Source organism: Lissotriton vulgaris, chromosome 1_1 (genome assembly GCF_964263255.1).
Source record: "Lissotriton vulgaris chromosome 1_1, aLisVul1.2, whole genome shotgun sequence".
NCBI lineage: Eukaryota > Metazoa > Chordata > Amphibia > Caudata > Salamandridae > Lissotriton > Lissotriton vulgaris.
This window is the reverse complement of record NC_141685.1, coordinates 869,730,027-869,874,205: the sequence shown is the minus strand read 5'-3', so window position 1 is coordinate 869,874,205 and position 144,179 is coordinate 869,730,027. Positions and strand designations below refer to the sequence as shown.

The window sequence follows — 144,179 nt, the reverse complement described above, 5'->3', positions numbered from 1 at the left end:
AGTGGTGGTGGATTGATAGGTTGAGTATATTATGACTGGTTATTTACTATTTAGTAGGAAACTTTTTAGTGGTCCGCAATCATGACGGACTGTGCCTGTCACTTTGCGTGCTGAGGAGTGCTGCCTGCCAGTCCTAGTAGAACCTTTTTGTAGTTGGTTTAGTAAGTTACATACCTTTCCATCTAGACGGTCCGCAAATCCAACAATACTAATATCCTAGTAGACCACATCAGATAGGTCACTACATTTAGTGCAATTGTTGTCTATTTCCCCGAAATAATTTGTTATTGTTTTTTTTAAATGTTTGATTTGGTTGACAACAATCATCCATGTTTGTGTCTTTCTTTGATGTTGTACATCAGCTTCCCCCAGGGGCAAGAGGACAAAGGAGAAGGTACCAGCGCCAGCGGAGCAGGAACAACAGGAAAGTCAGGATATGTCCGCCACGGGCTCATCTGCTGGCCCCAGTAAGTTTTCCTGTTAATCTTAATAATTATACTTCCCTATCTTTTACAGCACCTATTTATTCCAAACGTTCCTCATAATTCTTTTTTTTCCTAAATCGTCTTTGATCTTCTTGTAGACTGTTTCTAAATTCTTATCCTGCCTCTTCTATGACTGTCTGTGCTACTACTAGATTATTATTAGTCTATCTGTGTAGCTAGCTAAGCTTGCACAGTTGGCAAAAGGTGTTAAACAAAACTCCTATTCAGCATCAATAGCTCTAGGCACTGAGTGCAGTCCTCTGGGTTGTCCATAATGTCTATTGAAGTCTTCTAAATGTTTATGCTTTGACAATTTTCAACAATAAAATGTCAATGGCCACCAAGAATAAGATACTGGTTTACTTTTTGATTGGATAGGAGGACATACTACTACTGTTGCAGGGGCTATTCTGCACATACAGAACTATGGACAAGAAATAGGGCATTGGTGATAATAGGCGCAGTTAGACTTTCCACATACCTCAGTCATAACAGAAGTTGAACCCCCAATCTCCTTACTGACTAGCTAGTGTGTCAGAGTTCTTATTTAACTCCCGAATGCAGCGATGATCCCCAATGATTATACAACCCAGAAAATAATACTTCGGAGTCAGAGTCCCGACCTCTCAGAGTCACGGACTCATGCTTGCAAATTGCAAACCCTTTCGCTCACTTACTCATGACCAAAAACCACAGAGTCTATATAAGTTTTAAAGCTTTATTAGAAGTAAAACATCTTGCTCTGTGTGTACTCTGTAAAAATGTAAATTGTGCATTATATAAAAACATTTATTAAAATCAATGTCATATGAAATAAACAGTGAACAACTGAAAAGTGGCTGATTTCACACATTAATTGTGGGAGAGCCTTCACCTTGTTGGAACTTAAAGTCTTGGTGGGGATGAATCGTTGACAACTCCGACTAATAATCATGATCTTGCTCTTGTTCGTAGAAGGGAAGCTTCTGTCTGTTAGGAGGAAAATGGTGCGTGTTAAAAAGCAAGCATTCATCAGTTGGGCCAAAAAGTGTAGCATCACATGTTATGGCTAAGCATAAATAAAAAACACCCTTCCCTGGAGAAAGGGACATTTTTAGTTTATACTAGAGAGTCACAAGTTATTAAATTTGTTTATGTAGTACTAGTAATTTTTTTTATTCCTAGACAAAATAGGGAGTGGTGTATATGGCATATAAAAATATTAAATGCATTTTCTAGGCGTAACACCATCAGCACAGCCATCCACCAGTGCCGGGGCCAGCACAGAGGAGGGCACTCCAGGGGCGGATGCAGTGCCACAGCCAGCAGGAACTGCTGTGGGGGTTGCCATGGTAGTGGCGGGCAGTGGTAAGCTATTATATTCCTTACTTATTGAGATTGCAGAGTGGGCTCTCTGCAGGGGTGTATATGTTGTACAGTACAAGTACACTTTACTGTTAAGAAGACTTACAAATTTAGAACTAAGTTTTTGTCAACCAGGTAGAAGACAGTCCCCTTGACTTCTCATTAGCAATAGCATTAGCAGTGGGAGTTGACTAGTAACCAATGGCCTTCTCTAAATTTGACTTCAACTCAGCTGTGAAAGTTTTATTGAGAAGCCAAGTCAGATCAGAGATGAACTTGATGGATGGGATGAACGAAAAGGGAAAGAAGGGTGTAAGCAAGGACGAACAAATTAAAATTAATGACTGGCAAAGAATGATACGTGTTTTTGAATGCTGCCTGAGGTGGCTGGGAAATTGGAATCTGATGCATTGCCAGTTGAAGGCTGAAGCAAGGATGGGTTGGAAGGAGAAAGAAAAGAGGACTGCCTAGGTGGGTGAAACAGAAACTGTATGTGTGCGCAATATATCCTTTGGTTCAAAATCAAATGCAAGTCAAGAACGGATGCATGGCTGGCAGTTTACAAAATAAAATAAAAAAGGGTTTTTTTTGGTGAGAAAAAGTAAGGTTTATCCAGTTGAGACATTAAGAAGAATAATTGACATTTACTTTTAATGGATGGATGCTTGGATGGTATCTTCATCATAGATAGCATAGGTGTATGTAGACAGAATAGATGGTCACTCGATGAAGAGTGTTACTTTGAAGAGCATGTAACACCGCACGTCTGTGCCAGAGTAACAAAGCCGAGGAAAGAAGTTGTAATTTTTCAGAATACTACCATGACTAGTAACAGTAGTTTGCAAGCACAGCATATATCCGGCGATTACGGGGACCACTCACTACCACTGTTAAAAATGTTTTTACAACCCTGTCATTGACATTAATGTGTGGCCTGTCAGTGTTCAGTCAATCAAAAACAAACCACCTAAAGTCATCCCATATGTAAGCAAATATCCTTGAAGGGATAGATGATCATATTATCTTCTTCATTTTCCTTTTGTAGTAGTCAGGGGCAGGCCAGGGTAAAAGTAAAATTAATTGAGCAGTAGCCCTTGTAACAGAGTATGGCCAGTGCCACCCATAATAGAAAAGTAAGAGCTTCACCACCTGCATGTACTGGACTGGTAACAGTAACGCAAGTCTGTGTCATCATGGCTTGCGTCTGTTTTTCTCGGGTGCAAGTTGACTGCGCTGGCATTATGCCGGCTTCCACAAGTTTACATACCAATTTCGCTAAACAAGAGAGAAGAAGAAGGTCGGTGTACTGTCTGAGTCTCATGTAGTGAGTCCATATAGTGCTAGTAGAATTCCTGAAACTCCCGCTAATGTTATAGCAGAGGCCGACGAAGTGGGAGGTTAGATAGATATATGCCACAAATGTTATGTACTGTGCTTGCAAGTTGCTATTGCTACTGTGACACAACTTTCTGCTGAATTATTTTGTGTTAATCTTAAAGAGCATTGGTTACAGTATGTTTTTCTTTGTTCATATAGATACTCCTTCAAAACTAACTAGGAAGGAGTTGGCTAGACTGGCCCGGCAATGGAAGCTGAAGGCAATTGTCGCCGAATAGCGGTGGCTGGTGGCCCAGGAGGAAGAGGACATGCAGTCTCAGTCAACAACAACATCCACGACAGCTGCATCCTCCTCCGCTGCCCCTGGGTCATACGGTCAGTGCAAACCTCCAGCAGTACGGAGCCACGGTCCGGCAGCCACCCGCCACCGCAGAGCAGAAAAAACAACAGCTGCCCCCCACAGTACCTGCAAGTGCAAGGGTCATGTGCACTGCTTGACCCTGAGAGTGTCCCACCTTGAGCAGGAGGTGGTGAGGCAAAAAGCCCTGCTCAAGGGCCTCCGGAGAGAGCTGCGTGACCACCTGGCCAAAGGACACCACCGGCGGAAGTAGAGGAGAGACTGTCCCTTCCCCCTTTTTTAAAGACTTTTGGGGGGGTGGAAATTGGGCGTTGGCGTTTTTGGACTTTTGAGGACTGATTTGATTCATGGGCATTAGTTGGTGTTAGGGAGGGGGTGGGTTGGGTCTTCTTGTTGGATAGTTTATTTTTGTTAGGGCTCCAATAAATATTTTTTTCTCTACTTAAACATAGCATAAGCATTTTTTTTTTACTGTTTTGAGTGGGGGGGGGTTAACTGTACATTTGTTTTCCTAAAACTTAACTGGCTGGTTGATTCAAATTGTCTAACGGCCAAATTTGTACAAAAGTGCCACTGACAGAGTTAGTGAATTCAATTGTCCTACTACTTTACTAGTACTACCGTCAGTCTCTCCTCTCCTCCTACTCCATTATTCTTCCTCCCCCAAAATGCTTATCTTACCTGTGATTCGTGTTTGAGAATAGGGCTAGGCACAGGGCTGTTGTCAGGGTTTTGCAAATAGCATCTACCTATGTTCCTAACTATGTTCCTAAATCTGGGAATAGGGCTAGGACAATAGTGAAGCCTTGTCGGGTTAATGTTTGGTACCCGTGTATTACTAAATAGGTTCCTTTCAGTACTATGTAAATAGGTTCAGGAAATAGTGAGTGTTACTGTTCCTCCCAAGATGGCCGCCGCTGTGGCTATAGAAGCAAACCTAGAGCTATTGTGTGAGGGCTAGTTGATGTGTGCCTCGCGCAGCTTTCAAACTGCGCACTTCAACTGTTCGAGTTCCTGAAGTGGCCGTAGTGTCCAAGGCTCCGTGTCTATATTCAGGACAGGAGTTATCAGAGTCAGTTTAGTGTTTTCCTAGAGTCCGCTCGAAGCGGCTACTTGCTGAGAGAGTGGAATATCCTTTAAAAGTCCCATTTAGTGTAGTTATCAATAGTTGTATATAGTCCCTGAAGGAAAGATATTTTCTCCTGAAAACCTTCCGTCGGCTGCTGTGGCTGTGACTACTCTCTGCTTAATCCGCTGCCGTCGTGGGAGCAAGGTTCGCTCTGCTGAAGTTCGACTGGATATCTCAGCAGAAAGTTCCACGGACTCCATTGACTTCTTGCGGTGTACCCTGAGAGAACAGTAAGCCAGTGGCTCTTCCCCTTTGCCAGCAAATAATAAACTGAGTATCAATTCCCTTCTTGCGCTTTCCCTACTTCACCCTTTCCCTCTTCTTGCCTCCCTTGAACCTTTTTGCGCGCAGAAGACAATTCAGCATTGAGACTCCTTTGAGCCACTTGTTCGCACCGAGACTCTACCAGAACCCCAGTTGGGGCAAGTAAAGGGAGCTTACAGGTAACTAGAGAGAGTATTAGTTTGAGTAGGTCACAGACTATTAGCAAGGACCCACAGTAATGTTAGTTTTTATCTCACAGGCATGAAGCTCCAGATTGTTACTACACACCCACACGAAGAGTAGCAATACCTTTGGGGATCACTGGTAGGATAAGATTTGATTATTTCCTAGAGTGAGAATATTGGTAGGTGGCTGTTGTTGTTTATTCTTTCCCCCTTCTTCTGTGTATTAGGCACCTTACAGTAACCGACGCAGAAGCCAAGACTGAGCTACCAAATCGGTGAAGGTGCCAGAAGTTCTCAAGGTGTATCTTCTCTGTCCACTTCCCCTTTTCCCTTCTGCTAGTGGATTTGCCCTTGTGGCGGAGACACTGGTGGGGGGGGCGATTGGGTCAAGCATTTTACTGCCTCTGCGAAGTTATTGGAGCCCTCTGACAGATTGAAGTGCCCACTTATCTACTTCGCCCAGGCAGTATGGCTGAGGGATTTGACCTAAAGGATCTGGGAGACATTTTAGTGGGAATTCAGAGGGAGATAGGAGCTGTAAGGGAGGAAAATAAAAGTTTAAAATTAGAATTAGAGGCCTCTCGACAAGAGACTAGAGTTCTGGCCCAGAAGATGGATGGATTAGTTATGGGAAATCCAGTTCAGGTTCCTTGCACGCCTAACACCAGTACCGTGAGTTCAGATCCTAAGACAGTAGCTCAGGTTATCCACTCAGTCTCTCCTTTAATTCCTCTAGCTGCTCCAGACGGTTTTCTGGGGATCCACAAAAGGCACAACTCTTTTTAACTCAATGTTCCCTACATTTCATACGTCGTCCTACCCTTTTTCCCGATGCTCAATCTAGAGTAGCATTTATTTTATCCTATCTCAGTGGGGATGCCGCCAATTGGGTGATGCCCTTGGTGAGCGAAGATGACCCAATCCTTTGTGATTTTGCTAAGTTTAAATCTGAGTTTCTCAGAATTTTTGACAGGAGAAGGATTTCTCAGGCCACCGATAATGAGTTGCTGGAATTGCGGCAAGGCTCTAAAGATTTGATCTCATACCTGACGCAATTTAACAAGTTAATTGTGGAAACCAACTGGCCAGAGGAGAAGCGGGCAGCTTTATTTTATCTAGGACTAAGAGATGAGATCAAGGACACATTGGCACAAATTCCGAATCGGCCCACGGAGTTGTCTGCATTGGTGGATTTAGTTTTAGAATTGGATTTCCGTAACTCTGACCGAAAGGGAGAGAAGAGGAAAGATTGGAGAGTTAACTTTCCCCGGTTTGATCGAGCTCGGACCGAGAAAGGTTCTGGAGGAAGTAACGAGGCAGAACCCATGCAAATTGGAGCAGTCCGAGGTCCATTGAGTAAAGAGGAGAAGGAACAGAGGCATTTGAAGAAATTGTGTTTATATTGCGGGACTTCCGGCCATTTTGTAAAGGAATGCCCTAAGTGTCCAAAATTACCTTTTAAGGGAAACGATGTGAGCCATCAGTAGGCGGAGTCGCTCTGGTGGCGCAGGAGAAAAAGACAACTCCAGAATCCCATCTAATCCTTAATACTCTACAGTGGTGTATTCCTCATGTAATCCTTCACATGACATTAAAGTTCCGTGAACAGCAGATTTCTGGAGTGGCTATTCTGTTGGTCTCCGGGGCCACAGGAAATTTTTGTGACATTAAGTATGCCCGTTGCATGGGAATTCAAGCCATTCGAAAGGAAAGACCAGAACCAGTGAGAGCAGTAGATGGAACAAATTTGTCGTCTGGGCCAATTATCAGACATACCGAAGAATTGGAGTTGATTCAAGCGGATAGGCATAGAGAAGTCTTGCAATTCAATTTAATACACGCCTCTCAGTTTCAATTGATCCTTGGGTTACCTTGGCTGGCTACACACAATGCAACAATCGACTGGGAAAATCAAACAGTCAGCATGCAGTCAAGCTTCTGTTTGGAACATTGTTATGGGCACAAGGAAAATTTGGTGGAGCCGTCTCCCACTTCTCTGTTAACTTTCAGGGGTCAGTCAATTTGTGTAATTGATTCTGGAGAAACTCCCCCCGAGTATCAGGATTTGAAGATGGTTTTTAGTGAACAGGAAGTGGAGGTGCTACCACCACATCGCTCACATGACTGTACTATTGATCTGGTTCCTGGAGCGGCTCTTCCTTGCAGTTGGATCTATGCTCTAACCGAAGCTGAGAATAACCATCTTAAGGAGTATCTTGACCGTTATCTGGCCAATGGGTTCATTAGACCTTCGCAGTCACCGGTATCCTCGCCGCTCTTTTTCATCCCAAAGAAGCAAGAGGGAAGTCTGAGAATTTGTATCGATTACCGTGCACTAAACTTAGTGACTATCAAGAATCGATACCCCCTGCCTTTAATTTCAGTTCTTTTGGATCAAATTAAAGAAGCTCAGATTTTCACCAAGCTTGATTTATGCGGGGCATATCATTTGGTGCAGATGAAAGAGGGGCACGAATGGAAGACCGCCTTTCATACCAAATTTGGCCTCTTCGAGTATTGTGTGATGCCCTTTGGGTTGTGTAATGCACCTGCTGTGTTTCAACACTTCATTAATGACATCATGAGTGATTTGATTGACAAAGTGGCCATTGTCTATTTGGATGATATCTTGATCTACTCCCAGAATACACAAGACCATCCCAAGCATGCCAGAATGGTTTTGGATCGATTAAGAATGCATCATTTATTTGTAAAATTGGAAAAGTGTGTTTTTCATGCTACCACGGTGGAGTTTCTAGGATTCGTTCGCTCCCCACATGGAATCACTATGGATCAAGGAAAAGTGCAAGCGGTGAAAAGTTGGCCAGAACCACATAATATCAAGGAAATACAGCGATTTTTGGGATTCGCTAATTTCTATCGGCGCTTCATTCAGGGCTTTTCACAATTGATCGCCCCTATTACTCGATTATTAAAGAAAGGGATAAGGTTCGAGTGGACCAATGAGGCAGCACAAGCATTTCTTCATCTCAAAGATAAATTTGTGTCCGCACCTATTCTATTGCATGCCAATCCAGAAGAACCTTTCTGTGTAGAAGCAGATGCGTCGGATCAGGCAATCGGAGGTGTTCTTTCACAACAACATTTGAAAACCGGTCAGCTTCATCCGGTGGTGTATCGCTCCAGAAAATTAAATCCAGCTGAACTGAATTACACGATCGCCCAAAAGGAATTGTTTGCGGTGAAGGATGCCTTTGAGGACTGGAGGCATTATATGCTGGGGGCTAAGCATACTGTGACCGTGTTTACTGATCATAAGAATCTGCAATTCTTGAAATCTGCGAAAACCCTAACTACTCGACAGCTACGTTGGTCTTTGCACTTTGCAGATTTTGATTTTGTGATCACGTTTCGTCCTGGAGCAAAGAATGGAAAGGGGGATGCACTTTCCCGTGTGAATACAGAAGATTGTGAACATCCTGTTGAACCTCAACCCATCATTCCTGAAACCAAGATCATTTGTGCTCTTTCTTTGAGCAACTTTCAAGAAGAAGTTCAGAAAAGTTTATCTAAAGAAGAGATCCAGAAGTGGGTTCAATCGGGAGATGAGAGAGAGTTAAACCAGCAGTTACCATACTATAAAGGGGCCTTGTATCTTCCTACAACTGCACTTCAACAAAGGGCATTACAAAGTTGCCATGATCATCCTTTGGCAGGTCATAAAGGAATTTATAAGACCATGGATTTGGTTCAGCGCTATTTTTGGTGGCCTGGGTTGTCCTCTCATGTCAAGCAGTATGTACAGTCCTGTGAATTGTGTGCCAGGAGTAAACCTAGCCGGCAGGCTCCACAAGGGTTGTTACAACCGCTTCCCACTCCGACCCATCCGTGGCATACAGTTTCTATGGATCTGATTGTAGATTTGCCAGTTAGTAAGGGGTACAATACTATTTTGGTGATTGTGGATACTTTCACCAAGATGAGTCACTTTATTGCTATGTCCGGTACCCCCACTGCTCCTGAATTAGCACAAGCATTTAGCGAGAACATTGTAAAACTACATGGGGTCCCCAAGATAGTGGTTTCAGATCAAGGTCCTCAATTTATTTCTCATTTTTGGCAATCTTATCTCAAAGGTCTGGGGATTGAGAGTAGATTGTCTACCAGCTATCACCCTGAATAGGACGGACAGATGGAGAGAATTAACCAAGAATTGGAACAGTATCTCCGTTTGTTTCTCCTTGAGAGGGGTGGTGAATGGTCGGATCAATTGTGGATGGCAGAGTTTGCTAGTAATAACGCTAAGAGTGTTTCTACGGGCTACTCTCCATTTTATTTGAATTCTGGTCGTCATCCCAATCCATTCTGCACTCAGGAAGATTTGGAAGTCCCAGCAGTTAAGACCCTGTTGACCGATATGGCTGCCATACATAAATCTGCAGAAGAAAATTTGATAAAAGCAAAGCAATCTTACAAGAGGGTTGCAGACAGACATAGAAAACCCGCTCCGCAATATCAGGTAGGAGATCAGGTGTGGCTTTCTACGAAAAATCTCCATTTAAAAGGGAATAGGAAATTCCAACCAAGATTTGTGGGTCCCTATTCAGTTGAACAGGTCTTGGGTCCAGTAACAGTGAGATTAAAATTACCAGCTAAATTAGGGATCCATCCAGTCTTTCATGTCTCTTTATTGAAAAAGATTAAATCACACATGAGGTTGGGTAAACCACCAGAGCCCCTTGTTATTTCTGGCCACTCTGAGTATGAGGTACATGACATTTTGGACTCTAAGATCAAAAAAGGAAAACTATTTTACCTGGTGGACTGGAAGGGGTACGGTCCTGAGGAAAGGTCGTGGGAGCCTTTATCTCAAATTCATGCTCCACGACTCATTAAGAGATTCCATGCAAGGAAACCTCTCAAACCTGGACCGATGAATCGGTCTTTGAGAGGGGGTACTGTCAGGGATTTGCAAATAGCATATACCTATGTTCCTAACTATGTTCCTAAATCTGGGAATAGGGCTAGGACAATAGTGAAGCCCTGTCGGGTTAATGTTTGGTACCAGTGTATTACTAAATAGGTTCCTTTCAGTACTATGTAAATAGGTTCAGGAAATAGTAAGTGTTACTGTTCCTCCCAAGATGGCCGCCGCTGTGGCCATAGAAGCAAACCTAGAGCTAGTGTGTGAGGGCTCGCTGATGTGTGCCTCGCGCAGCTTTCAAACTGCGCACTTCAACTGTTCGAGTTCCTGAGGTGGCTGTAGTGTTCAAGGCTCTGTGTCTATATTCAGGACAGGAGTTATCAGAGTCAGTTTAGTATTTTCCTAGAGTCCGCTTGAAGCGGCTACTTGCCGAGAGAGTGGAATATCCTTTAAAAGTCCCATTTAGTGTAGTTATCGATAGTTGTATATAGTCCCTGAAGGAAAGATATTGTCTCCTGAAAACCTTCCGTCGGCTGCTGTGGCTGTGACTACTCTCTGCTTAATCCACTGCCGTCGTGGGAGCAAGGTTCGCTCTGCTGAAGTTCGACTGGATATCTCAGCGGAAACTGAATTCTTGTGGTGTACCCTGAGAGAAACAGTAAGCCAGTGGCTCTTCCCCTTTGCCAGCAAATAATAAACTGAGTAACAATTCCCTTCTTGCGCTTTCCCTACTTTACCCTTTCCCCCTTCTTGCCTCCCTTGAACCTTTTTGCGCGCAGAAGACAATACAGCATTGAGACTCCTTTGAGCCACTTGTTTGCACCGAGACTCTACCAGAACCCCAGTTGGGGCAAGTACAGGGAGCTCACAGGTAACTAGAGGGAGTATTAGTTTGAGTAGGTTGCAGACTATTAGCAAGGACCCACAGTAATGTTAGTTTTTATCTCACAGGCATGAAGCTCCAGATTGTTACTACACACCCACACGAAGAGTAGCAATACCTTTGGGAATCACTGATAGGATAAGATTTGATTATTTCATAGAGTGAGAATATTGGTAGGTGGCTGTTGTTGTTTATTCTTTTCCCCTTTTTCTGTGTATTAGGCACCTTACAGTAACCGACGCAGAAGCCAAGACTGAGCTACCAAACCGGTGAAGGTGTCAGAAGTTCTCAAGGTGTCTCTTCTCTGTCCACTTCCCCTGTTCCCTTCTGCTAGTGGGTTTGCCCTTGTGGCGGAGACACTGGTGGAGGGGCGATTGGGTCAAGCATCTTACTGCCTCTGCAAAGTTATTGGAGCCCTCTGACAGCTGTGTGCATGGCAAATGGCGATTAAGGTTGGCTACGGAATCCTGGACAGATGAAATGTTATTGTTGTGGTGGTAGTATTAGTGGTACACACTGGCAGTAGCAGCATATGAAAAAAAGGAAATGAAACATTGAGTGGCCTGAGCGTAGCATCAGATCACTACAATAGATAGTACAGTACATAGTAAGAATATATCCCCGGATTCCTTCACCAACCTTGAAATTGATTTTCTGTTGCTTTGACCTTATCCTCCCCAGCAAGTGTGTGGAATTATTGTTGTAATTTAGTCACACCTCAATGAAATCCACACAGCCCGGGGGAAGAGGGTTAGGGTGTGAAAATTGGATGGGAATGGGGGTTTTTGGAAAAGTTTTGTGGAGAGAGGAAAAAAACACAGCATGGACAAACAACAAATGAAGAAAAACAAATCTTTGGATACGAAGATGTCCATAAATCTTTTAAGGGACATAAAGGAAGTGCACGACTACTGCATGCATGAAGTTGTTTGCTAAATGGATGGTTAGGTTACTGAAAAGTAGTACTTACTACAACTTACTAACTATGAAGAAACAATTTGACAGTACAGGGCTGCAGTAATTATGCAATTTCACTTGCTTATCTGCCCTCAGAGAGAATAAACACTTATTAGAACATTAAATTAGTTTTAAAAATAGCAAAGAGACTTATCAAATAGCTGGAGGGATGAATTTGAAGCAGAGAGCAAACAAACGCACAGAGTCACACTCATAGAAGTTCACAACAATACCATTATTCAAAAGATAAGGAGAAGTGAAGAGGATACTGTAACTGTATATTGTAGTTGTCCTGTTCAATTTGGGAAGTTGCATGCATCCAGCCATTCCTCCTATTCGCGGTACTCCTCCATTCCATCTGACGCTCCGTCGATCAATCTTGGTGACCAGACAGACACAATGTCCACTGCCTGCCTGGCGGATGCGGAATTGCGGATCGCTAATGGTAAGCCTGAGTTAATCGGTTTTTCCCATCGCACAGGGTAAAAGCCGGCCTGTAATTGTTGATGGAAAAACAGGAAGTGATATTAAAAAAACAACGGAGAAAAAAATATAAGGTACGGTGTGTAGTGCAAAAATAACACTTTCAGTTTCAGAGGCGACAGTAGTATTACATACTACAAGCATCATTTCTGAAGTGCGTACTCTGAGTCTCCTTTTCAAGGATAGTAATTAGCACACAGCACAGCAGGTCAGGGCCATGCAGACGGTTAAAGCAGGCACCACTGAGTTTAGCAACCTGATGTAGCATACCTCTTTGACACAGACAGACAAAGCATATCCAATTGTATGCAGCAAGCCACATAGCCGCAATTTTACATGAACTGCTGTCTGGACTCTGGCATAACAGCATTACACTGGCTCGACCACTCCATAGCACGACTAGACAGACATGTAGTTCTGCTGAGGTTGTTGTTGACGGGTTTACCTGTTTGCCACTCACGAAATGGCTATAGTTCTTCAGTAAACCGACGATGGTGATCCATCCATCCCAGTGAGTGACTGTAAAGAAAAATGATATTATGTAGCTTGGATCATCAAGACTCAACATCATCATGGTATATTGACAAACTCAATGTTGTTCATGCAGTCGCAGTCTACACACACAGTTAGTCCAAGGACATTTTGCATATTGCAACGTAGTGGCCCCTGCAGTAGAAGTACAATTTGAATTAAACAAGGTAAAAAAACAGAGTAGACTTGAGTTACATTTAGTGTGTAAAAGATTAAATAATTACAGAAGACATATGATGATTCATTTCATGCACAACAAACAAACAGCAATTGCTTTCATCAGAGCCAAACAGCCAGTGCTGTCCACTGCATGCCATCTCATTATTCATTACCTGTTCCACTTTTTGGCTGCATCTTGTTCTTAAAGTGAAGGCCCACAGGGCAGCCTCTCGTGTCAATTTCAGAAGTAACTGTCAACAACCAGCATATAGTCAGTAATTTCAGTCCCACTTCTTTTGAAGGGACTCGTCTATGAAGCAACTGTTTCTTCATTCTGCGTAATCCAGCTATCTGCCTTGACGGAAATGGATATGGGGAGTCTGGAGGAGGAGGATAGAGGAGCATGACTGAGTTATGAACTTGTGAACTTCAGGATTGCAGACAGCGGCACCTTCAATAAGGTAATAAGACAAAGACAATGCTGCTGATGGATTTGTTGTGATTAGAGTTTTGTTGTGGTAAAAGTTGCAAAACAAAGAAAGACACACAGGAGTAAAAGTGAATGAGTCAAGACGAAAAAAAAGGAAGTCAGTTTCAGGCCTAGGTGTCAGGGAAGTAGAGCTCATCCTCAAACTTTGTGAATTGAGATGGGAGTAGGTCACCTAAGTCGGTGTCCTCTTCTTCCTGCGTGGATTCACGTATTTTGTAATCTGGTGGTATGAAGTGCTGAATCATCTTGATCATTGTTAACCTCTCCACATTTTTGGGTGAGAGGCGGGTCCTTTTTGAAGTTACAGTGGCACCAGCAGAACTGAAAACACGTTCAGAAGACACGCTTGCGAGTGGGCAAGACAAATAATTTAGAGCCAGCTTGGTGATCAGTGGCCATTGACCCCTTTTCCCAAAGTAACACAGCAATGGGTTGTGATCAATGTAGACCTCTGTTCAGTCATCCAGATAGGCCTGCACCATCCACTCAAGGTCCTCCAGGGCTGCTCCACATTGCATACCATCTGTGGCCTTTGCATCAGCACTCGAACTAGCAACCCTTGATGAGTTATCCAATCTGCTACTGACAATATTATGGCTGGGCCTGGTGCAGGTGAGGATGATGATAAGGTTGCTGGTGTAGGTAACGGCTGTGAGGGAAAGTGACTGCCTTAGGCCACAGAAGTGGACCTTGATGCCGGATGGCCTGCTGATTCAGTAGTACTTCTGCTGGTTTCTTCAATTTCCTGCCGCTCTGATTCGAACCGAGTGGCTGACAGAGCTAGCCAATGTTTGTACTTTGCAACATATGCTTCAGTAAAAGGAATGAATGCTTTGCTGGCCAGTGCCTTTTTGTTCCGTGGATAGAGAATAGTGGCAGAAATGTAATGTTGTTCTGTATGTATTTTTTTAAGCCTTTCATTGTCAACTAGGCGGGTTAATAAGCTCTCCGCCAACGGATATGCGTCTTGCTTGTCAGTATCATCTTTGAACGTTGAAGACACTGCCTTCAGTTGGTGCTCTAGCATGTGCAACAATGGGATAGCTTTGCCCAAAGTACAGTCCTCCCTGCTAACTTCACGTGTGAATACCTCAAAAGGACGAAGCATGTCTGTCAGGCTTTTAACTAGGTCCCATAACTCCAACTCTAGCCTCATGTCTTTCATAGAAGAACCAAGTGCAAAGACATACTCATTGATTACCAAGCACTGCTCAGACAGACGCTCAAGCAAGTAGAAGGTTGAGTTCCAATGTGTTACCACCTCCTGGATGAGTTCTCTGACTGGCACTCTACGGTCATGTTGAAGTTTCCTCAGCTGCTTCCGGGCCTTAAAAGAATGGCTGAAATGTGGGCAGATTCTTCGGCAGGTGGTCAGTAACTTGCTGAATGTGTTTTCTTTTTTCAAGAAATCTTGAACAACAATGTTAATACTGTGCGCCAAGCACGGCACTCTGAAATAGCCACCATCATTCATGGCCCTGACTATATTACGGCCATTATACGTGGAATCATAACCAATCGTGCGCTTTCTTGGATGCAGGCATTCAAAGACCTTACTGTTAAACTCTTCCAAAATGTTTACTGCAGTATGAAATTTCTCCATGGCAAACATGGCTACTGTTGCATGTTTCCGACTAGCTTGAAAAATTGTGGCAGTGTCAACAACACCTGCAATCAAGGGCTTGGCAACTGGTCCACATGTCTGTTGTTAGGTAGATAGTGTGAACAGCACTCTTCTGCAAAGCTGCCCCAATCACCTCCACACATCTTGATGTAGTGCTGGAACCGCAACTCTGGCAAAATAGGACCAGCTAGGAACCTTCCATTTAGGGCAGACTTGCCACAAATTCTCGAAAACCCACCCCTTCCACGAAAGGGAGAAGGTCCAGCGCCTACATTTTAGCCAGCATTGCATCATAAAGATGTGCCGTTGGGTGGTTGCGTTCAAATGGCGCCTCCAAACAAAACATGCTTTTTATGGTGATCTGGACCGTTTTCATATGTGATGAGGAGGATCCAGACCTCTTCAACCCAGTTAGGCTCAGTGATGTACTTTTTTGCATTGGTGTCTCTACCAGACTACTGTGCCTCCTTGATGTTGTTGGGGTAGAGGAGGGTGTGGGCGCTACCACTGCAGTGCTGCTGCCAGGGGTACTGTGTGTACCAGAAAAAATGTCTCTCGGTTGTTCACCTCCTCCCTGCATGATCAGCTCCTCTTTGTCATCAGATGCAATATCAATGTCTACATTTGGATTTGTACTTTTGGGTTTCTGGATGTTACTTAGGTGCGCCTCCCACAGGATAGTGAGGTGTTTTTGGAGATGACCTCTCTGGCCTCCGGTACCATAGTTGGTACCAAGCTTACCCCGACTAACTACAGTTTTACAAACCGAACAAATACCTACGTTTTCTGCCTTTTTGCTAATACTAAAGAAGTCCCAAACTGGGAAGTTGATATGTCTGGTGGTGGTGGTGGAGGTGATACTTTCAATGCCAGATGAAGTGGAGGATGGGCGTGGCTGAATTTGACTCTGTTGTGCACTTACAGCACCACTACTTGAGGTAATGGAGGTCGAGCTGGATGGAGGTCCCTGCCGGCCCTTCTGACGAGAAAATATGGAAGCAGTAGGTCGTGTTGGTGTAGTAGTTATCTGTGTTGGTGGTAGTACCAGTGCCACGTCGCCCACATCATGCTCAGCAGCAATTCGGGATAGGGTCAAAATGTCTGTCTGTTGCATGCCCGCTGGGGCTGGAGTGACGACTGTGATGACTGGGTCGTCATCGTCAGACTGTTCATCAGCAGCAGAATACACCACTTCTACTTCTTGTTCGTCGTCATCACCCATAAGTGAAAGCCTTGCGGGAACCTTCTTTTAGGCTTATCTACCTTTGTCGGCTCATGGCGTGCCTCCCTCTCAGACTGCATTGTTGGGTTCCAATCAAGATCTAGATCATCAGAGGGAAGGTGGCTTGAAGAAGAACTTGTACTAGCCCTCCTTGACCTTTTTCTTGCTGGGGATCAGGAAGACAATGCATCATCAGGAGAAGTGGCTTGCTCGGATTATACCTCGCTTGATTGTCGATTAAGCATGGGCAAATTTTGCGAATCTGGCGTTCGCAAATTTGCGTATTTGCGAACTCGCCATCCGCAAAATCTGTGAATTGTCGCGAATTTGGGGATTTTTTTTTGTGTTCGCAAGGGTTTCTGCCAGTTCGCGGGGGTTTTGTATCAGTTCGCAATTGCGAACTTACTTGTCGGCTCGCAACGGTCGCGACTATTTTGTTTCTACATCTGGTTCATCATCACAGGTTCCCAGCACCCTCTGTTTCACCACTGCCACCCTCTGTTTCACCCATGCCACCCTCTGGTACATCAATGCCACCCTCTGGTTCATCATTACTGTAGATTATGGGGGGAAAAGCAAGCACACCTGCCCTGCTTCAACTGACATGAATTAATTTGGGGTTGATTTATTAATGTGTCACTGTTTTAAAATTCCAGTCTGGCACCTACTTCCTTATCTGTAATTTGCTTTCTGTTGCAGCACAATTTTTTTTTCCAGGACCTTTGTGGCCTACTTGTAGCTATTCTATGAGCCTGCTGTGAGGGTCAGAGCAGGGTCATACAATTGTTGCAACTAGCAACTGAACTCTGGAGGGGCTCCAGTCAGGAAGCACTACAAGGAATGGTTACTAATGATGAGTTTGAACTTTTGCACCTGCTGAGTGCTTTCAGTTTTGCAAAACTCATTTTTCTGCAATTTCGCGGGATTCGTGGGGCGGGAATCATGCGTGAGATGGAATTCGGAAGCCGCGAATTCGTGCAAATATGCGATTTGTTTTTTTGCGGCGTGTTAGTTCGCAAGGTTTTGTGCGTTTTAGCGAGCCGCTTGTACCGCAACGGCGCGAAGTTACCCTCACGGTCGTTCACGGGCACGGCCATCTTGTTTGCATGACGTATTTCCGTTTCCGGGCGCGATGTGTAATCTCGCAAATTGTGTGACTCGCTAGTACAATTTTGCGTGTGTTCGCGAGGAAAATCTCGCGCAAACTTACCCACGCGGTCGTGAACGGGCGCGGCCATCTTGTTTCTCATTCATTGCTATGGTTCTTGGCATGCTTTTTCTATCCTCTCTGAATCTCTGCCATCCTTTGCTTGTTTGAAGTTTTTTTTGATCTATTTTACTTATTATCTATCCCTCTATTTTTCTAGCTCTATATTTTTGTGTTTTCTGCTACTTTTGGTTAATTTTAAACTACTTTTTTAAACTCTTTTCTTTTCTTCTTCCCTATTCTATTTTCTTTATTATTTAGCTTCCTTTCTGCCCAGACCGTGGTAAAGGGAGCCGGGAAGCATCCCGAGAAGGGGAAGGGTCCCGCACCCCGTGCCCGGCTCCCGTGCGGGCGTTTGAGGGGGGAGCAGGTCGCACCCCGGGAGATCTTTAGCCTGGAGGAGGTGGCCGCACTAATTTTTTATGTTCAGTGCCACCTCCCCAGGACCATCATGGCAGGCGGCAAGATCGCTCGCGGGTACGGGATCCAGGAGCGCCGGAAGCGGTGGGAGAAGGTGTGCCGGGCCATGTACCAACACTCTCGGGTCTGGTGCACCTACAACCAGGCCACCCACCGTTGGGCGGATTTTTTTCGATTTTGTGTTCATTTCATTGGCCTGTGAAATTATGTATGAGTGTAGTTTACAGAACTGCGTAATGCTAGACACTAAGGGTCAGATTTTTAATTACCGGCGAATCCCTGCAAAGTAGCAGGGATGAGCCAGTAATTGTGCGCCACGCCACCACCACCCATGGTGCGCCGTATTTACAATGCGGCGCACCATGGGCCCAAAACGTCACCAAAGCATTACGCATCTGTGCCGTAAAGGCGGCGCATTGCTGGAGTTGCGTCGCAACGATGGTGCAGCTCCAGCAATGCTCTGGGGTACACTATCTCCCCAATGCTGCGTCAAGCCGTACATCTGCTTCAAGCAGGCGCAGGGTTTGAGTCACGCATCATTGTCCTCAAAGTGACTGATTGAAATCTTCTAGATTTCCCTCAGCCACTTTTAGGATGCGTTCCTGCGCAGGAACGCCCTCCCTTGCACCGGAACACCCCCTGATGGCGCAGGGCTTTACAACGTGATGCATCTCTCATATGCGTCACGTTGTTAATATACGCCGCACCATGGCGCCTCTTTTATTCTGCCGCTGCGTCACAAAAGTCGCGCAACAATGGAGCAAAAGAGCCGCAAGGGGCTTCTAAATCAGCCCCTACAGACTCAAGTCCAGTCCTTCCTTTGTACACATGGCGATAAGAAGAAATAGTGGTGGTGGATTGATAGTTTGAGTATTTTAATGACTGGTTAATGTAGTAGGAAACTTTTTAGTGTTGTCGCTGATCTGCAATCACGATGGACTTTGTCTGTCACTTCGCGTGCAAATCAAGCAATACTAATAATGTAGTAGACCACATGAGATCGGTCAATATATCCCGTGGAATAGTTGTCTATTTGCTATTTCGCCAAAATATTTTGTTATTGTTATTTTGAAATGTTTGATTTGGTTGACAAATATCATCCACGTTTTCTGGTCTTTCTTTCTTTCATGTTGTACATCAGCTCCCCCCAGGGGCAAGAGGACACAGGAGGAGGAGGCTGCTGTTCAACAGGATGCAGGCCAGGATCGGGCAGGCGAGGGCTCCTTTGCTGGCCCGTGTAAGTTTTAATTTTAATATAGAGTACCTATTTTTTCCTAGCGTTCCTCATTTGATTTTTTCTAAATCGTCTTTGATCATCTTGTAGTCTGTATCTAAATTCTTATCCTGCCTCGACTATGACTGTGGTATTACTAGATTATTCTTATTAGTCTGTCAGTGTAGCTAACTAAGATTGCACATTTGGCAATTCCATTGGACTCCTATTCTAGTCAGCAATAGCTCTATTGTCGTCTATTTCCCCGAAATAATTTGTTATTGTTTTTTTAAAATGTTTGATTTGGTTGACAACAATCATCCATGTTTGTGTCTTTCTTTGATGTTGTACATCAGCTTCCCCCAGGGGCAAGAGGACAAAGGAGGAGGTAGCAGCGCCAGCGGAGCAAGACCAACAGGAAAGTCAGGATAGGTCCGCCAAGGGCTCCTCTGCTGGCCCCAGTAAGTTTTCCTGTTAATCTTAGTAATTATACTTCCCTATCTTTTACAGCACCTATTTATTCCAAATGTTCCTCATAATTCTTTTTTTTTCCTAAATCGTCTTTGATCTTCTTGTAGACTGTTTCTAAATTCTTATCCTGCCTCTTCTATGACTGTCTGTGCTACTACTAGATTATTATTAGTCTGTCTGTGTAGCTTGCTAAGCTTGCACAGTTGGCAAAAGGTGTTAAACAAAACTCCTATTCAGCATCAATAGCTCTAGGCACTGAGTGTAGTCTTCTGGGATTGTCCATAATGTATTTTCAAGTCTTCTAAATGTTTATGCTTTGACAATTGCCAACAATAAAAAGGTGAATGACCACCAAGAAAGAATAGGATAATACTTTACTTTTGGTTTGGATAAGAGGACAATCCATTCTACTACTGTTGCAGGGACAAATCTGCACAAACAGAACTATGGACACTAAATAATGCATTGCTTAGCTTTTCAATTATAATAGGCGCTGTTAGACTTTCCACATACCTCAGTGATAACAGACTTTGTAGTTGAACCCCCAATCTCCTTACTGACTAGATAGTGTGGCAGAGTCATTTAGCTCCTAAAGTCACCGATGATTGATCCCCAATGATGATTATCCAACGCAGGACAAGAGTACGGAGTCAGAGTCAAGAAGTGTCAGAGGCACGGACTAATGCTTGCAAAAATTGCAAAACCTTTAGCTCAGCCACTCTAGTCTGGGTGACCAAAAACCACAGAGTCTATTTATGTTTAAAAGCTTTATTAAAAGTAAACATATTTATTAAAATCAAGTTTGTCATAAAACTAAACGTTTAACAGAAAATGGAAAAGTGCTTAGTGCTGATGATTAATTGAACACATTTCTTGTGGTCGAGCCGAGCTCTCACCTGGTTTGAACTTGATCTTGCTCGTGTTCTTAGAAGTCAAGCTTCTGTCTGTTAGGAGAAAAAGTGGTGCGTGTTGAAAATAGAAAGCAAGCATTCATCAGTTGTGCCAAAAAGTGCAGCAAGACAACAGCCTTCCCTGGAAAAGGGACATTTTTACTTTAGAGTAGACAGTCACAAATTATTACATTGTTTTCTGTTTTTTTCACATTTCTTTATTCCTAGACCAAATATTATATAGTAGTGAGTGGTATATTCTAACATTCTTAAATGTACTTTGTAGGTGGAACATCTGGTGGCGGGGCCAGCCCGGAGGTGGTGGTGCTGGATGAGGAGAACACTTCTGGGGAGGAGGCGGCGATGCAAGTGCCGGACGACACCAATTTGCCTGTGAGGGTTCACACGGTGGTGGCAGGCAGAGGTAAGCTATATATTCCTTACTTATTAAGATTGAAGACTGCAGAGTGTGCTTTCTGCACAGGTATATTATAAATCAACCAGGTAGTAGCCTCCTCTAAATGTACTTCGACTTAGCTGTGAAGTTTTTGGCGAGAAGAATCCCAATCAGATCTGAGATGAACTTCATGGATGGGATGAACGAAAAGCGAAAGAAGGGTGTAAGTAAGTGTGGAAGGACGAGAAATGTAATGATGACTGGCAAAGAAGAATGATATGTGTTTGCTTGGTCCCCGAGGTGGCTGGGAAGGAAAGAATATGGTATGGTGCATGGCTGGGTAAATGATGAAGCAAGGATGGGTGGAAGGAGAACAGCCTGGGTGGGTGAAACAGAAACTGTATGTGTGCATATACTTTGAATGGATGGATGCCTGGATCATGGTACTATCTGTCTCTTAGATAGCATATGTGTATCTAGAGAGAGTAGACGGTCACTGGATGAACTAAGTGTTACTTTGAAGAGCATGTAACACCGCACCCGAACGTCCGTTCCAGTGTAGGAAAGGCAAGGAAAAGAAGTTGTAATTTTGTCCAAATACTACCAAGAATCGTAGCAGTAGTTTGTATTGCAACTGCAAGCACAGCATATATCCGGTTATTACGGTGGACACTCCCTACCTCTCTGAATAAGTTTAGTTTAGTAGTAGTACGTCATTCATGTGTTGGTGTATCACTGTTCACTCAATAAAAAGCAAAGAACCTAAAGTCATCCCATATGTAATCAAATACATCCCATGTGAAGTGATAGATAATCAGATTATGTAGCTTCTTCATTTTCCTTTTTTAGTACTCATTTGTACTGTAGGGTGAAAGTTACATTAATTAAGCAGTAGCCCTTTTAACAGAGTATTCTCAGTGCCACCCGTAACAGAAAAGTAAGAGCTTCACCACCTGCATGTACTGGACCGGTACAGTAACGCAAGTCTGTCTCACTCATCATGGTGTGCGTCTGTTTTTCTCGGGTGCAAGTTCACTGCGCTGGCATTATGCCGGCTTGCATAAGATAACGTACCAATTTTCCTAAACAAGAGAGAAGAATAAGACTGGTGTACTGTCATAGTCGACTGTAATGGAAGTCCATAGTGCTCGTAGAATTTGTTCCTTAATCTCCCACTAATGTTAGAGCAAGAATGAAGAAGTGGGAGGTTAGATAGATACTGGCCTCAATAGTTATGTACTGTGCTTTCAAGTTGCTAGTTGTACTGTGACACAACTTTCTGCTCAATCATTTTGTGTTAATCTTAAGGAGCATTGGTTACAGACTATGTCTTTCTTTCTTCATATAGTTGCTCCTTCCAAATCAACAAAAGCAACAAGGAAGGAGCGGGCTCGAATGGCCCGGCAACGGAGGCTGGATGCCACTGTCGCCGAATATCGGCGGCTGGTGGCCCTGGAGGAGGAGGACACGCAGTCTACTGGTACAACATCCACTGGAACAGCTGCATCCTCCTCCGTGCCCCCACGGGCTGCCAGCCAGCGCAGTGGTCCAGCGGTACAGAGCCGTTCTACCAAAGCCAACCGCCACCGCCGAGCAGCAAAGACAGCAGCTGCCCCCCACAGGAGTTGCAAGGCACGCCAGCACCGCTTATGCCTCAGAGTGTCCTACCTGGAGCAGGAGGTCCAAACATATAAGACCTTGGTGGAGGGCCTCCACTCCGACCATGCCACCCTCCGCAAGGAGTATGATGTCCTGGCCGCTAAAGTGAACAGCATCCTGCCGTAGTGTCCCTTGCCCCTTTTTTAGAGACTTTTGGGGGGTGGGAATTGGGAGTTGGGTTGTTTTTGGGACTTTTGAAGGACAATTGGGGTTAGGGAGGGTCTTGCGGGAGATTATTTTATTAGGGCTACACAAATATACTTTTTGAAACTTTATCTGAGCATACCTGTTTTTTACTGATTTTGAGTCTGGTGGGTGGGGGTTTAACAGTAAGTTTGTTTTCCTGAAACTTAAGTCTGTGTCATTTTCTTCCTTTAAGTGTAAATGGCTAAATGTTTTCAACACTAAGTGCCTCTCACAGAGTAAGTGAATTCAAGAGTCCTAGGACTTTAGTAGTACTACCGTCAATCTCTCGTCTCTCCTAATACTCCCTTATACTACCTCCCACCAAACGCTTATCTTACCTGTAATTTGTGTTTGAAAGTAGGGCTAGGCCCAGGGCTGGCTCCACGGGAAATGGCGATTAAGGTTGGCAATTCTGGGCGGATGAAATGTCCTCATTGCGGTGGTATTAGTGGTGTGATACAGTGGCAGTTGCATGCCTATGGAAAAAAAGAAAATGAAACCTGGTTTGTCTTTACTGTAGCATTACAACGGTACAATAGAGAATATAGCAGGTGACAGTACACTAGAACAGTGCCACAATGTAGCCTAACAAATGGTAAAGTATTGAAAGTATAACTAGGACTTGCGTTGAATTTCTTTGACAATCGGCTACTACTACAAGAAATAGTACTGAAGCTGAGTAAGTCTAGAATATATCCTCATATTCCTTCACCAGCCTGTTGCTATGACCTTATCCTCCCCAGCAAGTGTGTGGAATTATTGATGTCATTTAGTCACACATCAATCAAAACCACACAGCCCGGGGAAGAGGCTTAGGGTTTGGAAAATGGATGGGAATGGGGGTTTCTTTTTGGGTAGGTTTTGTTGAGAGAAGAAAAAAAAAGCACAGCATGGACAAACAGTAATTGAAGATAAAGAAATCTTTGGGTACAAAGCTAACTATAAATCTTTTAAGTGACATAAAGGAAGTGCATGCACTACTGCATGCATTGTTACTGAAAAGTAAGTAGTACTTTCGACAACCGTGAATGACAGAATGCGACAGTAAGGGGCTGCATCGTTTTCACTTGCCTATCTCTGCACTCAGAGAAACACTTCTTACATTAAATTAGGTTTAAAAAATAGCCGAAGTAAAACCTATAGAATCGCTGTAGGGATCAATTTAGAAGCAGAGAGAGATCCAAGAAATGCAGTCACACTCATAGAAGAAAACAATGGATACTGTATCTGTATGTTGTTGTAGTTGTCCTGTTGAATTTGGTAAGTTGCACGCATCAAACCATTCCTCTTATTAGCGGCACTCCTCCATTACAGCTGACGCTTCTCCCATCAATGTTGGTGACCAGAAGACACCCTGTCCACTGCCTGCCTGGCGGATGCTGAATTGCGGCTCGCTAATGTGAAGCCTGACTTCATCCTTTTCTTCCCATTGCACAGACTGAAACCCGGCCTGTAATTATTGATGGAAAAACAGGAAGTGATATTAGAACACCACTGATAAATAAATATAAGGTATGTACGCTTTGTAGTGCAAAAAGTCACACTTTGAGTTTCCTAATAGACAGTACAATATTTTTGAAAGTGCGTACACAGTCTGAGTCTCCTTTTGAAGGATAAATAAGTATGGGTAAATTAATTTAGCGGATCTTTCCCCTCAAGCTAGGTGTACTGTAAACTGTGTTTTAGAACAAAATTAGACCTTCCCAGCAGTGCTCCCACCCAGACCCTTACTAAAGCCAGTCTCAAAAATATGGAAGACCCCCAATCAGATCTCAAAAAGCGAGGCCTAGTAGAAAACTGGTGACAAAACGTACTTTGAAAGTAAAAGTAGCCCCAAATACCCCCTTACCCACTGTGGATTGTATTCAAACCACTTGCAAGCAAGCAAAAGTATCCATACCCAGCATCGCTCCAAGACTCGCAAACCCCCCAACAAACAGCCCCCCACCCAAACGCATGCTATACAAATACTGCTAACCCTAACGAGCCCTAAGTTAAGAATAGTGGCAAACGCTTTCTTTAACTATGCCAAATACCCCCTTTCCCACCATGGATTTTCTTCAAATCACTTGCAACCAAAGGTACACATTCCCACGAGTGCTCTAAGACCCCAGAACTCAGTTGCAAAAATCTAGAACACCCCGAAACACATGCAATCCTGCTGCTAGGGCTAACCCTAACGAACCCTAAGTTACAAAAAGTGCCAAAAGGCTTTTCCTTATGGATTTTGTCCAAACCACTTCTATCCGGTAGTAGACCTTCCCAGCAATGCCCCAAGACCCGCCAACCCACCGCAAAAAAGCACAACACCCCCAAACAGCCAAAAAGGAAAATCTCATACTTACAATATTTATCGGCCTTCGGTCCAAACGCGCTGTGCAGCTAGGTCGTAACTCCCGCTTTCCACCACGGATTTCCTGAAAAGCAAATGCAATCAAAATTAGACTGTCCCAGCAGTGCTCCCAGACCCCAAAACTCACCCACAAACACCCGGAACCCCCCAAAGAGCACCTCAAAGGCAAGCAAGTCAGCAAAAACGCAAAAACATTTTCGCCTCCGATTTGGTTCAAACCACTTTTATACGGTATGAGAGCTTCCCAGCAATGGCCCCAGAGCCGTCAACCCAGGCGAAAACTAGTAGAAGACCCCCAAACAGCCAAAAAGCAAAAGTACAAAAATGGGGACTTAGTCATTTTCATGGCAAATTCCAAAATCACTCCGCGCGCGCTCTGCAGCTAGGCCCTAACTCCCCTCTGCCACCATGGATTTGCTTCAAACCTCTTGCAATCAAAAGTATCCATACCCAGCAGTGCTCCCAGACCCCAAAACCCACCCACAAACACCAGGAAGCCCCCCAAACAGGCCCCCAAAAACGCTACATTGAGCAAAATGTCAGAAATAGCAAAAACAATTTCAGCATGGATTTTGTCCAAACCACTTCTGTCCGGTATGAGACCTTCCCAGCAATGTTCCAAGACCCGCCAACCCACACGCAAAAAAGCACAACACCCCCAAACAGCCAAAAAGGAAAATCTCATACTTACAATATTTATCGGCCTTCGGTCCAAACGCGCTGTGCAGCTAGGTCATAACTCCCGTTTTCCACCACGGATTTCCTAAAAAGCAAATGCAATCAAAATAAACTGTCCCAGCAGTGCTCCCAGACCCCAAAACTCACCCACAAACACATAGAACCCCCCGCAAAGAGCAACTCAAAGGCAAGCAAGTCAGCAAAAACGCAAAAAAATTTCGCCTCCGATTTGGTCCAAACCACTTTTATCCGGTATTAGAGCTTCCCAGCAATGGCCCCAGAGCTGTCAACCCAGGCGAAAACTAGTACAAGACCCCCAAACAGCCAAAAAGCAAAAGTACAAAAATGGGGACAGTCATTTTCATGGCAATTTCCAAAATCACTCCGTGCGCGCTCTGCAGCTAGCCCCTAACTCCCCTCTGCCACCATGGATTTGCTTCAAACCTCTTGCAATCAAAAGTATCCATACCCAGCAGTGCTCCCAGACCCCGAAACCCACCCACAAACACCAGGAAGCCCCCCAAACAGGCCCCCGAAAACACTACATTGAGCAAAATGTCAGAAATAGCTAAAAGAATTTCAGCATGGATTTTGTCCAAACCACTTCTATCGGTATTAGACCTTCACAGCAATGCCGCAAGACCCACCAACCCACCCACAAAAAAGCACAAAACCCCAAAACAGCCAAAAAGAAAAATCTCATACTTACAATATTTATCGGCCTTCGGTCCAAACGCGCTGTGCAGCTAGGTCATAACTCCTGTTTTCCACCACGGATTTCCTGAAAAGCAAATGCAATCAAAATTAGACTGTCCCAGCAGTGCTCCCAGACCCCAAAACTCACCCACAAACACCCGAACCCTCCCCAAAGATCACCTCAAAGGCAAGCAAGTCAGCAAAAATGCAAAAAAGTTTTCGCCTCAGATTTGGTCCAAACCACTTTTATCCGGTATTAGAGCTTCCCAGCAATGGCCCCAAGACCCGCCAACTCACCCGCAAAGAAGTAGAACACCCCCACAAGTGCAGAGTCTTTCTTCATTGGGCGTAATCCAGCCCTCTGCTTTGAGGGAAATAGGAGTCTGGAGGAGGAGGATAGAGGAGCATGTTCTTGTGAACTTGTGAACCTGAGGAATGCAGACTGCGGCACCTTCAAATCAATAAGCAAACAAGTGAAGACAGTTCTGCTGATGGGCTTGTTTTTGTGATTAGGTGATTAAAGTTTTAATTATATTAACTGTGCAAAACAAAGAAAGACAGACACACAGGAATGAAAGTGAAAAAGGATGAAAAAGAAAGTTATTGATTCATTGGCTCATTTTCAGGGCTCGGTGTAAGGGAATAAGAATAAGAGTTTGTCCTCATACTCTGCGAATTTAGGCAGGAGTAGGTCAGTGTCACCTAACAGAGAAGAAATTCCCTCATCTACATTGCTGTCCTCTTTGTCTTCATCCGGCGTGTGTTCTCGTACTTTGTAATCTGGTGGTATGAGGTGCGGATTTATCTTGATAACTGTTAACCTCTCCACATTTTTGGGCAAGAGGCGACTCTGTTTGGAAGATACAATGCCACCAGCAGCACTGAAAACACGTTCAGAAGACACGCTTGCGAGTGGGCAAGACAGGTAGTTTATAGCCGGGTTGGAGAGCTGTGCCCACAATTCTTTTTTCCCATCCCAATACGCCAATGGGTCAGCATTAACATAGACCTCTGTTGAGTCATTCAGATAGACCTGCACCATCGACTCAAGGTTCTCCAAGGTTCCTCCACTTTGCTTACTTTTTGCTGGGACCTTTTGAGAACCAAACCCAAGGAAAGTTAGCCAATCCTCTTCTTCACCCAATGTTACTGTTGTGTCTGGTGCAGATGATCCGGTTGCCGGTGTCTTTAACGGCTGAAAGGTCACTTGTGCCACAGCCACAGGTGCGGAAGTGGATTCTTTTGACTGGGGATGGCCTGCTGATGCTGATGTACTGCCTTTTCCTTCAATTTGCTGCTGTTCTCTTTTAAACCTCATGGCTGACAAGACTAGCCAACGTTTGTACTTTGTAACACCTTCATCATCAAAAGGAAAGAATGCTCGGCCTTCCAGCACCTTTTTGTAGCGTGGATATAGAATAGTAGCACAAATGTAATGCTGTTCTGAGTGAATCATTTTAAGACGTTCATCGCCAAGTAGGCGCTCTAATAATTTCGCCGCCAAAACAAAAGCGTCTTTCTTTTCTTCATCTTTTTGAAACATAGAAGACACCGCCTTCAGTTGGTGCTCCAGCATGCGCAACAATGGGATAGCTTTTCCCAAATTACAGTCCTCCCTGCTGACTGCACGCGTGAAGACCTCAAAAGGACGAAGAATGTCTGTCAGGCTTTTAACTAGCTTCCATTGCGCCGCATCTAGCCTCAGGTCCTTCTGAGCTGTACCCAGTGTTAAGAAATAGTGATTGAGTACGGTATACTGCTCATACAGAAGCTCAAGCATGTAGAAGGTTGAATTCCAACGTGTTGGCACCTCCTGGATGAGTGCTTTCACTGGCATTCGACGTTCATGTAGCAGGCTCCTCAGATGCTTCCGGGCCTTAAAAGAATGGCTGAAATGGTTGCACATTCTTCGGCAGGTGGCCACTAACTCACACGCTGGACTGTCTTCACTCAAGAATTTTTTAACAACCAGGTTTATACAGTGCGCCAAACACGGCACTATGAAATAGTGACCTAGATCCATGGCCTTAACTACATTGGTGCCATTATCCATGGAAACATAACCAATCTGGCGTTTTTTTGGGGACAGCCAGTGAAAGATCTTTGTGTTAAACTCATTCAAAATGTTTTCTGCTGTATGACGTTTCTCTGAACCAAACATGGCTAGTGTTGCATGTTTCCGAGCAGCTTTAAAAACTTGGTCCGGGTCAACACCTGCGTTTAGCTTTGCTTTAACCCCTGAAAAAGAGACCCAGTGTGCAGTGATGCACATGTAATCAGCACCGGCGCCACTGGTCCTCATGTCTGTTGTTAAATGTATAGTGTGAACAGCCTCTTCTGCAAAGCTGCCCCAATCACCTCCAGCACATCTTCTTGTAGTGCTGGAACTGCAACTCTGGCAAAATAGAACCGGCTAGGAACCTTCCATTTAGGGCAGAGCGCTGCCACTAATTCTAGAAAACCAACCCCTTCTACAAAAGAAAAAGGGAGAAGGTCCAGAGCTAGCATTTTAGCCAGCTTAGTGTTATACAGACGCGTCAGTGGGTGGTTGCGATCATATGGCGCCTCTGATTCAGGCTTCCTTGATCTCCTTTAGCTGCGCAAACCATTGGACAGCGTGCTGTCTCTTAAGATGACCTCTCTGGCCTCCGGGACCATAGTTGGTACCAAACTTACCACGACTAACTGCAAGATTACAAATGCTACCAATGGCGAAGTTTTCCTTTTTTGGGCAAAGACTAAAGAAGTCCCAAACTGCGGACTTGAAATGTTTGTGGGGGCCGGAGGAGGCGGTGGTCATGCTTCTAATGCCAGATGCAGTGGAGGATGTGGATTGCCGAACTTTACTACGTTGTGCACTTTCACCACCACTAATTGAGGTCGAGGTGGATGGAGGTCCCTTCTGGCGAAGAAGAAATATGGAAGCGGTAGGTGTTGGTGAACTAGTTAACTCCAATGATTGTGGTATTTCCATTGCCTCCTCGTCGACAACATCATCACGCTCAGCAGCTTCTCGGGCTAGGGTCAAAATGTCTGTTTCTGTTTCCTGCATGCCCGCTGGGGCTGCAGTGACCTTTATGATGACTGGGTCGTCGTCGTGAGAGTCTTCATCAGCAGCAGTATCCGCCACTTCTTGTTGAGCCTCATCACACTTCATAACTATGAGACTTTGGATGAGCTTCCTTTTACGCTTAACTACCTTTGTCAGATCATGGTGTGCCTCATTCTCAGACGGCAGTGGTGCTGGTTCCCAATTTTGATCCATATCATCAGAAGGAGGTGTGCTTGATGAAGATGTAGACACCACCATTGATCTCTTCCTTGCTAGGGATGTGGAAGACAATGAATGATCATCAGGAGGAGTGGCTTCCTCAAATGATACCTCGGCTTGATTGTCGATTTCCTCATGTGCCCCTACTTCGGGAGGAACAACTATTGTGGGCACTTGTGACCCTCCATGGACCTCTGCTTGCGCATCTCCTTGCGCTGCCTCTCCTTCCACTTGTACTTGGACTTGTACTTGCACATGTGGTTGTTGTTGCGGCTGTGGTTGTTCAACACTCGTCAGATGAGTTACAACAACCTGTGTTGATTGAGGGACATTGCTGCTACTTTCTTGCGATGAGCCAACATCACTGGTCGATGGTGATAGAACAACTAGACTAAGTGCCTCTGCAGCACTCAAGGGCTTGGACTTAAGTTGGCGTGGTGGTGGTGGCACTGAGCCCAATGGAGCGGGGGTGCTGCTCCCAGCTTGGTTCCCAGCAGATCCCGCTGCTGCTGCAGGTGTACTTGTTTTTTTTACTCCCAAAAAATGTGGCGGGTGGCACACCAGTCTCCTTGGTAACTTGCTTCTTCTGCTCCTTACTGGCAACTTTCTTGCTCGAGGAGCTACAGGGAACTTTTTTTGAGGCCATCTTCTTCAGAGGTCAGAACAGCAGGCCGCAGTTGCACGAGTTGCAGAGTTGTCTGTGGCCAGACGTGACGTCGTGTGACATTATGCTGCATACACACACCGCTGCAGGACTCCTTCCTGGCACTGGTGGTTCTCTTGAGTCTTGTGCACCTAAAAGCAATGGAATACAGAGGAACATCAGTTCAGTTATACACCCCAAAAACTCAAAAACGACATACAAATCAGCACAATCCCATGCCATCCACGCCCTTCATGATGTTTAAATTCAAGACACCCCACAGAAAGACTAGGCCCATGCACCACTCACTACCCCTGGTCAAAAGGCCACACCAACAGCCCAAAAAAAACGAAAAACACAGAAAAATCAGCACAATCCCATGCCATCCATGCCCTCCATGATGTTTAAATTCATGACACCCCGCAGAAAGACTAGGCCCATGCACCACACACTACCCCTGGGCATAATGGTTGAAACCTAGGCAAAATGGTTGCAGACCTAAGAACACTGCCTGCATTCAAAATGGCCCCCTGCCTCCCAGCACATGGCCAGGGCCTGCCTGTACCAGCACTCAAAATGGCCCCCACCCACATGGCCTGTCCCCATGAACACCCCAAAAAATCGAAAAACACAGAAAAATCAGCACAATCCCATGCCATCCATGCCCTCCATGATGTTTAAATTCAAGACACCCCACAGAAAGACTAAGCCCATGCACCACTCACTACCCCTGGTCAAAAGGCCACAACAACAGCCCAAAAAAACGAAAAACACAGAAAAATCAGCACAATCCCATGCCATCCATGCCCTCCATGATGTTTAAATTCAAGACACCCCACAGAAAGACTAGGCCCATGCACCACGCACTACCCCTGGGCATAATGGTTGAAACCTAGGCAAAATGGTTGCAGACCTAAGAACACTGCCTGCATTCAAAATGGCCCCCTGCCTCCCAGCACATGGCCGGGGCCTGCCTGTACCAGCACTCAAAATGTCCCCCACCCACATGGCCTGTCCCCATGAACACCCCAAAAAATCGAAAAACACAGAAAAATCAGCACAATCCCATGCCATCTATGCCCTCAATGATGTTTAAATTCAAGACACCCCACAGAAAGACTAGGCCCATGCACCACTCACTACCCCAGGTCAAAAGGCCACAACAACAGCCAAAAAAAAGAAAAACACAGAAAAATCAGAAAAATCCCATGCCATCCATGCCATCCATGCCCTCCATGATGTTTAAATTCAAGACACCCCACAGAAAGACTAGGCCCATGCACCACTCACTACCCCTGGGCATAATGGTTGAAACCTAGGCAAAATGGTTGCAGACCTAAGAACACTGCCTGCATTCAAAATGGCCCCCTGCCTCCCAGCACATGGCCTGCCTGTACCAGAACTCAAAATGGCCCCCACCCACTAGGCCTGTCCCCATGAACACCCCAAAAAATCGAAAAACACAGAAAAATCAGCACAATCCCATGCCATCCATGCCCTCCATGATGTTTAAATTCAAGACACCCCACAGAAAGACTAGGCCAATGCACCACTCACTACCCCGGGTCAAAAGGCCACAACAACAGCCCAAAAAAACGAAAAACACAGAAAAATCAGCACAATCTCATGCCATCCATGCCCTCCATGATGTTTAAATGCAAGACACCTCACAGAAAGACTAGGCCCATGCACCACTCACTACCCCTGGTCAAAAGCCCACAACAACAGCCCAAAAAATTGAAAAACACAGAAATATCAGCACAATCCCATGCCATCCATGCCCTCCATGGTTTTTAAATTCAAGACACCCCACAGAAAGACTAGGCCCATGCACCACTCACTAACCCCTGGTCAAAAGGCCACAACAACAGCCCAAAAATCAAAAATTCCAAAATTGTAGTTGCAGCAACTGTAATACCCCAAACAAACTTACTTGTGAAATTTCTAATCCAAAAGTGATCCAATGAAAGTCAAAAAGGCCTCAAATCCAAATATCCAGCAGCATCCACAAAAAGTATCCTTCCAGGTCAAGAATCCGAATGAAAGCGACCAGCACATGAAGAAAGCACTGGGAGGAGCCTGCTAGACAGGAACAGGAAGTTGGAGACTGTGGGGCACTTCCTTCCTCCCACCCCCCCAAAAAATGGACTCCTTGCAAAAAAAAGTGCAGGCAAATGTCAACCTGAGGAGTTATTCTGATAAAAATCATCATTTTCAGAAGGTTTATGCTGCTTGCTGGTGGATTTCTTGTGCAGATTTTCAAATTTTGTAATTTCGCGCATGCGAGATTATTGCTGCTCGCCGCATCTACGTGTTCGCAATTGCGAACTCTCGAGATGCGTGCTGTGCAAGGTGGCAAGCCGCGATTACGTAATCGTGGTCGGCAAACTCCCGCGGAATCCCCCAGCAAGATCCAAAATGGCGCAACACTCGCAAAATATCGAGAAAAACAACTCGCAAACGCTGAATGACGGTAAGTGAACGCCACACGCCGCAAAATTGTATCACCAAGAAAAAAAAATCCGCTGCGTGCGAATTTGCGGATTTTCGGTAAATTTACGAGCGTTTGCGGATTGCGAATTTACCGAAAATCCGCGAGGGGAACGGATTTTCCGCCCATGCTTATTCTCGATTTCTTGATGTGCCCCTACTTCTGGAGAAACAAGCATTGTGGGCAGTTGTGCCTCTTCATGCGCTCTACTTCTGCCTCTCCATGCGCCTCTACTTGCGCCACTCCTTGCGCCACTCCTTGCGCCTCTACTTGCGCCTCTACTTGCGCGACTCCTTCCGCCACTCCTTGCGCCACTCCTTGCGCGACTCCTTGCTCCTCTCCTTGCGCCTCTCCTTACGCCTCTCCTTGTGCCTCTCCTTGTTGCACCTATGGTTGTCGTTGCGGCTGTGGCTGAACACTCGTCAGATGAGTTACACCCTGTGTTGATTGGATGCTACTTTCTTGCGATGAGTCAACACCAACATCACTGGTCGATGGTGATTGAGCAATTAAAGTGGCTGCCTCTGCGGCACTCATGGCCTTGGGCCTAACTTGGCGTGGTGGCACTGAGACCAATAAAACTTATGTGCTGCTCCCAGCTTGGTCCCCGGTGGACACCGTTGCTGCAGGCGTAGTTTTTTTCCCCCCAAAACAGGGTCTGTGGGCACACCAGTTTCCTTGGTAAGTGGGGCCACTTGCTTCTTCCGCTCTTTCTTACTGGCAGTGGCACTGGTAACTTTCTTGGTAGAGGAGCTACGGCCACCTTTCTTTGAGCCCATCTTCTTCAGATGTCAGAACAGCAGGCCGCAGTTGCACGAGTTGTAGAGTTGTCTGTGGCCACACTTGACGTCACGTGACGTTGTGCTGCACACACTGCAGCAGGACTTCTTCCTGGCACTGATGATGAACGATGAGGATGATTCGTCGTTCTTTTTGTGCACCTAAAAGCAAAGGAAGCCAGAGGGACATCAGTTAATAAATGTTGCATATGTTGTGCTTCAATTAATATTTGCAACTAGGCATTTATTATTATTACAACACACCCAAAAACGGAAAGACCAAAAATAAAAATTGCAATTATTTCTAATCAAAAATGGATCTTTACATTAATAGAAGAGAGACAGACCACACAGAGAGTTGTTTCATGCACCACTGAGTACCCCTGGGCATAATGGATGAAAGCAGGCCAGACTGGGTGCAGGCCTATGGCACAAAGCACACTGCCTGGCTTCAAAATGGCCCCTTGACCCCCACCCACATGGCCAGGCCCTGCCTGGACCAGGCCTAAAAATAGCCCCCACCCATATGGCCAGGCCCCAACAACACCCCACAAAATCGAAAAACACACACAAATCACCCCAATCAAATGCCATCCATGCCCTAAATGATGTTTAAATTCAAGAGACCCCACAGAAAGCCTTGGTCCATGCACCACTGAGTACCCCTGGTCATATTGGATGAAAGCAGGGCAGACTAAGTGCAGGCCTATGGCACAAATCACACTGCCTGGCTTCAAAATGACCCCTTGACCCCCACCCACCTGGCCAGGCCCTGCCTGGACCAGGCCTTAAAATGGCCTCCACCCACATGTCCAGGCCCCAACACCACCCCAAATAATCGAAAAACACACAAAAATCACCCCAATCCAAAGCCATCCATGCCCTAATTGATGTCTAAATTCAAGACACCACACAGAAAGACTTGGTCCATGCACCATTGAGTACCCCAGGCCCTACTGGCTAGTGTAGCTTTGCACGCACCCCAAAATAAAAAAATTAAAATAAAATTCCACATATAACAGTGAGCTATTCAATTCCATGACATAAATGATATTTAAGTTCAACAAAAGTCACAGAAACATTTGTATCATGCACCCATGACTAACCCTGGGCCTACCCACAATTAATTTTTTTTAAGTTGAGAAAAAGTTAAAAATTGTAGTTGCAGCAACTGCAATGACCCAAACAAACAACACCAACGTACTTGTCAAATCTGAAATCCAAAAGTAATCCAAAAGTGATCCAAACAAAAAGTCCCCAAATACCAATATCCAGCAGCAGCCACAAAAAGTAATCCTTCCAGCTCCAGATCCAAATGAAAAGTGATCAGGACATGGACAAAGCACTGGGAGGAGCATGCTGGACAGGAACAGGAAGATGGAGACTCTGGGACACTTCCTTCCTCCCACCCCCCAAAAATGGACTCCTTGCACAAAAGAATGCAGCCAAATGTCAATCTGAGGAGTTATTCTGATCCAAATCTTCATTTTCAGAAGTCTTATATTGCCTGCGGTAGATTTCTTGTGCAGAATTGCAATTTTTGCAAGTTTGGGAAAGCGAGCTGTTCAAATCTCCCGCCGGAAGTCAGCTGTGTGTCGCATCTACGTGTTCGTAATTGTTTACTCCTGCGATGCGTGATCGCAGGCCCTTATGATGTAGTCTTGTTCTCAAACTCTGCAAGTGCAAGATGGCGGGCCGCGATGACGTACTCGCGGTCGAAGAGTCTCGCGCGATCACGCAGCCAGATCCAAAATGGTGCAGCGCACGCAAACTGGGAGGGCAAACAACTCAGCGAACTCAGAATCACGGTAAGTCAATGCCACGCGCTCGAGATTGTATTTTTGAAGCGCGACCAAGCAAAAAAAATCCACCAGCTTGCGAATTGCGAATTCTTTGACAATTTCGCATGATTCGCGGACCGCGAAATTGCCACAAATTGGCAAATTCCACGAGCGGAACGGATATTCACCCTACACTTAATAATAAGTGATGCTCTATTTTAGACAACCTCGGGTCAATGTCTGTCAGCTTGGTTAATAGGGAATCTAACACAGCCACCATTTTTTCGCCCATTTTGGTGAGGATAGCCACTTTAAACTTCCCTAAACAACTGTTTGGTGTAGGCTCTTTTGTCATCCTTATCCCCTATTGAGCAAGAGTTGCCTGTTGAAGAAGCAACTCATGGGCCCTTCTCATTCCCTGGGTATTTACCCCTTATTTTGGCCACCTTCCTAGCCTGAGATGTAATTTGCGGCTGCCCACGTGCCTACCATTTTTTATTTTGAACCTCCTCCACCTTTTTCTGCTCGGATCTCTGGTGTCGTATGAGTATCTTTGGAGAGGGGAAAGGATCAGGGGATGAATTACTAACATTATTAAGGTGGTTGATTATTTGGGAAGGGTGTGGCTGGGCAATCACCAAAGGAGTAGAGTCAACAGCTCGGACCTCAGTGGATGGGAGACTAAATGTAAGAGATCCAGCCGAGACTCGATGGGGATCTAAAGAGAGTCTCCTTTTGGTGAGCTCAATCTCATGAATCAGAACCGACTCAACCCGAGTAAGAAAAGCATCTAGGGTGCCTGCAACCCCTTTTCCACCCACTCCCCTGCGATTAGCCTTAGACATACTTAATTGTGAGATTGGAAAAAACACAGCAATATTACAAGTCTATACAGACAGAGTTCGTCGACACGCACCAACTCTTAGACGAAACGCAGTTTGGCTTTAGGAAGGGACACGGGACGGAGACCGCTTTAATAAAAGCTTCTGATGAAATCAGAACCATCATGGATCAGGGAGGAACGGCCATTTTAATTCTTCTGGACCTATCCGCTGCTTTTGACACGGTCGACCATGCTATTTTGGTCGACCGTGTCACAGCTCTGGGGATTGATAGTTCGGCTAGAGACCTCATTTCATCTTTTCTGGCCGACCGCACCCAGACAGTCAAGTTGGGTAATTTCTACTCTCCCGTCTCTGCACTACCATGTGGAGTACCACAAGGCTCCTCGCTAAGTCCCACGTTATTTAACATCTACGTAGCGGACTTAGCGAGGGTAATAAAGGCCCATGGGGTGCGATTAACTTCCTACGCAGACGATACCCAACTGGTGCTGGCGATCCACAAGAACGGCACAGCAGTGGCAGCTAATTTTCAGGAAGCAATGCTTGCTGTCAGTGCATGGATGTCCTCCAACTGCCTAAGGCTCAACTCGGATAAAACCAAGGTTATGACCTTTGGCAACCTCGCCCCAGAATGGTCCTCCATCTGGTGGCCCAAACAACTGGGCTCCCCACCCGTCCCAGTGGTAAAGGCGAGGAACTTGGGAGTCATCTTCGACAGCAAACTAACCTTCAACCTTCATGTTAACAAGGTTGTCTCCTCTGCTTTCTTCATGCTAAAGCAAATAAAGAAATTGCTGCCTTACCTCCCCTCCTCTGCTGGGAAGACTTTAGTTACCACTCTGGTATTCTCCAAAATAGATTATGGAAATGCCCTCTTCCTCAACACCCAGAAATCTGTGCTGTCAAAATTACAGTCGGTACAGAACGCGGCTGCCAGAATTCTCTTAAACATCCCCCGCCGCCAGCCCACTACCCTTGCCATCCGCCAGCTCCACTGGCTCAGAGTAGAGAGCCGTATTAAGTTCAAGGCTCTCTGCATTGCCTACAAGGCAGTGCATGGCACAGGACCCAAATTCCTGACTGAGGCACTTCAGCTGTACACCCCCAAAAGACTGTTGAGATCTGCTAACACTTGCCTTCTTCCTGTACCTCGCACTAGAACTGCAACTTGGGGAGACCGTCGCTTTTTAGTGGCTACACCAAAACTCTGGAACCTTCTTCCTCTAAATATCAAAAATGCCCCCAACCTGATGAGCTTCCGGAGGCTCGTAAAGACATGGCTGTTTGACCAGTGAACTCTGTTATTATGGTCCTGCTAGCTCACACATGCGCCGAGACACCCTAGGGTATTTGTTTGCGCAATAAAAATCTCAAAAATAAATAAATAAATAAATAAATAAATGTAACAATATAGCTAAATGAGTATTAAATGCTAACCAGAGGAGCCTTGGAAAGAGGGGAGGCTCAGCCTGAATTCAAGCACCTCCTGGTGCTTTGGGGTGACGTAGATGTTGTTCGCAAGTGAAGGCTGCCGGGTAATAGAGTCCTTGACCACCCGCATCCAGACCAGCGGGACCAGCGGGACGGCCGTCAGGGTGGGAGAGGTGAAGGCAGCGTCACGAGCCTTAGGACGAAGTGGCAGGTAAGTGTGAATCCCGGTCCAAATTATACAGTGTCGCAATGTGCCTCTGGAAAAAAGGTTAGGGAACCCTTGAGTGTGGAACTACCGGAGTACTGTGGGTCCCTTCCCTTCCTCAGTTTGATGGAGGTGTGTCCAGTTCAACAAGAAGTCTCTTCCATAAATGAAGAAAATAAAACTGCTCTTTCAATTTGCAGAGTGCGTGATACAGCTAAAGAGATGAATCAGAGACATATGTCTGCATTTGGGGCGTTCAACTTGGTTCTGTCAAAAACATAACTAGCACTGGTTCCTTCAGGAGTGTCCTGTTCGAATAGTGCACCAATAAAGTTGCGAATTCAAAAAGAAAAAAATGACACAGTCCTTAAATCCAGCGTCTTAAAACGCTTTACGTAATTGTCTTTTAAATGCCCCAATTGTTATCCAAATATACACAAAAAAAAGGCTGCGCTGACAAAACTCTAATGAAAGCAGTATGTTGCTAAGGAGGCGGATGAGGACTTTGTTACTAAGCCTCGCGTCTCTAAATGAAAACAGAAGCCGTTTCCACCGCTTGGAGGTCGAGATCACAAAAACGGTAAACAGCACATCCTCATGCTGCTTAAAGAAATCCAGGTAGGACTTTGGCGAGATTAGTCTGCACCGGGTGATTCCAAATAGGCGCTGGGGAGAGTGCAGTGCGCCAGCTGATTGTACCGCTGGCCCGCTAACTGCCACGAGGGAAGCGCGGTGATATCTAAAAATAAATAGTTTAAAAAATTTAGTAAATCAGTATAAAAAAATATATAACAATTAACACATTTAAAAATTGCCATTTATAAAACCTTCTAAATTCACTGAAAAAAACATAGGTTTCAGGCCTGATATAGTTAGGAATTAGCATTTAAAAAACCTTAGAAATTCACTGAAAAAAACGTGGGTTTTAGGGGTGTTACAGTTAGCTGGACATTTCACTCGTACAAAACCATTGAAATTCCTCCGATATAGTTAGTTGTACTAACTATATCTTGCGCACCCGCAATCCACTGCTGATGATGTCACATATTACATCATTCATGACATGGTCAGTGGCATCACTGATGACATCTCAAAAAACTTTTGGACACGTCCCTGGGAGTGCTGCATACTTTTGTACAACTGAGCTTAGGTCTAAGCGTGACCCGCGTGGTGCCGTCACCCGCTGCTGCAGCACCCGGCCAAGAGTGAAGGGAAGCGGACTCACAGTGAACTTTAATATATATATATATATATATATATATATATATATATATATATATATATATATATATATATATATATATATATATAACGCTCCAATTTCTCTTCACATGAGAAGAAAACAACAGCACTCAAGGAGTCCTTTCAACCATGCAAGATTTTATTCTGCAGGCGCTCTACACAGACGCGTTTCGGCGTCCTGCCTTCGTCAGTGTGGCTATCATCAGTGCATACATCACAATGATTTAACAAAGCATTTTTCTAATCATAGAAACAGACAGAGGACAACCCCACTGTGGTCGCTCTGGGCGCCATCTTAGAATGGTACAAATGCACCCATAAGGTATTAACAGGGTGTACAATTGAGCCCATAGATGGGCAAATACGTACAAACAGTGGGTATAAATGGCATCTAAAATGTTTAAGACATAAACAAAACTGAAAAATCAAGCCGTGGATCGGCTAAGCTCCTCTATCACAGTTCATCATGTGATAATCCATCTGTGTGCAAATACATACAACCATACATATCATATTTCATACCGGACTGTACAACCATATCTCAAGATTGGTCCATCAAGAGTGCATATCTGGGTAATAGTTCAAAATTACTTTAAAAATTCATTTTTATATTCCCTTCCATATTTGATTCTATGTACAAAATACTTTCAAGACAGTATTGGTGATACTTTGAAAGTGACAATTAGCAGCAACCAAATGACACCGCAGAAATCATTCTCGCTCGTATACCACATTTTCCAATGTATTGCTCATAAAGCAAATACAACAAGGTAAAATACTTGTATCGGTACACGGGTCAATTTCATCAATTCAGTGAAAAGGAAAGTATATAACTCAAGTCACATTACAGATCTAAAGAATCATTTGCAGACTACATGATCACCATTCCCTACAGAAAGGTAAATGAGTAAGTTCTTATAATCAACATGGGCTACATTGATACTGTACTACCCTAGTGATATGATCTTTATTTACCCAGATGGAACGCCATCTCCTCCCCGCTGTTCAGGCCCCTTGGATGTTTCGTAGAAAGATCTATGATAAATCTAGATTCTAATCTACGAAGCTGTCTCAGACGGTCTCCGCCCCTTACATTCGGAGGTACGGTGTCAAGGCCAAAGTATTGTAGTTGTTGGCGATCCCGTCCATGTGCTTCAGCAAAGTGGCGGGCCACTGGATAACTGGGGTCGGCTTTGTCGATGGCCCTGAGGTGTTCCAATATCCTTAGTTTTAACTCTTTGATTGTACTGCCGATGTAGTGAAGGCCACATGGGCAGTGCAAACAGTAAACCGCATATTGCGTACTACAAGTGATGAATTTTTTGATACGCATGTTCTTTCCTGTATCAGGTATTGTGTACGAGAGAACCCTCTTACTGCCCGCACACGCTTTGCACCTGCCGCAAGGGGAAAAACCATCATTCATGACATGGTCAGTGGCATCACTGATGACATCTCAAAAAACTTTTGGACACGTCCCTGTGAGTGCTGCGTACTTTTGTACAACTGAGCTTAGGTCTAAGAGTGACCCGCGTGGTGCCGTCACCCGCTGCTGCAGCACCCAGCCAAGAGTGAAGGGAAGCGGACTGACAGTGAGCTTTATTATATATATATATATATATATATATATATATATATATATATATATATATATATATATATATATATATATATATATATATATATATATATATTTTTTTTTTCAAACACTTCAGTCCCTTCGTGCCCAGGACTCGTCTCAAAGAAGAGCACTCAAAATCGCTTTAGCGTGGTTTAGCCAATTAATTCATAGCTCTGCCTCATAACAAGGATTACAAACGCGTTTCGGTGTTGCCGCCTTCGTCAGTGTAAACCACCACATTTTTTTAAGGTAATTTAAATAAAACTTTCATTGTGACTTCCTGTCACGTGTATAAACAGTAAAAATAAAAACCGCACATGTCATACAATTTCATCATTGAGAATGGCGGCCATCTTATAGTGGTCAGAATCGCGCTAGAATAATTCATATATATACAATTTATGTACAATCGTCAGTACTTTTAAGCGCATTCATAAGTCATTGTGTGATTATACTGGTCAATTCATTTGAAATATCAATTTGTATTCAGATATAATATCACATCACATATTTCTGGTCGCCCATTGTTCCTAAAGGCCGTTGTCCTATACAGTTCAACTTATCACTCATTTAATTCAACAACTTTTTTTGCTTCTAGAGTTGAGAACTGTAATAAATAGTTCACCGGTATTGTGAGTGGGAGTTGGCATAGATTATGATACTCAGCGTGGCCCTGATGATGAAGCCCTGAATGGGCATTCTAATGTTATAATAGGTTTCAAGTCAACTCTTAGGATTTGGGAGATAAATTTCTTTCTTTCTTTTTCCAGATGTCATCCCCCCCACACAAGAGTTGTTTGACAACCTATTAGATGTGGGTCCACATTTCTTCCTCATTGTTCATTCCTCCTGGGACCTTGTCACAATTGTCATGGAAAACAAGGAACAAGATATGGCAGTATGAATTTGTGGATGTGTTTAAATTTCTGCATAGAGTCATTCAGGCAAAAGAAGAGTCTATGGAGGAGTAATGGTAACTGGCTGGAAGGCTGAGGGTACCTATAACCAGACAAAACTGGATAGCTGCATTTTTAATTTACATTTGCATGTATTGCAAGAAGTATTCTGTCATACCTATAGAGATTTTTAAATGTATGGACATTATCATAAAAGCGCACTTGCATTTTGGGGGATATGTCTTGCTAGAATACAACAAAGAAACTAGGGAGAGGTTTAGTGTAAAAACACGAACAAATCTTGGGGTGATATAGACTCAGAACTGTTGTTACAATGAATGTCCATCTACACATACTCATGTGATGACACATGTGGCAAGTGTTTACCAGCCCTTTTGGTATTATTGCGTCCAATAGGGGATTAAGTCATATAGCAGGGGGCAAGCCATTTCAACAACAACCTGCTGGGTGTATAACAAAGGATTTTTACCCATGACAATTCTGCTGCTATAAGCAAGACTGTTTCAAATGCAGAGTAAGGCACCTTTTACCCATTGCTCTACACCACGTAAATAGTAAGTAAATATTTATTGTACAAGTTAATAAAAACCTTTACAAAAAGGAGATTGCTCAAGTCAAAAATTCATAAAGAAATTGTACTACAATTTCATCATTTATACAAACATTAAAAAAAGGAAAGAGCTATGGGAGGATTTGACCTGGACCAGTATTTCCTTTTCAGATTGGTTGAGCCTACTTCCGACAGAATGTCTTTTTCAACAGGATAGCTTTAGTCAATCCTTAGTCTGAAGGTTGTGATATAAAAACATAGATTAAAAGAGCTTAAGAATTGCATTTATATTGAAAAGTCACAGAATTAATAGTTGCATTTATCAGGTTTGTTTCAATTTTTATGATAAAGATACCACTGGTCCTTCTGGTCCTTGGCCTTTCCAAAGCCCAATCGTTTTCCAGGCGATGAAGAAAAGCTTTTTTGAGTCAGGCGTTTTCCTGGTGTAAAAAAAAAACAAAGGCTAATCTCAGGACCAGGGATGGTAAGCCCTTGATTTAGAGCTGTTTCATGGTGCGCCAGATCTCTTCATTTTCTCCTCTGCCACCACCATAAATTGTACAAACCGGCATGCCAGCTGTATGTCTCCTCCACCAAAGCAAGCCTTCACTGCTTGCCTGCAGGTTCTTATCCTCTTGGTGTTAAAGATAGATGTCAGAAACAAGCGTCGTTCTAGGTCCAGACCGTGGCAAATGCATGGTAGATGCATGATAGTCTTTTCTGCTTCCCCGCATAGGCGGCACTGAGTTTCTTCTGTGATTCGCTTTCATGGTGGAATATGCGGCAGGACAGGAAGCCTTCCCAAGCAAAACTGAAGGTATTTCTCTTTTAGACTCCTGCTGAAGCCAGCACGCAGGTAATTTTGCGGGCCAGGTTTAGTATACCTCTGCAGCACCCACCAACCGTAAGACCTTCTCCTGAGCGTTTCTTTATGTTCAAGTGCTGAGAGCTTACCAAAGACTTAAAGCTGTTCTTCGTTCCCATAGTTGCCCAGAGCTCCTTCAGGCTTAGGCAGTTTATGAATGTGGTCAGGTAATCCTTTAGGGTGCAGGCTCTGCTTGAGTTTATCTCTTTCCATAGGTGGAAATTCAGAGAGCACTTATCGGAGCTTCTGATCCTAAACCAGCATTTCACATAAGCAGCATTGCAAGCTATTTTTTGTGACTGTAGGCCAAGCTCCAGCCTGATTTGAGCAGGAGAGACATATTTTGGCAGGCTAAATATTATTCTTGCTGCTCTTAGCACATTTTGTTCCAAAGTCTCTTCATCTTTTCCCCTGAAGCATTTGCTTCCGTATGTAATAGCTGTAATTAATTTTACTTGTAGAACTTGTAGTAAGGGGTAAAAGCTTGGCCCGGCAGTTTTAAGTTTCAGAGATTTTAGAGCTACCGCTATGGAGTTTCCTCTCCATTTTATGGCTTCTTTTTGTGGCTTAAAAGCACCCCTTTTATCAAGTATCACCCTTAGGTACTTGTATTCTGACACGACTACCATCGGTGCACCTGCCAGGGTCCAGTGAAACCCGGTTGTGCTCTTTTTCGGGTTAAACCGCTTGATCTTTGACTTCTCTAGGTTGAGGGGTAAACCACTAGATGCAGCATGATTGGCATTTGTATATAGCAAGTACTGAAGCCCATTTGCAGTTCGGCTTATTAGGACGTCGTCGTCAGCATACAGTAAGTTAGAGAGTGGCAGCCCACCTAACCTCGGTTCATGAGAGGTGCTTTTGTGTAAATCTGTAGGAAGGTCTGACATAAACAGGTTGAAAAGCGTGGGGGCCAGCACGCACCCCTGCTTCAATCCACTTGCTGTTGGTATTCTCCTTGATAGATATTCACTGGTTCCTAGTGCTACTTGAACCCAAGTGTTAGTGTAGGTAGATTATCTGTTTTAATAGCGCTGTTGCGATTTTCATCTTTGCTAGTTTAGCCCACAGTTTGTAACTGTTTATACCATCAAAAGCAGCCGAATAATCGATGAAGCAGAAACATAGGTGGAGATTTGCTGCTTTGGCGCCGTCCATTAGTAGCGTCAGGGCAAGTAGATTTGTGATGGTCCCTGTGCCTATGGAAAAGCCATTGATGGGGATGAGAGATTTTTCATTTGCCCATGCTGTTAATTCGTCCAAAAGGAGACCAGCATACGTTTTTGCCTCAACATCAATTAGGGCTACAAGTATGTAGCTAGTAGGTTTATTCTTATCTTCCTTCTTGCAGAATGGAGATATTATGGAGCCTTTCCAGGAGTCTGGGATACCTGCCCCTTCTTCTATGGAAATGAACATGAGTAATAATGCAGCCGCCCAGTAGTTTGGATCAACTTTAAACAATATTGGGGGGATACCGTTGGGGCCAGGTGCCCCCTCTGGCCTAACTTTGGCTACTCGGTTTTTAATCTGCAAAATTATGAAGTGCACTTCTCTTGATGACCTCCTGCTGATGTTTCCATGAGTGCTCAGCTTGTCAGGCTGTCCTGACCCTGGTTTTACTGTAACAGAGCTTTCCCCTCTTGGGTTAAAGTGTTCGTGGAGGTGACCTGCTCAAATTTCCTCTGTTAGGTGGTAATTTATACCCTGCACATGGGTATTACCTAAGTTATTTATTGTTCACCAGAATTTTGCACTTTGATTTGTCTTTGCGTCAAACAGGAGCTTAGCCCACAAAGTATCTTCCGCTTCCCTTTTTGCTTGCCAGATCATTTTCTTCTTTGTTGCTTTAAATTGCGCAAGAGTTTTTCGTAGGGTAGTTTCATTTCCCCTTTGTCTTAGCTTTCGTCAACTTTCATTTATATCTTTATTAGGGGCCCTCAGATTTGGTATACTTGAGATTGGTAAGTGGTTGAGTTGTTTTCCAGATTGCGATCTTACAATCTGTGTATTAGGCGATCGTCTGTCTAGCACATGGCCCTCTGATCTTTTGCAAATTGTTCCCCTAGTTGTTTTGTCACTGTTTCCCAGTGGGCTTTCGCGTTACTATGTGCCTCTGCTTGATTTTCACAGATTGACTTGGCTATGGTTTGCAGTTTGTCAGGTTGACTAGTTTTGCAGTTGAGCCTTCTGAGATTCACTGTATAAATAGTTGCACTATCCTCCACTGGGAAGGTCAAGCGCCTCTCATTTATACACAGCGAAATTTCCTGGGGCTGATGGTCGCTATGCTCTTTTTGTTCCGATCCTGAGACTAGAAATCCTTCTAAAGAAATGTAGAATAACCAGCGTGTAATCTATTGTAGAGATTGCCATGGCTTTGTGATAAGTTGCCACGGGGGTTGGTCTCCCAGAAAGCGACCATTTAGTACCCCAAGGCTTAAGTGCTCCATGTCCTGTATAAAGCCAGAATAATGTGGTAAATATTTGATTTACCGTCCTAATTTCTATGCAGGTAAGTACTTAATCAATAATAACTCAATCGGAAAGAAAGAGGCAGAGTCCGTGGTGTTAGAGTTCTTAGGGATTTTATTCCTTAAAAAGGAATGGTCATGACCGGATATCTTGTTCCTGCCACCACTGGGGTGCAGGAAGGGATAGAGCAATATTTTATTGACAATACATAGCTTATATACTTAAGTCACATTATAGAAACCAATACAGTAGGCGTAACAGCTGAGAGAAACAAGATAAAACACACACGTGGTAGTGATACGTAATTAGAAGGCGTGAACTAGGCGTGAACATAGAGGTGTGTGCTAGAAACGTCACAGGTAGGTGTCACAAGGGGTGGCAACAAAGCAGAATCTTGTAATGTCAGCAGAAATCTGAGGCCTGGATGCGCGCGCAGCTGCATGACGTGTGATTGATGTGAAACCGGAGGGTGCAGGGGACTTGACATTTACACTGGCGGAAAGAGACAGAAGTCTGGCATGTCAGATCAACTCGTACTCTATCATATCTGGTATCTGATGTTTAGGAACCATATTATCTAAAAGGGAAAGGTCTCTGGGGCAGAAGCTATTCTATACTGACTGTGAGTGCGTGTATAAGCGTCTAAGTGTCTGCATGAGATGAGAGGGGGCATGGGCCTACCATGGTAACAGAGGCTATGAATTACTTGCACGGAGACAGTGAGGCCAGGCCCCTTGCTCTGCAGCTGGGGGGATGTTTACTTAAACTAGTAGGCAGGAATGCATTTTCGAGGAGCGGAACAGATAATTCGAAGGTTGAATACAGTCTTGGCAGGCAGCAGGCTGAGCTAATCGCCGTAAGCCGCACAGGGAGTAAGGCAGAGGTCACGGGTACAGAGGCAGCCTGGGCTGAGGCTTTCAGAGTCAGAAGGCAGGGAAAAGGCTCGATGGCAGAATTCAGGGCCTACTTCGCCAGAGCTGAAAAACGTGTAAAGTACACCACAAAAAGACGTTGGCATAGCATACTTAGGAACGGAATATTCAACCCATTCAGGGTGGGTCTGAAAGAGGACATATTAACGTTGGACGCAAATGTATTTGCGTCTTCATAGCTGGCACAGGAGGGAAGTTACATGCACTTTAAGCTGGTACATGGAGACGGTGGGGTACACGTTAGGGAACATTACTTGACCATAAAATTTATATTTCCTCATTCCCTCCTTGTTTCCTACGGACCCTTCATGATATATCGATCCTCATGAATCGATCAGTCTGTTCTTGTAACATCATTTGTTCTTCTTTCTTTCTTTCACGTTTTGAGAGAAAACTGGAATGTTCAATGCACGATGTGGCACACAGTCCACAAATCGCTGGCCCACACTGTAGGCATAGGCAGCAACTGAATACTATGACAAGGGCAATGCCTAGGAAGGATAGGATCTTCCATCCCCAAGCGGTCAACGTTGTCCAGAACCAACCGGACCAAGTCCAGGTGCCTGGATTCTGATGTATCAAACTTGCAATTTTATGAAGACGTGTAATAGCTTGGTATACCGTTGGCGCGTTTTCTGGAATGAAAACACAGCAACTTGACCCGATGACCTTACAAGCTCCGCCTCTATCTGCCAAGATGACGTCAATAACAAGACGATTCTGAAGGACAACAACCCGCATGGCGGACTGCTCCTCTGTTAAGTTACCTAGGGCGGAGGCCGTTTCATTCACTACTGCTTCAAGTGTTCTAGTTAATCTGCGTATTAGTTTACTGTTTTGGACGGGACCTGTGAAGAAAAAGAATCCTTTATTGAAATCTGTGTATTGCTCCCATGCCGTTTCAGTGTAGTCGACAATCGGGAGATCTCTTCTTAGTCTATTCTTTACTAGGTTTGTATTTCTGTGATAATCAGGAGGGGCTAGAAAAACAGGTGGCAGAAGGAATGCAATGTAACAGGTACCATCCCAATCTGGAGGCAAGCGTATGTATGCGGTATGACCACAAACAAAGTAGGAATGACGAGTAGCTCTAAAGGAAGATTTGCCTTGATCACTGAATTCGACCACAGTAGTACATTTGCTATGACCTAAGTGTACTGAACCCTTCTTTCTGACACATAAATCACCAGTGACTGGTAATACTGACATAGCAGGGAGGACTGGTGCAGCTTCGGATTCGACAGTAAGAATCATAAGGTTAACTGTGTAATTACCTAATCCATAAACTTCATTTTCTAGATCAGTTCCTATTCTAGTGGGGAGTCCCTTCTTGTCAGGGTAACAGGCATTAAGCAGAACTAAGTTCAAGTTTCCCCAAACCCAATTTCCCTTGAAAACAGCGACATCAGGATCTAAGGAATTGATTATTCTAAACCATGCACCACAGGAGCCATTGCGAGTGAACGGGTACGGAAAGAGAGGCAGAACTCCCTTGTATTTCTGATAGGGAGGGAGTCGGCCACATATCCAGCAGTTTGTAGCGTTGTTAGTCTGATGGGAGTGATGTAACATACTAATGAATGTGTTGTTGCGCAGCGCGAGTCTGTAAGAAAGTTCGTGGGGAGGTAATTCACTAAAAGAATGTTCGGCATTGACATTGTAAGCAGATTGTTCACGCTTGAAAATAGGGTAATATATGGGAAGCAATATACTAGCAACAATAATCAGAAGACTTAGAAAAAACATAATCAATAACGTCACTATACAGTGACTGCGGAGTGATTTACAATATGTACGTTTCTTGAGTTGTCTCTCTCTCTCTCTATCTCGATCTAGGGGATACATGTCAGAAACTATTTAACCGATTCACCTAGGGGAGGACTTAAACAATTAAACTGTCTGACTTGCTAGATCAAAGTTTCATTCGGTACTCCTCTTGGGGAGTTTTCTCTTGTTTGGTAACTTTAAAGTCTTTAGTATCGAGGCAGTCCTTTGAGGGGGTGGACGAGTCTGTATCTGGCAACAGTTCATTACATTTTTTTATATGACTCGTATGGATCCACCCCTTTCGGCCTTCCACCTTGATAGCGGTCCGCGTTGTAAGAAGGACGGTCTTCGGCTCTTTCCAGCGGGGCTCCAGTGGACTTTTCCTGTCGAAGTTCCTAATTAGCACTGTGTCACCGGGACGGACATCATGTGGCTTTACATCAGTGTTGTCAGGGAAGGCTGCAGCAACCTGTGAACGACATGATTGGAGTGCAGACATCAAGGAGGCAAGGTAATCTGTCAGCATATTACAATCAACATCTGTAATTTTCTTAGGGATGGGCGTCCCCCACATATTCGGTGGTCTCCCAAAGACCACTTCATACGGCGATAGTCCTGTTCTCGAATGGGCGACCATTCTCATATAGAACAATGCAACTGGCAGGGCGACTATCCAGTCGACCCCTTTCTCTTTACAAACTTTAGCAAGGCGAGTTTTTAGTGTCTGGTTATGCCTTTCTACAAGGCCAGCGGCTTCGGGATGTCGGACACAATGGAATCTCCACTGATATCCTAGCAGCAGGGAAACCTGTTTCATGAGTTCGGATGAGAATGTCTGTCCGTTATCTGAGTACACGACACGAGGCAAGTCGTATCGTGGGAAGAATTCTCGAACCAGCTGCCTGGCAGTGGTCAGAGCAGTGTAATCTGGGACTGGATATGCTTCGGTCCAACGGGAAAGTGCACAAACAATTACGAGGACATATTTGAATCCTCGACAACGGTCCATCTGGATATAATCCATCTGGAGGACTTCAAAAGGATGATCGGGAGGATGAAATCCACCTTGCTCTACAGGGACGCTTTTACCTGGATTGAACTGACAACAGATCATGCAAGTACGCACTTTCTGTTTTGCTGCTGCTCGTAAGTGTTTGTTGTACCAGAGATTCTGTAAACTGTCTAACATCGCTTTCTCTCCTAGATGTGCTGGACTATGTGCTGTATTTATTATGACTTGAACCATAGAGTCGGGGAGAAACCATGTAGATTTTCCCTTCGTCATCCAACCTTGATCTGTCTGGATCCCTCCTAGTTCAGTCCATTTCTTTATTTCATCTGCAGTAGCATGTGTCTGAATATCTATTACATCGAGTGTGGGATCCCTAACTGTCATACAATGTGTCGGTACTATTGTCTTTGTCACGTCAGTTGTCTGGGTGTGAGTCAACGCTGTATGTTTTGCTGTCTGGTCTGCCAGGTCGTTACCCTGGGAAACAGAATCCGTAGCTTTAGTATGTGCTTTACACTTCATGACGGATATGCCTGAAGGCAGATGTATTGCTTCTAACAGTGCTTGAATGAGGGAACCGTGTTGGATCTTGGCACCGTGAGAGGTCAAGAAACCTCGTTCTTGCCATAACATTCCGAAGTCGTGTACGACTCCGAACGCATAACGGGAATCAGTGTATATGTTAACATTTCTGTTCTTGCCTAGTATACAGGCTCGGGTCAGAGCGATGAGCTCCGCTGCTTGAGCAGACAGTGTGTCAATACGATATGTTTCTTTTACTTCAGTTTCAGTGGTCACTGCATACGCGGCCACTAATTCTCCTGTACTTGTTCTCATACATGAACCATCCACATAAAGTGTCAGGTCTGGATTTGTCAATGGAACATCTGTTAAGTCTCGTCGGGGCTTTGTTACTGCATTAATGATCTCTATACAATCATGCGGGGCTGGATCTGTCATAATTGAAGGTAACAATGTTGCGCGGTTTAGAATGCTGCAGCGTCTGATCTCTATGTGTGGCTGGAATAGCGTCAATTCATACCCTGTCAGTCGTGCTATAGTCAAGTGTTGAGTCTGAGTTCTGTTTAAAAGAACCTCTACAGAATGTGGAACTTGTACTGTTAATGGATGTCCTAAAACAATTGAGTCGCTCTGTCTGATTGCTAGGGCTGTTGCTGTTACTGACTTTAAGCACGCAGGGAGTGCCTGGGCTACTGAATCCAATGTACTTGAAAAATAAGCGCAAGGCTTATGTGAACCTGCTTGGTCTTGAGTGAGGACAGACAACGCTGTACCATCACGTTCTGTAACAAAAAGTGTAAAAGGTTTGCTGTAACATGGTGTTGCTAAAACTGGTGCTTGGCATAAAGCTTTCTTTAATTCTTCAAAGGCCTGTGTATGTTCCTGAGTCCAAGGAAGGACAGTCGAAGTCGCTGCCTCCTGTGTTGTCAACTGAATGAGTGGTTTAGCTAGAAATGCATACTGAGGGATCCATTGTCTGCAATACGAGGTGAGGCCTATAAAGGCCCGCACTTCCTTTTGTGTCTGGGGTTGTGGCATATTTACAATTAACTGGATACGGTCAGGAGTGAGCTGTCTCCCCACTTTGGACAGCAAGTGACCCAAGTACACGACTTGCTGAACACAGAATTGTAGCTTCGAAGGAGACACCTTGTGTCCCTTGTCGGCCAGAAAATGTAAAACTGTCAGTGATGCTTGTTCACATTCGAGTTCACTTCGTGCGGTGATCAATAGATCATCGACGTATTGCAGTAAGGCGGTGTTAACTGGCATTCGAATACCATCAAGTTGTCTTTTCAGTGCTTGACTATAGATGCTGGGGCTTTCTGTGAATCCTTGAGGTGCGCGTGAAAATTTGAAACTTCGTCCATTTAAACTGAATCCGAAGAGGTATTGGCTCTCTGGGTCAATAGGCACACTGAAGAAGGCGTTCTTGAGGTCAATTACAGTAAAGAATGTTGCTTCAGAATCAATGGCAGTCAATAGGGATGAGATGTCGGGAACCACAGGGTACTGTGGTACAATGCATTTATTTAGTTCTCGTAAATCAATCACCAGCCGATATACTGGCGGTGCATTGGGATCAGTACGTTTAAGAATCGGAATGATAGGGGAATTACAGATATTGGAGTCGGTCTCTACGACCACTCCTTGGGCAATGAGCTCTTCAATGATTTCCAGTAAAGCCACTACAGCATCGGTGGCAACTTGTATTTTCTGATTCGTGGTAAAACAACACCTGGCTTTAGTGTAACACGGTATGGTGTAATGTGCATGCAGCCTACATCGGTTGGGCCTTGTGCCCACAGGTGTTCTGGTACATTTTTCAATCTGTCATCAAACTCTCGTAAAACATAGTGACCCTTAAAGTCACGCAAGAAAAGTCTAACTCCTTCCGGAGAACAACATATCACTGCTCCTAGAGCCTTCAATGTCTTTATTCCTAACAAGTTTTCTGGACATGATTTCGTAAGTAACAAGTCTGTAACACGTGATAATGGACCCACAGCCAAGGGGACTGGTTCTGATACCTCATTTACAATAGGCTGTCCTGAAAAACCAAGGGAAACATTCTGTGAGCCTGAGAGGGGTGCCCCTGGGACTTCATTATGACTGATTGTTGTGCGGCTTGCCCCTGTGTCAATTAAGAACTTTCTGTCTTTTCCCAATACTTGACTGTGTACATAAGGACCCTCTTGATCTCAATAAGAGGCAAGCCAAACTCCCTCTCTAGGCTGTTTCATGTGTAACGCTGATAATCGGGATAATCAGATTGGGCATACTGGCACATCTGCCGTGAAACTTGCTGTGTCGCGGCAATGGGCTGTGGCTGTGATTGCGACTGTGATACCGCGGCGGTCTGTCCTGTATGTGATGAAGCATGCATAGGTTGTGAATTCTGTGAAGTCTGTTGCTGACCCTGGTCTTGTCTAGGCGGATGTGGTCTTCTTTAGTTTTACCTGATGCTATATTGTGTTTCAGGACTGGACATTCATGTACGTAGTGACCTGGCTGCTTGCAATAGTTGCATGTCCCTTTAATGGGAGCTGCTGCATTACCTGTCTGGGTCGTACCCTTTCTCTGGCCGTCGGCTGGAACCGACTGGGCCACTAACATTTTCATTTTCGTGTCTTTCATACGTTTCTGTTCATGATCCTGTTCTTCTCTGATTCTGTTCTGATGGTACTGTAACATCTGTAACATCTGGGATGGCGTATTTGCTTGCCATGTACTTTCAACTTTAGATACACGGTTCTTGACTGATGTCAGGGAATTATCGACTAACTTTGATACAAAAAGATGTGGGTACGACTCGCTACCTGGTTTTAGGCCACTATTAATAATGAAACATTTCTCGAACCTTGAATAGAAGTCACTGGTATCTTCATCGTGTTTCTGTTTACAGGCTGAGATCGCGTCCCAGTCTTCCTTTTTAGTGGTCAGTAATCTTGGCAGAACCTCTACTATCAAACCTGGTAATGCTTTAGCTTTCTCCCCAAGGCCTAGCCCTGGGGTACGAAGTTTCTCCTCGTCTTCTATTTCTGCCCATATAATCTTTTTGTCTCCCACCTCCCATTCTCTTTCCTTAAGTTTCTCGTAGATGCCTGTGGGCAACAATACCTTTAACATTTTCATGATATCTGCATATGTGTAATCTCCCATCAGTAACATGTCTTTAAGTTCTCTGTGAAAACCTGCAGGGTCTTTGTCGTGACAGGGTACTAGTTTCTTCATTTCCAATAGTTCTAACTTGGTCAGAGGTGTGTGTACATACACACGTTTCAAGGTATTATCGGTACCCATAACTGGATGTACTTCTCGCAAAGGGTTCTGTCTTTCAAGATGCTCCATATGATACATTTTTCTTTCTGGGGGCGGGGCGGAAGCATATTGTGAGCTTAAGAAAGTGTTATATCTGTGCCGTTGTTCTAGAATTATTTGTATTAACTTGGTACTTAGGCCTCCCCATCTGTCCATGAGTAGTGCTTCTAATGTATCGTGTAAGGGACCTGGATCAGAGTGTTGATTTCTGTATAACTTGAGGAGGTGCTGAATCATATATGTACCTGCTAATTTCTGCTCGTCTGGAGATAGGTTCAGAAATGTCTGCGCTACTGTGTCATCATTATATATATTAGGGTTGTCAGCCCATAGTACTGCTGACCGGGCTAGTTCTTGTTCATCCATAGAATTGAGTACATGGTACCCCATTCGTTCTCGAAGCATTTTATCAGTGTCTTGAAACTGATGTTCAGGAGAATTCGGTTTTGATATGCCAGAGAGAAAAACTCTCTTGCTTTCTGGACGAATGCCTTTCCTAAGGTAAGTTTCCTTACCTACATACGCTATTGTATCTGTAGTCTTTTCTGGTTCTTCAGGTGCTTCCTCCTCCTCGGAGGAGGCATTTTCTTTTTCTTTTTCGTGTATTTCTATTACTGCTTTTCTTATTTTCTTGTACATACTAGATATACAATTCACTTTATCATGTTTTCCTTCTGCTATATTTTGACCCCACTTGTTTAGTGCTTCCATTTCATCCTGTTCTGTCTCAGGCCTGTCTCGTTCTCTTATTAAGCAATTTATGAAAAAACGTAATATATATGCTTTAGTGTCAACTTTCTGATGTTCCAGGGCCTCCTTAATACTTTCAGGATTTTCCCCAGTCTGGACAAAATGATATATTCTATCTAGATGATCAGTCATCCCTGAGAATAACGCTAGGTAATCTGTAGCTTGTCGTAAGCGTAGTGATGCTAATAACATTCTATCGTCTTTGCCGGGTACTGGATCATATCTGCAAACTGAAAGCGGTGCTTTGAGTATGTCAAGACGGGGTGATTGGAGCGTAGGGTGGTTCTGCATGTCCCTAAGGTGTAATCTGTGTGTTGCTGGCGGGGTCTGGTAACCCCCGGTCGCACCTCCTGAGGCAGAGGCTTGGGCATTATCCCTCTGTGGAGTCTGTATATGTACTTGAACTTGTCTCTTAGTAGGATCAGGTAAAAACGGATATGGTATCTTAACCTTAGGTGTGAGAAGTGGTGGGGGTGGAGGAGGAACGACAGGCTGTCGGACGGGGGAACTTTGTTGCGGTAATGGCGGGATATGGTCTGGAGGCGGGTTGCCATCTCCATCCCCGTCACCGTCGGTAGGCGGGGCGCGTGAATTGGAGTAAGCGGGTGCTACATCATCTAGATAGGAATTCAGAAATATGTCTTTAGTAGTCCTGTGAGTTACTTTAGTTGGAACCAATGGTGGCGGCAGATCTTTCGGTATTCCTGAAGTGGCTTCAGGCGAGCCCTCGGCCACTAAGTACATGCCATTTACAAGATTATTTCGTGCGCGGTCTACTTGTTCTGATTTTACTCGAATCCCTTCAATAACTAATTCTTTTTCTCGGACTTTATCCGGCGCTTCTCTAAGTCTGTCTTCTCTACGGAGTTCTTTCTCAACTCGTTTATGTGATTCTTTACGCCATAATTCTATGGCATCTTTCTGTGATTGTCTGGCTTTCTTTCTCCATAGAGCTTCTTCTACTTTCAGGATGCACTCAGCATCCCATGTTCCTGTAACGGGCCATCTGTGTCTTTCTTCTAAGTGCTTAGTATAATCGGCCCATAAATCTAGATACAGTATGGCGTCTATGCCATGTTTATGGTACATGAAATTTCCAGGCGTGTCTCTAGGGGGGATAGGAATTTCTTCCTCTAGTATCCCTTTCCTAGTTCCTATCTGCTTTAACTTATTGAAAAACGGCATCTTGTTTACTTTAATACTGTATACTCAATCCTTGCTATTTGATTCTGAACACAGCTAGTTACACAAGAACACAATAATGCACATAAAAAAACAGTCACTCATACCACGACATTAATCACATGGAAAACACTTGAGACATATATGACTACCCCCCTATACTGGATGTACTGCTAGACAGCACAGATACACTGCTAAGAATAGTGCAAGAACAGGAATAACTGATATACTGCTAAACAGTACAGATACACTGTCTAAAACAGTGCAGACCGAATTTGTGTACCCAAACCCGTCTTTACCGGATACATAATAATGCACCCGTCTAGATACGTCCCAGCAATGGTACTCACCGGGAAGCACGGAAACAGAAGGCCTCGGAAAACTCGACTGGACTGGACCGGACTCGACTCGACTCGACACGTGGATACTTCGGAAACTGGTGGGCCTCTTGACACCTCGGACCTTGCTTCTTTCGGCTAGGCTCTGGTCGGGATCCTCCGCACTCCTCACCGCCTCGTCTGGGTGCTGATCGCAGTCTTCGTCACCTCCGTGGGCCAGAGGGAGATACAGGAAATCCTGCCAGTACGCGTAGTTCCGTCTAACTGATGGCAGGGGACAGAGCTTGCAACGCACCAACCGGCGCGTGGGGTGGGGGACGGGTCCCTGTTCGGGCGCCAGAATAATGTGGTAAATATTTGATTTACCGTCCTAATTTCTATGCAGGTAAGTACTTAATCAATAATAACTCAATCGGAAAGAAAGAGGCAGAGTCCGTGGTGTTAGAGTTCTTAGGGGTTTTATTCCTTAAAAAGGAATGGTCATGACCGGATATCTTGTTCCTGCCACCACTGGGGTGCAGGAAGGGATAGAGCAATATTTTATTGACAATACATAGCTTATATACTTAAGTCACATTATAGAAACCAATACAGTAGGCGTAACAGCTGAGAGAAACAAGATAAAACACACACGTGGTAGTGATACGTAATTAGAAGGCGTGAATTAGGCGTGAACATAGAGGTGTGTGCTAGAAACGTCACAGGTAGGTGTCACAAGGGGTGGCAACAAAGCAGAATCTTGTAATGTCAGCAGAAATCTGAGGCCTGGATGCGCGCGCAGCTGCATGACGTGTGATTGACGTGAAACCGGAGGGTGCAGGGGACTTGACATTTACACTGGCGGAAAGAGACAGAAGTCTGGCATGTCAGATCAACTCGTACTCTATCATATCTGGTATCTGATGTTTAGGAACCATATTATCTAAAAGGGAAAGGTCTCTGGGGCAGAAGCTATTCTATACTGACTGTGAGTGCGTGTATAAGCGTCTAAGTGTCTGCATGAGATGAGAGGGGGCATGGGCCTACCATGGTAACAGAGGCTATGAATTACTTGCACGGAGACAGTGAGGCCGGGCCCCTTGCTCTGCAGCTGGGGGGATGTTTACTTAAACTAGTAGGCAGGAATGCATTTTCGAGGAGCGGAACAGATAATTCGAAGGTTGAATACAGTCTTGGCAGGCAGCAGGCTGAGCTAAGCGCCGTAAGCCGCACAGGGAGTAAGGCAGAGGTCACGGGTACAGAGGCAGCCTGGGCTGAGGCTTTCAGAGTCAGAAGGCAGGGAAAAGGCTCGATGGCAGAATTCAGGGCCTACTTCGCCAGAGCTGAAAAACGTGTAAAGTACACCACAAAAAGACGTTGGCATAGCATACTTAGGAACGGAATATTCAACCCATTCAGGGTGGGTCTGAAAGAGGACATATTAACGTTGGACGCAAATGTATTTGCGTCTTCATAGCTGGCACAGGAGGGAAGTTACATGCACTTTAAGCTGGTACATGGAGACGGTGGGGTACACGTTAGGGAACATTACTTGACCATAAAATTTATATTTCCTCAGACTGGGCGGTCTGCTTTTTCTTTTTGCCCTGTACCTGGGAGGGGATCTTCCCTGCTGTAAGTTGTTCCTCCAGCTTAGTATCCCTCGATTGCGGTCCTATTAAATGCATACTTACTTACTTACTACACCACGTAAATATGGGTAACAAGAGAGACCAGAGAATGAGAGAGGACAGCTATTACAGCCTATGCCAAAGGGCACATACTCCAGTTAATGTTGAGGTGTTGGGAGAGTGATTTAGTACTATCCAGACAGAGATGCTGCGCTGAGTTCTTTTCGGGGTTCAAGGGGGGTTTTTTGATTAGGTTTTCAAGGTCATTGAGTGCAAAGACTGACAGATAATCTAAAGTCTACAAATCAACTTTAGAATATAGTGTAAAACAAATTGAAAATGGAATTAAAAGCAGACAGGATTATGGGACCACTTTTTAACTGGCCACTGGAACATGTAATGATTTCGCCCTCGGGTGTCATTCCTAAGAAAGTAGCAGATGAATATCAGCTCATACATCATTTCTCATGGCTGAAAGGACAACCAGTTAATAACAATATTGAACCAGAACATGCAATTGGATCGTATGTATCTGTTGATTACACCTTTGAATTGGCCAGGAGTGGCAGTATAGTGACAGAGCTAGAAAAACGTGACATACAGTTCTGTAGATAAAGTTCTGCTAATGGGTTGCAAAACATCTTCTGCCTTATTTAAAACATTTAGTACTTTTTTACAGTGGGTATTTACAAAGCAGAGTGGACACACATTGTATGTCACTATCTAGATTATGTCCTACTTGCAGGACAAAAAAACACAGAAAAGTGTTAACTGGCATTGCAATGTTTTCCGAAAAATAGCTTTGGAGTTAGGAGTTTCACAGGCCCTGGAACAAAACGGAAGTTCAGAGCACTATGACCCCATTTTTAGGCGTTGAATTGGATGCCAATAATATGGTGGCACGATTCATGTTTTCCTGGAGATGGTCATAGGAAACAAAAGACTGGAGTTGAAGAAGGTGCAGAAACTATTGGTCACTTAAACTTTGTATGTACAGTTGTTAGAGCAGGCAGAACATTCAGTAGAAAGAGTAGAAGGAGTGATTTTTCAATGTCTGGAGCCAACCGTATCTCACCACAAAATTTGGATTACTGCAGCGGTGTAAGCAGATTTATGCATCTGGATGAGTTGTTTGGAGATGTTCAATGGAGTTTCTCTGTATGTCTTGGAAGAATACACTATTTGGCAAGACAGATCTTTTCTGATGTTGCAGGTGCATGTGGATTCTGCTTTTTTTAGGAAGGTCAATGGTGTGCGGAAAGATAGCCTAAACATTTGTTGCGACAAGGGCGTAGCATATCCTCTCTAGAGTCTCTAGAACTCTTCCCTTTGGTGGTGGTTTTGATGGTTTGGGGGGTGAACTTTAGGGCAGAACAATTATGTTCAACATGGGTAGCATGACGGTTGAGAAGGTAGTGAACAAATAGAAGGCCAGGGACTTCAACGGTTTGAGTTTGTTGTGCATATTTAGGCTGATGTATTTACATTTGGATATTGCCTTTAAAGGAATACGTGCCTAACGAGAACAATAATATATCAGATACTTTATCTAGTTTGTAGGGGCACAGGTTTCACAGGTTGGCTGTGGAACAGATGATGAGACGAGAGGGCTGTTGCAGAACATTGGACATGGGAGGAATGAGAGTAGTGGAGTTAGTAGAGAAATCACTAGCACCATCTATGAGGTGAGGTTATCTGCAAGCCTGGCAAGAATTTCAGCTCATGGTAATACCAGGATTTAAGGAAACGTTAAAAAAGAAAACAGGGAGAGTAGGGTGTTGTACTTTGTAATGTTTTTAATAGAAAAGGGTTTGTCACACACGAACATAGCAGAACAACTGGCCGGAATATTTTTGATGGCATACTATGATGGGGTTATGACCCAGCTGAACAAGAGATAGTGAACAGAGTTTTGAACAGTTAGAGCAGAGAACACGGTAGACTAGCACCTTTGAAAGAGCGAGCCACAGTTGATTTACTGGGAAGCTGTTATTGATTTTAGAAGTTTGTTGGTATGATGATTTTGAAGTTCAGATTTTCAGGTTTTGTATTTTATGGATATTTTACAGAGCATTTAGGGCGTAGGTGTTATTGGGTTTACAAGGTGTAAGGAGCAATCAAGTTTACTTAGGAGGACATAGATACAAATTTGGTTAAGAACATTAAAGAGAGACCAATTTAGTAGATGGGAATGGGTTTAGTTGAATAGGAGTGGCAAGGTTACTATATATCAAGTTGGTGAACGGGTGTTCTTTAAGAAATGGGCAGGTTTGAGAGGAGAAGAAATATTCCACTGTGAAAGTAGAATACCAGTGTCAAACTTGTTAGCAGTGTTGAGCATGGCCTTGAATTACTTCAGGTTGCCAAATACGAAATATGGGACCCACTCCTTCAGAATTGGGGCAGCAACTGAAGCTGCGAGGATTGGGGTGCTCATGGTCCGTGATTAAAAGGCTAGGGAGGTGAAAGTCCAAATGTTGTTGGATATATGTCCAGAAATTATGTGTTTTATAAAGACGGTTGGTCGTTTTTTCTCTGGTTTGCTTTTTTTTTCTTCACTGCAAGCTGTTTTCACGGACCAAACTTGTTTGAGATTGTCGTGTAGTTCCTACAAATCTATATAGGTTCTGCATGTTTAGACAACATAAACTACGGGATTGGTGCCCAGGCTGATTCCAGGCACCCCCAAATTATATGTTAGTCTGCTAGACCAGCTAGATCACACTGCCACTATTGGCCCCACAACCTTACCAACGAGCGAATAGTTTCTGGCAACTATAGAATACGGAAACCCTGACCCCTCAAAGATCGTGGAAACAGAACAGTATTATTCGCTCAGTCACTTGTGCTCACTTGTCTCTGAGAGATATACAGATTAAACAGTGGGGACGTTTTCAATAAATATTTATTGAACCATCATCATTCTAGTATAAAGTACACGTGCTGGAACAGACATAGATGATTACCAGCACCAGTTGAGTAAATAAAAAGTAGAATTCTACCATAGTGCTAAAACAGTGAATATATGCAGGCATATATATACAAGACCATAATATGGATACACCTACGATGCTAACCCTAACTAGATGTACCTAAGTGTACCTAGCATGTATCTAAATGTATAGCCAAGAATCCCCCTAGGAAAGAGCAACCCTGTTACCTGATGTGAGAGACCAAAGGACCCTGTCTTGATCTTGAGTTGGACACCCCGCGAGGGATGTCAGACCACTGCTAGAGTGTCTACGTGCAGGGACTTCAGAGGCTCATGTCAGCATGGAAGTTTCTTCTCCTCTCGTTTACCCAGAAAAGATGTGGTACTTATTTACCTGAAAGGTACCCTCAGGGGTTCTACCTAGATGTGCTATGGTACTGTGGACATGTCGGCCAGGATGACAATAGTGGTGACCCTTATACAGAGTTATTATGCAGAAGATGGTAATACTGCTGTGATACTGAAAATCCTCATGCATAATAAATTAGGCTAGTTTTTGGAGAAAACCACACAACATTTATGTGGCACCTAACTTGGTAAAAGATCAGCGCCAGAACCGTTATGTAGAACAATATTAGGACAAATGTAGGTAAAAGGGTGTGCAACTACCAGGCCTAGATCGGGGTACAATGGGTTTCATAACAAGATGATTACGCAGATTGCGGCACATTCCTTTATTAGATGAGCAGCAAAATAGGTGGAATAACAAATGTATGTTCTCTCTCTTGTACTCCCCAGCAGTAGGCATTAGTTGGTATCTGGGGAAAAAGTGGCATTCATTGGGGCAGTTTGCTGCCTGTACTAGCAGATACCTTCTCCAGCAGAGGGAGCCTGGACATGTTAGTCATTCATTTAGGCGAAACCGATTTGGTGAAGCTGTAAGGATTAACCTTGATTAAGCAAGCTCTAAGGGCGATCAAAAGTCAACGGGCTGGTACTTGAATTGTGTGGACGTTATTCGTGTCCAGAAGGCATTAAAGAGGGATGCTAAAACATATGGCCATGGATAAAGTGAGAAGAAAGTTGAATAGACAAATGAGGGTTTTGTGTATGTCCATGGGAATTGAAGTCTGTAACATGAGCACATAAAAGGGAGGATGGATATCTTTTTCATGCAGATGCGGACCATCTGTCTGAATTTGGTCAGGCTTACTACATGCTGTAGTTGAGGCAAGAGTTATAGAAAAAATGGTCCTAGATGCTGATTCAATATATGCAATGTAAACATAAATTAGATATTCATTTCATTTCTGATCACCAATCGATTAAATCTGTTATGGATGATATTAATCCAAACAAAACACAACAAATATTATTAGCCCAAAACATTTGTTGATGCAGAAGAGCCACACCTGAAATAAAAGTTTTTTTTTCTTTTTATCTCACCAAGTTTCGGGAGACTCTCTTATTTATTATACCCTTCGAAAAGACATGATAGGTATTTACAACGTAAAAGAACACAATTATTTACATAGGGGGTTCACTGTCAAATGTTGACGTGCACAGATGAGAGTGATAGTAAGTGCTCGTGAGTGAAAAGCGACCAAGGAGGTCAGTGAAAAAGTGTAGGTTAAAATGCAGTAAAGTTTCTTTTAGACAAAGACTGAGGTTCAGTCCTTAATATAGGACATGGATGAGCCTGCCCTTGATGTTATATTCGCAAAAAATGTACTTCTTTCTTGCTGGCACGTAATTGCAAAATCCTCCGTATTCTAACTGATACAAGGGAGAGGGGCATGGGAAAAGCAATACAGGTACAGGCTCAGGAGAAGTGTGTCGACGTTTCGACCCAAAAACGAACAGGGTAACTTATATGCTCAGGGGAGGGTCTTCATCAGGACGGGGGAGGGTGGGAACTCAGTATGCACGAAAACAAAATGACCCCAACATGAGTGGGCACCCTTCAATGGTGTGCCACTTGGTGCGCAATCAGTCAGCACCCCACCACTATGGTGTAAGTCAAGCGGTTTCAACGTGCTAGTCAGCACCACGATAGATCTCACGCCCAAAGATCCCAAAGGTGGATTGATTAAAGATGTAACTTAATTAACATCAATGATACGTGAGCCGTAAAAAACCTTCGCTCCGTCCACATACGCTGTTGCTGCAACCGTAACTCCCTTGTATCAGTTAGAATACGGAGGATTTTGCAATTACGTGCGAGCAAGAAAGAAGTACATTTTTTGCGAGTATGACAACAAGGGCAGGCTCATCCATGTCCTATATTAAGGACTGAACCTCAGTCTTTCTCTAAAAGAAACTTTACTGCATTTTAACCTAAACTTTTTCACTGACCTCCTTGGTCGCTTTTCACTCACAAGCACTTACTATCACAATCATCTGTGCACGTCAACTTTTGACAGTGAACCCCCTATGTAAATAATTGTGTTCTTTAACGTTGTAAATACCTATCATGTCTTTTCGAAGTGTATAATAAATAAGAGTCTCCCGAAACTGGGTGAGATAAAAAGAAAAAAAAGACTTTTATTTCAGGTGTGGCTCTTCTGCATCAACGAATGTTTCGGACTAATAATATTTGTTGTGTTTTGTTTTGATTAATGGATCAACAACATGGGGTGCTGGACTGTTCCTTAGATGAGAAAGTGTGTGTATCTGGCGTGACCGGAGGTGAAGGTATAACACCTTTGGGCATCCATTTTGTTGGAAGTATTTGCCTCACACACCCATACAGGTGTCATGCTTCATCATCGGCGTTGCTCCTCGTCGGGGAGGTGGTGCAATCCCCGACGGGCTCACCTCAAAGAGGGGCTCTTTGGCGGAGATCTTTTAAATCCAACTGCCTTTTGGTGAAGTGCGGGTGTGCGGGTAGTTCAGTATGTAGCCTAGGTGGCGATTTAAAATGGAGTAGAGGGTACCGGAAACTACTTAATTCAGGGGGTCCCCTACTACAATTAAAAACGTGAATCTAACCATCTAGGTGCCAACAGGTTAGGTGTAGTGGCCCTAGATTAGATTTGGAACGAACTGGTCAACATGTTTCTCGCATGGGTCAAGTACCCGCGATTCATCAGGACCTATAGTGGGTAAGAGCAAGGTCTACAACCGTTAAACAACATGCAAATGTCATGTGCCTAATGCCGGAAATGTGGGATACTTTATGTTACCTCTGTAGCTTTGTCCTATGCCTGGATGGAAAAAAAAGTACAGGGTTAATAGCATGGATGATCGCCAGAATAGGTGCATGGTGCTAAACCAAAACAACACACAGTGTCATGCTAGTGATGGTGTACTAGCGTAAATTCGGCGTGACTGTACTGTGACAACGTGGATTAATACTGTCACACCAAACTTTTGTAAGTGAAAGGTAAAATGTTAAAACAAGGAGAATAAATAAAAAAAATAAAAACAGCAGCAGTCTATCAGGAGAAACACCCTCCTAATTATTTGATCAATAGGTACAGTGCGTGGTGAAGTTGTGCCCACTTGGTGTGCATAATGCATATCTCGTCACAAAATGGACACCCGACTCACCTAATAGTCAGGGACTAAAAGCCACATCAATACTCGGCGGGTCGGTACTGCAGGATGGAACCCTTTAGGTATGGCTGGGGGTGTAGAAAGAGGCGTGTAAACAGTCAGAACACGTCTTCGAACAGGAAAAAACAAGCCCCGTGTGGATTAAGGTAAGGAACCCCCGAGTTTGCTAAGCTAGCAAGGATCCGGAATGCGGGTCCTGAAAGCGTCGCTAGTGTATCCTCCTTACCTCTCAGTCTCTGCGTACTGGTCAAATCACCTACCCATCGCCGCCGAGCTTGGATAGATGCTGGAGCTCGACGGCAGTCGCCATTTCAAGCCGGGAAGCGTCACTGTTCGATACGTGACTCCACCCCCACAGTCAGGTGCCTCCCTCCGCCAACAGCGTCACGTGTTACTGTTGGTAAACGTGGCGGCCATTTTGATTAATATCATCCAGAACAGATTTAATCGATTGGTGATCAGAAATGAAATGAATATCTAATTCATGTTTACATTGCATATATTGAATCAGCGTCTAGGACCATTTTTTCTATAACAATTGATACCCAGGTCCTTTGACTCTAATTGGGTTACCCCTTGTTAATAACGCTGTAGTTGAGGCAAGAGACATCTGGAATGAGACATTATGTTGTAAAGGGAATTATGAGTAAGGTTACAAAAGGTGTTGGGTTTTATGTTGGGTAGGAAAACACCATATAGGGGTTTACTGGGTGGCAGTAGCTTGTGGGGATGGAGAGTCAGTTGTGGGCATATCCATCTCTCAGGGGGAAGGAGTGTGGAACACAAGGGAGGGGGAGAGTAAGTTTGGGGCTTTGGAACAACACCAGGGGAGTTTGCTTGGGGATGCTTGCTTGGGTGTGACATAGAAAGAGCTTGTGCTGCACAAGCAAAAGGCTGTGAATGGAAGAAGAAAGGAAAAAGGTGGAAGCATATGGGGATTTCATTGTTCCAATGTTCACAAGTTGGGAATTTGAGGGAGGACGAATGAAAAGATTTCAATGTACGAGTGAGGCTTGTTTTTTTTATAATGTATTCTATAATGTTGTGAAGTGATTCTGCAAACCGGCTTTAATATATTGCCATTTTCTGCTAAAAAAGTTGAGTGGTATTTGTTGGTATTACACAATGTAGGAATCCAGGGAAGTGAGACAACAGCCTGCCTCACATGGGTGATTTTGGACAAGTGGCACAGGCCACAAGACAAGGAGTGGGGGGCAGACTGCATGCAGGAAGGGGTGGGGCTGTAAGGGAAGGGCATACAATGGAAAAAGGTCAAAGGACAATCTCTTTTGGCCTCCATTTACCATGTGAACAGGAAGGGTAGGTTAAAGCCCACCCTTTCTTTTCATATTTACTGCAAGACATTGTGGGGTGGCAGTGAAATTTGGGGGATATGGAGAAAGTTTTGCCACACATTAAGACAGGTTGTATCATTAATGTGGCAGCAACTTCGGGGTGGACATTCTGGTGGGGTTGTATCCCCCCTCCAGGAGGCTGAGGGGAAAGGGAGAGGCAGAGTTAGTTTCTGGCTTTGGAACGACACTAGGGGAGTTCACTTGGGATTGCCCACTGGGCATGAGAGAAAGAGATCCTTGAATACAAGGAAAGGGTTGTGAATCAAAGAAGAAAGGAAAGAGGTGGAGGTGCATGGGCATTTTGGCAGTGCAATGTTCACAACTTGGGAGTTTAAGGGCAAGGGTGATAACAGAAATGTATTGTACTAACAAGGTTCGATTTCTATACTCCATTCAGTAATGTTATGACGTGATTCTACAAACCTGCTCAACTCCGCCACCTTCCCGGAAAGCTGGAAACATGCTGAACTCAGCGCCCTCTTGAAGAAACCTACAGCAGACCCCACTGAACTTAAGAACTACCGCCCCATTTCGCTCCTCCCATTCCCGGCCAAAGTCATTGAGAAAGCTGTCAACAGTCAACTCGCCGCCTTCCTCGAATCCAACAAATCCCTCGACCCTTCACAGTCCGGCTTCCGAGCCAAACATAGCACCGAGACCGCCCTCATCGCAGCAACAGACGACATTCGAACTTTACTGGACAACGGAGAAACAGCCGCCCTCATCCTACTTGACCTCTCCGCTGCCTTCGACACAGTCTGTCATAACACCCTTATACAACGCCTCAGCAACGTCGGAATACAAGGAATAGCATTGGACTGGATAAACTCGTTCCTCGCTGGAAGAACCCAGAGAGTCCGCCTCCCCCCTTATAGATCAGAAGCCACCAATGTCATGTGCGGCGTACCCCAAGGATCTTCACTCAGCCCCACCTTCTTCAACGTATACATGAGTCCCCTCGCATCCATTGCTCGCCAACACAACCTCAACATTATCTCCTACGCAGACGACACTCAGCTGATCCTATCCCTCACCAAAGACCCAAACACCGCCAAAACCAACCTACACGAAGGGATGAAAGAAGTAGCCGAATGGATGAAGAACAGCCGTTTAAAACTAAACTCGGACAAAACGGAAGTCCTCATCTTAGGATCATCCCCCTCCGCCTGGGACGACTCTTGGTGGCCACCGGCCCTGGGAACCGCACCAAAACCAAGGGACCACGCACGTAACTTGGGCTTCATCCTGGACTCCTCCCTCTCAATGACCAGACAAGTCAACGCCGTCTCATCATCATGCTTCAACATCTTACGAATGCTCAACAAAATCTTCCGTTGGATCCCCACCGAAAAAAGAAAGACGGTCGCCCATGCACTGGTCACTAGCCAACTAGACTACGGAAACACCCTTTTCGCCTGAACCACAGCCAAACTACAGAAAAAACTCCAACGCATCCAAAACGCCTCAGCCAGACTCATCCTAGACAACCCCCGCCAAGCTCACATTTCCGGTCACCTGAAAGACCTTCACTGGCTCCCCGTCGACAAGAGAATCACGTTCTGTCTCCTCACCCACGCACACAAAGCCCTCTACGACCTAGGACCCGAATACCTCAACACGCACCTGTCCTTCTACACCCCCCCCCCGCCAACTTCGTTCATCCAATCAGGCCCTAGCCACAATTCCACGCATCCAGAGATCCACCATGGGAGGACGATCCTTCTCCTACTTAGCAGCCAAGACCTGGAATTCCCTCCCCACCCACCTCCGCCTCACACAGAACCACCTCTCCTTCAGAAAACAACTTAAAACGTGGATATTTGATAAGTAAGCTCCCCCCCTCCCTCAAGCGCCTTGAGACCCTCTGGGTGAGTAGTGCGCTATACAAATTTAAACTTGACTTGACTTGACTGTACGATGCACTCCAAACCTCAATATTACACATCTCCATGAAGACAACGCTCCGAAAGCTGGCATTCACAAACCCACAACCAGGCAGCTCAAGGCCAAGTGACGTGCAGGGGGTCTGGCCTATAATGCTAAGACTGTGAGGTCACAGCACGCCTCCACTCCTAAAAGACCTACACTGGGGAAAAGAATTGACTATAATGTACTCTGAAAGCTGGCATTCACAAACCCACAACCAGGCAGCTCAAGGCCAAGTGGCGTGCAGAAGCAGCGGGTCTGGTCTCTAACGCTGAGACCGTTACGTAACAGCACGCCCCCTCTCCAAAAAGACCTACTCTGGGGGTAAGAATTGACTATAAAGTACTCTGAAGGCTGGCATTCACAAACCCACAACCAGGCAGCTCAAGGCCAAGTGACATGCAGCTGGTCTGGTCTCCAATGCTAGGACTGTGACGTCATAGCACGTCCCTTCTCATGAAAGACCTAGCCTGCAGCCTGTGGTAAGATTTTACTATAAAGTACATTCATAAATCACAAGGTTCTCAACTTCATCCCATCTCCTACCAGAAATACCAAACACTACAAAACATGACCTTAAAACAAGCGTTTTCTTTCCTCTTCCACATGCGGCGGAGTTATACCCTCCAGAAATTAGACGTAAGCTAAAGCTTCTATCCTTCAGAAATGACTTACCAGTTTAAGGTATATTTAGCAAACTAACTATGGGCCACATGTATCAACCAATGTTGCGTTCGGCCCATTTGCCGATGCAGAAAAGGCTTTTTACATGTATCAAAACCCTTTTTGCGATTCGGTAACCTGTTACCAAATCGCAAAATGGGTTTGCAATTATAAATAGCAAATCCTAATGGTATGTGTGAATGTTTTGTGACCGTGAATGCGGTTGCAAAACATTTGCATTTTACCACCTACTTCAAGTAGGTTGTTACCCATTCGCAAATGAAAAGGGGTCCCCAAGGGACACTTTCTCCTTTGGGAATGGTTGACAAAAAGTTTTTTTAAGAGCAGGCAGTGGTCCCATGGACTACTGCCTGCCTTAAAAAAATTAAAAGAAAACTTTTCAATTCTTTTTTTTTTAAACGCAACTCGTTTTCCTTTAAGGACAACAAGCTGCATTTAAAAAAAAAGTTTGCAGGGCACCATCCCCATAATTTTAGATTCCTAGGGGGTCAAAATTGCAATCTACCTCATTAAAAATAATGAAGGTCGATTTCCGACCAACTAGGAATCGATTGATGAAACTCATGCAGATTCATACCTTGGAAATAGCGATTACGTAATTGCAATTCTGAGAAAATCGCAATTGTGTAATTGCAATTTCCAAATTCGATAAATGTGGCCCATGAACCCCCTCCCTCCCACGCCTGTTCCAAACACCTGTGGCATAGCTGTTGTAAGTAATAAATACAACGCTACTATGAATGTCGCTCTCTAGAAATACCTAAAATATACAAATAAAAAAAATGCCAAAGCTCTCTCCCGTTTATAATAAGGAACTGTCTGGATTCACTGGTAAGACAGTCAAAACGATTTTTTGAGGACCTAGCCTCACGTTCGACCATACCTAGCCCTGGACTGCATGGTCCCATTCTCTGGCGAGAGCCGCGAGATGGTATGTGAAGCGCAACGTGAATGTGCCCCCTAAGAGCCAGTGGTCAGTTGTTGTTACCCTGGGGCCCAGTAACCCCTGACTCCCCTGCTCCAGAAGAAAAAGCCCCGTGCCTGTCTTTGTGTACTCCACAGGGTCCAGCCCCCACCGAGGCCCCCTGCGCAAAGGGAAGCGATATTACGCAACCAGCAAACACAGGACAGACTGACCCCATCAGTTCCATACCAGGAAATGCCGCAATATCATAGTTACTGGGAAGTGGGTGGGGCAGGTACAGGTGTTTGCATGTATATATACATAAGTGGGGGTGAGTAAGACAAGACACAAAGAGGGCGGCAGGACCTGCTACGGGAATCAGCTTGACTCGGGCCACCAAGAAGTGCGGAAAGAGGATGAGGCGGCTTGTGCTGCTGCTGCTGCTGGGCGCAGTGCTCCTGGAGGGTGAGTACTCACAGACCCCACCTGCCACGGGGTGGCGCGAGACCTCGGTCCTGCGAGTGTGCCGTCTAAAAAATAGCATCAGGCCGTACACGGAGAGACGGGAGTGGGTTCAGCCACTAAACAGACAGACATTTAATTTGCATTGTTTTTAAAAGAGGACAGTCGGAGCAAGTGCCCGGGCCCCGCAGCACTGTTTGTAACCTTCAAAAGCGCCAAATGATGACGCAGATTTGAAAAAATATAAATAAATTCAAGGCACAGCTCCTGGCTGCCACGGCAGGTGCTCTGCCCCAATGAGCTACCTTAGTGAGTCTGAAAGTGTGGCCCACAGGGCAGGGCCAGTCCTAGGATTTGTGGGGCCGTGGGCAGGATAAGAACATGCGAGGCCCCTCTAATTTGTATAAGATGTAATGTCAGAGGAAGTGACGTCATAGGAAGTGTCAACTGACCATTCATTTTCTGGCACTGTTGAAGTAGCTTTGCAAGAAGCTACTTCTCTAATGTGGATATTACTGAAATGGCTACAAATACAAATGTTAGCCCTAATACAATAAGCGAGAATATTTTAAAGCTCTATTATGTGGAAATACAACACGTCAAACTGGGTTAAAAAGATAGGCCTTTATCTCTCCAAAACTGATGTTTCCAGATTAGTGCATGAATAAAATTGTAAAACAGATTGCCTCATAGATATTCAGTGGGTCTTCAGGTGACTCCCCGGTTCTCCAGTTGCACCAGTGAAGTTCATGGCTAAGGCATTTGGTTTTAACAGGCAGGGTCATCAACACAAAGGTTTACATGCTACCTTCACTGCTCATCTCTCCCTAGTCTCATAACGTTTTTCACTGGTTCTGCCCCATTTACATCTTCTTTCCATTTTCATCCTTGTGAACACTCTAATATTTTCGCACTGATTTGGCACGTCTTACATCCCCTTTTTCCATTCATGCTCTACTCTTATTCTCATCGCTTCTTCAAACCATATTTTGTGGATTTTGCCCCTCTTAAATCAATACCTCTGCTATCCCCAGCTTTGTCACTCCTCTTTCTCGTTTTGTCCCTCTTATATCCACCTTTTTCCTTCATGCTGCATGCCTCATCTCTCCCCCTGACTCTTACTTTTCTAATTGATTCTGGCATTCTACATCCATCTCTCACCATTCCCTCTCTCTTCTCTGTGTAAGGTGTCTTGATTATTCCGTCTTTCTTACATCTACCTGCCCCATCCATGTACTGTCCTTCACCTCTCATTTCTTCCTCCACCGTCCTAATGCTTTTTTGCTGGTCTGTCCCCTTAACACCCACCTCTCCTCTTTGAACCCCATGCCTCTTATATTGTCTCACTGTTTTTTCCTCCTTTACAGCCACATCTCCCTTCCATACTCTACACTTCACTTTATCTCTGGTACGGTCTCTTACCTTTCTCACTAATTCTGCCTCTATTACACCCACCTCTTATCTACCTGCGGAACCCTTCATCTATTCACAGCCTCTAACCTTCTCTCACTGGTTCTACCTCTCTATAATATACCTCTCCCCTGCCTCTCTCCCACAGCCTCTTACTTGCTCTTTGTTGTCCTACCCTCTTACATCCATCACTCACCATTCCCTCTCCATGACACTTAACCTCATGCGCGCTAGCGGTTTTCCCGCTGTGCGCTGAGATTTTCAAAAACCCGCGTTACATGACGAGCTCAGCTCGTCATGAGCGTACGACAGGCGTACCTCATGACGAGCTCAGCTCGTCATGAGCGTCGAAGGGGTTAAGTTCTCCTGATGGTCCGCTTCTCTTATATCTACTTCTCCTATCCAAGCACTGCCTTTTCACCTTTCACCTTTCTCTCCAGCCTCAACTATATTCACTGGTTCTGTCCCATTTATGTCCACCTCTCCCCTCCATGCTCTACTCTTCATGTTTTATCTCTCTCACCTCTACCCTCCATTCTCTGTTTCTGCCCCTGTAGCTTCCGCTTCCCTCCTACATGCGCTGCTATTCATCTGCTGCTTACCTTGCTTCACCTCTTGTGTCAGGACACAGTACAGGCCCCTGCAGCACAGATGGGCCCACAACATTTCAGGGGGCTCCCATTCAGGCCAGGGCCAAATAATTATCTGTGAGATGTGGGAGTCTCAGGGCCCCATTATCACACTCTGCAGAGCAGTACCCCATCGTTTCGTGTTACACCTCTGCTTGTGGTACTTTGCATCATTCCGGTCCTAGGCATGGGCAGCTGCCTAGGGCCTCGCGCTTAGGGGGCCCCGCCACCGGCCCGCAGAGTAGACCCCAGAGCAGGGGGCCCGGCCCGACATGAAATGGGGAAAGCACTGCGCGCACTCGCGCAGGCAGTAAGCAGTTAGTGGAACTAGTGCACCGTCACCGTGCATGCACGCACCCCCACCACTTAGCGTAGTGGTGGGGATGCCGTGCGTGGTGCGCGGAGCGGAAGACGTTTAATGATGTGGGTCCCAGGGCCGTCAATCTGGTAGGTAGCGCGCTAAAGCGCTACCAATGATGGCCCTGGACATCATTTTGACCAGCCCCCGCTCTGCAGTGATGCAGCACGCACACCGCAAGCGCTCCCTGCTGGCCTACAGTCTCTACTCTCTTCAGCCAGCAGCAGGGGAGAGTCGGGAGTCGGTTGGGGGAGCGTTGGCGTAATGTCTTAGATGAAGGTAAGATCACAGTCAGTTTACTATCTGGAACTGTTACTGAACTACTTGAAACTGCCATGGAAGGCTTACAGTTATATCATTGACAAAGCAGATGTGAGTGGGGAGCGAGTGTCACACTCGGAGTCGGCCTGGCACCTGCCCGTGATACCAGTGTTAAGAAACTGCTAATATTAAAGCCACAAATGTATGGTCTTCAAAATTGATGTTTCCAACAGAAATGTACACAGCGGTATGCTACTGTATGTCGAGCGCCACATAAGGTGCATTTATTTGAATGCCACCACCCAACCATAAAGAGGTGATCTTCAGTACAGGAGTGCACTGATCGACCGCCTGCGTGCTGGTGCACCAAGTAACAAATGTTCTGCTGTTGGTGTTTGCTGGTTTGCTGTTTTACAGCTCTCCTCCATCCGACCAGACTGGCAGCCCAACGGGAGGACTGGGAATTAGAACACACTGAATTACCGCATCAATGTCTGGCGACATCATGATTGCAGGGAATGTCATTTTCTTTAATGTGTAGGTTTGCGTTGTTTTTTATGTCATGCCATGTTATGTAAGAGACATGTTGTGTCAGCCCAGATCTACAGTTCTTTCAGGCCGAGAGAGTGTCCACAGTAAGAAGGAGAGCATGAGGCTATCTGGACATGGGAGGCTGTCAGTAGAGAAGTGGAAGGAGGGGCTGTTGGCTTACCAGAACATTTGAATGTGTGGGAGATTGCTGAACATTTGGATTGCTGAAGGCTTAGTGCCTCACCCCCATCATTGTCTAGATTAATGTGCATCACCCACCTAACTTGATCCTTCTTGTTCCCCTAACACACTACTCGATGATCCTTACCCCTCCTACATCTCACAAGAACCTATGTATCGCTCACATGCCTTTGTTTGTGGCTACTACTTTATTTCTCCTGTATTGGTACTGTGTCTACTATGACTATGTATAATGAGAGCACAATTTTAGACCAAGTGCCTTCTCTGTGGCTTCACTGATGTTGTTTTTGTGAAATAATAATAATAACAATAATACAAATAAAAATAAACATTGTTTGAGCTCCTAAGTGGACTAATCGATGCTGCACCGTGTATGGCCTAAATCTGACTGTTGCCCAGGATTGTTGCCTCATGCCCTAAACCCCAGAAGTATGTATATTAGGTCATGATGTATAAAATAGCATGATATACCAACTGGATGTTTCGAATGGTGTATGCTTTGCAGATGAAGTAGAGTACGAGTTGACTGTGGAACATGATGAGTGCTAAGCAGGTGTCCCAAGGCCACTAATGTCATAAATACACCTCTTTGCTTGTAGCTTTTGTGCTTGAGAAAAAAGATGACAGTGTGTACCACATGATGCTTGAGTATGTTAGTCATTTGCCGTACATTCTCACCAATTAATTTGTTGTGAAAATATTTCCTTGGCAAATCAGTGCAGAAACCCAATAACATAGTAACCTAGTGAGCCTAGGAGATTTAGTTTGGGGGTTATGGTGTGAGGTGTGTTTTTCTCCAGTATGATGTAGTACATTATGAATAGGGCTTCCGGTTTTATGGTATTTATTTTTTGGGCATTTCCGTCTGTATTTATCCACATTTATTTTTTGCCAATTTTATCTGTATTTATCCATATTTATTCATGGTTTTGTGGAAAAATGAAGCTGAAATTTGTATATTTCCACATTTATTTAACCAGTAAATATGCTGTCATAATTGAATGCCTATCATGTTCTTGACCCTCTGGTTCCTTTGGAATTTGGGGGTATGTCCAACTAATCATTCAAGGAGCTGGCAAGTGTTACACTCATGGATAATTGCTCACCTGTTTTCCCTCTCCTCTACTTTTTGTCCATGTTACTGATATCCACATTAGTTTGCGTCAGTGATACCAAATAACTAAGATCAAAAGTCTTGCGTAGTCGCTTTCTGTGATGTCACTTCTTGCGAAGCAAAATGCAATTAGAGGGGCCTCACTTCTTCCCTTTCGCCCGGGGCCTCAGAAGGCCTAGGACCGGCTGATCATCCTCTCCCCTCCCATCCTCCCACTCTCCCAAAGTATCTTACCTTTCATTTTTGCATGCTATTCCTTGTATCTAACCAAGACTCTTTCCTTCTCCCGTTGATTCTGCCATTCATACACATCACTCCTTCCCATCGCCCTTTCCTTAAGCGTCTTGTTCTTTATAGCTGTTTTGCCCCTTATGTTCAGATCTCCCCTCTCTGCTGTATTCTATCATCACCCCCGCCTCTTCCTGACTTTTAATTATCTTACTCTTACTTCTTTTAGATGTGCCTCTCCTCAATACTTCTATTAAAAGTAAAAGAGAACACCAGACGTACAGATGCACCCAGGAACATGAGAATTAGGGATTTCAGATGCTTACAAACATGACGCCGCGGAGTAGTGCAACCTTTTCAGATGTATAAAACAGGGCATGGTGTGTGGGTGGCTTGAGGGATTATATAACATGGGTGCATCTTGGAGGGTTCATTCACTCCACTCCAGGTGGTAAGGGTGGATGTGGGGGTCACCCTTCTGTCCCTCCCCCATCTGAATGTTATCCTCTCTATTCTTTTACACACCCAATTGTTCATTCTTCCTTCGTTTCATGTAAATTACATGAAAGAAAAAATCACCAATCACGTATATCAACTGGAGTTACTACTTATGTTTAACTGTTTTTATGTTCCTTTTGAATGCACATGCTTGTTTGGAGAAAAAAAATACAATAAAACGGAACTGTTAAAAAAAGAAAAATACAATTTTTCTCTGTTTTCTGCTCTTCTCCCTTTCCCTTCATTGAAAGTGAGCAGCGCCCATCGTGACATGAGGTCACTTGTTTTTTTTGTGTTGTGAGCCCTGCAGGGTGCTCTGCTTTACATTGATGCAGGGGCAGGGCTCACTTCACACCTCACGCCAATTGAAGCATCTGCCTAGCCGCTGTTATCATGTAGATGCGGCGATTAAGAAAAGAGAAAGAGGTGCCAGCAAAGGACCGCCAGAAACCCAGCTCTTCCCAGTCTGCGGCAGCTGAAAGGGATGCAGGAGTCACATTACCCTTTCAGCCAATGGCAGCAGGCCACAGGTGAGGGGGCCCCGCCTTGGGCCTTGCACGCTGTACAATGGCTGCAAACGCCAAGGGAGGGGGCTGTCCATCTGGAATTCGTACAATGGCGCATTTTTAAAAGGATGATGGACTTGTGGGGGGCCCCGCAGCAGTTAAAAGGTTGTGGGGCCCTGGGCAAATGCCCAATCTGCCCATGCCTAGCGCCGGCCCTGCCAAAGGGTGCCCCACAGAGAGATCTCAGGCAGATCCTTTAATCCCCTGAGCCGTCTTCTCGAGATGTGTGTTGCGAGGCAATTAGTCCATAGGCTGGTTCATGGAGAGGTGCTTTAATCCCCTTATCTATCTTCCTTTCATTGGAACCACCAAGACAGAGGTTTCAGGCAGATTAGTGAAGAGGTGTATTGCTCGCGGGTCCATATTCTGGAACAGGATTAGGATCTAAAGGTAGGGTGAGGTGTTAACCTATTCATCTATCTTACTGTGGCAGCGGTTGTGCATTAAAAAAAAGTATCAGGACTGTCATACTACATGCAATGGGGGCAGTGTCAGTGAGCATGTGGTGGGGGTCAAGGGTGTGCCTAAAAAAAGACAACATCTTCCTTAAGAGGCTTTGCTTTTAAACCTTCAGTTATCTACATATAAAATAATGTGCATCTTAAATGAGAAATAAATCCGAATTAAGGGCCTCATTAGGATGGCGTTAAATCCGCATCCTCCGGGCCGGCGGAAGCCACCGCCGGCCCGGAGGATGCAGATTCACCACTGCGGCCACATAAAACACCAACCGCCAGATTAGGATGGCGGTGGGATTGCGGTGGGACCAGCGGCAGACGGCAGGTCCGTATGCCGCTGATCCGCGGGTTTTGGAGGGCTATTTGGTGGCGGTGTCTGCAAGACACTGTCAGCCAAATTAGGAAGCATGTGCAGACATGCTTTTCCTCTGCGGTTTTTCTGCCGTGGAAAAGCATGTGGACCTTTGCTTCTGGGGAGCCCTTGCGGGCCCCCAGGGTGAAGGGGGGGTGGGGTGCTCATGGGGGGTACCTATGGTACCCCCCTGCATTTGTATGCAGAAAGCGGCAGGCACCGCGCGTGCCTGACGCTTTGTGCATGCAAATGCAATGCATGCATTTTTAACATTGCGGCGGGCGCCGCTTGAAGCAGCACCCACCGCAATGTTAAGGATACAGGATGTGACCGCCAGGGTGGCAGTCACATCTTAATTCGCATGGAGGAACCGCCGCTGCCCATGCGGACGGTCCCAGGTCCGTCCGCCATCCTAATGACCCCCTAAGTGTCTGAGTGGGAAATGAACTATAGTACAATATGAAACCTCTATTAGTTAATGCACTACAGAAGTCTGGGTGTTGCCAGAGGGCCACAGAATAAAATCTTTGTTGGTGCACTGGAGAATAGTGACTTTTGCATGTTTAGTGCTATTAGGTCCCAGTCAGTGACAGAAAGCACTCTGAATATGCAAGTCATTATTTTAAACTTGCATTACACACAGTATAAGATAGAATGCTACAAAATACGCCAACATTTTTAAGATAAAATAGTGCTTCCAAAATTTATATTTTAGTAATACCCATACTGTTCATAATGCAAATTGTTTTATAGAACTGCCCCTTAATAGTAAGCACCTCACAGCTCAGCTGGTAACTCCCTTGTACCACCATTAAAAAATAGAAAATCTTTGTCATCACTCATCTCAAAGCTTCAAATTAATCCATCAATTAAAGCCAGTACCAGCTTTCAAATATCCTTTACATTTGCAGATGAACCAGTTGCACACATTTGCATTTTTTTTCAGGCAGCAGGCCCCCTGGCAAGAAGGCTTGTTTTTTTATTAGATGTCTGCCTGCCTTCGGTTTCACATCTCAGGAGACTCCCTGAATAAAAACTTCAGCTGAAGCAGTTAACTTATCGAATAACCAGACCAGTACCGAGGTCTTTCAGAAAAAGTAGAGGAAAGTTCTTCCTAAATGAAAAAATTATAGGCATGTTCTGCCCCTTTGATTCCTCCCACTTCGACCTCTCTACTGTGGCAGAACTGGTAACCTGCGGGTTACATCTGGAACTCTGCAGCAAGCCCACTAACCCCTTGAGTTTTCCTACTGGGTTCCATCCTGCGACATTCTAGTTGCATGACGATCCAGTAGCGGTCGGCAGTAGGTGTTTCTATAGGGCGGTGACGTGGGCAGGAGGAGGGGCAGGGTGGGGGGAAATAATGTATGGATTACGGAGTTTTACAGGTAAGTAAACATTTAAATACATAAAACGAATTTCGTTGCGCACACTGCATCACCAAATGTGATGCAGTGTGCGCAACGAAATTCGTTTTATGTATTTAAATGTTTACTTACCTGTAAAACTCCGTAATCCATACATTATTTCCCCCCACCCTGCCCCTCCTCCTGCCCACGTCACCGCCCTATAGAAACACCTACTGCCGACCGCTACTGCACATACACACATTTCTGAAGCAGATACCTCAATCCACTAAGGTTGCTGCAGTGAGACCATACCATGACCAGCACGGAACGCGTGGCTCTCTGGCGTTAACTCAATAGCTGTTGGACTTGGCCCGCAGGGCAGGTTCACCCCTAGACTTTTTGCCTTATTTGTGACCCTGTGTTAGTGATTTTTGGGTCTCTGCGCACTTTCCCCTGAGTCCCAGAGTGAAAGTGCGTGCGTGTAGTATGGCTGGCCTGCCCTCCCATAGGAATGCATGGGGAATGTGTGTGTCCCTGGTAGTTCCTGATGCGTGGGGAGTGCAGGCTCGAGTTTGGTATGCCTAAACTCGTGAGAGTGAATGCTGCAAGATGGTGTCTGCGGCATGTGTGTGTCTAGTTGGGAAGTGCTACTTCTGGAAATTGAGATATGTGTACAGTGAGGGTGCTGGAGCGTGATTGGCTGGAGCTGGCTGGCTTGCCAGGCTCCAGGAAGTCTGGATGGGTCTGCCCGGTGGTGAGTGGGAGATTAGCATGAGTGATGTGTGGGAGGAGTGTACCTGGGTCCTGGATGGGCTGGGTTTTCCCCACACAATGCTGGCTCCGCCCCCCTGTGGTGTGTCTAATGACCCTAGCCTCCCCAGTGAAAGGAATGGGTGGTTGGGCTATCAAGAGTGCTCCAGAACCAGCTGCGACTGGTTTTCCCCCCACCCTGCACATTGTAACAAAGGAATTTACAGTATAAGAAGGGGCTGTGTCCCCACTGAATTTGTTCTTCTTTTGAATCCTGCCAGAGGGGGCTTTGGCCGCTGCTGGGGCCAGAAGGACCGCCACTTGGGGAGTCTCCCTGCCTGGAGACCCAGTGTGCTGGCTCTGGCCCAGCCTTGCCCCCCCTGCCTGCCTCCAGCCCTGCTGGAGCCCTGTCCTGTCCTCCAGTGCTGGGGAGCACTGAGGACTTCATTGCCTGCAGCCTGAGAGCGCTGCTCTCTGCCCTTCAGCGCTAGGAGCGCTGAGATCGCCTGCCTAGCGCTTGGAAACGCTGGATTTTACCCCTAGCGCCTGGGAGCGCTTTTTGCTGCTGTTTAGCGCTTACGAGCGCTTACTTGTGCCTGCAGCGCTTGGGAGCGCTGTGGTCTGCAGAGGCCGGTGCCCACCCGGCCTCCGATCGCCCCGTGTGGTGGTTTGACGGCGCGGGTGCCACCCCGCTCATTGCCGTATTGTTTTGCCCCGGGTCCGTGATTTATTGGATTCACGAGGGAGCCCACTCCTCGGATCCTGGGAAGCCGCCTGCCTGCCTAAAACGGGCCGCCGCGCTGCCCGCGACGACCCGGAAGTGCTCTGGCCGGCCGGCCAATCAGAGCGCGGCCCCGGAAAGGCCGACCGGAAGTCCCGCCTCCCTCGCCGAGCCGAGAGAGAGCCTGCCGAGGCTCCCCGAGAGGGAAGGAGAGCCCCAGGACCAGCGGGAGAGACCCGCCTCCGTTGAAGACCAGCCGGTGAGTGCAGGTGCCTGCAGAGGAGGGGGGGAGCATCGGGACACATTGCCGGTGTCCGCCCCGCCCCCTCTCTGTAGCGCGACCTCGCGCCCGCGTGTTGAGAGCCCAGAGAGGCTCAGAGGCATTTCGTGTAGGGCCCAGAGAGGCTCGGAAAGGCAGCATTTGGTTGTTGGAGCCCGAGAGGCTCATTGGGGGCAATTATTTCACGAGCCCTGAGAGGCTCTGAGCGCCCCACCTTCCCTTCGAGTCCCCAGAGGGGGGACTCCCCAAAGAGAAGCGCCGCACTTTTGTCGAGAGCCTGAGAGAGGCTCAGAGCGCCCTAAGTGTTCCTGGGTCCCCAGAGCGAGGGACCCCCCAGCCCAACGAGGCTGCACCTGTTCGTTGCTGGAGCCCTGAGAGACTCAGCAGCCCCCCCCCCTTCCTGGTGAGAGAGCCTAAGAGAGGCTCACCAGTGCCACAGTGGTGGTTCTTTGAGCCCAAAGAGGCTCCAACTTTGTGTTAACTTTCCCTGCTCCAGTTGTCCAGCACTTAGTGGACAACTGCCATGTTTAGGCCCTGACATTGGGACACCGGGACAGTCACAGGTGGTGACTTGTGAGTATGGGGTAATGGTTATTGATTCTGCACCTCTGAATGTATTGCTTATGCGTCATGTGCCTTTACACCTCTGAATGTTGATACATCATGTGTTTTATCCTTGCACCCCTATAGGTATTGTGACATGTAGGTGGTTGTTTTCTCCCTAGTACAGGTGGTGCTAGAGAGGTCCTGTTACCAGTGATTACTGGTTGTATGCTCTACTGTTATATTTTTGTGCTACAGTAATTATTTCTAAAAGTGCTGATACCCTTGACAGTGGTCCAGGTGGCCCTGTCCTGTACAAATATCCCTTGTAAATTCCGCCCGTGCCTGTTGGCACCGTGTAATAAGATGTGTGTTTTATCTGATGTATATTTTTATAATACAAAGGCTATTTTTACATAACCTTGTGTGGAGTGTTTCTTTGTGGTGGGCCTTGGGTGTTGTTGCTGGGGTGCGTGCGCAAATACTTAACTTACATCGCCTCCAAGTTTAGCCTTGACTGCTCGCGCCACGTTACCTAGAGGGCGAGTAGGGGTTGCCTTGGTGTGTGACTCCCTTGCCCTGACACTTAGAACTGGCGATCCCTGACTGACCTCGACGCGAGTCTTGGCCGGCCAGGGTCCCGGGTCTAACATTGGCGGCAAGCGGTGAGGATGAGAATTTGTGTTTGCGTTGTACCACAGTAGCAGCTGGCCACTACAAAGCTCTGCATTTTAGATGACCACATTTTTGGGGATTATTGTGTTTTTGGTGAAGTTCCATTATTGCTTCTCCTGAAGAGTGTCATTTGATAATTGTGTTCAGTACATTTGTCCCCCGCCCTGCTTCCAGAGTTTGGTACCTGTGTCACATGTGGTCAGGTTGAGAAGTCAGGGGTGGTAGAAACTGCCTTACCGATCCGAGGGGAGGGTGTGTGGATGAATGGTGTGTTTTCCTGGACGCATGAGTGAGTTCTTTTTTAAGGAGAGTGGAAGTTTTGGAATTGTGTACTTTCCCTTCAGATTGCTAGTTCCCTTGTGTTGCACGTGTCTGTGAGCATCCTGTCAAGATGGAATCTCCTTTTAACCTGTGTGGCCTGTCTAAGTACAGTGTGCATGAGTTGGTACGGTTATGTAAGGAGAGAGACATCCCAGTGAGTGAGTCAGACACCCAGTCCAAGCTTAGGGATAACATGATCCTGTGGCAGAAGAATGACTGGGAGCGTGAGCACAGTGAGAGGGAGAGGGCCCGGACCGCACACCATGAGGGTGGTGGGTCTGAGGGGAACCCTGAAGAGTCTGATGTGGAGAGTGAGTTTGACAGTGGATGGGCGCCAGCAGAGAGCGAGTACCCCCTAGATAGGGAGTCCCTTGCTGGGTCCCGTGTCAGATGTAGCCCCCCATCCCTTTCCCTGTCCCCAGAAGGGTGGGTGGATAGGAGAGAAGAGAGGGAGCACCAGCTGGCCATGGAGAAGCTCAGGTTAGAGTATGCCTGGAAGATGGCGCAGCTGGGTGTGAATGAGCGGACTGCAGAGGCTGAGAGGGCCTTGGCCAGGGAGAAGATAGCCCTAGAGTGTAGGGTATCCCCTGACCGCAGTCTTAATTTTCTGGATCCCCCAGGGAGGGTGGAGTCCAGTGGTGGCAGCTATGTAGAACCCAGTGCGAGCAGTCCCACCCCCAGTTCCCCCAGTCTGGTACCTGTTTCCCCAGAGGAGGAGTTAAGGTTGAAATTCAGGGGCAGTAGGAAGCTGCCTCACCAGTCGTGGGAGGAGTTTGAGGATGAATGTTGTGGGACACTGTTTGATTGGGTGAAGGTTAACACGAGAGATGATTTTGATGTCTTGTTTGATCTGATTGTCAAGGAGCACCTGCTCAGTTGTTGTTCTCCAGGGTTGCGCACACACCTATTGGGGTGTGGATTGTCCGAGGCATGTGAGCTTGCTGACGAAGCGGACCGCTGGGAGAGTGCGAGAGGTTCTGTACAGTCACTAGAGAGTGAGTCCAACAGCAGTGGTACAGGGAGCTTCCAGCCCAGCGTGGTGGAAGAGGCTCAGTGTAGCCCAGCTAGGTCCCAGTATAGTGGGAAGGGTGAAGGGGCTGACTGCCTGGCTCAGTGGAGCAGGAGTCAGGGGGTGGCTGAGAGCACCCCGAGGCCCGAAGCCCTGTCTCAGAACTTGGGTGGTTTCTTGAGGGAACACCAGGTTGGGGACCTAGGCTGTCCCGTTAGTACACTTGAGGAGGATCTCCTAGTGTCTAGGGAACCTGGAGTGTCTGTAACTAGAACTCCAGGGGTTCCAGTGTCCGGCAGTGTCACTCCAGTTGGGAGGGCACAGAAGTCCGAAGCGAGGAGTGATTGGGGGACGAGTTTCCCAGTGGATGCACCAGTGGACCAGAGACTAGCCAGTGGGGCTAGGTCTTGGGTGGACCCGGGTGGCGCCACTTCTGGTCTGGGGGATCTTTGCGCCCTGTCAGGTGGACAGGAGGCGGGAGATCTGCGCCAGACAGACCGTCACACGACCCATGGGTCATGTGTCAACCTCAGGGGGATTGCGTGTGAGTCCCCAGAAGTCCTGGAGTGCCAGGCAATTATTCCACCAAAGGTTTTAGACCGGAGGTTGGGAGGCCAGGTGCAGGTTCGGCCTGACCTGAAGGGTAGGACGACTGTAAGCAGTGTCCTGACCGGTTCTTCCAGGGGAACTTCTCCAGTTGGGAGAGGGCAGACCTCTGGAAGGGGGTGCAGAGGGTGGGAAAGCCCACCTCTGACCCCGGCGCAACCTGAGGGGTTAAACCCTGGGTTGGAGTGGCGTTGTAAGGGTACCCCTCGCAAGAGGAGGAGGAACCCTGGAAGACGAGGTAAGGGGAGGAGAGCCTTCCCTGAGACTCCTGGTCCGCCTGAGGTTGTAGACCAAAGGCTGGTGAACCAGTGGCAGTCTAGTCCTGTCTTGCAGACAGGGAGAGTGGAGAATGGACACTATGTGCCAGGGGTTACTACCCCCGCTCTGCGAATTGGCAAGGACCGGTGGCACCTGGGTGGCCCAGGGCCGGGTCCTGGCCGCGGACAGCTGAGGAGTACCAGTGGGGTAGCCCAGTTGGTCCTTACAGGAGCTTTAGAAGGAACCCTAGGGGTTCACCGTGGCATAGAACAGGAGAGTGTCCCGGCATTGGCGGGCCTGCATCCGTGTTCTATCGCCCCAAGCAGGGAAGTCCATCACGGTGGTGATTGTTCTCCCCTGCGTTTTGGCTGGAAGGGGATTGTGTTGGACTTGGCCCGCAGGGCAGGTTCACCCCTAGACTTTTTGCCTTATTTGTGACCCTGTGTTAGTGATTTTTGGGTCTCTGCGCACTTTCCCCTGAGTCCCAGAGTGAAAGTGCGTGCGTGTAGTATGGCTGGCCTGCCCTCCCATAGGAATGCATGGGGAATGTGTGTGTCCCTGGTAGTTCCTGATGCGTGGGGAGTGCAGGCTCGAGTTTGGTATGCCTAAACTCGCGAGAGTGAATGCTGCAAGATGGTGTCTGCGGCATGTGTGTGTCTAGTTGGGAAGTGCTACTTCTGGACATTGAGATATGTGTACAGTGAGGGTGCTGGAGCGTGATTGGCTGGAGCTGGCTGGCTTGCCAGGCTCCAGGAAGTCTGGATGGGTCTGCCCGGTGATGAGTGGGAGATTAGCATGAGTGATGTGTGGGAGGAGTGTACCTGGGTCCTGGATGGGCTGGGTTTTCCCCACACAATGCTGGCTCCGCCCCCCTGTGGTGTGTCTAATGACCCTAGCCTCCCCAGTGAAAGGAATGGGTGGTTGGGCTATCAAGAGTGCTCCAGAACCAGCTGCGACTGGTTTTCCCCCCACCCTGCACATTGTAACAAAGGAATTTACAGTATAAGAAGGGGCTGTGTCCCCACTGAATTTGTTCTTCTTTTGAATCCTGCCAGAGGGGGCTTTGGCCGCTGCTGGGGCCAGAAGGACCGCCACTTGGGGAGTCTCCCTGCCTGGAGACCGAGTGTGCTGGCTCTGGCCCAGCCTTGCCCCCCCTGCCTGCCTCCAGCCCTGCTGGAGCCCTGTCCTGTCCTCCAGTGCTGGGGAGCACTGAGGACTTCATTGCCTGCAGCCTGAGAGCGCTGCTCTCTGCCCTTCAGCGCTAGGAGCGCTGAGATCGCCTGCCTAGCGCTTGGAAACGCTGGATTTTACCCCTAGCGCCTGGGAGCGCTTTTTGCTGCTGTTTAGCGCTTACGAGCGCTTACTTGTGCCTGCAGCGCTTGGGAGCGCTGTGGTCTGCAGAGGCCGGTGCCCACCCGGCCTCCGATCGCCCCGTGTGGTGGTTTGACGGCGCGGGTGCCACCCCGCTCATTGCCGTATTGTTTTGCCCCGGGTCCGTGATTTATTGGATTCACGAGGGAGCCCACTCCTCGGATCCTGGGAAGCCGCCTGCCTGCCTAAAACGGGCCGCCGCGCTGCCCGCGACGACCCGGAAGTGCTCCGGCCGGCCGGCCAATCAGAACGCGGCCCCGGAAAGGCCGACCGGAAGTCCCGCCTCCCTCGCCGAGCCGAGAGAGAGCCTGCCGAGGCTCCCCGAGAGGGAAGGAGAGCCCCGGGACCAGCGGGAGAGACCCGCCTCCGTTGAAGACCAGCCGGTGAGTGCAGGTGCCTGCAGAGGAGGGGGGGAGCGTCGGGACACATTGCCGGTGTCCGCCCCGCCCCCTCTCTGTAGCGCGACCTCGCGCCCGCGTGTTGAGAGCCCAGACAGGCTCAGAGGCATTTCGTGTAGGGCCCAGAGAGGCTCGGAAAGGCAGCATTTGGTTGTTGGAGCCCGAGAGGCTCATTGGGGGCAATTATTTCACGAGCCCTGAGAGGCTCTGAGCGCCCCACCTTCCCTTCGAGTCCCCAGAGGGGGGACTCCCCAAAGAGAAGCGCCGCACTTTTGTCGAGAGCCTGAGAGAGGCTCAGAGCGCCCTAAGTGTTCCTGGGTCCCCAGAGCGAGGGACCCCCCAGCCCAACGAGGCTGCACCTGTTCGTTGCTGGAGCCCTGAGAGACTCAGCAGCCCCCCCCTTCCTGGTGAGAGAGCCTAAGAGAGGCTCACCAGTGCCACAGTGGTGGTTCTTTGAGCCCAAAGAGGCTCCAACTTTGTGTTAACTTTCCCTGCTCCAGTTGTCCAGCACTTAGTGGACAACTGCCACGTTTAGGCCCTAACATTGGGACACCGGGACAGTCACAGGTGGTGACTTGTGAGTATGGGGTAATGGTTATTGATTCTGCACCTCTGAATGTATTGCTTATGCGTCATGTGCCTTTACACCTCTGAATGTTGATACATCATGTGTTTTATCCTTGCACCCCTATAGGTATTGTGACATGTAGGTGGTTGTTTTCTCCCTAGTACAGGTGGTGCTAGAGAGGTCCTGTTACCAGTGATTACTGGTTGTATGCTCTACTGTTATATTTTTGTGCTACAGTAATTATTTCTAAAAGTGCTGATACCCTTGACAGTGGTCCAGGTGGCCCTGTCCTGTACAAATATCCCTTGTAAATTCCGCCCGTGCCTGTTGGCACCGTGTAATAAGATGTGTGTTTTATCTGATGTATATTTTTATAATACAAAGGCTATTTTTACATAACCTTGTGTGGAGTGTTTCTTTGTGGTGGGCCTTGGGTGTTGTTGCTGGGGTGCGTGCGCAAATACTTAACTTACATCGCCTCCAAGTTTAGCCTTGACTGCTCGCGCCACGTTACCTAGAGGGCGAGTAGGGGTTGCCTTGGTGTGTGACTCCCTTGCCCTGACACTTAGAACTGGCGATCCCTGACTGACCTCGACGCGAGTCTTGGCCGGCCAGGGTCCCGGGTCTAACAATAGCTTTCAAAGCTATCCCAGAGAGAATGGAATCTGTATTCTTCGAAGTACATTAGTGCCTCCCTCCCCCAAAGCTTCAGCAGAGCTTCTCTTACTGGTTCACCGCAGCGGGCGTGTCTCTGCCAATCAGGCTGCAGCAGCGGCGACTGTGCAGAGGGCACTGGGGCTGTGACCTGGGGTCACAATGTCTACTGTGGAAGCTGTTCTTGTTCCGGACAATGTTGCAATCTCGTGATAGAAGGCAGGGGTTTAGGCCCACTAACTGTGTGTAGTTCTGCATTTGAGGAGCAGTAGTTGTCTCATCCGCCCTAGATGAGAGTTTGGCGGCTTCATATGTTGATGTCAGTGAGCATTCTTCTCTGGGGGCTTAAGTCAGTGGTTGTCTCCTTTGGAGGCTGATGTGTTCTAACTGAACAGGAAGTCGGCAAACACTGTTTCAATTTGGATATGGTGATCTTTTACGTACAAGCACTTAACTTCTTTTTCATCCCGATGTACTATTCTTGCAGCGGGTAGGACTGAACTAGCTGTGTCCTCTGTGGCTGTGAATGTATTTCTATTGGGGTACATTCAGAGGTTGATGCTTTTCAAGGGATGCAGTGCTTGTCTAATGGCAATGATTAAAGTGATTTTCTAGTGTCAGAAAGTGGTATTTTTTATACGGACAGGGTCTGAAGTAGATGTTTCACCTAAGGTGATACCTGTTCTAGAAGATGCATTGTTTTCGTGTAGTTTTAGGTGGATTACATTTGCTGAAATGTCATTAGGTAGCCTGGCTTTTCCGTAATGCATCTTCCCTGGAACTGGACACGATCTGAGCATCAACAAGGGCTCAATCATCACTTCTCCTAGGGAGGCAGGAATCGGGAAATCAGACTTGGGAATGTCTAAGAAGGGCTGCAACACCCAGTGAGTTACTTTTATTTTTTTTGTCCTCATATTTGCCACCAGATAGAATGACTCCAAATGGAAACTCTCAACTCTGCCAACACAAAAACCTTACTGTGCGCCCTGGAATATTTTGTTATTTGTATGGCCTTCGAGAAGTCTCCCAGAGGTGGGTTTTCTACTAGTCCAACTCCCCTGTTCGATGTTCCTGTACCTTGTCCTGGGGAGGACCAGACCGCAAACCCCTTGCTGCAACACCCAGTGAGTTACGGTGGTTTTTAAAGTAATAAAGAAAATACTCTATCTGAATCAGTAAAGTGCCACCCGAGGCACACTGTTGATTAGTGCTATCTGCTCCATAGTCGGTGCTATCATCACAAGAGGGAAAAAAACAACACAGCTTGTCCTTCGGATACTTGCTCAACATTTATGCTGCTGATGACCATTGCTGCATTGATGTTCAATACTGAGGATGATGGTCAGGTTGTCTCACCTGTTACTCAGGTGACATAGTCACCCGTCCGCCGAGATCTAAATCAGGCCCTTAGTGTTTTGAGCTATTACATTTCAAGAGTGCAGTGGTTGGACACATTGATAAAGTGTCTGTTTTACCTTCCTCACCACCTATCCTTAGTCTGGTGAATGTGTATTTCCAAAGCTAATCTATCTATTTCACAGAAAAGATGCCCATTAGCCATAAACGTGGAGCTTCTGTATGACAGTGTCAAGCACAGGTAGTATTCATGATGGTATACACCTGGTGCTGGAGCCCCTTGGCTGACCATCTGAGGGGGTCTTCACCTGGACAGGATGTGGATGGCCCAGATGCCTAAATCCTTGAATTTTAGTTCAGCAGATCCAGATCCAGAACGCACAGATTGGATAGTTGGATGGTCCCATGTTTATGTATCTTCTTCTAAACAGCATATCTGACAAGTCGCCTAAGTCGACCCAGAAAGTTATTATTGAAGCATTGTTTCGCAAGGATGAACCAGGCCAACCTGGTTGCAGTCTGGACAAATGCACCTGGAAGTTGCAAACATACTGTAGGTACACACATTCAGAAAAATATAGGAAAGATTACGATAGGTTATATTGATGTTAAATATTTTAAATGAACTGTTGTGATTTAGGTTAATACTATGCAAGGATATGAGTTAAGTTGGTTATGTAACTGTTTTGGGTTGCTGGATGATATTAGGTTCTCATGAGTATGTTTTCCATCCTAGTTATCCCTGAAGAAGGACTAAAGAGCACTCTTACATGGCCTGGAGCTTCACAGAATATTGACATTGCATGATATTCTGGTGTGCATTCTACCATCTATTTGTGGCTCTGGTGTCATGGCCCATAGTGGGGTATGAAGCTCTCTTGCTCCCGTCCCGGTGCCTTTGGTGTCATGGCTGTCGGCGAAGTGCGAGGCAATGTTTCTGGCCCGACGCGCTGTTCTCCTCACTCCCTGCATGGTGGTGACTGGCTCACCCTTCCCTGCTCAACACAAGCATGGTGTAAGGCTCACATGTGCTTTACCTGATACCTCTGGTGCACTGCCCCACAGCGGGTTGTGAGGTTGGATGGACTCTGCCTGCTTTCCTATCCGTCGCAGTTGTTTGCGGCCTAGTGTACCTCAGCTTGGTGCCTCTCGTGTGGTGACCCACAAGAGGGTGTGACGTTCACATGTACCATGCTTGATTCCTCTTCGTCCTGTCTCCACCACACATTCCAAAGCAACAGTATAAATTCCTGTGCGTCTTGGAAGCATAGGTTTGTGTAGAATTGCATTGCAATTATATAGTGTTTCATAGACCGGCTACTCTGTGCAGCACTTTGCATTGTTATTACCCTCTGTTGGACTTGGCCTTTTTCCCCCAAAATTTTTCGCTTTTGACCCCCTTATCTGGATTGTCTCCCCCATGGGATTAAACCTGTATAGGCCATGAGTGGTGTGAGACCCCTTTTGAAAAATGTAATTACCTGACATAATGTGAGCACTTGTAAAAACCCCCATTTTAAAACTGCACCTGACTGAAATGTATTGCTTTTAAAATGGATGCCATGGCCATGGGTTTTGCCACTGGACTGACATAGGTCAGCGGTCTAGTTAATATTACCCAGCTACCCCTAGCTTTTGGAGGGAAAGCCTGGCACCCTGGGTGCTCACCCCCTCCCCTAGAACCAGTTTAGGCTAGATGTGCCAACATTCTAGAAGGTCCTGGCACTGCCTGGGAGGAGGGTATAAATAGGGGGAAGTGTCACCAGAGAGTCAGTCAGCGCTGGGACAAGGAAGGGAGGGGGACCTGCTGTGAGGTGCTACCGCCACATGGGCCTGTGAGCTGGGCCCTGCACCCCTATAAACCCCCCCGCTGCTGTCCCCATGGGCCCCTGACAAGGGAGGACTCTTCATAGGTCCCTGATGCCGTGGGACCTTGAACTACGCCAGCGCTGAGGGAAAAAGGTGCCCAGAAGAGGAGGAATGCTGTGGGCTTGAATCCCCCAGGAGGTGAGGAGTGTGCCCCTGGGGCTGGCTGTGGAACTGTGCCCTTTGTGTCTCAGGACCCTGGAAGTTGAGGAGCCCTGAGCGCTAGAAGATCGCTAAGCGCCCCCCCCCTGCCAGTGATAGCACTGTGCCTGCTGTGTGGCCTGAGGAAGTTTGTGACTGAACAGCGCTGAGGGAGCTTACCCCTTGTTGTGGCGCGCGCTCTGCGTGAGGAGAATCTGACCAGAAGGGAGCCTACCCCTCATTGCTGTCCTCTGTGAAAGCGCTGGGCCTGGGACTGTTGATACCCCCCTAGCGCTTGTGGCCCTGAGAGCTGTGTGAGCTGAGGGAGGAGCGATGCGCTGTGAATAGCGCCGTTTACTGTGGAGACTTTGGCAGCTGGTGAATAGCGCCGTTGTGGAGGTGCGCTTTGATTAATAAATAATAAAAGGGAGCCTACCCCTTATCGCCGCTGGAAATCACCGCCGCAGCCCGGCGTGTGTGGGACCCCCCACTGTGGTGGGTATCGTTGCGGCGGCCCCCGGTGCCAGGAGAGGGCCGCCGAGGTGGAGAAGGGGCCGCGCTAAGCCTGAGGCCGCGGTACTCGCGTCACGTTACGGGGGCGCCCGGCCGCGTCATCGGCCCGCCCCCGCCAACGCCGCGAAGGGATTGGTCGCCTGTCCGGGCGGCCGGGAAGACAGGAGGAAGCGGAGGAAAAGCCCCGGGTCCCCGTGAGTGAGGGAGGACCCGGGTGAAGCTTCGGTGCAGGGCCCCCGTGGTCAGGAGGGAGCCCTGTGAAGGACGACCGGAGCGGGAGGCCACCCCGCCGGTCTGTGCCCCACGCGAGGGGCCGGTAAAGGCAGGCGGGGCCGGGGCGCATTGCCGGTGCCAGCCCCGCCTCCCGACCTGTGGGAACCAGTGAGGAGAACCCCGCACAGTGAAATCCCGGGTCCCCGTGCGAGAGGAGGATCTCGGGGGGAAAGCAGGGAGAGGGCCCAGACGGAGCCCGCAAGCCCCATCAGCCGGTGCCTGCAAAGGAGGAACCGGAGTACCTCCACCGGTGAAGAAGTGCCCTGAGTGCTGCCGCGAGTCCTGCGGCTGGTTGCAAGGCCACAGAGGGGGGGCCTCGAGGCACATTGTCGGTGCTTGCCCCCCCCCCCTTATCTCAGCCCCGGGAGAAGGCTGCGTGGAGCCTCCTGACCGCCCCCCCCTTGACAGAGGGGCCAGCAGTGTGGTTGGAGCCCGGAGCCAGAACCCAGGAGCAGCCGGTGAGTGGGGCATATAAAGAGGGTGGAGAGGGCAGCGAGGCACAGGGTCGGTGCTCGCCCCCACCCATGACTGGTACATTTAAGACACCTTGTGATAGGGCACGAGATTGTAGGTGCTTCCAGTTGGGGCCGTATAGGTGGACCCCGGAGTGGGCAGTCATCTGAAGAGTGAATTGACAGTGATGCCTAGTGGTTGCCTGTTACCTGTGGTGCATAGGGTCCCAGACAGGTCGTGAAGCTCATGTACAGGTGCTCCGGTCCCTAGAGGATAGGCTTAACCTTCAATCTATACGTTTATGCCCTGAGGAGGATCTACCCCATGTTGAGGTTTGTAGGCCTTAGGTTCTATGCCCTGGGGATATTGTCTCCTCTAAGGTGACCCGGGAAGAGTTGTTGCCAACGCACTGCCTAAAGTTTATGTTGCTGGTTGGGGGCTGAAAAGCCATGTTCCCAGGATACCCTTGATGCCTAAGGTGTAAACCTCAGTTATTATTGAATGCCAGGTGCCTGCCTACCTGTTGTTCTATATCCGCAGGTGGAGGGTGGAGTAAATCTGGGTGTTCTCTTTTACTGCAAGGGTGCCACTAAGCTGGCCTGTCGAGTTATCTCAGGCCCCTGTCTATGCCCCAGATTTATGAGCTGTTGAACTGATTTATTCCAGGTGTTCCTGTAAGTTGTAAACTGTGATAACCTGTTGTTATTCCCTTACAGGGGTGGGGATTGGCGTCATAACGCCTGAGGTGTATTGTTGCATGATGTGGGATTTTGAAATTACAGCTTCCCTAAGGATGAGACCCTGAGTTGGCCCCGCCAGATTGGCCCCAGGTCTAGTGTTTAATTAACCATCCTTTTTCCTTACAGCTATGGACTATGGACTCAACCCTTTTGTCCCATGTAGATAATTCCCCTGATGTACTTGGCTCCGGTGCCAGTTGGCGCCATGTTGTGACTACCACTATTTTGTTCCTTTTTGCCTTGCAGGTTGGAGACATAACTAAACTTAATCTTTTCCAACCAAAGGTGGAGTTGCGTCTCTTTTTTGGTGTGCCTGGTGTGTCGTCTGTGGGTACTGCGTGAGTGCTTCACATGTCCTTGGAGTTTGGCCTGCCCGCTTGATGCCATGCTACCCCCTTTGAGATTTGGGTAACCCCCCATTTCCAACATTTGGTGGCAGAGCGGTGGGATAGGACTTGTGTTTGCGCAGTACCACAGCGGCCACGGGTTACACTGCAAATAGAGCTTTGGATGTAATCTGAGCCTTGTTGTGGGGATTATTGTGTTTTTTATTGCTTCCTCCTGAAGAGTGTTCTGAATTGTCCCCTTGTTCCACTGGGAGGGTGTGTCCCGGGTGTATCTCGCCACGATGGGGTTGATCTACCAGGAAGTGGAACTGATGGAATACACCGAACAGGAGGTGATAGACTTCCTCCTGGAGAGAGGGATACCCCCAGTAGGGAACATTAGGAGGAACCTGTTTCTCTATGAGGCCCTCAAGAGGGGAGAGCCCTTAGAGATTGATGGGGACTTATCTGACTACCCCCCCGAGGTGTTGAAGGGTCAGTGGGTTAGAGACCAGAGAGAGGGCTCCCCATCCAGAACCCTGGGAGGTAATTACTCCGATGAGGAGGAGGAAGAGTTTAACAGGGCGGAGACGCCAGTAGCTGTGGAGGACACCGAAGATAGGGAGTCTTGCACTGGGTCCAGCCCCGGGGGCACTGCCCCATCCCTTTCCCTGTCCCCAGAAGAGTGGGTAGATAGGAGAGAAGAGAGGGAGTATCAGCTGGCGCTGGCAAAGCTCAGGCATGCCGAGGGCTTAGCGCAGCTGAGGGTAGAAGAGCAGCGCCTAGAGACTGAAAGAGTCCTAGCGCTGGAGAGGATGGCGGAGGCGGAGAGGGCCTTCGCCAGAGAGAGATCAGCTCAGGTGGGTAGTTTGTCCCCTGAGAGTGGTTTTAGGAGTCTGGATTCACTGAGGTGGGTGGGATCCAGTGGTGGCAGTGAGTGTAGGTCCAGTGCAAGGAGTCCCACTCCCGCAGCCCAGGAGATTGTGCCTGATTCCCCGGAGGAGGAGGACGGGTTAGTGTTCAGGGGCAGGGGAAAGCTGTCCCATCAGTCCTGGGGAGAGTTCGAGGAGGAGTGTTGGACTGTACTGGAGGATTGGGTGGTGAGGAGAGCAGTGGAGGATTGGGAAGGGCTGTGCCATGCCGTTATCCGGGAGCACATGCTGAGGAGTTGTTTCCCAAGACTGCGTCACCATCTGTTGCAGTGCGGGTTCTCAGACCCCAGGGAACTTGCACGGGAGGCAGACCTCTGGGTAAGTGCCAGAGCGTCTGGGAAGGCTGAGGGGAGTGATCCCGAAGGGAGTGAGACGGGGAGGTGTCCCAAGGTACCCCAGCTGCGGCCACCAGGCCTGGAGTGTTCTTTAAGAGAACCCCAGCTTGGGAGGCTAGGCTGCCCCGATGTGTCCTCCAGAGGGAGGGATCCCCTTATGTCAGGAGAACCCGGAGCATCATTAATCAGAGCTTCGGTGGTTCGGGGGACTGACCAGTCACAGGGTCTAGATCTTGGACTGGGGTTCCAGGTTCAGGAGATGCCTGGCCTGGAGGGTGGGTTTCCTGTAAAGCAGGTCCCTACCAAGTTGACTCCCAGGGGTACCACTTCCAGTGGGAGGGTGCGGAACTCTGGGAGGGGCTGCAGAGGGAGGAAGGTCTCTTCTCTGTCACCAGCTCAGCCACAGGGCGCAGATCCCGGGTTGGGTGGCCAGGGACAGGAGTTGCCTGCCCTGGTGGGAGGGACATCTGTAATCAGAGTCCCCCCGGAAGTGACTCCCAGGGGTACTTCTCCGGGTAGGAGGGTGCGGAACTATGGGAGGGGGTGCAGGGAGAGGGAGGACTCGCCCCTGTCACCGGTTCAGCCTGTGGGTTTCGACTCCAGGTTGGGGATAGAGTTGTGTGAGGGTGTCCCCAGGCGTAGGAGATGGAGGAACCCAAGGAGGAGAAGTAGGGGGAGGGGAGCCTCGCCCCTAAGGGCTGGTCATTCTGAGGATGTAGACCCCAGGTGGGTGGACCAGTGGAAATTTGGAGAGAAGAGAGTGGTTCCAGAGTATCACAAGCCTGAGGCTAGAGCCTCCCACTCTAGGAAGGAGAAACATCCCACTAGGGAACACCAGTGGGGTGGTTCTGTTGGTGAAGGGAGGGTTGCGAAAGAGAACCATTGGGTTCCAGAGTGGAGGAGAGACTGCCGGTGCTCCTGTAGTTGCGGGCCTGCGTCCACCTTTCTCCGCCCCAAGCAGGGAAGCCCATCAAGGCATTGATGTGTCTACCCTGGCTTTTGGCTGGGGGGGAGTCGTGTTGGACTTGGCCTTTTTCCCCCAAAATTTTTCGCTTTTGACCCCCTTATCTGGATTGTCTCCCCCATGGGATTAAACCTGTATAGGCCATGAGTGGTGTGAGACCCCTTTTGAAAAATGTAATTACCTGACATAATGTGAGCACTTGTAAAAACCCCCATTTTAAAACTGCACCTGACTGAAATGTATTGCTTTTAAAATGGATGCCATGGCCATGGGTTTTGCCACAGGACTGACATAGGTCAGCGGTCTAGTTAATATTACCCAGCTACCCCTAGCTTTTGGAGGGAAAGCCTGGCACCCAGGGTGCTCACCCCCTCCCCTAGAACCAGTTTAGGCTAGATGTGCCAACATTCTAGAAGGTCCTGGCACTGCCTGGGAGGAGGGTATAAATAGGGGGAAGTGTCACCAGAGAGTCAGTCAGCGCTGGGACAAGGAAGGGAGGGGGACCTGCTGTGAGGTGCTACCGCCACATGGGCCTGTGAGCTGGGCCCTGCACCCCTATAAACCCCCCCGCTGCTGTCCCCATGGGCCCCTGACAAGGGAGGACTCTTCATAGGTCCCTGACGCCGTGGGACCTTGAACTACGCCAGCGCTGAGGGAAAAAGGTGCCCAGAAGAGGAGGAATGCTGTGGGCTTGAATCCCCCAGGAGGTGAGGAGTGTGCCCCTGGGGCTGGCTGTGGAACTGTGCCCTTTGTGTCTCAGGACCCTGGAAGTTGAGGAGCCCTGAGCGCTAGAAGATCGCTAAGCGCCCCCCCCTGCCAGTGATAGCGCTGTGCCTGCTGTGTGGCCTGAGGAAGTTTGTGACTGAACAGCGCTGAGGGAGCTTACCCCTTGTTGTGGCGCGCGCTCTGCGTGAGGAGAATCTGACCAGAAGGGAGCCTACCCCTCATTGCTGTCCTCTGTGAAAGCGCTGGGCTTGGGACTGTTGATACCCCCCTAGCGCTTGTGGCCCTGAGAGCTGTGTGAGCTGAGGGAGGAGCGATGCGCTGTGAATAGCGCCGTTTACTGTGGAGACTTTGGCAGCTGGTGAATAGCGCCGTTGTGGAGGTGCGCTTTGATTAATAAATAATAAAAGGGAGCCTACTCCTTATCGCCGCTGGAAATCACCGCCGCAGCCCGGCGTGTGTGGGACCCCCCACTGTGGTGGGTATCGTTGCGGCGGCCCCCGGTGCCAGGAGAGGGCCGCCGAGGTGGAGAAGGGGCCGCGCTAAGCCTGAGGCCGCGGTACTCGCGTCACGTTACGGGGGCGCCCGGCCGCGTCATCGGCCCGCCCCCGCCAATGCCGCGAAGGGATTGGTCGCCTGTCCGGGCGGCCGGGAAGACAGGAGGAAGCGGAGGAAAAGCCCCGGGTCCCCGTGAGTGAGGGAGGACCCGGGTGAAGCTTCGGTGCAGGGCCCCCGTGGTCAGGAGGGAGCCCTGTGAAGGACGACCGGAGCGGGAGGCCACCCCGCCGGTCTGTGCCCCACGCGAGGGGCCGGTAAAGGCAGGCGGGGCTGGGGCGCATTGCCGGTGCCAGCCCCGCCTCCGGACCTGTGGGAACCAGTGAGGAGAACCCCGCACAGTGAAATCCCGGGTCCCCGTGCGAGAGGAGGATCTCGGGGGGAAAGCAGGGAGAGGGCCCAGACGGAGCCCGCAAGCCCCATCAGCCGGTGCCTGCAAAGGAGGAACCGGAGTACCTCCACCGGTGAAGAAGTGCCCTGAGTGCTGCCGCGAGTCCTGCGGCTGGTTGCAAGGCCACAGAGGGGGGGCCTCGAGGCACATTGTCGGTGCTTGCCCCCCCTTATCTCAGCCCCGGGAGAAGGCTGCGTGGAGCCTCCTGACCGCCCCCCCCTTGACAGAGGGGCCAGCAGTGTGGTTGGAGCCCGGAGCCAGAACCCAGGAGCAGCCGGTGAGTGGGGCATATAAAGAGGGTGGAGAGGGCAGCGGGGCATAGGGTCGGTGCTCGCCCCCACCCATGACTGGTACATTTAAGACACCTTGTGATAGGGCACGAGATTGTAGGTGCTTCCAGTTGGGGCCGTATAGGTGGACCCCGGAGTGGGCAGTCATCTGAAGAGTGAATTGACAGTGATGCCTAGTGGTTGCCTGTTACCTGTGGTGCATAGGGTCCCAGACAGGTCGTGAAGCTCATGTACAGGTGCTCCGGTCCCTAGAGGATAGGCTTAACCTTCAATCTATACGTTTATGCCCTGAGGAGGATCTACCCCATGTTGAGGTTTGTAGGCCTTAGGTTCTATGCCCTGGGGATATTGTCTCCTCTAAGGTGACCCGGGAAGAGTTGTTGCCAACGCACTGCCTAAAGTTTATGTTGCTGGTTGGGGGCTGAAAAGCCATGTTCCCAGGATACCCTTGATGCCTAAGGTGTAAACCTCAGTTATTATTGAATGCCAGGTGCCTGCCTACCTGTTGTTCTATATCCGCAGGTGGAGGGTGGAGTAATTCTGGGTGTTCTCTTTTACTGCAAGGGTGCCACTAAGCTGGCCTGTCGAGTTATCTCAGGCCCCTGTCTATGCCCCAGATTTATGAGCTGTTGAACTGATTTATTCCAGGTGTTCCTGTAAGTTGTAAACTGTGATAACCTGTTGTTATTCCCTTACAGGGGTGGGGATTGGCGTCATAACGCCTGAGGTGTATTGTTGCATGATGTGGGATTTTGAAATTACAGCTTCCCTAAGGATGAGACCCTGAGTTGGCCCCGCCAGATTGGCCCCAGGTCTAGTGTTTAATTAACCATCCTTTTTCCTTACAGCTATGGACTATGGACTCAACCCTTTTGTCCCATGTAGATAATTCCCCTGATGTACTTGGCTCCGGTGCCAGTTGGCGCCATGTTGTGACTACCACTATTTTGTTCCTTTTTGCCTTGCAGGTTGGAGACATAACTAAACTTAATCTTTTCCAACCAAAGGTGGAGTTGCGTCTCTTTTGTGGTGTGCCTGGTGTGTCGTCTGTGGGTACTGCGTGAGTGCTTCACATGTCCTTGGAGTTTGGCCTGCCCGCTTGATGCCATGCTACCCCCTTTGAGATTTGGGTAACCCCCCATTTCCAACACCCTCATAATAGAGAGACCCGATTTTAAACTTGGAGGTCAGATATTCTAACAGCCCTGAATGCCTGGAATACTTGTACGGCCTTGGAAGAGTTGCTCATGGGCAGCTGAGGCTTCTCCTTGGAACATCACTGACCCTTCTCCAGCCCTATCGTTTTTTAGCTGTAAGAGTTGATTGGAACACTCCCATTTCACCTGAAGTGCAGATATCCTGTTTTGGTGGACACGCATGTGTCCGTACTCCTCCTGCGAGACCAACAGGTTATGTCTGCAGCACATACTATACTGTTGCTATTCTGGCTGACACAAGTGGACTGCCCAATTTGGTTCTCGACATACATTAGCGTCTTATGGTGTTCATACATGACCCCGGCCCCTTGATGCCACAAGCTACCAACTGTCCGCATTCAAAAACACTCTTAACCTGTCCAAGCCATTAGCAAACGGGACTTTGTGTACTGAGGCTAGTAGGCCAGCACCTATACAAATACAACAGAGGCGCTGAAAGGGTTCACGACAATCCATTATTTTTGCCACGCCACACCGGAAATGCCTCGGGCACAGTGCCACTTTCTACTTGACCTGAACATTTGTAATTGTTTATTGCGTGCCAGTGGGAACATGACCTGCTTTAAACACCCTGCCTGCCAGCAGATATAAAATACATTATTGTGACTGTGTCGCTCTGCAGCCCATTAAAGTTCATTTGCCAAGAAAGAACATTGCAAGCCAAATTTGGATGTATGATGTGTTTTTTGCTCACCTTGGCTCTTACCGCGTTCATGTGAACCGTTATGCTGGTTTGGAGGCATTGGTCTACAATACATCATTTTGCAATCAAAATGAATTGTTGCATTTTTTTTATTTTGTTTAATGAATGACAATCATCAAGCAGCCATTTCTTTTGCCTTTTCACTAGCCTTTGCTCACTTGCAAGGTCTCTGCTAAAGTGTTCGTGAGGTGCAATTAAACCTTAAAAACTCAACATCTTTCTAAAATAGAGGTGGAAAAAGTAACTGGATTAATGTACGAAGCTAATGTGGGGAAGCAAATGAAATATTGTCTCTACTTGTGGAGGGAAACGTGTTCTGAAAATGCCTTCTGCAAACAGTTGTCTCCCTGAGTTTCATCTTTATCGTTTTGTTGTTTCAAGACTGGGACATATTCAGTTGACAGCTCTTCCTTCCACTTTCTCTAAGAGCCTCTTTATTTTTACCTCATTCTTCCTGTCATTAAAGTCAATTAACTTCACACATTTTATACATATACACTGTCCACAAAATGGAATGATTTTCACATTTTAAGTAGTCTATTTGAAATGGTTACCTAAAGTACACAGTAACAAAACAACTCAATGGGGCAGTTCCTCTTACAGGGTACACAGACAAAATATCGATTTTTAAATATCGATATACAAAAATATCGAAGTTTAAATATCGATGGGACAAAATATCGAAGGTAAGTAATATCGACAGTCTTAATATCGATATTAGTATGATATCAGTAATATCAAAGTTGTAAATATCGATGTCAATAATATCGAAATTAATAACTTCGATGTTACTAATATCAATTTTTAAATAAATTTAGTGTATATTATATTGTTTTTATTATGTTTTATTATTTATTTTTAATGTAATTTAATTAAATATTGTCTTTTACTTCTGTAGCGGGTTGTGGGTTTATAGGGGAATAGGGTGGGAAGTAATTTAATTATGTTAAATTAATTATTAATTAGTTGGAATTATTAAGTATTTAATTGAGAATTTTTTTAAAATTATTTTTAATTAATTGATTATTTGATAAATATGTTCTGTAGCGGGTTATGGGTTTATAGGGGAATAGGGTGGGAAGTAATTTAATAATAATTAATTAATTGATATATGTTTGTACATATTTTAATTAATAATTAATTGGTAATTAATTTCTATTAATTAGTTAATTAATTAATATAATTTTGTACATATTTATACTTATTAATTAGTTGGTAATCAATTAATATTAATTATTTAATTACATTAATTATAGTAATTTTTATATATAATTTATTGTTATTCTTAATTAATTAATTGGGAAAAATAATATTAATTATTAAATTAAATTAATTACAGCAAATGTGCTAATATATTTACTTTATTGTTATTGTTAATTAATAATTAATTGGTAATTAAATAATATTAATTAATTTTGGGTAAAGGAGTATTTTTAGGGTTCAGGGTCAGTTTTCAGTTTTTGGGTAAAGGGGTATTTTTAGGGTTCTGGGTCAGTTTTCAGATTTTGGGTAAAGGGGTATTTTTAGGGTTCAGGGTCAGTTTTCAGTTCATGGGTAAAGGGGTATTTTTAGGGTTCAGGGTCAGTTTTCAGTTTTTGGGTAAAGGGGTATTTTTAGGGTTCAGGGTCAGTTTTAAGTTTTTGGGTAAAGGGGTATTTTTAGGGTTCTGGGACAGTTTTCAGTTTTTGGGTAAAGGGGTATTTTTAGGGTTCTGGGTCAGTTTTCAGTTCATGGGTAAAGGGGTATTTTTAGGGTTCAGGGTCAGTTTTCAGTTTTTGGGTAAAGGGGTATTTTTAGGTTTCAGGGTCAGTTTTGGGTTTTTGGGGTACAGGGATATTTTTAGGGTTCAGGGTCAGTTTTGGGTTTTTGGGGTACAGGCGTACAGGGTAAAAACAAAAAAATATTACATTAAATCAAATAAATTACATGAAAAAAACTTAAAATTACATTAAATTATTAAGTGTTTTATTTATTTTAAATGTATATGTATTAGTTTTAATTTTGTTTTAATATTTTTATTTAATATTTGTAAAATTATATGTATTTTAAAATTATTTTTACATTATTATTAATACATTTAAAAAAACGATATTTTTGATTCCGATATTTTTGTACTACGATATTATTTTTTCGATATTTTTGTACTTACCTTAATGAAGATAGGATTCCGATATTTTTGCTGTCGATATTTTTGCTCCGATATTTTTGCATTTCGATATTCTGTCTGTCGATATTATGTCAGACATTCATCTTACAGGGATCATTCCAAAGGATCAGTCTACTGATTCCACACTACATAGGGTCGAATGAGCCCTATAAGAGGAACTACCCCATTGATTTGTTTTGATATAGTACCCATGGAGGAGTGTGGATTTAGGACCTCTCTGCGTCCCTCCACTCATTATTTACTTAAAGTACAGGTCACACGGATGTATGATGCATTACTGAGTAGCACACACATATTATCAAAAGCAGCATTTCTTGTGCAATGTATAAGGAGCCTCCTTGTACCACCCCACAAAGAATGCATGTACGGGTTATTATTTATCCCTATATATGAAACAACCTAGTGTTCATTATTTTGGTGTCTACGGGGAGTTGGCAATTGATGCCGGGCTGTGTACAGAGGCAAATCTTAGGGAGCTGTTTTGTTTTGCTAAATGGCTTTCTTGGCATGAGAAATTTGGCTGTTCTTACTTGATGACTATTAAGTTCAGTATTTTAGTTTTTGAAATTCAAGACTGAAGTTGAAATTCTTCTAAGTATGGCTTAATAATTCTAGATGGTTGTCGCATATACTGAGAAGAGTGAGAAGTATTGTTTCCAAGTGTCAAAACCAATTGGAGAAGGTTGGGAGACACTGGGCTGATAGGAGCTACTGCGCCCGACCCTGCTGGTGGTGGTTGTTTGCTACCCGCTTTCTGCAGTCTGTCCTACTATGGTTCTGTAAACATGGCCAAGTACAACCCTTTCTGCACTTCTCTCAGGGTAGCAAGCACGAGCAGTCAAAGGATTCTCAGAGAGGTGTTTAGGGGACAATAGCTTCACAACTCAACAAAGTATAGACCCCTGAAATCACTGTCCAATCCAGTGTCTGTCTTTAAAGAAAAAATATTTTTAACAGCACAGTGATAAAAAAAATTCCACAAGAATAGAAAGGTATTAGATTTACGGTTAAACAGTATCACCCCTGGCCTGGAACTGAAATGCTACTCCCACACTAGTGTCCACCCCCCTACTCTATGGTGTCCCCACGAGTCTTGAGTGGTCCTGTCCCATAAGGTGAGTTTAGGCACAGATGCATTTAGGACTAAGCAGTGCATCTGGGCAACTGGTGGATCAGCTCATCTAGTTGTTTAGCCCAAAAGAGGATTACTGATAAGTAAATAATAATCACAGTTTGACTTTGCTTGCATTTACAGTCTCTTAGTCACTCTGGGCAATATGCGTCGGTGTTACCTGCTTGATGAAAGACTTGATTGAGCGGGCACTGGCTGGTGTGCTGGTGTCTGCAGTGTGGTCCCACTTCTCTCTTGCGCACCACTGCTATTGTTGGCTTGGCAGGTGGGACTGATGAAGGCTGGCTTTCTTGAGATTTGGCCTCTGGAGCAGGTCGTTGCAGGCTTCCCATTTTGTTGGAGACTGTCTATACTTGCTCCACATGGTGACAACAGAAGCACCAGTCCACTGACTGTAGAAATCTTATTTGGCTCAGGGCTATGCAGTTAAGCTTCTTCATGCAGTTCACCTCAGAACAGTGCTCAGAGAGACAGCCCGACCTCTCACAGCATAGGTCTATCGCAGCAACACTCCCACTAGATAGTCAGATTCTTCTAGGTGTCTCACATACATGGGTTATCAATCAATCAAGCATGAATTTTAAAGTGTGGCTAATCACCCATGAGGGTAGCCTGACACTGAGGCCCTTGCTGTGGAGGCTCAGTTGATCCGCCAGGTCTTGAGTCCGTCTCTGAATTCCAACCGCAAGGGTGAGGTCAGGAGGTGAAGTGGGAGGCCGTTCCAGGCCCCGGCCACAAGGTTGGAAAAGGAGTGATCTCCGTGGGTGCTTCAATAAATGCGATGGGTGTGAGCGAAGTGGAGGGAGGTGGAGCGCAGGAGTCTGGAGGGTTGGAGGAAGTTTAGGCGTTGTTGATGTACACTAGTCCTTGGTTGTGCAGGGCTTTGTATGTGCAGATCAGCATCTTGAAGTGGCATCTCTGGATCGGGAGCCAGTGGAGCTTCCTGAGGTGGGGGTAATGTAGGTCCACTTGGGGAGGTCTAGGATGAGTTTAGCTGCAGACTTATGCATGGTCTACAGTCTCTTCAGTAGGTGTGAGATGATTCCTGCCTAGAGTGCATTGCCATAGTCTAGCAGGCTGGTGACCAGAGCTTGGGTGATGGTGCATCTGGTGTTAGTCAAGAGCCATTTGAAGATCTTGCAGAGCATGCCAAGAGTGAGGAAGCAGCCAAAGGAGACTGTGTTGATCTAATTCTTCACGGTGAACATGCTTACAAGGATGATGCTAAAGCAGCAAGCACAGTCTGTAGGTGTGGGTGATGGTCCTAGTACTGAGGGCCACTAGAGTCGTTCCACAGGGAGATGTTGCTGCTGAAGACCAGTACTTCTGTGTTTTCTGTGTTGAGGTTCAGGCAGTTGTCTTTCATTCAATCGGCGATGTTGGTTATGCTCCTGTGGAAGCAGCCACTCATGGTGGCAGGGTCTTCTGATAAAATGTGCATTTGTAAAGCACACGTTCCCACATGAGCCTTTTGGAGCTGAATAACAGAAGTTTATTGTTACTCAACTCAATGGAACTCATTTTATTGACCCCAGTAGGATGAAAGGCTGAGTGAACCCACTTGGATTTCAACCTATGACCATGAGGTCAAACACAGGACCCTACAGTGGACGCTTGAGTCAACTAAGTGACCAGAGCCAGAGAGTGAGAGGATAAGTTGGGCGTCGTCGGCATAGGTAACGATGTTTAGTCCATGGGTTATGAAAATGTTGACCAGGGGTCATCTAGATGTTGAACAGGGTGGGGGTGAGGGATGAGCCTTGAGGGACACTGCAGATGATACTCTTGATTTTGAAGGTTTTGAGACAAATTCAGATTCTCTGGGTTTTTCTGGTGAGGAAGGAAGCAATCCATCTGAGGGCTTTCCCTTGAATTCCGATGAGGTGGAATCTCTTGAGCAGGGTGAGGTGGGACACGGTGTCAAATGCTGCTGAAAGGCAATGGAGGATAAGGGCCACCATTTCTCCTCTGTCAAGGAGGTCTCTGATGTCATCTTTGGTGGTGTTAAGAGCAGTGTTGGCGCTGTGGCTGGTGCGTAATCCAGACTGAGAGATGTCCAGAAGGTTGTTGTTCTCCAGATGATCTGAGAGTTGGCAGCTTTTCGAAGACCTTGGCGGGGAAGGGGAGAAGAGAGATGGGATGGAAGTTCTTTTGTTTGTTGGGGTTGGCGGATGGTTTCTTGAGAAGGGGTTTGACTTCGGAATGTTTCCATTCATCGGGGAAGGTGGCTATGAGGATGGATTAATTAAAAAGGGTGGCATAGCTGGTGTGTGCTCCTGGGCAGTGTCTGCTCCTACAGGGCCATGTACTCCTTTTTCTCTCTGCAGGCAAGCAGAGAAGCTTCTAGGTGCAAGGCAGAATGATTTATTCTCCAGCAAGTTGAAGACTTCAGGTGATGTCCCCTATAACTTCTGAGATACTGGTTGTCATGCAGACACCAGCCCTGGTCTCACAGCAACGCTTGCAAAATACTCTGTGAAGCATTCCCTGCCTTGGTTAAAGAAGAACTTTGAACAGTAACCAAGGAGAGGCTTTTGGCCCCACTTTCATGTTCATTTTCCAGATTGAGAAAGTTGATTCACTGTCTCGTTCTGGAACCGGTTTGAGGTGATTCCCTGATGTAATGTTGGAGTGCATTCTAGTAGCTGGGTGTGGGTGGAGCTAAGGGGCTAGAGGAAGGGGAGGAGTGGACACAGGAAGGGGACAGTTAGAGTAGGGACAGGGTGTATGCTGGACGTGTAGAATAAAGCTCCAGTAGAATCATAACCAGTATCTGTGGTTATTTGTAGCACGATGCTACAACTGGCGATGAGGATGGGATAGGCATGTCCTGTGCCCACAGAACCCTGTTGAAAGCACCCTGTCCAGTGCAGTGTCCCAAGAAGTAAAACGCTGCTGTGTGGAGCCGTGCTGCCGCCTAAGGAAGAGAGGCCAGCAGCGAGTGACTATCTCCCCAAAGCCAGAGGTTTGCGGGGGCCTGAAAGAACCGAAGAAAAGAGCGCCCGAGTGTCGGAAGAAAGGAAACGCTCAATCGCGCCAAAACACGACTCACGCTTGATGCGTGTAAATAAGCGCGCCCTCAGCGGAACAGAAGTCGGGTGCCCACCCGACTCTGCCTTGCACCTCAAAGCAGTGAAGAGTGCCCAGAGAGAAGGAAAGTGCCCCAGAGGACCTGCGGCCAGGCGCCAACAAGCGCGACGAAAGCGGAGCTTGAAACAGAGCTCGAACGGCTCTGACATCGGAAACCTCACCCCCGATGCGTGACTGTTAGCATGCAGTCGCAGAGTGAATGCGGAGCCTGGTGAGGCGCTGCGGGAGCCCACCCCGATCCTACCTGCTGGTCCGGCGTGCTGTTGGCCTGGTGACCGGGGAAGGTGTCATCGCTGGAGAAATCGGCTGTCGGTAAGTGCCGGTTGTGGCAGAGGGAGCCGGATGAGTGGAGAAATCAAAAATCTCGTGGGAAACGAGATTCCCATAGCGGCAGCCATTTTGGAGTCAGGCGACTCCTCCAATCCCCTGTCAGGGATCGTAGTCGGCCATATTGAAGTCAGGCAAATCAAGTTGGAGGAACAAGACTGGATAAATGTCAGTCAACAAAAGAAACAAGCATTGACAAAGATAAATGAACAAGCATTGGCAACTAGAAAAGAACAAACATTGACAAATGTAAGTAAAACAAGCATTGATGAGTGCAAGCGAACAAGACTTGGCAAATGCAACAAGACAAGCAGTGATCAACCTGAGGAAACAAGCATTGACAAATGCAAGAAAACAAACATTGTTAAATGCAAAAGGAGAAAAGCAAAACAAGCACTGGTAAAGACAAGAAGAGAAAGAACACAACACACATTGGCAAATGTAGAGAGCAAGCACTAACGAAGGTAAAGGAACAAACACGGACAGAAACAGAGGTAGATAGAAGCAACAAGTGGACACAAACAAGCACGGGCAAATGCGAGAGGTGCCCAAAGATAAACAAGCACGAGTACAAGCAACCTGACGCAAAAGGAACCCAAGCGTCAATAAACACAATAGGAACTGGCAAGTGCAAGAGATACACTGAAAGCAAACACACGTGTCAAGTATAAGCAGGCCCGAGCGAATGCAAATCCATGACCGCACAAGCACAAACTAACACAAACCTGAACATACCAAGCATGGACGAATACAAATCCTGAATGTAGCGAGCACGAGCGAAAGGCCAGCACCAAAGAAAATATTCAGCACCAAGTGAAGATAAACAATTAAAAGTAACGGAAGATAAGAAAATAAATGATCCAGAAGCATGAGTAAATGAACATCAAAGGAAATATTCTCTCATCAGTGAAACTCACTGAGACAACCATACTAAGGGTGGACAGAATACAGTAGTCACCCAGGTGTGGCGAACCTCACCAGAATCAAAAGAAACGATCAAGCACGGGATCTCAGCAGAAGAAGGTCAGCAAATAAGACGGGAAGCAAAGTGAACAATCCTACACCAGTAGCAGTCGGAAACTTTCCTCCCTCATGGCGGTGGGTACAGCAACCCTTCGGTCCGATCCTTGCATTGAAGTGCCGCCCCCGGTGACCCAGACTGACCGTCAGAGTTTGGGCCCCAAATGGAACCGGTGGCTGGAATCATTGGACAATTTCCTCGACGCGATAGATGAACGAAGAGATAGAAAATGTCTGACACTACTTCTCCAGCTGCTAGGTCACGAGGGCCGATGTCTAGTCAGAACATTCCCTGAAAAGGATACCGAGACCTATGAGAGACTCCAAAAGAAACTCCGTACCTATTTCCATGTGCCGGTAGACGAGGATCATGCTTGCATCGCCTTCACCACAGAACGGCAGGGACCAGGAGAACCACTGCCAAAATTCATTGCCCAGCTGCAAAGACTGGTACCTGGCTGCTACTTCAATACCTTTACAAATGAAGAAGCCGTTCGGCTTCGGATAATCGAAGGCAGTTCAAATGCAGACACAAAGCGCACGATTCTTCGGGAGCAGTGGTCGCTAAAGAGAATCATCAGAGGGGCCGAGATGGGAGTGCGAGAAAAAGCAAAAGACTTATCGAAAGATGTGCACTCGAATGCAAGACACATGGACGTCTGGAAAGAGACATCCCTCATGTCTGGGGGCAAGGCCCAGGAAACAAACAAAACTGAAAAGAGGGAGGGTGAATCAGAGCCAAGACGAAACAAGAGACAAAGCGTCATGAAATACTCCAAGTCAACATCGCAAAAGACGAGGATGAGTCAGGATTGCGATAGCGGCACTGATACAACCTCACAGAGTTATTCAACCTCAAGGAGTCGGTCAACAGATGGTGATACTGATACAACCTCACGGAGTTACTCAACCTCAAGGAGTCGGTCAACTGATGGTGAAACTGATACAACCTCACGGAGTTACTCAACCTCAAGGAGTCAGTCAACTGATGGTGAAAATGGGTATGAAGCAGATGAAGTGTCAAGTGGGACAGATCACACCCATGGACAAGATGGCAGCCTGCTCAACAAGAGAGCAAGAAAGACAAACTACAGAAGACGGGACCAATCCCGTCAACGCCGGAAATCGGCACACGAACATCCCCAGGCATCCTCCCACTATGCACCAAAGTCTGTAGATGAGTCCGAGGAAGCATCAAGCAGTGAGACACATCACCCCAATGGCACGGCCGTCAGCACACCCAACAAGCGAGAAGAAGAAACTAACCACATGAGGAGTGGCAAACCACTCAGACACCGGAAAGGGAGGGGCATGTGCACTCAAGACAGTTGGAGACAATTGATGTCCCGGGAAAAGGACAAAGACCAAATGCTCCAGGATCAAACTAAAAAAGTAAACGGGTGGTTAGCAAACAATCTCTCCACCGTAACAACACAGAAGACACATGAAGAGACGTACCCAAAGGAATGTTCCGTAGATAGCTCCGACTCCAGGAGCATGTCATCCCAGACTACCAACTCAATAAACCTATCAGTCACTACGCCCTCAAAGGAACGTTCTCAAAGGGAATCGGCGAACGACTCCTCCGAGTCGGAAAACATGTCTGTCCGGTCATTCGGGTCAACAAAATCATGGTCCCGACCACGTCCATGGCATCAATAACCCGAATGCACAATAGAACCAAAGGACAACATGTCTTGTCAGTCATCGCCATTTCAAGACATAAGTAATATACCGTCACCCCTGATGGGGTCAGCGAGGCTGACTCAAAGAACTGACGGCAGGAAAACAAAGAGATGGGACAGTATCTACCTGGCGAAAAAGGATTATCCTGTCGCCCTGCGAGGAGGACCAAATGTGGTGACAGAGATAGACTGTCACCGAATGAGAGAGAAACAGGTACATGACCGGATGGTCAAGGGTTTCGCCAGTCTCAAACACGAGTGGGAGTGGGAGAGACAAACAGAGGCAGCAAACGAGTCCAAGAATCAAGCCAAGACACCCACTTCAGATAGTACATTAACGTCTGGCATGCCTGACGGTGGACAGGAGAACAGTTCTGCTCCCAACCTGACAAGACAAAGAGAAATAACCTTACAGGTGGGAGCTCGGAAGAGGACCAGAACATCGTCCACTCCTGAAGGAGATCAACCATCAATAGAACAAGAGTGACCAAGGAAAGCAGACTGCCACTGCCGAGCTGAGCCAGTAGCAGTCACACAACAAGAAAGAACCATGATAACTGCGGAACCGGATAATAAGCAGCCCACACACAATGGGTTGCATTCTCAAAAGTGCACTCCCGTAGTCAAGGACGCCTTGGTTAAGACACCGGAAAGATTGATCAAAGTCAAGACCAACACGGATTCGATACTACTGATGTTTGAAGAGCAAGCTGTCCGCCAACCCGTGTGGTGGATTGAAGAATTGCGAACACTGTGGAAATTAAGTTCATTTCGTTAACAAGGGGGGAGATGTAATGTTGGAGTGCATTCTAGTAGCTGGGTGTGGGTGGAGCTAAGGGGCTAGAGGAAGGGGAGGAGTGGACACAGGAAGGGGACAGTTAGAGTAGGGACAGGGTGTATGCTGGACGTGTAGAATAAAGCTCCAGTAGAATCATAACCAGTGTCTGTGGTTATTTGTAGCACGATACTACACCTATCAAATGTAATTTTTTACCTGGAGGTTAGAGGTACTCTGTGCAAGGCGAGGGCTCTCACAGCAGGTAGTTATGATACTGGCATCAAGGAAGGGTATCCAAAACAGCTGCCTTCAAGTAAGAGCATCCAAAACATGGGAACAACGAAAAGGGAAAACTATGCACCTACCTGTCATCACCCTTCCTGAAGTTGCAATCAGGGACACACAAAAGAGCAATCCCTGACTAGGGACTTCTCCAACTTTAACAACAGAATTTGATGACTTTCTGCCTCCTCCCTACTCTAATGGCGGTGCTACGGAAACTTTTTGGCATTCCCAAGCCAAGAGTTCCTCATAGAACCTTTATGAGTAACCCTGTCTCTTTCTAATTGGATCCCCCAATCTAGCTTTGGGAATGTAAGCAATACACTTCGACTACCTGGGAGTAGCTGTATCTGTCCTTCATCTTCTGTCATGCTAAACTGTGGGCTATATAAACTGGATCTCAATGGTTCCAACGAACATATCCATATCGCACACAACTTCACTCTTATGAACGTACCATACACTGCGCACGATCACTCGATATGCACACTGGATGTCAGTGCAAGGATCTGGACGCTACTCTGCAGCAGAATGTGAGACCAGGAAACACATTCCTTCTGACACAGACAAAAGGTCTGGACTAATAATTCATATACATTGCTATTTGCTGCCATCAGTCCATGTCAACAACCCAGGACACAGACATTTAGCGCTGAGACACCCCCGGGTATTTGTGCGCTCTAAAAATGGCTCAAACATAAACATGTCAATGCTCACATATCCATTTCTGAACTCATTACCAGGGACTGGTTTAGGCCTCAGCATACATGCTAGATTAGTGTGATAACAGGGAATGTATAAAAAAACAGAACACTAGATTACCATGCTTTTGGGTGACTCAGGGCCGATGTGCAAATCTGTATATTATGCAGAGGACATTCCTCGCCCAATACTTACATTTTTATGTCATAGTTTTTTTACATTGTCTCAGTTCTGAGGTCGCGCCTTTCGTAGACAGGTGGCCTGGTGTCCCCATTTTTACCATGCTGCAAGTGATGTAGCTAGTAGTGAATACCATATAGGCTTCGCGGTGCAGTTAGTGCAAGTCTATCAAGGTGGTATCTATACCTTTCTCTCTCAGATTTAGTAGAATCGTTCATAGTTTGTTCAATGTTCTTGAACTATTTTACCAGGGTTAAAACTTGTGAACTACAAGTCCTACTCATATCCCTGCAGCTAAGTATTAACCCGCTGAGCTATCTGACCTGGCTGGCCTCGTCACATTACCTCACCTTTTTATTTCTGATGCTCAACTGTGAATGATTAAATACCGATAAATAAATTATGGCACTGGTATGACTTAACTTGAAAGAGTGATGAATAATAAAACACATGCTGTCAGGATTGCACTGTATGTCATTAACCCAATCTTCTTTTATTTGCATCTGCTACAGGTAACGCCCTCAAGTGCCGGAAGAGTGCTTGCTCGGGGACAAGGCCCTGTACCCATTCCACCGTAAGCTGCTCCGGTGATGCTACCCAGTGTTTCCTCATGATGCAGACTAAGCCGATCTGTGAGTATGGAAGGCACTACTGGGATGTGGTAGGGCAAAGAACAGATGGGAGCCAACAAGAGCCAGGAGGATGCTACAGGGCCTGATGGGGTCACTGGCACATATGTAACATGAATGCCAGTACACATGTCAAATTGAATGAAAGCAATACTCTCACTGCTATTATTTTCTAAAAATGTATCAATATCTGGGAGATTTTGACCATAAACAAATATTCAGCATGCTGGGTTAAAGGATATCATGCTTTCAATACAGTACAGATTATTCTCCATTTTAAGATGTGACCATGCAGGGTTTAAAATGGCCCATTCAACAGGGTGACCAGATTTTGAGAAGCAAAAACCGGGACAGGTCAGATATATAAGAATAACTAAAGCCTTTTGTCTCACTTATCTGACCTGTCCTCATAATGTGTGTGTGTGCGTATATATATATATATATATATATATATATATATATATATATATATATATATATATAAAAAAGATAATATATCTATATATATATAAAAACGAATGTATGTCTGTCTGTTTGCCCTTTATGCATTACTACACCATTCATCCGATCATCATGAAACTTTGGGAAGTTGTTGAGTACACTTCCGCGAAGGTTTCTGAGCACACTCCTGCGAAGGGTTCTGGCAAAACATTAAAAAAAAATAAAAAAATTGTTAAATATCGCCCCCCAGGGCTCTCATAATCTTTCCAATACTGAACGTTTACAGTTTCCAGTGCGACTCGCTTTTGCAATGACCATCAACAAAGCACAAGGACAATCGCTGCAAGTGTGTGGACTAGATTTGGAGAATACATGTTTCTCACATGGACAACTGTATGCGGCCAGCTCACGCGTTGGAAAACCTTCTGATTTACTTGTGTACACACCAGACGGAAAAACAAAAAATACCGTGTATCCACAAGCACTCAAATAAATAAACAGAATTAAAACAACACTTTAAAATGTTTTCCATATTAAAATGAATAAGTTTCAATAAAAATGACACAATGTAAATTGAATGTTATCATAAGAAGTTTCCTTAAATTTCCTTTCTTCTGAGATCGCAGCAACGCGCGACTGGTAAGCTAGTATATATATATAAAATTATATATATATATACATATATATATATATATATATATCTCCACAACTTCCCAATCCAAAAGAAAGACGCAAGCAACGGGGGGCCAGTGATACTCCGGTCTCTAGATGGAGCGGGACCTTTAAATGCGCCTCTGGCCGGCGCAAACACATCCACAACTTCCCAATCCAAAAGGAAAAGGTAAAGGCCAATCAGGTGAAACGTCGGAAGATACTTTATTGATTACAGCATAGCATAATGCAAAGGCCTTCCTCAGATGCCGCTGTATGCAAAGTGTAACTCCACCCCCACCTTTAAATGTCCAGTGTCTCTCTCCATAGCGGAAATCCGCTGACCCTTGGTCACGTGATGTCAACTCAGCTGCAGTCCGACTACAGCTACCAGAATGCCGTGTATTCAGGTGATTGTTGAATGGGGGAGACAAATTCCTGGAAGGTGCGGAGTGTTGAAATAATGAGTCTTTGCTGACAATAAAGTTCTCCCTTGGGTCCCCTTCGACGCTCCAACCTCTTAGCACTGGGTTACTGGAATGGTATAGTTAGGAATTAGAATAAAAAAATTCAAAAGTCTCCGTAAAAACAAAAGTGAAGGTTACAATGACGTTATAGTATTCTTACATTTCTCCCGTACAAAACCTTAGAAATTCAGTAGTTATAGTTACTTGAGCTAACTATAACTTGTGCTCTCTCAATGCACTGCTTATAATTTAACATATTACATCACTAGCGGGCGGGTGTCCGAGTTTCTGACTGGTTCTGCGAGTGGATGAATGAGTCTCTGAGTGGATCTGTGAGGGGGTGTATGAGTGTCGAAGTTGATCTGTAAGTGTGTGTCTTAGTGGATCTGTAAGTGGGTGTAGGAGAGTCTGAGTGGGTATGTGAGTGGGTTCATGAGTGTCTGAGTAAATCTGTGAGTTGGACCATCAGTCTCAGAGTGAGTATTTAAGTGGGTGTGTGAGTGTCTAAGTGAGATTGATGGTGGGTGCATAAACATATTTGTATTTTAATTTTTTTTCTGTGATATTCACAAAGTTGTCATGATGTATATTTGGGAATTTGTCAGTGTTACATGAGGGGGCCACGCTGATGGTCATGGCAAATTTGCGAATATAGTGAGTGGAAAAAAGATCCTGTTCTTCGACATATTTGAATTATAAGGAGTTTTTCAAACACCCCTATGTTCTTCTCATGTGGTCTGGGCACATCAACCTAACTCCTTATGCCAATTCCTGCCATTTGGTTTAAGTCCAGATGACTGTTCCAATGAGGTAATGTGGTGGCCGCAGCTCTCTGCTCAGGTTACGGACAGCTAAATATGGTATTCCTGTTGACTCACGCATTCATGATGAATCGCCAATTTGTCAGGAATTAGCAGTGATTGTAGATATACATTTGGATTTCTTTAAGTTTCTCAAAAACTACTAAACAGATTTACACCAAATAACTGAAAGTGTGATTAGTGAGCCAAAATCTACCTTACTGCTAAATTCAGTGCAATTCTCTCCAGTGGTTCGGGCTCCAAACATATCTAAAGACTACATAAATAAACATGTGAAGCGCACGTTTTCTGACCCCCCTCTTTTTCTCAGCCCTCACTTCATGGATCTCCCTGAAACTTTACATGTATAACAAGACTCACTATGGCACTGTTTTGGAAAATTTTGTGAAGATTCGTCAACGACATCAAAGATATAGGCAAGTCAAAAAATGCTTTATATATGTAACTATAAATACTCACTGCTGACCGACACCATGTGGCCTGCAGTATATTGGTAGTACCAAATTGCAGGTCCACAAAAGGGTTCTCCAGCATATTAGAGCCATCAACACCAATGACACCACCTACCCGGTTGCACGGCACTTTAAGGAGTTCCATGGTAACAACAGTGGTCTCCTTAAATATTATGCCATTGACTCTGTAGGCCCACTAAGGAGGGGAGGTAACCGGGAAGGGATCTTGAGGGCACTCGAGACCAGATATATCCTGGAGATGGATAGTAAGAGCCCTAATGGGCTTAATTCTACAGAGGATTTTTACACTTGTTTGTAATATCCCGTGTATTTGAATCACTATCTTGTAGCACCTCTGCCTCTCCTCTGTTAGGATAGTGATTGGACTCCACCAATTTATAGTTCTTGTTGTCACCTGTACATAGTAGTGTTGGCCCAAACTGATTAATATGACCATTTATGAATTTAGACACTAGGTCATTGTAAGGTGGTTTGTTGGTTGCTACTTTCCTAAAAAACAAATGAATGTCACCAAACAAATTTTTAATGTAAATTTGAGAAAAAAAGTATGTTGCACTTAGTTTATTTTTCACTTCCTTCTTTTGCATTCACATTAGAGATGGGTGATTGGTGTGGGAGCTTGAACTTTCTTACAAATAGCTCAGGGGGGATGTCAGTAGGTACTTTGAACAAAGCCCTGCATAGCTAGCCGTAAAGTCCATTACATTTCAATGTTTGGTCAGATGTTTCATCAGTAATTTGGGGCAGGAGTGTATATTCCATAATTCTTATGAATGTGTATATATATTAAATATACTGTATATATTTTAATTATGTGGTTCAAATGTCATATTGTGCACTGTATATACATGCACTTTTAGCATTTATGCGGTTAGCCTTTCTAATGAATTTATCATATTGACATCAGATAGACATTTGCCGTTTGCACTTTATGTAAATATGTGTTTTCATATATTGCATTTTGCACATACTCCGTTTGCCCACTGTTTGTGTACCACATGAACTAATGAATTTGACTGGACTGTTACAATGATCGGCTAGTGCAAAAAATGTATTTATACAGTGATTAATTTCCCAGGGCTTACATATATTTATATTTTTGACATGAATTTCCCCGGTTTAATTACAGCAATTGCAGTCATTTTTTTCTGTCGCCATTTGTAAATACTCCCACTGCGTTCAAATTAACCAATCAAATGTTTCCCCCAATTGTGAATGTCCCCTTTAAATTTTCTGCACCTCTTTCAGTGCGCCATGTGACCAAGGCCTCTGTGCAGGCCGAAACGTTATGCTGCCGTGGTGTACTATCGAATAAACTGAACTCACCTGCACTCTGGGTCTTCCTGTTCTTTCCTGTGTGGGGTCGGTGATTGTAGACTGGCGCAGTGAGAAGGATAGTGTGGATATATATATATATATATATATATATATATATATATATATATATATACACACACACACACATATATATATTACCTACTGGCTATCGCCAGTAGGTATATATAGTTAGAATTTTTTCTCTATGGGACTTTTGAAAATTCTATGTCTAATAACTTTGGCGTTTGTGGACGGAATCGGCTGAAATTTTCAGGAAAATGGAACATTTTGTTTCTGAGCAGCCCCTGAAAATTTGGTGGGGTTTCGTCAAGGGGGGGCTGAGAAAAAAGGGGGGTCCCAAAACGCGTTTTTTGCATTGAGTTTTCCATAGGGCGGTTGGACTCACTTTTAGCTCGAACGGCTGAATGGATTTGCACGAAACTTGGCAAAATTGTAGGGACTGTTAGCCCGATGTGCCTTTGCTAGGTCTAAATATATGTGCTCCAGTAGTTTTTGAGAAATTAACGTTCAAACCAAGATATATATCTGTAACAGCGCTCTGGGCAGCGATCCGGTCCGCTTACTTTTCGCTTATCGGAACTTTGCGCGCAGAAAGCTGATTGGCTCTCCGGTGTCTGTCAACATTCTAAACAGTCCGGAGCGGACGCCATCTTGTCTCTCGGTAGGATCGAGAGAGAAGAAGAGGTGGAAAACGAAGGGGAATTTAATGAAAGGGGGCAAGGTATCCCCCTCTTGACCCCCTAGGAATGTTGTTGGGGTTATTAAAGGGTCCCGTGGGGAAAATAAAAAAAAAATGATTTTTCACGGTAGAAGCGCGGCCGCGAACTGGTAGCGAAACGGGAATTCGCCATTTTGTGCTTCGTTAATTAAATTACTAGTTATAAGTGGGTGCGGGAGACGTATCCTAATCCCCTATGTTTCCTGAGGGTGGCTGAGGAGGCTGATATATGTTGATACATCTCTTCCAGCGGCTGTGCGTGAGCTTTTTTTTTTTTTTTGCTGCGTGACAGTCCGGAGCGGCCGCCATCTTGTCTCTCGGTAGGATCGAGAGAGAAGAAAAGGTGAAAAACTAAGGGGGAATTTAATGAAAGGGGGCAAGGTATCCCCCTCTTGACCCCCTAGGAATGTTGTTGGGGTTATTAAAGGGTCCCGTGGGAAAAAAAAAAAAAAAATGATTTTTCACGGTAGAAGCGCTTCACGGGCCGCGAACTGGGCCGCAAACTGGTAGCGAAACGGGAATTCGCCATTTTGTGCTTCGTTAATTAAAGTACTAGGTATAAGGGGGTGCGGGAGACGTATCCTAATCCCCTATGTTTCCTGAGGGTGGCTGAGGAGGCTGATATATGTTGATACATCTCTTCCAGCGGCTGCGCCATCTTGCCTTTTTTCGAATGCCACAATTTTGTCGTGCACGGCAGCCATTTTAGATGCCAGGCTGGTCCCAGGCTATCACCTAACCCTGCGGATGTAGTTTATGGCCCCAGCTGTAGAGAATTCAGACATGCCAATCCTCCTGATTCAGGCGTGTGACTACTGATTTCAGTGCTAGTCTCCCGCCTCCCGATTTCTGCAAGCAAAAACCCGGGGCATATTACGAACAACTAGCGATAATTTTTGTCTCTAACTTGTTTAGAGACAAAAATTATCGCCGCACATCGGCGATTTTTATCGCAGATAAACCTTGCTATTATCGCAGAAAAGTCAGCGATATTCATGTATTATCGACCTAATGCTCTTAGCCATGTTATCCACCTCCCATTGGATAACATGGCTAAGAACTGCTCAGGGCAGGTGTTAGATTTTGGAGATATTCGCGCTTAGCGCGAATATCTCCAAAAGTTGGTAATAGAAGGTAGCGATGTTAGGGACTGTTTCCAGTCGCTAACATCTTGGCACGCCACTTTGCATGTCATTAGTGATAAGTATCACTGACATGCAAAGCGGGGCCCAAGATGGTCGCTATCTCCTTTTAGCTGTCACTAACTGGTGTTAGCGACAGCTTGGTAATAGGGAAATAATTTTATCTCCGCTTTCATGGCTTTTAAAGCCAAAAAAGCGGAGATAAACCCCCTTGATAATATGCCCCACGATTCCTTGGGGGTTTCAGCTGACAGGGCTTGGTATTGTGTTACATGGTAATTTTTCCATGAAACGTCAGAGGGTCGATGCAGGGGTTCTAGAAGAGGTGATAAACCATTTAAGCCTCATGAACAAGCGCATGGTCTTTTAAAGATTTGTGAAGTACTCGGGGCGGCGGTGTGTGTGTGCCCTCTTTCAGGAGCGGGCGGGGGGGCACTGCCAGCAACTTGCCAGGTCAGGTAGTGTTCAACACGTGCATCACCCTTTCTCTGCCTGCTATTGCGCTCCATGCTTCGGAAAGGTAAGAAAAAGAACGTGCATTTGAGTTTGAAATGTCCGATCCTGCAGCAGCACACTTCCAAAGCCCACACATGACAATAACCCGATTCAAGGCCCCATTCACCCGTTTTTAAAAAAAATAGATAACACTCCAAGAAAGTAAGGTTATAAAACTTTATTAACTACTAACTTTAACGAACGGAACAAAAACTAAAAACATTTAAACATTTCTCAACACAAAAAGCAACAATGGTTAGAAGCTGTCTTTTGTGCGAATAGTCCCAAGGCAGCACAACGTGCAGAGTTCTGGACGGCACCCAGGTGATGTCGCCTGGGTGCCGCACTGGTTTAGGGATCCTACAATGCTGCTCCGAAAATTGGCGTGGGGCGTCCCGGGTGGGGCGGGGGGAGGCCTCGTCAGTAGCGGTCTGTTGTGCGAATAGTCCCAAGGCAGCACAACGTGCAGAGTTCTGGACGGCACCCAGGTGATGTCGCCTGGGTGCCGCACTGGTTTAGGGATCCTACAATGCAGCACAGAAAAACAGCGTGGGGCGTCCCGGGTGGTGCGGGGGGAGGCCTCGTCAGTAGCGGTCTGTGTCCAGTGTCACATGGCTGACACAACATGTACGACAGGCACCCAGGTGATGTCCAGTAAACTGCCGCACTGGTTTTGGTATCCTACAATGCTGCTCCGAAAATTGGTGTGCGACGGCCCGGGGGGGGGGGGGCGTGGGGGAGCCGGCGTGAACGGGCCTCCCCAGGTGGCGGCCATCTAGCTGAGTTGCGCTCGCTCTTGCGGCCACAGCGTCTCGCTCACCATGTTGTTGAGTTGCTCCCACTCTTGCAGTGCAGCGATAGGCGGCTGCCACATGGCTCTTAAAATGGCGGACAGCTCCTCGGTTTTAGGCCTGGTCCACTGAAATGGCCCTGGGACACTTTGGAACTCGGACGCTTGCCTGCTAGGGCTTGGGCTCCATTCACGAAAAGCGTCCCCTCAGCCGTGAAGATTGTATAAAAGTCTTGGGGGGCCCCCGACTCCCGCAGGCTTCCGGTGGGGAGCGGCTGCCATGATTGCTCGCGGAATGACCAAGACGGAGCCACGAGATGGTGGTGCTCTCATGCTGACGCCAGCTTCAGTCTGAATGATCCAGAAACAAGGTGGGGCTTTCATCGTTTGGGAAAAAAAAATGTTCTAAACCAATGAAAAGTGTTATTTTTAGGTCATATGACCAAGCCTTCCATCTTTAGGAAACCAAAAGTAAAATGAACCAATGAAAAGTTTTATAAACAAGTCACATGACCTGTTATGCGGCATAGGGCTACAAAAAGCGTAGAAAATCCGTTGGCACGTGAGGCGGCGTCAGTAGCGGACCGATGTGCGAATAGGCCGAAGGCAGCACAACGGGCCGAGATCCGGATGGTACCGAGGTGGTGTCCAGCAAATTGCCGCACTGGTGTGGCCATCCTACAATGCTGCGCCGAAAGACGGCGTGTCCAGCTGAGTTGCGGTCACTGTTGCGGTACAGTGACTCGAACGCGCCGAGATCCGGATGGCACCGAGGTGGTGTCCAGCTAATTGCCGCACTGGTGTGGCCATCCTACAATGCTGCGCCGAAAGACGGCGTGTCCAGCTGAATTGCGGTCACTGTTGCGGTACAGTGACTCGAACGCGCCGAGATCCGGATGGCACCGAGGTGGTGTCCAGCAAATTGCCGCACTGGTGTGGCCATCCTACAATGCTGCGCCGAAAGACGGCGTGTCCAGCTGAATTGCGGTCACTGTTGCGGTACAGTGACTCGAACGCGCCGAGATCCGGATGGCACCGAGGTGGTGTCCAGCAAATTGCCGCACTGGTGTGGCATCCTACAATGCTGCGCCGAAAGACGGCGTGTCCAGCTGAGTTGCGGTCACTGTTGCGGTACAGTGAGTCGAACGCGCCGAGATCTGGATGGCCCCGATGTTGTGTCCAGCAAGTTGCCGCACTGGTGTGGCCATCCTACAATGCTGCGCCGAAAGTCGGCGTGGGGTGCCCCGTTGGCTTATGAGGTGATGTCAGTAGTGGACCGATGTGTGAATAGGTCGGAACCAGCACAAGGCACCAAGTTCCGAATGGCAAGTCCTGGATGTTGAGTGCCTCAGTTGAGATTTCTGAGCAGTGCTTGTAAGACTGTCTGAAGCTTATTTGCACCTGCTGCAGCTTCACTAGGTCCGGCGGAACTTTTTGCCTTTTCCTTTCTGCTTCTTTTCCTACAATGCGTTTCATCTGAAGACACGACCAGGTCCCTGAATGTGTGCAGGGGGACGCTATTGATTGAATGAACGCGCCGAGATCTGGATGGCACCGAGGTGGTGTCCAGCAAATTGCCGCACTGGTGTGGCCATCCTACAATGCTGCGCCGAAAGTCGGCGTGGGGTGCCCCGTTGGTTTATGAGGTGATGTCAGTAGTGGACCGATGTGTGAATAGGTCGGAACCAGCACAAGGCGCCCTGCACTGTTGAGCCTTTTTCAATGCCTGTTTTTTGTTGTTTCCCCTCCATCAAAAACAAAACAAAAATACAAGGCGCCAAGATCCGAATGGCAAGTCCTGGATGTTGAGTGCCTCAGTTGAGAGTTCTGAGCAGTGCTTGTAAGACTGTCTGAAGCTTATTTGCACCTGCTGCAGCTTCACTAGGTCCGGCGGAACTTTTTTCCTTTTCCTTTCTGCTTCTTTTCCTACAATGCGTTTCATCTGAAGACACGACCAGGTCCCTGAATGTGTGCAGGGGGACGCTATTGATTGAATGAAAATGGCGGCTTGACACAAAGCTGACTCAAGCGTTACTGTTGGTGCTATACAGACAAAAATTGGTTTTCAGTTTGTACATTCTTCAGGTTTTTTTTTTCCATCCAAGTCTGATTGAGAGTTTGTAGAAAAATGGCTTCAGATTTTCCACATACTACTCTTCAACATTCTTCCTAAATGTAACAATGTGAAACTCACTAGGAGAACGGCTGTTTCTGTTTCCTTTCAAAATGCTGCCACCAATATTTTCTGAATGGAAGACACCATCTTGTAGCATAAAGGGCCGAAAGGGGTTCTGGTCTGGCCGATGGTTGGTGGAGACATTGACTATATCTTGGACCTGCCCGGCCTCGCCCAAAATGGCGCCGGTATAAATGGGACTCGTAACTCCTTGCCCGCAAATGTATATCTAGAAAATGTTATTGTAAGTGGCCCTGTCGTATTTTAATTACAAAATGTACGTCCACCGATTCCGCAACTGTTAGACACCTTTGTTCTTGTCACCTAATGGCCCGCTCGTTACGTTCTTCTACAGTGTAAATGTCTCCTCATCATATACGATTTCAGTTTGCTCCGTGGCCGGCCCACGTGGTTATAGGCCCGTATTTGTATACTGACATTTTCACAATAAAGGTTTTTAAAACAAAACACGGTAGTAGTATTTTCATTTGTAAAGTTTTTACTTTTAGTGACTGTTTTCGAATCAGTAAAAGGCAAGTGAAATAAAGCAGTCCAATTACATGACGGATAAAAGGTATAATATGTAGGAACGCAGTAAAGATAAATGGTCAAGGGCAGTTGTGTTTTTCATGTCTGCAACATAAAGTGATCGATAAGAATCTGATAATCAGGCGTATCGGCGACTAAGACAGCAGGCCGAATCTCTTTTACTCAACGGCTCCGTCATGGAAGGAAGAAACGCCCTTTTTCTCGAAAAAGGAATATATTTTACTTGCAAGACAGTTGTAAATTTTCCGGGAAAGTACATTAGCCTGGAATATTATAACATATGTTTGAAAAAAAAATATTGTTCGAAAATAATAAAAAGCGTAATTTTTAGGTCATATGACCAAGCTTTTCATCATTAAATTAACAAAAGTAAAATGAACCAATGAAAAGTTTTATTAACAAGTCACATGACCTGTTATGCTTACGTTACGCGCTGCGCGCCGCGCCTCGGATCACTTCCGGGTGCGCTAACGCGGCGTGTCATAAAACGCATTACGCGACAACGTAGGTCAAGAATATAGTCTAAATGTCTCCACCAACCAGCGTTCAGAACACAACCCCTTTCAGCAGTCCAAAAAGTTCTGTAAAATGACAACAGAGGGGACAGGCAACAAGAACCATCAGTCAAAGAGGGGAGGGCAAGTTCTTCTCTTCCGGGTCATGTTGGGGCGCTACCGGAACTGATCGAATTGGTAGTCTACAGTGTTTCTGGATGTTTCAGACTAAAGGTGGCGTCAGCATGAGACCACTACCATCTCGTAGCTCCGTCGTGGCCATTCCACGAGCAATCATGGCAGCCGCTCCCCACCAGAAGCCTGCGGGAGTCGGAGGCCCCCAAGACTTTTGTAGAATCTTCACGGCTGAGGGGACGCTTTTCGAGAATGGGACCCAAGCCCTAGCAGACAAGCGTCCGAGTTCCAAGGTGTCCCAGGGCCATTTTAGTGGACCAGGCCCAAAACCGAAGAGCCGGCCGCCATTTTGAGAGTCCTGTGGCAGCCGCCTATCGCTGCACCGCAAGAGCGGGCGCATCTCAACTACATGGTGAGCGAGACGCTGTAGTCGCAAGAGCGGGCGGTAAACAGCTGAATGGCGGAAGAGGCACAGTGTAGCAAAAGCGGGCGGAATGGCAACTAAAACGATAAAGGGGCGCCCCACTACAGCGTGTCTTCAGGTCAAACGGATTGTGGGACAAGGTCCAGAATTGAAGAGTCATCAAAAGGCAAAAAGTTCCGCCGGACCCCGGGAGCCGGCCGCCTATGTCGGGGGCGATCTCAGGCTACACCAGTGCTATAAGACTTGGGGAGGGTGTCGGAGCCAAGCGTCTTCTCCGAGTCCATGGCCATCACACCGCCCCTCAGGGGCCTCCGTCAAGCTGTTTAGGAAGGTAACATATCACATTGTTTTCTAATGCAGTCAGGTCCACAAACGACACTCACTTACTTTGAGAATAGTGAAGCTGCAGTAGGTGGAAATAAGCTTCAGACAGTGTTACAAGCACTGCTCAGAACTCTTAACTATGGCACCCAACATCCAGAACTTATGCTATTTGAGAATGGTAGTGACATCGAAGCATCTCAGGGACCAAAACCATTAACGTACTTTCACGTATGAAAATCTTACTTGGGGAGGGGGCAGGAGCGAAGCGCCCCCTCCCAGTCAGCGCCACCACACCGTATGTTGAAAATCTGAAGCCATCGTTCTACAAAGTCAACCAAACTTGGATTGAAAAATCTAGAAAAATGTACAAACTGAAAACCAGTTTTGGTCTGCATAGCATCAGTAACAACGCTTGAGTCAGCTTTGTGTCAAGCCGCCATTTTGATTCAACAAAGCACAGGCATTGAAAAAGGCTGAAATTCAGAACTCTAAACTATGGCACCCAACATCCAGGAGCTTGCCATCCGGATCTTGGAGCCTTGTGCTGTTTTCGATCTATTCACACATCGGTCCACTACTGACATCATCTTATAAACCAACGTTATGTAAATAGTTTTTTAATAAAATGTTTTACCCTGTTTCTTTGCTGGTGTGTTGTCTATATTTTTAATATTTGCATAGGGTTTGTCGTTATTTTGTGCGGGATGGGTGATGGAGCCGAGCTGTCTTGCAGCCCTCATGGTGTGGAGCTCAGTTCATCTCACTATTTTCGTATTTATCATGAAGGGTTGTTCCTAATATTTCTATTTTAGCGAGGTCAAAAAGAGATCCAATTAGTGGCCTACTGATTTTGCTCGATTACTTTTATTTTTTTACACGATTTTTCACTATCTGCAAAGACTAAACAGAGTATTGCGACTTTGTGCTTGTTTGTAAATAGAGAATGATCCAAAGAGAACCAATTCTAAAACAGTAAATGCTTGGACAACAATCAATCAAATGGAGAGACAAGGAGGCACGACGGATTACAACGGGGGTAAAGGCCTGCGTTAACTACCCTTCAGTATCTGCAAAGAGAGAGTACTACTAAGGCAAAAGAGGGGAGGGGGGGGGGTGCAGCGTTCAAAGCACATCAGCGTGCATAAATACGAAAATGTTTTTATCTATCACGTACTTGACATTTTAAAGCTTTTCATATTTGCTATTAAAAAACCAATGAAATTCACAGAAAAAACCATAGGTTATAGTGGATATATAGTTAGGAATTTGCATTTACAAAACCTTGAAAATTCAATGAAAAAACCATAGGTTATAGGCCATATATAGTTAGGAATTCGCATTTACAAAACCTTATTTTACTCGCATAAAACCATTGAAATTCCATATATAGTTAGAAGCGCTAACTATATATCGCGCACCCGCAATCCACTGCTGATGATGTCACATATTACATCATTCATGACATGGTCAGTGACATCACTGATGACATCACTGATGACATCTCAAATGACATCACTGATGACAACTCAAATGACATCACTGATGACATCTCAAATGACATCACTGATGACATCACTGATGACAACTCAAATGACATCACTGATGACATCTCATTTGTCATCACTGATCACATCACTCATGTGATAATACAATGAACCTCTTCAGACTCTAATATAACCTTACATACACTCAGTATAAACAGACACTCACAGACTGTCACTCATCCATGGAGTTACTCACACACCTAGTCAGTCATGCAAAGAATCAATCACACCTCCATTTCCTCAACTATAAAGTTATACACATCTTACTTATTCAAACATATAATAACACATATTTATTCTCTTATATAATCCCTGATACAAGCTCACAGTGATCGATACAGCCACTCACACATTCACTGGCTCTTATGTTCAGTTATTTATATATCTCAACTCTCACATGTATTGTGTTTTACATACGTACTTACTTGCACATGTAGCAATGAGAAATCCATTCACTCACCAACACACCCATGCACAGTCAACCGCCCATATAGCTGTTTCCACATGCACTCTTGAACTCATACTCCTAGTGAATCAACTGCTTACACATCTATGCACAGAGTCACGCACCTCCCAGCCACCCACACACACACTCAGCCTCCCATTCAAATACTTGGGCAACCAATCAATAACCCATATGGCCACTCTTATAGCTACTGATCAACACATGCAGCAGCTTACACAACAACAAACATACTGATGCACAAATTAAGACTAACCCATGCACTCAGTGAGACACATTTAATCACTCACTCATACAGTCAGTCATGCACCTACTAAATCCTTCATCCAGACACTTATACATCCACTCATTCTTCAATATGTAAAACATATTTAAACTTTACAGAAACACACAGTCACTGGATGATGTCATCAGTGATGTCATCAGTGATGTCATTTGAGATGTCATCAGTGATGTCATCAGTGATGTCACTGACCATGTCATGAATGATGTAATATGTGACATCATCAGCAGTGGATTGCGGGTGCGCGATATATAGTTAGCGCTTCTAACTATATATGGAATTTCAATGGTTTTATGCGAGTAAAATAAGGTTTTGTAAATGCGAATTCCTAACTATATATGGCCTATAACCTATGGTTTTTTCATTGAATATATATATATATACATACATATATATATATATATATATACACATATATATATATATATATATATATACATACACACATATATATATATTCTTTCATACCATGCTCATACGATTGAAGAAGGCGCTGACTCCGTGAATCTGAATCCAAACTTTTATTCTTAGATCAGTGTCTGCTTATATATATATACATACACACATATATATATATGGTTGTCGTTCAACGCACGATTTATGCGCTTTGCGGTGAGTGACTGTGAACACACAAACGGAGGGGAGGAGTCCTTGGGTTTGCGTGGTCAGTGATCGGAAACCGATAACGTTCGACACTTGACTGCGGGTATCTTTGCGTTATTTCAAGACACCGTCAACATGTCAGCGGAAACTTTAAGAGACAGAGAAGCGGCGGCAGATATGCTGTACTCGAATCTCCCGACTACAATTAATAAACAGAAGGGAGCTAACAATCTCACAGTGACCAACAATGACAATACTGATGAGGATAAAATCAGGGCGGCCATGAAACGATTGGAGAAAAGTATGCGGCAAGAACTCACCAAGTGGTGGGAACATAAATCACTCTCCAAATATCTGGAGGAAGGACGGGTCCCTCGTGGGCTTCGCATTCTGCTGGCTCCAAGTTACGAAAACCCCAACCCGGAGATGCTAAAGGAGTGGGGACAAATCAACCTAGACTCCTCCAGCAGATTAATACAGCTACTGGTCAAATATGCTGTAATCGACAGGGATGCCATAATGAAAGAAATCGAATCCATCAATGAATTGCTCGCTACCTTTGAGCCCAATGATTTGATTGACAAACTACGGAAAGAAATTGATGAGCGCCTCAAGCAGCAAGAGGAAAAAATCAAAAATCGCAAAATCTACAAATTCGCCCGTGATAAGGAGGACTATGCCCAGGGGCGAATTTTTACATTCGCAAAAAAATATGAAAATGCCAAAAAAACAAAACTGGCACAAAAGACAGCCAAGAAACCGGCATCCTCGATAGAAACACCTGCGGCTGCTTCTACTTCAGCCGGGTTGGGCGTAACCTTGGAGAGCAGCGATAATGAATCCCTCAGCAGCGGCTCATCTTGGGAGAACAGAAGTGAGCAATCGGATTCAACAGAAATGGCTGTCCTAGACTTGGGAGAGGAGGTGGATTTTTTACGCTCGGACAGGATTCAAACGCTGAGACCCAGAAATCGGAAACAGCAATCCCAGAGCAAAGTAACAAAACAAGACGTAACAAACGACGGAGAGAACGCCGCAAAAAACAAAAACAAAAAATCTCCAAAAAAACCAAAGAAGCAGTACTGGCGAAAGAACAAACAGTAAAGAACACTATCATTAATTTATCCACCGTTACATTAACTGAGGCTGAAAATCAACTCTTAAGTTTGGGGCTTAGCTATTGTCCGGTGTCAGACTTCAGTTACACATGTGGATATTTTTCTTTACATTCGCAAACTTAAGCTCATGAAATTTTTTGAAATTAAGGAAGGCAACAAAACTAATCCTCCCAAACAATCCGGAATTGCAACAACAAACACTCTTAGCACTCCGGCAGGAGAAACAAGAACTTTATTGACACTGCACCAACTGGCTATGGATGACACACCTGGAGACGAAGCGACATCGACTCAAGAAGAGCTTCGAACTGCCGAAATATCTCAGGTAGGAATGAACCTAAGTCCGTTCAAACCAAAGTCTACTTTTATGCCAGTTATGCCTCGTGACTCTATAGATACTTTTCATGACATGGTCATTGAAGATCTTAAAGGACTGTATCATAAAGTGAAACATAAGAAAAGATACAGGAGCAATCAAGAACTAGCTTATACCACACTAATGAATAAACTTAGCAAAGATCAGAGTATAATAGTGACCATGGCAGACAAGGGCGGCAACGTGGTCATTTGGCCACAGAAAGATTATGTTGCTGAAGCGCTGCGACAATTAGAGGATGGATCCTGTTACAGCAAGTCAAACATGAAATCGTATATAGAGGCAAAGGAAAGTCTCAAAAAGTTGTTGTTTAAATGGAAGAGGGAAAACATGCTCTCCAAAGATGAGTTTAACTTTCTGGATGTTGACAATCCCGTACTTCCTAAACTGTACCTGTTGCCTAAAGTGCACAAGATGGTGAGCCCAGTCCCAGGGAGGCCGATAATTTCCGCAATTTCCAGTCTAGCCGAACACATTGGCGAATACATTGACTATTTCCTCCAAAACCTAGTGCAAACATTACCATCTTACATCAGGGATACTGGTCATTTTCTCAATAGGATTAACAACGTTCCATGGAGTGATGACTTACTATTAATCACCTTAGACATAGAGTCACTCTATACCAGCATCAATCACCGAGCTGGACTTAGAGCACTTGAACACTTTTTGGGAACCAGACCTATCAATTGTTATACTCATAACAAAATGTTAATAGAACTGACCAATTGGTGTTTGCATCATAACTATTTTATGTTTGGCAAGGAACTATATTTACAACTAAGAGGAGTGGCTATGGGTGCCTGCTTTTCCCCCAGCTATGCGTGCTTGCACGTTGGCTGGTGGGAGGAGCAGGTACTTAAGGTCAGCTTCAGTGAGATCATGTCCAACAATGTATTACATTGGTTGCGTTTTATCGATGATGTTTTTTATAATTTGGAGGGGGGAGAGAGCAGATGCGGAAAGGTTTATTGAATTGATTAACAACAATAATGAGAATTTACATTTTACATCACATATTGACAACTCAGAGGTGGAATTCCTTGATGTTAAAGTTTTTGTGAAAAATTCTAAACTATGTACCAAACTGCACCGTAAAAGCACTGCTGGCAACAGCACACTTCACGCCAGCAGCTCCCACCCCCGTCATGTCATCGATAATATCCCTTTCGGAGAACTACTTAGGCTTAAACGAATTTGCAGTAGTGACGAGGATTTTCAACTCTGTGCTACTGAAGCCCTTGATAGATTCAGAGAAAGGGGATATAAAGAATCAATACTTAGGCAATCCTTAGCGAAAGCTAATTGTAGACCCAGGGATTCGCTTTTTTCCACTTCAGAGTCTAATCAGGAAGCCAACATAGAATCGAGTAATAGTCCACCTAGACTGATTCTAACCTTTAACAAACAGGAACGCAAAATCAGATCTATTATCAATCAAAGATGGCCAGCTTTAAAAACTGATCTAGTACTGGCCCCAAAAATAACAGATAAACCTACCATCACCTATAGAAAGGGTCCTAGCATGAGAACCCAATTGAGTCGTGATTTTCCTGAATTAACCAAACAGAACAATTGGATGGCTAAGCCGGGTTTCACTAGGTGTTCCAGTTGTAGAGCATGCAAATTTGGGATTAACACCACCCAATACTCTACACCTTTTAGATCTGACCCTGTGGAGATCAAAGGGAAGCACAACTGCAAAACAGACTTTGCAGTGTATGTTCTGACATGCACCTGTGGCCTCAGATATGTGGGGAGCACAGGCAAGCAGGTGCATGTCAGAATCCTACAACATCTACGCGCAATCGTTAACAACGATAGCAGCTATCCCGTGGCACGCCATTTTAAAGCCATCCATCAGAATAATCTCGACTGCTTAACTTATTTTGTCATTGCCTCAGTACCAAAACCAAGTAGAGGGGGTGACAGGGATCTCATGCTTAGGCGACTTGAGTCCCAGTTCATTTTGGAACTGGACAGTCGCTTTCCCAATGGTCTTAACACCACGGAAGATCTACATGTGTTCCTATAATGGCTTTTTCCTGTTGGTTAACTTATCCTGTATGTCAGCCATTATGCCAAGATCTGACTTCTCTGTCTCTTTAGTTTCTGTATTACTGTATTTCACTGATTTATTTTTATCTCATCATGGCTTCCATGGTGTAGTAGTTGGGAGCTTTGACTCCTACTATGGTGTTTATGAAACTCGTTGTCACGAAAAAAAGAATAGAAAAAAAACAAAAATCATTTTTCCCTTTTTTTACCTTTTTTATCTCTGCAGGAGGGACACACATTTACTAAAACACTTGAAGCACGTTCAATTTTGGACACAGACTGATGGGGCGTGATTGGAAGCATCCCTTAAACTACTTCGTATTGCACGAGGTTTTTTTTCGGTGACCACGATACACACAATTCACCTCAATCTATACAATAGGCATTTATGCCGACATTAAATTGGACAGACTTATTGTCTGCAAACTTTGGGACTACTTTGTATCGATTTGATATAAGGATTTCTTGTTGCATTATTACAATCTTGCTTATTTACACTTTGCCATTCAATCATTAGTTATTGAATGATTAACAACTGATAACATTGCGTTGTTTGCACATTGTCCCAAATCACATGTATTTTTATAATGTATATATATATTGTTATATTACATATATTTATTTATTTTTTTAAATCCAAAAAAATGAATTGTACATTGTATATAGATTGAGTTGTAAATAGCGCATTCATGCTGTTATTATATTTGTGTATTGTTTTAACGTGGCACCAACTAGAGGAAAGACTGCTTCAGCCTGAGTTTGGTAGTGTGTCTTCTATGTCACTTTATCACGTGATGGTGTAAAAAAATGCCCGGGAAAAACTTTATGTATTTAAGCCATTATGAACTTACTGACATTTGATCTGTGAACAAGGGCGGACGCCCGAAACGCGTAAGATCTGGTGGCCTTGAACGCAATAAAATCGTTTTAGCCCACATTTGGACGTTGGAGTGGCGTGGCTTTCTTTCTTGGCTGTTTGGCGGCGGCTGCTGCGAGGCTTTGAGGAGAGAGCTGCATCTACGCATATATATATATATATATATATATATATATATATATATATATATATACACACATATATATATATGTATATATACATATACATACATACAGACATGCACACATTTACAAGACTATGTACACATAACATTAGCTATGATTTCCATACTTATCCCCCCACACTTCACTCTATCTCTCTGCTGGGAGCAGACTGTGCTGCCTGGCAGAAACAGATAAATCACTCTAATTAATTCAGATTTCATAGATAACCTGTGAAAGGATAGCGTACCTTTCAATTATCATTCGTAAGCTGACCTGACCTTCGTCACAAAAACCGCAACATATATTTAAAATTAATAATTGTATTGGGACACTGGCACAGTCCTCTGAAAACCAATACTGTCCAGAGAAAACCAGGGTGTCTGGTCACCCCACACTACAATAGAGTTTCTAGAACTGCCAAACTTATAAGAATTTACACCATGTGGTCATACAGGGAGCATGGGCTGGGTCTTGAAGAGAGAGTGGGACCATTGAGAGTGGGGCTATGGACTGCCTAATAAGCCAAACCTAACCTCTCCCACAGCAAGAATAAACGTATCTGCAGCAACTGCCAAAGTCCAGGGTGGGCGATAAATTGGAAAACGCTGTGCAGAGCATCAACATCTGTGCTGGAAAACTTTCTGTTCAAGGACTTCAAACACACTCTCACTGTGTGAGAGCAGCTCTACAATAAGTGGCCATGTGTGATGCATAACAGCACCATCAGGGCCGGACCCAGAACCCCTAAAGCAGCACTGGCAATTTTGTTGGAACAGCCCCCAGGGGGTGCGCAAGTGTGCACTGCTGCTTTTGTTACTGGGCGGCCAATATTGCAGCACTGCTGCAAAACTAGCCACAGTAACAAAACCAGCCCCAACCACTGAAAAATCGGGCTCCACTCTTCCAGCCTCCTGGGGAAATGCCCACTACAGCCAGTCCGGCCCTGGGAACCATGTTAGTTTGCATGCCTGAGTATGTCTTTCCTGCTGAGAAGTGGAGGTACGCTTCCTTTAAACCAGGGGTCTCCAAACCGGTCCTGGAGGGCCGGATCCATGCCAGATTTTTTAAATTACTACATGTATCTCAATGGGGATATCCAAAAAATCTGGCATGGATCCGGCCCTCCAGGACCGGTTTGGAGACCCCTGCTTTAAACTTATTGCACACCTGCTGAGAAGGGCTGGCGCTCTCTCTTTCAAATTAAAGAACAGCAAATACTCTGTACCTGGCAGTACCTGCCGCTTTAAAGCACAATGTGCTAATCTGAACGTTACTTAGTATTGTCAACTAGTATACGCATTTACAGAAATAGGAAATATCTTAATTAACTAGCTTGTAGCTTTGAGAACCATTCTAGGAGTTGAGAACCAATCTAAGGGGACCAATCACGCGATAAAACTACTATGGTGAGCTGATATGCTCCTGCTCTCTATGGCTCAGTCATAATACAGATTTAGCCCCAGTGACAAAGCCTCTGTCAGTCCAGATTGAAATTAGAGGAAGGAAATAACTGACTACTTGAGACAATTTAAATGCAGATTGCAGGCTGTTCCAACAACAGATCTGTAACCGGGACAGTCCAAAATGATGAAACATCAGCTCTTCTGGCGCTTCAGACATTGTTATTTCTGTAATACCTTGGGGAGTAGGGGCTGCCCATCACACACCCAAACTGCTGAGGAATCTTGTCATATTTGAATATGATTTGGCAAACATCAACAGAGTGCAATGCAAAAGCACCTTCATTGACGAACAAATAATTACAATCTGAGTTAGCCACCTGCATCACAAATTCTATCCTCAAAATCCCCTCGCTGCGACTGCATATTGAATGCCCAGCTCAATAAACGCAAAAAGAGGGTGAGTATACCAGGTCTTGCCCAGCACCCGCTTTAAACCAACTTGTAGTATCGGACTGCACAAGAGGGGGCTTTGCGTATCCACTGGTTAAGGAATGTTTTGGAGCAGACGAGGTGGCCAGGCTGCCCTGACTTGTATACTAACCCCAGGCCTTTACACCCAGTTGATATTAAGGAACATTAAACATCTGTTTTTGGCCAGGAGGCAGGGATAAAGGGAGGGTAGGGAACTTGCTAAGCCTACGGTGAGAAATGATATCACACTGAGTTCGAGTCCACAGGTGAAGCCTTGCTTGCCACTGGTTAATAACGTGCACCTTCGCTTTCTGCTAACCAGATTCCGATTGGACCGTATACACTGAATATTAGCCTTTCCCAAAGGCTTCACGAAGCCTGGTACTCTAAATCCATGTCCATGTGACAATTTCTCTGATCAAGACACTCTGCATTTTACATTATTTTTCACATATTATGCCCCCCCTGCATAAAAATAATGTGTTGTCCTGCTCTTTAGATCTGGCCAATTTGTCCAAGTAAGGCCTGCATTAATATATTTACAAATGCTTTCCTCCCCTATGGTCTTTTTTGTGGTGGCAAGTTTCTTTACAGGAGCCTTAAGACTTAGAAAGAAGACGCTCATGGTTTAGTAAGCTGAATCCAACTAGTGTTCTCTGGGAAATACATGTGCTTATTTTACTATGGTGTATGCTAAGGCTTGCATATGTAGTTTGCTTACTATGCCAATGCTTTCTGATTTTTACACTTTATCTGTTGAATTTTATGTTTGGAGATGCATTCTGTACTTGTTTTTTAATAATTATTTCTATTTTTACTTGTCTGTATAAACAGTCATAGACAAATGTATTCGGGCTAATTGGACCTTCTATGTATGCATGGTAACTTTTTAAGCTATTTTATTTATATGTTTTTTTGGTATAACTGTTTCATTTGTGTGCTTTTATAGATTTTATTGGCCAAATAAAGAACCTGTTACTGACTTCCTGGTCTCTAACTCGATATTGCAAGTGCTTCTGATTCTTCGTTATCTCAGTTGTTGCTGATGAGACATTAAATAATGGAGATCTCCGGATACTGAAGAGTGGATCAGTTTTTCAGGCTCATGATTAGTTGCCAATGAGTGAGTTAGAGGCTCTTGGTTTTTATTGGCTGTTGAACACGCTTACATAAGTTCGCAAAACTGATGGGCCAAAGCTAAGTGATTTGTTTTCTGGGATTTGATTCCCGCTAGAGTGCTTCAGAGCTGTAAATTGGTTGCTGGAAAATGGTTCCAAAACCCTGGTATCTATCTTCTAGCGCTAATCAGAAACAGTTGAAAATACCTGGTTGCCTATGAGTGGCTCAGAGACGCTTCGATCTGATTGGCTGCTTGGTGACTAGAGGTCAATGGCCTCTGGAATATCATTGGCTTGTGGAGAGTGGATCCGAGATTGTAAAACCTGATTAGCTGCTGGAGATTGGTTCAAAGACAATAGCATCTGACTGGTACCTGGGGAATGGTTTAGAATCACTTAAATCTGCCTTTCATCATATTCGTTATGTTTGTGTCACTGATGGCATCAAATCTTTATCTTCTTCTAGTTACGATGATTCGTGGCTGCATCACACCCATGAACTGTATAAAAATGAAGGCATTCGAATCATCCACTGTCTGCTGCACAAGTGACCTCTGCAACTAAAGTGACAGCAATCTTTCACCAACAGAATGCCACCTGAAGACTTCAATCTTCCCTTGTAGAAGAATAAAGTTTAAGAAGCCTCCTCTTTATCAAAGACCACTGCTGGGAGACTCCCAATTATGTGTGCTGTCTGTTTAATGACAAGGATGGGAACTGGAAGAGGGTCCTAGAGCCTATGTAGGGGGTGAGTCTCTTTAGGTTACTGCCTGTTGTGGGAAACAGCGGGCTCTACTGGTGGTTGCATCATGCTTAGGGTTTGTGGGTGGTGGTCATCCTAACCTCTAAAAGTGAGGATGTAATCTGGCAGCACCTGAAGATATCGTTATTCAGTCTTGGTTTGCAAAAAAGAGATACTGATTTCACTCAGCGTTAACTCCTTTAACATAACAAGCATTTGTTTTCCTATGTTTACATCTCTTAACTAAATACATATGTTGAAATAAAGTCTTCTCAGTGTAAAACTCTCTTCACTGTTATCCAGGTTATTTGATTTTGAGCAGGGCGTAGGCCTCCCCAATGAGCATAACATACAAAATGTCACAGAGCTGATGCAGAGGCAACTGTGCAAACAAATAATTGTTAGGTTTTCCTGGAAGCCTTATCAAGACTTCATTTGTTCCCCTTCAAGAGATTGAGAAAGTGGAGTTTTAATTGAGGTAGGTGAGAACCCCCCACTAATAATAATCACAATCATTGCAAGTGTGAACCACAAAAGTCACTAAATAAACCTGTACTTAGCCGTCTATTGCTCTGTACCAAAGTAGTCGCGCTTAACTTAAAGGCAATGTGAAACAGTAACTTCCCAAACAATTAAAACAAGCATTGACACAGCCAATAGGTCTCCCCTTTGGGGCCTTATAGGTGTTTAGCCAGAGCAATTGACTTTGCCAATGTCTTCAAGCTGTGCTGTAGAGAAGTGTGGCTGCTTACAGCAAGCTGAAAAGTTATAATAAAAAAGTGTCAGAAGCATTTTTGTTACCTTATATATGACCAGGAAGAAATTATGTACAACTGAACAACCCTATTAAAAAAAGTATTTACAATAAAAAATGTCCTCAGTTTTCTTTTGTTCTTGCAATACTGGCAACTTGTGTCTGCCTATTCCAATGATTGTTTATTAAAGGTTTTTTTTTTGGGGGGGGGCATAAACAATTGGATGGTGAACGTTGGGAACTAGTACCTGTATTATAACATTAGCAATGGCCAGACGCTAGGGAAGAATCAACAGATGCCAGATTCCGAGAGCAGGCTGAGGTGGTGCTGAGTGATGCTGAGGTGGTGGTAATGACTGGTGCTGAGATAATGCTGAATGATACTCAGGTCTTGCTGAGTGATGATGATGTGGTGGTGTACTAGTGCAAAGGCGATGCGGAGTGATACTGAAGTGGTGCTGAGTGATGCTGTGGTGGTGCTGAGTGATACCATGGTGGTGCTGAATGATGCTGTGGTAGCGCTGAGTGATGCTTTGGTGGTGCTGAGTGATGCTGTGGTGGTGCTGAGTGATGTTGTGGGGGCCCTGAGTGATGCTATGGTGGTGCTGAGTTCTGCTGTGGTGGTGCTGAGTGATGCTATTGTGGTGGTGAGTGGTGCTGTGGTAGTGCTGAGTGATGCTGTGGTGGTGCTGGGTGATGCTGTAGTGGTACTGGGTGATGCTGTGGTTCCGCTGAGTGATGCTGTGGTTGTGTTAAGTGATGCTATGGTGGCGCTGAGTGATGCTGTTGTTGTGTTAAGTGATGCTGTAGTGGCGCTTAGTGATGCTGTGGTGTTGCTGAGTGATGCTGTGGTGGCTTTAAGTGATGCTATGGTGGTGCTGAGTGATGCTGTGGTGGTGCTGAGTAATGCTGTGGTAGACCTGAGTAATGCTGTTGTGGTGTTGGGTGACGCTGTTGTGGTGCTGATTGATGCTGTGGTGGCGCTGAGTAATATTGGTGTGTCCCTGAGTGATGCTGTGATGGCCCTGAGTAATGCTGTGGTGGTGCTGAGTGATGCTGTGGTTGCGCTGGGTGATGCTGTGTGGCGCTGAGTGGTGCTGTGGTGGTGTTAAGTGATGCTGTGGTGGCACTGAGTGATGCTGTGGTTGTGTTAAGTGATGCTGTGGTGACACTGAGTAATGCTGTGGTGGTGTTAAGTGATGCTGTGGTTGCCCTGAATGATGCTGTGGTGATGTTAAGTGATGCTGTGGTGGTGCTGAGTGATGCTGTGGTGGTGCTGACTGATGCTGTTGTGGCGCTGAGTGATGCTGCGGTAGTGTTGAGTGATGCTATGGTGGTGCTGAGTGATGCTGTGGTGGCATCAAGTGATGCAGTTTTTTATGCATGTTATTTCTATTCAATAATCACAGTTAACAATGCAGATTTGTAACCAAATCCTCCTCAGCACAACTCACATTTCAGAGCAGGTGAGGCAGTAATACATGTTATAAATTGCAACTAATGGTATTAGCAACAACAGTGAAACTAAAATTTACTAAGATAACACACACGCTACTAAAATGATACACAACATTGCATTTCAGGCGCCCGGTTTATCCTTGTAGTGATCTGATACCTTCCAAGAACATGAAATCCATATGTATACAGACAAGGTGAGACACTGGATGCGTACAGCTGACTCTCAAAGGTCCCAAGCCTTCAGAACTAACTACTACAGGCTCAAAGAGTCACGATCAATGGAAATTAAGTTACTTGCCATCCCAGTCATTTAAAGAGGACATGCAAGGCCGACGTTCTAAAAACCACCTCAACTGTGCATGCTGGTGCGGAGATATGTTGAGGCTTGCGGAGATATGTTGAGGCTTGCAGATAGTTCGTTCAACACACCATCGGACTGCAGAAGGCCTACCTGACTACCTGCCTTAGTGAGGATTGCTTACAGTGTGATAGTGAAAACAGCAGCAACTGTGCTCACCCCTCAAAGGAAAATATTCGAACAGGTGATTTACTTGCAAATGGATAGTTTGTTGAATTAGCTCAGAAAACAGGGAATACAACCACACTGAATTCATCCAAATAAACCACTAACCACTTCTAAAAATTAAGGTGAATTAAATGAATATAGTGGTTTTAACCGTCGAGTATGGCTTGTTTTGTAGATCTGAGATGCAGAATAGAGAAAAAGGGGTAATGGCGGACTGGTTCTAAATCTATGCTAAGTGCACACGATGCTATAGCAACGAAGAGTGATGTAAGTAACGCCTCTGAAAGTTGCTGGAACAGCAGCCTCTGCAGCAGAATATAGATATTGCTTTGTGGTACAGCTGGAGTGAGTGGGTTTCGTTTTATTCACTACACACCCGATTCAAATTTTTGACTCACTTGCAAGAACTGTCAGAGTACCAAAAAATGGTTGCACTGTCTAAAAATAGATACTCGAAGTTACACAATATCTAAACATTTATACATTCCAATTTAGTTTTTTTTACAGATTTCATCCAGCAATATGCTTAAAAAAAGACAAAAACAACATTGAAATTCACTGCTGCTATGCTACCTTTAACAAGTAGTCTGTATCGTCCATGACATTGCAATCATTTCCCACACCAAGATGGGATGGATGGGGGAGTAGGGGCAGGTTCTGTTTAAAAGTGCCTTACAGTTCTAGTACGAGGTTTCAAAATGAAATTTGAGGCTATACCAAGTGTCTTCTCCCGAAATGTCCCTCTTAATACCCTCTGCCATCAAGAAGTTAGTTGGTCAACGCATGAAATCATTGTGAAGATGGGGAATGTGTTATGCCAACAGTAATACATTTAAGATCTAGTTTTATTCTCTATTGAAGATTTCCTGGTGCTCTACTGAAGATCAACTTTTATGAAAATGCACACATTCAGACAAAATATAAAAACTGTGGGTAAAACCGGGTGATGTGGTCAAAGCGTGTCTGGCGGCCTTCGGCACAGTTTGCAGGGACAGAACATCTCCACGAGGCAACCTTTGAAGGATGCAGGTGCAATGACAGGCTCCGCCTTCCATACTTCAAAGTGTTTTTGTATATTTGAGCAGACAGAAAGAAAGCTCCTCACTTGGGGGCGGAGCTTGCTCACGACCGAGATGGCCGCTTGAGTCCCGAGCTCCGTCTCGCCGAGTGACTATCCTGTAACTATCCTGCTTTACTGGCTCGACTTTTGCCTCAGGAGACATCGCCACCGCAGTCGGAGGAGCTGTGCTGCGGGCGGGGACGGCTCTGGTCCGCTTTGGTGGTGTGTGTTCGAAGAATACATGGTGAGAAGCGGACGCAGCTGCCTAGGCCGACAAGTCGCGGACTGCGGTGAGCGGCACGTCGGTGCTGCGTCAGAAGACGTGCGGCACTTCCCCCAGTGTCCAAGAGATGGACGGCGGCTACCTGCGGTGCCCCGCGACTCGTGAGAGCAGCACGGGTGTGGTGGGGGTTGGCGATCTATCCCCCTCCTCCCCTCCTTCCACCCCTAAGGGTGTAAGAATGCAACTGAGCCCAGAAGAGACGCCTGCGACAGGGGGCGCGGCTTGCGGCGGGGGTCTCGGTTCGCGAGAACACACTGGACAAAACAACACAGTAATGGACCCCCCCTAGCAAGAGAGAGCGACGGATGAGGGAATGAGTGGCCCGCACGGCGGTCGGGCCCCCTCCCTCCCCAGAGTGGCATCGGGGAACTGAGCAGCCACTACACGTAGCCTGATCAGCCTTCAATAATGGCCGGCCTGAAATGTATGTAGCCCACAGGGGAGTGAGGAGAACATACTGGCGCAAGGGCCCTGGAGGAGCTAGGCTACTGAATAGACCTAGCTGCCCAGCATTCACGGAGCACGTGTGCGGGGCGCCCTTCCAGCGTAGTGCTCTGACCGTGTCTGTCGTGAGTGGCCGGAGAGGCCCTGATTGTGGTGGTGGGGGCAGGTCAACTAAAGTGGCAGATACTGCAGGGCCCCTATAATGCCCGTGAGCTGCAGTCAACCCAACAACTAGGCAGCAAGAGTGCAAGTCGGACGTTGAGGGCACCCCCCGCATGCACGCCTTGAAAGCTCCCCCTTTGACAGGCTCTTGGGAGGAAGGTTGCACCGTGGGGGCAGCGTCCCCCCTCACTGGCAACAGAGTTTGGCTTGAAGAGTGTGGCGCGGACTGTGCGGGCCCCGCTAGGTTGCCCCTACAGTGAAACAGGTGAGGGGGAAGTATCCTGTCGTCCGAGGGCCTGGGAGGAGGAGTGGAGGATTATATCCCCTCCACTGCTTACTGGCGACTGTGGCCTGCAGAGATAAGGAGGGACCTTGGGGAGCGACTAAGCAGCGGCACAGATATAACTGCGGCAGGTGGGGACAATCGGGCGGCGCCGGCAGCCAGAGGAGAGTGCACAGGACTCGGGAGAGGTGGAACACAACGGTAGGAACAGGAAGGATTTGGTACAGGCTGGGCCTGGCTGTCGTAAGCTAATCGTTGGCCTGAGATTTCTGCCGGTGGAGCCTCCGGGTTGGTGTCCCACCCCCCATCCTGGATCGGCATAACCTGTCTGCACATAGGTCGAGTCTGTGTCTACTAGTGCAGCTACCTTTGGGCCCCCACCACAAGGCAACATGGGTCGAGGAGACAAGACCCAGTATAAGCTGCCATTCGAGCAGAAACGTTCGAAATCCCACAACGCTGGCGAAGCTGCATCCATGAGTCCGCCGGTACCGGAGATTGAACACGAGGGTACAGATATCCGAAGCTTACTCTTATCGATGGAAAAAAAAACACAAATTGGGATAACGACGTTAAGTATGAAAATCGATGCATTGACTTACAGGATGGATAGAATGGCGGAAAGAATGGATAAGCATGCTGAGAGACTTGATCTGTCAGAGAGGAGGATCACAGAAGTGGAAAAAGCACACACTACTCTGGACACTGACCATAGGAAATTTGGGAAGCTCATGCAGACCCTGCAGGACAAGACTGAGGACCTGGAGACACGCTCACGACGCTGCGACCTCAGAATCACGGGCCTGCCGGAGACCACCCCTACAGGGAATATGGAGCTGTTCATAGAGAAGCTGCTGGTCATGCTGCTTAGGGGAAGGAGTTTTCTCAACAATGTTTGTAGTGGAATGCGCGCACTGCTCCCTTGGCCCCCGACCCAGGCCTGGTGCCCCCCTGTGTCCCATAATCGCAAAGCTGCTTAACTACAAAGACAGAGACGCGGCCCTACGAGTGGCGCGGGAGAAGCAATCACTGAGGTTTGAGGGTTTGGATATTTCAATATATGCTGACTTTAAAGTGTGAGTGCAGGAAGCGCGTAATCCCTTCATTCCACTAAAGAAACAACTGTGTGACCTGCGCATAGAATATGCCATGCTGTACCCTGCCAAACTTTGTGTAAACCATCAGAGGCAATCCCATATATTCACGGACCCAAAGGCACTGCAGCAGGCTTTAAAGGGATGGTCGAAGGAACAACACAGAAGTCCGGAGAGTCAGTTGTTGGATGAAGCAACTGTTGGCCCGATGGAGGAACAGGACTGATAAAGATGGACATTTGTAACAAATAGAAGTAAGGTGGGGGGAGGGGTTGTGATCCTGGGTTGTATAACTCTTGGAGGAAACCTGATGTGGCTCTGAGCAGAGAGTATATTAAAACCGTTGGGACGAAGGGGGGTGTTAGCAATGTGAACAAGGAGGCATACACTAGGCGTACATGCATGGTTTTAAAATTGAGTGATGCATAAGGCTTGACACGGCGGGTCACGGAGTGGGGTATCTAGCACAGTGAGTTACAGCTACACTCTCTACACTCGGAGTGACCTCTACCCACTCATGCTGAGCACCATAGAACTTGTTATTGTGGTTTGTTAGGAGGGTGTCTTAAGGGGAGGGTAGGATAGGACCCTGGGTACAGCGTGACCATGTTGGGAGCAGTCAACTGTGGGAGGGGGGATCAAGAAGATGTTTGGAAGTTTGGGAGACTTGTTTTTGTTTTTGCATGCAGAGTACAGCGCGCGCACACACAGCGGATTAGGGTACACTATTTGCAGCGACCTCACTGATTACAGGACAGGCTACAGCTGATAACCCTGGGAGGGATGGCAGTATAAGAGCATTGTTGTGGAATGTCAGGGGCCTCAATGATCACAGGGAGTTACGTAGGGTTCTCAGCTACATGCATAGACAGAATATCGATGTTGCCCTGCTACAAGAGACCCATCTACCATTGACGAGCGCGATGCTGAGATGCAGGGGTCTCATTGACAATATTGCTGCGGCAGGATTCACCACACATGCAAGGGATGTTCTGAAGTGGGTGAATCCCAAATCAGAATACATGTTGGAATGGTTCAGGGCGGACACAGAGGGGTGCTTTGTAATATCCCGGTGTAGGAGTCGGGGTATTGATTTGGTAATAGTGAACGTGTATGGACCTAATTATGACCGCCCAGAGTTTTTCACACCTTTGGCCATGACCACACGTAGATTTCACAATGCACAGTTTTTGTGTGGAGGGGACTTTTACTTGGTAAGAGACCCGGACTTGGACAGATAGGCGGGTCCCACCCGGAAACCTGCAGCGGCTGCGTTAGCACTGAGCAGCGTGATGGTTAGTATGGATCTCAATGATGTATGGCGGACGCGCAATCTGGGACAGGGAGGATATACTCACTACTAGGCTTTCCACAATTTACACACTCATATAGATTACCGGCTAGCCTCCACGTCACTACGAGGCCAAATCCGGGCATGTCAGGTCCTACCACGCACACTTTCAGGCCACTCTCCGTGGCTTCTAGTCCTGACCGCCACTAAGAACACTATACCACCGTTTACATGGCGCTTCCCGCCCTACTCACTGCTGGACCCCCTCCTCTAGGGGGAGATAGCGGAGGCGATTGAAACGTATTTTGAGGCAAACATAGGAACAGTGGATAGTTTTCAAACAATATGGGAGGCATTTAAGGTTTATTTCAGGGGCATAGTGATGACTAAACAATCGGGGGTCCTTAAATCCATAAGACAGAGACTATGGGATTTGGAATTGAAATTGGGGCAATTAGAGGAGCGACTAGTGTCGGACAATAATAAAGACCTAGAGGAAGAGATTAAGGTATTGCTAAGCAACTATCATAAGGAGGCAGACAGGGAGGTCAAACACATGGGGAAGTATGCTTCGGCGCGAAATTACGGGGAGGGAGACAGGCCAGGATCGGTACTTGCAAGAGTACTGAGTGCGCAGAGAGGGAAGACGCAAATTGTGTCAATAAGGTCGGCAGAAGGAGAACTTTTAACTGACGAGGCTGATATAGAGGAGCGGTTCTGTCAGTATAATATAGACTAATACACGACTAAAGCAGGGGACTTGGATGGGGGATACTGGACTACCTGGAACACGTGGAACTTCCATTTCTCACAAACATGCACAGGGAATTCCTAGCGCTCCCCATAGAGAAGGATGAGATCGTGGAGGCCCTGGCGGGCATGAAGACTGGGAGTGCCCCGGGCGCGGATGGCCTCACAGTGAGTTTTTATAAAGCTTTTTTGGACCTTCTACTCCCACACCTGGCAACACTCTTTGATGATATGTGCAAGGCGGGTAGTATGCCACAGTCGATGAGGGAGGCAATTTTGGTGTCAATTCCCAAACCGGGAAAGCCACTGGAGGAGTGCAGTTCGTACCGCCCACATTCACTCTTAAATGTAGACACCAAGATATACGTGAACGTCTTGGCCAACCGTTTGGCGCTCCTGGCTCCACATCTATTTGCCCCGGAACAGGCGGGATTCATTCCGAGCAGGAATTTGACTTATAACATCCGCACCGTATTTGGAACAATGCAACATGTAAAGCAGGAAACAAAGGCAGTGGTGGTATTTTTAGACATGGAGAAGGCTTTCGACTCTGTGGAGTGGCCCTTCATGAGCCAAGTTCTGCAGAAAATGGGATTAGGACAGGTGTTGCTGCAGATGATTTGCACCTTGTATAATAGCCCCATGGCAAGGATTCGTCTGGGCAATTTGGTTATGTGCACCTTTGCCATCTCTAGGGGGACCAGACAGAGTTGCCCGCTATCCCCCTTGTTGTAGGCACTGGTTGCCGAGCCGTTGGCATGTGCGCTCAGAGAATATCACGGAAAGAGGGCATTGGCTTCCCGACGTACAAGATCGTATTTTCCACATATGCCGACGATACGCTATTATACATTCGCGATCCCCAGAATAACTTGTCCACGGTGCTTAGAGAGGTGGTACACTTTGGTGCGCTCTCTGGCCTGAAAGTAAATTGGGCAAAGTCCATAGCTTTCCCCCTCACCCCATCCATGAAAAAATTTGAGATGGAGTTTCCGCTACAGTGGACTACAGACCCCGTCAGGTACTTAGGTATCCAGTTACATGCGGATTCTGAGATAGTATTTGAGAAAATTACGAGGTGGCCTTCGGTAAATTGGAGGACAATGTAGAGGCCTGGAGCCGCCTCCCTCTCTCACTTATGGGACGGTTCTCCAACATGAAGATGGTGGTGTTGCCTAGGCTGTTATTTCTGTTCACAAATATTCCAATGGTGCTACCGCGTGTCTTCTTTCAGAGGCTGCAGCAAACTATGATAAAGCTCGCATGGACGGGTAAACAGGCCCGGGTCCAGTGGCAGGTCCTTACATTGCCTTACATTATGGGAGGCCTGGATGCTCCAGATTTTGAGTTATATTACAAAGCCGCACAGGGAGCCCACATGTACACCTGGATACATGGAGGCTCGAATATCCCATTTGTCCGGATGGAAAACTTGTTCGCGGACCTTCTCCCCTTAACGGCGACAATATTCAAGCCAGTTGGCCATCAAACTGGTATACTAGATTCGATTACTGCTACTAATCATGCATGGCACTGCCTACTGCAGCATCAGGGAGGAGCACTTTTGTACTTGCCTAATATGCCAGTGGAATGGACCCTCTGGTTGGGTCCCTGCAGAGACGGGGGTGATAAGGGCACTGCACCAGCTGAAAGTTCTGATGGCAGGGGACTTGTTTCTGGACAGGAAAGTTAAGACCTGGGAAGAGGTGTCTGAGGTTGCGGGAGTTAGCACAGTACTGCAGCGTTTCCAATTCTACAGGGTGCGCAGGGCCCTGCAGGAGCAGTTGGGGGAGGACCTGGATGTGCCACCGGTGGTTCCTGAACGTACCTATGTGATTAAGGCTGAATCTCCACGTAAGGTAGTTATGAATATCTATAAAATAGCAATGTCCCACAGGGAGAATAGGTACACTGCTGCGAGACTGGCATGGCAAAGAGACTTGCAAATAAAGATAGATGATGAATGTGGCTATACTGTTGTACAAACGCTAGAAGAGTATCTCTACATGGCAAACACCGGCTTACACATTTTAAATATATTATTAAGGTATATTACACCCCAGAACGTTTGTGTCGATATGGGCTGCGGGAGGAAGCAACATGCGAGAGGTGCCATGCACCGTCATCTGATTTCGTACATTTGGCATGGCTATGCCCGGGGATATATATATATTGGGTATATATCTTTGGGGAACTGAGTAGAATAGCAGAAGTGTCGCTGGACCCAGACCCCGTAGTGGCCCTCCTGGGATACTCCAAAAAGCTGCCTGATACGAAGCGTAGATTGGTGGACATGGGAATGCTTATAGCCAAATGGGTGGTGGCCTTATGCTGGATAAGGGGGCCGACACCCACGGTGGGACGGTGGACACATGATATGCTGTACTGCAGTACACAATCAGAAAACTATAATTAGCTGTTCCCTCCACGTAGCAGACCAAAACATTTCTGGGGGCTATTCCTGACACAGTTGCCCAGTGTGAGTGAGGAGGCAGCGCCGGCGGGGCTCGCTGCGCAAGAGGAGGCCGCAGCGCAATAGGGCGTAGCACATACTGGATAAACATGCCCGCCAGATAGAACCAATGCTGTGTGCGGGATTTGGGAAGGGTCCTATATATACCGTGTTAACACATTAAAAGGGAGCATACAGAATGATCACGGATGAGAGAGCAAGCACGAGCGGGAACCTTGACGATGGGGATAGAGGCGTAAGGGGCTAGATAAAGGATGTACTGAAATTTCAACAGATAGAGAGTGACAGGCAATTCGCTGGGATATGCGCAGCACTACCCAAAGAGGACCCCCCCTTCTTGTGATAATGTTTGAGGTCTGACACAATGTATCGCCTGCCCCATGCTGGGTTGACATTATGGCTGTGTATTCTGTATGAAGGGGATCTGTAGCCAAAATTCTCAGTTGTCTTGCTCTGTATGACTGTATGCTTTTTGCGTTGATATGTAACCAAACTTTAATTTAAAAAAAATAAAGCTCCTCGCTTTCTTCCAGACAGTAAGCGCTGCCAAAAGGAAATCATAGTCCGATTTAGTAATACTGAATTATGCAGACTGCATATGTTAACATTTCTAAGGACCAGCACAGCCTGGAGCATGAACACGTTCTCTAGGGGAACGAAAAGAGAGGAATCCCGGCCCCACCTGGACTCCCGAGGGCACAGAATGCGTTTCTAGGCGCTTGATGACACCTTAAAGAAGCAGTCACGCCAGCCTCAATCATGGCTGCATCTATAACATGCTCGCATGCTTTTGTGTTCTTGGGTCTGCTGTGAGTTACCGAGACTGCCTTTCCCTGGGCAGAGACAGTGGGTCTTTCCTTTCTTCGAGCCGAACAGATCACTCATACTGTGGTGCTGATGCAAAGATTGTTTCTTTTAATAAAAGGGTGTAAGGGAGACAGGTTTTCACAGGCTCGTTGTTGCTGCTGATGCTGTTCGCCTGGCACAGCCTCTGCCTTCTGGGAATCACGTTAAAATGCTAGGATAGAACAATATTCCAGTGTTGATCCGTCAACATAGGTTTCCTAGGAAAAGTAGTGAAACACGTGGTAGGCACATCCATCGGTTGGACCTCTACCTCAAGGAGTGCCCGAACCTTATATACACTGCAGTCTATTGCACTACCATTTATGTGGTGCTTAATTACTCCGGTGAGGTGCTCAAGATCACACCGTGGGTGGGTAGCAGCCTACTGCATCGGCTGTGGCTGGCTGGACGGCTGTACTGTGGCCAAGGCGGGAGGAGTTTGGTTTTGTACGTCAGAAGCAGAGGCCAGCTCTTCAAGTTTTAGGTGGCTGTGCGTCAGCGTGCAGTGGAGAGACAAGTAAGAGAGAGATAGAGAGAGAGAGAGAGAGAGAGAGAGAGAGAGAGAGAGAGAGAGAGAGAGAGAGAAAGGGTGGAGTGATGCAACACGGCCTAATGAAGGGAGTGTTCTGGTGTTTTGCACAGAGTCCAGGAAGAAAAATAATTGTGTATGTTGTGGACAGTGATATGGATAGTTTCTGAGATGAGCTGGAAGAAGAAAAGGGCCATCATGAGGGATTGTGGCTGTGAAAAGTTTGGTTGGTTCAATCAGGTGTTGGTCACTCAGAATGCAAAGGTTTTCTAGCAATGTGATGTGTTAAGACAGTGTATGCGAAGGTCTTTGTATGTGTAACCTCTGTTTGGGAAGAGAAAGCATGTGCGGGTGACCAATTGGCTAGGAATGAGGCAGACATGCAAAGTTTTGAAGACGAAAGCTGGCCCTCCTGCTGTCTTTCTGGGGCAGTTCCAGGAAAGGAGCCCATATCCATGTGAATCTCCCTCATTGAAGAAGGGGAATGTCTCGTCTCCTGGCAAGGTGTCACTGATCAACAACAGGTCCAGTTTCTAGCTAGAGATCAGATCGTAGACATTCCTTGATCGTGTGCTCATAAGGAAGCAGCACAGCTGATCGCAGGTTGAGAGACTAGGTGGGGATCAGTCGGTTGCTTTGGAGCAAGGACAGCTGGTGAGGGAAAGTTGAGAATTGTGACTAGGGAGGTTGAGGGATTTAAGTCGAGGAGAGGGAGAGTTGGTTAGTGAGGGAGGAAAGGTGAGAGTCCAAAGAAGATGGTAAGATGGCAAGGAAAGGAAGTGGAAAGGAGACACATGGATTGTGAAGG

General features: G+C 46.2%; 1 long non-coding RNA gene across 1 annotated transcript; it reads left to right on the top strand.

The window, feature by feature from the left end:
• The first annotated feature begins 68,709 nt into the window (after positions 1-68,709).
• Positions 68,710-132,290, top strand: LOC147748039 (uncharacterized). Its single transcript, XR_015308525.1, has 3 exons — positions 68,710-68,881; positions 108,644-108,763; positions 131,143-132,290. It is a non-coding gene; the product is annotated as an uncharacterized LOC147748039 (long non-coding RNA).
• Positions 132,291-144,179: the final 11,889 nt, after the last annotated feature.